The sequence below is a fragment of the Lissotriton helveticus genome, chromosome 8 (genome assembly GCF_964261635.1).
Source record: "Lissotriton helveticus chromosome 8, aLisHel1.1, whole genome shotgun sequence".
Classification (NCBI taxonomy): domain Eukaryota; kingdom Metazoa; phylum Chordata; class Amphibia; order Caudata; family Salamandridae; genus Lissotriton; species Lissotriton helveticus.
The window spans coordinates 767041053-767185231 of record NC_136069.1 but is presented as its reverse complement, the minus strand read 5'-3'; positions in this window follow the sequence as shown (position 1 = coordinate 767185231).

Below are 144179 nucleotides of genomic sequence, written 5' to 3'. Positions count from 1 at the left end.
ATTAATTTACATATTTTTAAATGAATATTAATGATTTATTTTATTAGGGTATAGGCTGGGAAGTTAATTAAATAATAATTGATTAATTAACTTTTTTTCTTATATCAATTATTTAAAAAAGGCATAATTATTTTAATTGTTTAATTGTTTTTAATGTATATTTTTAAGTTTAAGTTAATAGTTTAATAATCTTATGAAATTAAAACTTTCCCTGCTGTGCACAGACAGGAGTGGGAGTAGTAAATGTTACCCCTTCTGTGTCCAACTCTTTCCTTACTGTTGCACAGACTGCCGTGGGAATAGTACATTTTACTCTCCTGAGTCCAATGCTTTCCCTATTGTTGCACCGACTGGAGTGGGAATACAAAATATGACCCCGTATGAGTCCAACGCTTTCCCTACTGTTGCACTGAATGGAGTGGGACTAGTAACTTTTACCACTCCTGAGTCCATTGCTTTCCGTACTCTTGCACTGACTGGAGTGGGAATTTGTACTTGTTATATTATTACATTAAAAAAATTGTAAATTATAATATTGTAACACCATGGGGTCATCACAAGAAACAAACTGTAAACAAAATGCAAAAAGACAATTGACAACTACTACCTCTCACTCATTATACTTCCCACAGAATGTCGAAACAGAGGTAGAAACACAGTCAGAACAGTGGCCCTTTAATTCGCAATGGACCTACGACTGGGAGGAGTCTCATCAGGACACGGAGACGTCTTATTCCGGAAATAACGAATCGGGGGGGTGTTTATTCACCCGGAGAGAACGGAGTGGAGAGGAAGGCGAAAGCGGAGCAGAACCGAGAAGCACATCATACGAGGAGAGAAGGCGGGGAGTCGTTGAAGAGAACGAGGAGCCGGAGAAGCCAGGAGGCCACCGACACCACGAGCCGCCCAGCCATACACCTGCGGGAGGTGTGTGGCTCAGCCAGGTACGTGTGAGATTCAGGGGCTGGGTCACTCGTAAGACAGCCGTTGCGGACTAAAGCCTGGGCTATATTTCCACCCTTCCTGGTATTCCCTTCCCCTGAGCACAAAACCCCTCACTACGGCACTTGTATAGTTGTGTGTCACGTTTAGTTGGATCCTCACTCCCTTACCCGTAAAACACTAGCAATATCGAACCGACAACTGATATACTGTTGTCTTTCTTCTCTGTTTCACTCGAGAGGCAAAACGGAAACCGAAGGAGAGCTTCCTTGACGGAAACCCGACAGAGGGCGTAGGACTGCATCCGCTGAATCAGGGACCCGAAAGGCCGCGAGAAGCCGTTCGCCTCGAGGAACAATATCCAGCCGGAAGAAAAGCTCAGACTCTCTATATTTAAAAATAAAACCCACAAAGACTAAAATTAGCGTGTTGCCTATTCCTCCCGCGACTGCTACAGTGGTAGAGAATGCGGGTATAGGCACCATCTGTGGAGTCCAGATGGAAACGGTTGTAGAACAATTAGTAAAGGGACAGGAACGAATTGAGTGGGTCTTGGAACAACATTTAGTATCAGCCCAAGCAGATAGAGAGGTAATAAAAAAAGCATTCGAAGAGAAAAGCGAACAACCCTGGGTCGATCCCGTTCTAAGGGGAGGAACAACCGAAAGAACCATAACCCACGGAACACCAGCTGTTTCTCTACAAAAATATAGAAACGGGGAAGATCCCGATGCGTTTCTATTAAATTTCGAAAGGGCAGCCCGGGCATGCGGTTGGCCAGTAGCAAAATGTCCGGTTTTTTTGGCACCCCTATTAGGAGGAGAATCCCAGGCCGCTTATCAAGTGGCAAATCCAAAGGGGGACACTACATATGCAGAAATCAAGAGAATAATACTCGACCACTTAGGATTAGACCCTGAGGCATATCGCATAAAATTCCGAAAAGAGAGAGGCTCTGTAGGGGAAAATCCTAAAACCTTGTTTGTAAGGTTAAAGATGGCCTCAGACAAATGGCTCACACCCACTACGAGCAGTAAAGAGGAAATACTTGACCGTATATATTTAGAGCAGTTTCTTGAGGCTCTCCCCTACGCCACCCAAAAATGGCTTCGTCAACATCATAATTTGACAACCGCCCAAGCTATGGAAATGGCCTCATCGTTCACTCGTGCACAACCTAAAAGTTTCCCCTTTGAGATGGAAAAAGAGAGGAAGATAGTAGTGCGACCTGAAAAGAATATTTTTCGTGGTAGAGAAACTACACGTCCCCGTACATGGAGGATCGAGAACAGTGCAAATATGGGTCCACAATGCTTTGATTGTGGGCAATGGGGCCACATTGTCCGGATGTGTCCGAGAAAAAGGAACGAGGAAGAACCTATGGAGGTCGGATACCTCCCCAAAGCCGTTCTATTCTCCGCGGAGATGGGAGGATCCTTTAGAGTAAGTGTAAAAGTCAATGGACACTCGTTATTAGCATTGTTAGACTCTGGCTGTCGGCAGTCAGTAATCCAATCACCATATGTTAAGGCAGAACAATACGTCCCTCAGGGTATGGTTAATATTAAATGTGTCCATGGGGATATCCGACCCTACCCCATTGCTAACATTGTTATAGAACTGACAGTAGGAACCTCACAAGCTGTAAGGGTGGGGGTAATGTCCAATTTACCCGAAGACATAATAATCGGGACAGATAACCCCAACTTCCTGAACATGTTTAAAGATAAACTAGCGGTTAAGAGCCAAACAGATGTGGAGGGTGGTAGACAAAAAGAACGTCCTCTTGTACGTAGCCTTCAAATTGTGAAATTGACGAAGTATGCAACATCTCCCACTAAAGGTTCTGCAAAGGCAGCAGGTTATGATCTATACAGCGCATATGAATATGTGATACCCGGTCGGGAGAAAGCACTAGTCAAAACGGACTTGCAAATCGCAGTTCCCCCAGGGTGTTATGGCAGGATTGCTCCACGCTCAGGACTAGCGGCTAAATACTTCATTGATGTTGGGGCAGGCGTTATTGATGAAGATTACAGGGGCAATGTTGTAATCCTCCTATTTAATTTTGGGCCTGATGTTTTTCAGATCAAAAGAGGTGATAGAGTGGCACAACTCATTTGTGAATGTATAGCTGATACCTTGTTGAAAGAAGTCGTCGGTTTGGACGACACAGATAGAGGATCTAAAGGTTTTGGCTCCTCGGACGCACAAACCATTCCGGTACACTCGGTTATTTCACAAGACCCCTGAGTTTTGGATAAGAGCTTTAAATTTGCACAGATTAGTGATCCCACTCTATTCAATGCATGGGACCAGGCCCACCATAGAGCTGAGGGTTCTAAGGTTTTTCCCGGGTTCATAATCCAGAATGATTTATTGTATAGAATAGGAAAGGAGGGAGACCCTGCTCAACTATTAGTGCCTGTCTCTTTCAGAGAGCAAGTACTTTTCTTCGCACACAGCCATATCATAGCCGGACACTCCGGCGCAGAAAAAACGACCCAGAATATCCTCAGGCTTTTTTTGGGCCCGGTATTTATAAAGATACGGACTCTTACTGTAGGTCCTGCGAGATCTGCCAAAAGATGAATATGGTTCGGCCACCGGCGGTTCCATTACAGCCCTTGCCTGTCATTGGAAAGCCTTTTGAAAGGGTCGGCATGGACCTTATTGGGCCATTGCCCAAGACTAAGAAGGGGTTCCAACACATCTTGGTAGTGGTCGACTACGCCACAAGGTTTCCCGAGGCTTTTCCCCTGTCTGCGGCTAATTCGAAACAGACTGGTGACAAGATGATTGAACTATTTAGCAGGGTTGGCTTTCCTAAGGAGATTTTAACTGACCAGGGTACGCCGTTCATTTCAAGATTAATGAAAGAAATCTGTGGCACGTTGGACATCCACCAGATCCGCACCTCTGTTTACCATCCTCAGACGGACGGACTGGTGGAACGTTACAACCGTACCCTGAAAACCACCCTCCGTAAGATGATGGAAGTCAGCGGGGATGATTGGGATCGAATGTTGCCATTGGCATTATACGCCATCAGGGCACAGAAACAGAGCCGCTTGGGGGTTTCGGCTTTTGAACTGCTGTACGGCCGTCAACCCCGCTCCCTGTTGGAAATGACGAGGGACGCTTGGGTTAACGAACAGTCGGATGAGGCATGTGCCACCCTTGATTACGCCAGGGCTCTAAAATCTAAACTGGGCAAATTGCGGGATTTGGCATTTACTCATCTTATAGCTAGCCAGCATAGACAAAAGAATGCTTACGACAAGGGTAAGAAGTGGAGGCAACTCAATCTGGGGGACTGGGTTTTAGTTCTCCTGCCTTCCTCCTCTCATAAATTTAAGGCGGAATGGATGGGCCCCTATGAAGTAGTGGAGGTCATTGGACGCACTAGCTATAAATTGCAAGTTACCCCACGTAAACAACAATCATATCACATCAACCTTTTAAAAAAATGGTTGGGTCCACTTCCCGCCAACATCCATTTGACTGAAGATTCAGGCTCGACTGGCTCTACTGTTGACATGCTTGTTCACAATGAGGAACTGAAGGCTCATCAAAGGTTGGAATTGAGAGAGACACTGGTACATTATGGGGACGTATTTTCCAACCGGCCAGGGAGAACGTCTCTAGCTGAACATTGTATTGATACGCCACCTCACAAAAAGGTTAGGATTAAACCTTACAGAGTCCCCGAAGCCAGGAGAGCCGCTATTAAATCCGAAGTGGAGGAAATGCTTCGCCTAGGAGTGATTCGCCCCTCTAAAAGTGATTGGTCCAGTCCTATTGTCATGGTCCCTAAACCCGATGGCAGTCGAAGGTTTTGTATGGACTTTCGCGCTCTTAATGACATCTCGCTCTGCGACGCCTATCCCATTCCTAGAGTGGACGACTTAATTGAAAAACTGGGCCATGCGAAGTACATTTCTACCCTTGATTTGACAAAAGGGTATTGGCAAGTGCCTCTACGACCAGAAGACATCAAAAAGACTGCGTTCTCGACAGATGAGGGGCACTTTGAGTTCACGGTGCTTCCATTTGGCCTTCATGGGGCATCAGCGACATTTCAGCGTCTAATTAACACTGTGCTCGCTGGATTGTCGGATTTTACATCTGCTTATCTAGACGACATTGTAATCTACAGCCCGGATCGGCATACTCATCTCAAACACCTGTCTGTAGTGTTGAGGGCTCTACGGAATGCAGGCCTCACTGTGAACGCAAAGAAATGTAAACTCGCGTTCCAAAAGGTTAAATACCTTGGGTATGTTTTAGGACATGGTTTAATTGAGCCACAAATTGAAAAAGTAAGAGCGATTGCCGACACTCCTTTTCCATCCACTAGGAGAGAATTACGATCTTTTCTGGGTCTTGTTGGGTACTACCGACGATTTATTCCACAGTTTGCAGACATTGCCGCCCCTCTCACAGATGCATTGAAAAACGCGGGGAAGGCATCATCGCCAGTACGTCCTACCATCCCAATGCAGGACGCCTTTAGAGTGTTGAAGTCCGTGATTACTTCCACTCCAGTGTTGTCATCCCCGGATTTCTCTCGCCCTTTTTCCTTACACACCGATGCATCGGATTATGGTATAGGGGCGGTGCTTTCCCAAACAGGTCGCGATGGGCTTGACCATCCGATCTTATATGTCAGCAGAAAACTGTTCCCGAGGGAATTAAAATATGCCACTGTCGAGAAGGAATGCCTCGCGATCAAGTGGGCCATTGAAAAACTAGCATATTATCTCGAGGGACGGCGTTTTGAACTCTGTACTGATCATGCACCTCTGCTGTGGATGGCCCGCAATAAGGCTAACAATGCTAGAGTGTTACGTTGGTTTCTGTCACTGCAGCCATATACTTTCTCTATCCATCACCGGAAGGGCAGTGAGAATGTTGGGGCGGATTTTTTATCTCGTCACCCACTCCCCGATCGTGAGTGTCCGGAGGGGGAGGTGTGTAACACCATGGGGTCATCACAAGAAACAAACTGTAAACAAAATGCAAAAAGACAATTGACAACTACTACCTCTCACTCATTATACTTCCCACAGAATGTCGAAACAGAGGTAGAAACACAGTCAGAACAGTGGCCCTTTAATTCGGAATGGACCTACGACTGGGAGGAGTCTCATCAGGACACGGAGACGTCTTATTCCGGAAACAACAAATCGGGGGGGTGTTTATTCACCCGGAGAGAACGGAGTGGAGAGGAAGGCGAAAGCGGAGCAGAACCGAGAAGCACATCATACGAGGAGAGAAGGCGGGGAGTCGTTGAAGAGAACGAGGAGCCGGAGAAGCCAGGAGGCCACCGACACCACGAGCCGCCCAGCCATACACCCGCGGAGGTGTGTGGCTCAGCCAGGTACGTGAGAGATTCAGGGGCTGGGTCACTCGTAAGACAGCCGTTGCGGACTAAAGCCTGGGCTATATTTCCACCCTTCCTGGTATTCCCTTCCCCTGAGCACAAAACCCCTCACTACAGCACTTGTATAGTTGTGTGTCACGTTTAGTTGGATCCTCACTCCCTTACCCGTAAAACACTAGCAATATCGAACCGACAACTGATATACTGTTGTCTTTCTTCTCTGTTTCATTCGAGAGGCAAAACAGAAACCGAAGGAGAGCTACCTCGACGGAAACCCGACAAAGGGCGTAGGACTGCATCCGCTGAATCAGGGATCCGAAAGGCCGCGAGAAGCCGTTCGCCTCGAGGAACAATATCCAGCCGGAAGAAAAGCTCAGACTCTCTATATTTAAAAATAAAACCCACAAAGACTAAAATTAGCGTGTTGCCTATTCCTCCCGCGACTGCTACAAATATAAATTAAAATTATTATATTAATAATAGTTTTACATTTTATATGTGTAAATAAACATACACACATACATATATGTGGGGGTGTGTTTCTTTAAATAGGTATATACTGATGTATATTTTTTATAATTTTTAAATATATTTAACTTACATTATATTACTGTTACATGTTACTATATTTAACCATGTATATCTTAAAAAACAATATTTTTGTATACATTTTTCGATATTAGTGTAAGACGATATATTTTTTCTCAATTTTTTTAATTCACACGGTAAGTATAGAAAAATGATAATTTTGTCCCCGATACTATATTACTGTTACATATTACTATATTTAACCATATATATCTTAAAAACAATATTTTTGTATAAATTTTTTGATATTAGTGTAAAACGATATATTTTTTCTCAATTTTTTTAATTTACACGGTAAGTATAGAAAAACGATAATTGTGTCCCCCGATATTTTTGACACAATATTTTTTACCACGATGTTTAGGGTTTCGATATTTTGTCAGTGAACCGTGTCTACCTAGCACAGGTCTCTAGCCCCCTGTCCCTGGAGCCCCCAAACCAGAATTGGCCTCACCAGGGTCAGTCTTGGGGTGTTCTGGTCTCACAGCTGGCAACCCCTGACCCACTGGTCCTCCCACAGAGGACTGCTTCCGACTCCTACCCCTTCCCCTTGACCTCTCTGCAGTGGAGTTGTATCCCCAGAAAACAGAACTGGTAGAGTGCTTGTGGCACCCTACCCCCATTTCTCCTGACACTGTGGACCTCCCATCAGTGGATGGTCTCTTGGTACAGACCAGGGTGCCCTGCTTATGCTCCCTATGGGAATATACTAAGCTTTGGGGCTGGAAGTAGGGCATCCTAGCCATCTGCTACTCTTACAATGGACCTCGGACCCTTTTTGCCCCCCTCCCACTATACTGTGACCTGTCTTGGTCACTGTGAACCTCCTTCGTCCTTGGGTGGAAAAACCAGAGCCAATCCCTTTAGGATCACTCTCTAATGCCTTTTCAGACACTCTGGTACTCCCCCAGAGGCCTGCCTCCTTTGCAGGATCGCTGGGGTCAGAGAACTAACACTCAACCAGGTGTTGGCGCAGTGCTGGAAAACAATAAGTGAACATATGCTCTCTGGCAAATAAATTGTACAGCATTTCAGAAGTGTTTACCATGCTACCCTGTAGAACCAAGAAAAGCCCACCACAAGGAGGAGTGGGGTCTTGGCGGTGTGGGAATCACCCGAGTCTACTCTTACCCTCCTTATATAATAAAGTGGACCTGGAAACCTTCGTCTGCAGAGAGAACCACCTTTATTACAATAGCCCGGGCTATGGAACAGAGTCCCAAGCTAGTCAGAGACAAAACCCAGGAGGCTGCTGCTTTACTCCACAGAGAACAAGCCTTATATACATTTTTATTCCACTCTTTTGGCATTCAGTCCATTGTTCAATCAGGGCAGTGTTTGTAGTTGATGACCTGATCAAGGCGGTGTTTGTAGTTGATGACCTGATCAAGACTCGGCATTCAGACCATTGTTCAATCAGCTTGATCAAGGCTCGGTCAGTCAGACCATTGTCCAGATGACCTGATCACCGCGTCAAGGATGTTTACCAAGCAGGGAGCAGAAGATGAAAAAACAAGCTTGTTTACACAGGGCATAGGTGTCTCATGGCTCTCTGTTGATGAATTGGTTAACTGCAAAGAACAGGGGGCTTGGGTATGTGATAGTTTTTTTTTAGCGTCGGAAGAAATGGAGGCTGTAGGCAGGGTTTTGTCACTAGATGGCAAGAAATGGAGTAATGTAAGGAAATGAATAGGACCTAGTAAAAACGTATTTTCTTCAGACCCTCCTTTTGCCATTGAGTGGCAAAACATGTTCTTAGGAAATGTCTATGTGCATTAGGTCGCCAATCTCTTGTTGAAGCATTATCCTTACGTTGGTGTCACGTGTACTGACTGGGAAACTTTTAAGGACCTGTGTACACATAGCACAAAGCATAGGCAAGCACTGGATACACAGGCAGCATGAGATGATGACTGCTGTTCCTAAGGCAAAAAAAATGAGTATCCCCCATCCCCATCTGAAAAGGAGGCCCCAAATCCAGCCCATGAGGGCCCAGTCGTCTTGTTGTTGATAAATCTCAGAGGAAAGTTTATGCAGACGTTGGATAGCTTGAAAAACTGATGGAGCGTTATCAGGTATGTAAATGTAGCAGCTGGAGCCGATTAGTTTAAATACACCACCACGGTCAGCAAGAATGATGTCAAGTACCATTCGATGTTGTAGTGTCATCAGGCGGTCCGCCTGAAGCTCTGCGGTGATGTTGCCAATGCCCCTGCTGTTTCATTAATGGTTGCTCGGGTAAGGTGTCATATGTTGCGGCTGTTGACCATAGGACCTAAGAACGGCAGGAATCCTTTGAAGAAGTCCCCCGCCTCCTGTCCTGCAGTGTCATCGGCCTCAATTACTCCCCTAGGCATACGATGGTGGAGGTGGGGATTGGTCAAGTGATGTGTCCCAACAGCAGTAAAGATAGGGGGAAGAAGAATGGCCAAATAACACACACCTGACCAATTTCCTGGAAGTCAGGTACAAGCAGACTATGCACAAACAAAATAGGTATTTGGAGAAGCGATTAGGAGTGGTGGTGAGGTAATATTCAGTGTACTGACTAATGCGCAGTCACTGACTCCTACCTCCCGGGTCCCCAGTCCTTTTATGCACACTTGGCCATGCAGGTAGATGACATTAAAAGCCTGCAATTTGGCGGGAACTTTGCGTCTGGACCGAAAGCGGGAGAAGATTATTCGACTTGAGGTGTTAAACACAACCATCTCATTGCGTTGAGCACAAGAGATGTTCAAGATGTCAGATGTCATAGTAGGGCAGAAAGGATTACTGACATTGCCTGTTCTGTTTTGGGTGAAAGTGTCATAAAAATCGCCAATGATGGAGCTCGTTGTTCCATTGATCGTATATGCATCGGTGACGAGCATCCTCCAAGCCAGACAGGACCCAAAAACAGAAAATGGTTTGACGAAATAGGGGACAGTGTGTCATCGAGAGTGGCATGAGCCCACATACCCAACAGTTCGAGGTATTAATCACAAGCTGATGCTGGTGCAATAATTGTACAAAAGTATTGTTCATGAATTCCAGGCCTCCTGGTAGTTCATGGGGTGACAAGGTGGCATGGAGATGTTCTGCAGGTGTCGGTGTCATAGCCAGAGGAGCTGGGGGAGAGGTCAGTAACAGAAACCATCCCACAACCAGCAGGATGAGGAGAGCAAAAAGTATAACTATCGTGGAAAGGAAGCATTTATTGTTCAGAAGTTTGGCATATTTCTTGTGCGCTTCAGACCCTCGGACCGCTGCCATTGTGCTCAGCCTGTTGTCACTAGCGGCTGACTGTGATTGGTGGTTGCTTCACTGGATGTGGATACCAAGAGTCCTACGGACTTCCTATTGGTCCAGCATACCAGCACCGGTCTCAGACTGAGATATCACAGCCCTACAGCCTATTAGACACCAGACAGAGTCAAGGGTCAGCCCATTTTTTTGGTCTCAAGTTGTAGCGAGTGGAAGAAGGTATGGAGTGGTCTGGAAAGAGAGCTTCTTGTTCCTTCCTCTGGTCCTGCAGAGGAGGGTTGACTGGACCCCCTAAGATTCGATCAGTTTCGGCTTCCTTAGTGGTGTAATGAAGCTGAGCATCACTGAAAGGGACAAAGGTCGGTACTACTTCTGTGTCGCAATCCGGCAGTCCTTCTTTCACCCATTGATTGTACGGGAGGGGGAGAGGTACCCTTTTACAATGGGTAGCATGTATCCAGTTCTTTCTCCCTTCGACTTTTACAGCAGCGCGGGTGGCCAGAAGAACCTGCCGGGGTGCGACCAGCGGGGCTCCAGACACTTGGTACGCTGAAAAGTTTGGATCACCACCCAGTCACCTAGTTGAATGGTGTGACCTGGGCCTTCGCTCTTGTCGGGGATAGCAGCGTGTACCTGATGATAAAGAGAACGAAAAGAATCGGTTAACTGGTACCTTTCTTTGGCCTTGGTACGCCCGATACATTAGCTGTTCTACCGAATACCAATTCGTAGGGAGATAATCCTATCCTTGAGTGGGCAGTCATCCTTACTGACAAGAGAGGAAGGGGTAGGGCACCTACCCAGGTAACACCTGTTTCCACCACTATTTTGGCCAATTTTAATTTAAGTACCCCATTGTATTTCTCCACCAATCCGGCTGACTGGGGGTGATTAGCAGCATGAAACTTTTGTCTAACACCCAGCCCAGAACACACAAACTGGACAACATTGGATGTAAAATTTTGGCCATTGTCACTCCAAATCAAACGGGGCAACCCAAATCGGGGAAAGTATTCTTTCAACAAAACTTTGGCCGCTGTAATAGCTGTGCAATCCTTGGTGAGGCAAGCCTCCACCCATCTGCTGAAGGCACAGACCACTACAAGGACATATTTCAAATTTTTACACCTGCCATTTGGATATAATCCATCTGGATGGCCTTAAAAGGAAACCTAGGTGGGGAGAAGCCACCAGCGGGGGTAACTGTACCTTTTCCTGGATTGTGCATAAGGCAGATCATGCATGAATTAACCACTCGGTCAGCATATAGGGGTATTTTTTCATTATACTATGTTGGCTCTAGTAACTTGCATATTCCCTTTGCACTGATATGGGCAGGGCTATTGGCCATAGTGACAACTGGGGGGACTTGACTGTCTGGTAATATCCATTGCCTCCCTTCGGATATATGCACCCAACATCCCCCTATCTCTTTCTCTGCTAGATGTTCCTCCCATGTGTGCAGTTCTTTTGCAGTGGCATGAGATTGAATCTCGACCACACTCTGACTGGTATTTTCCAACATTCCTTCTTCCATCACCCATCTGGCTGGCCCTGTCACAAACATTCCATCTGATTGACTTAGAGCAGTGCTGTTTGGTCTGCAAGGGCATTGCCCAACATCATCAGTCACTTTCTGTTGGGCTTTACATTTAATCACTGCAACTTTTATAGGTAATGTCAAGGCGTCTAGAAGTCTGTGTATCAGGGGCCCATGCTGTATTCTGGTCCCATGTGAGGTGAGAAAATGTCTTTCTTTCCAGAGTCTACCAAAATTGTGAGCCGCCCCAAAGGCGTACTGACTGTCCCTATAGATGTTAACAGTCATGTTTTTACTGATTTCACAAGCTCATGTCAAGTCCATTAATTCAGCCCCTTGGGCCGATGCCTGTGGAATTTGTGCTGTCTCAACTACTGTAACAAGAGTAGTGAGGGCATATGCAGCAGATGTAGTTCCATCTGATCTTTTAAGACATGAACCATCTATGTATAGTGTTCCCTCAGCGTCTGTTAGGGGGGTGTCTTGTAGGTCAACACAACCCTTTGTCTCTTCTTCAGTCCATAATATGCAGTCATGATGGTCAGAATTGTTCCCTTGTGTCTCAGCAGGGAGTAGTGTAGCTGGGTTTAGAATATTACATCTCCTAATGTCAATGTGACTTGAAAAAAGAGTGAGCTTATAACCTGTAAGTCCTGCACTGGTAAGGTGTTGTGTCTTGGTGTTGTTGAGCAAGGTATCTACTGCATGTGGGACCATAAAGGTCAAGGGTGAAGACATAACAATACCTGCGCTTTGGCGGACCACAAGTGCAGCAGCAGCAGTTGTGCATAAACATCCAGGGAGGGCTCGGGCTACTGGGTCAAGTGTAGCCGAGAAATAAGCACAAGGGCGATGTTTGTCTCCAAAAATCCGAGATAAGACCACACAAGCGCAGCCATGTGTCTCATGGACAAAAAGGAAAAATTGTTTGCCATAGTCTGGGGTGCCTAACACTGGAGCTGTACATTAGGCATCTTTGAGTGTCTGAAAGGCAGCCACATGCTCAGTTGTCCATGGCAAACCTCTTTCTGGCATATCTTTAGTAGTGAGAAAGAGGTTTGTCAATGGCCAAGAAGTTAGGGATCCATTGTCTGCAATAGGAAGTGAGGCCTATAAAAGCACGTACTTGTTTCTGTGTCAAAGGGGGAGGCATGGAGGTAATAAGGGACACTCGGCCAGCGGTAAGTTGTCTTCCCTCCTTCGAGAGGAGGTGGCCGAGGTAGGTCACTTTCTCTTGACAAAATGGCAATTTGTTCAAGGAAACCTTATGATTGTGGGAGGCAAGGTGGTGAAGCAGACGTACTGTTGCTTGTTCACAAAGTGGAGCAGACGTGGCTGCAATTAAGAGGGCATCTACATATTGCAACAGAGTGACTCCTGCTGGGAGCGTCAGGGAGTCCAACTGATTCTTGAGAGCCTGACTATAGATGCTGGGGCTTTCAGTAAAACCTTGGGGGACGCGGCAGAACCGGTAACTCCGCCCTCCAAGGGAGAAACCAAAGAGAGGTGGCTACTGTCCGGATGTATGGGAATGCTGAAAAACCCATTCTTTAGGTCAATAACAGAAATATGAGTGGCGGTCGCTGGGACCATGGTCAAGAAGGCTGTGATATCAGGGACAACAGGATACTGTGAGACCGTAATTTTGTTGAGAGCCCGCAGATCGATAATCAACTGATACATTTTGGGGGCCGGGGGAGAGGGATCAATACATTTTTTAAGAGCTGGAATACTTGGGCTGTTACACTCATTACCACGTGTCTCCTCAACTACTCCTGTCTTCATGAGATCTGATATTATAGATAATAGGGCAGCCTCACCTTCCTGGGGAAGGAGATACTGGCAAAGCCGGGGCAGTTGGGCACCTTGCTGGATACGGACAGTATGCGGAGCAATGTCGAGAAATCCTACATCAGTGTCGGAAGTGGCCCAAAGTGATGAGGGTAAGGCCTGCAAAATGGGAGGGAGGGGTCCAGAGAGGAACATAGTGGCGGAGGAATCTGGTGATATGGTAAGGGACACACCATCAGGACTACAAGAAATGGTAGCATGTAAAGCCTTCAACAAATCCATACCCAGCAAATTTTCACCACATCCAGTCATGAGAATCAAAGGAGCATCCATATGAGCTGGACCGAGATCCAGTGGGAGAGGCTTAGAGACGGGGTTGGTGACAGGGACCCCAGAAAAACCCACAGAGACATTGAGAGAGCCAGAAAGGGGTGCCTCCGGTATCAAGGTGTGCTCAACAGAGGATCTAGTAGCCCCGGTGTCTAGGAGAAACTTCTTTTTATCCCCTGCAACTGACTTCCGGACATAAGGACCTTGCTGATCCACAGGAATCGGCACTCTTACATTACCCCTTTCCTGGCTTTCCTATGGCTGGTAGAAACCTGTCTCATCGGTCTCATCATAATCATCGTTAAAGTATGTACTAGTGGCCTCATACCCGTTGTCAAATCTGTTAACTGTACCCTGGGGAGGACCCATACGGGGTCGAACATTAGGATCTGGTGCACGCCTCTGCCTAGGAGGTCCCATATTTCATATTTCCTTCCCTTTGGGTTCGGGGCCTAGTTTTTCCTGACTGAATATTCTGGGCTAATACCGGGCATTCACTAACCCAGTGGCCATAAACCTTACAGTAGGCAAACTGGTCTTTATCAACAGGACCTGCCGAACTGATGGACTTCTGTAAAGGAGACTGAAGGGGGCACCGGGGCAGCCTCTGGAACAGGTCCGAAGGCGGACCTTGGCCTCTAGCATTTTGTCCCTGGGGTGGATAAGCTTGTTGTAAGAAAACTTTCGTTTTAAGGTCCTTGTTCTTCCTAACCACTTTGTCTGTATCTTCATTCTCTCTATTCTCATGATATTGGGCCATGGCAAGGATGCCTGCCATAGTCTGAGCTGACCACGTACTCTCAACCTTCTTAAGGCAGGCCGAGAGATCCGGTAAGAAATGAGATACAAATTTATCAATAAACACAGAGCCCGAGCCAGGGGCTCTAGAGTCCAATCCACTGTGACTTTTGTACTCAGTTTCGAAGCGGGTGAAAATATCAGCAACAGACTCATCCTTACGTTGTTTAGATGCATTTATCTTATCCCAATTACCAGCTATTTCGGGCAAAAGGGTCTTCATGAGTTGCAACAGATGGCCTGGGAGTGCCAGAATAGCTGGATCAGGCTTAGTCCCCCCCTCTGTCATTCTCAATCCTCTCAAAGTCGGTCCAGTCACCATGCAAAGCGGCATTATGGTTGGCATGGCGTATTTTCTCCCATATGTCGAGTGGTACTACTGACCCGAATAATAAGTCGATATCCTCTAAGGTAAGGACACCAGAGGAAACAATCTGACCTAATTCCGGATTCTTATGGGGATCTGGTAAGTGAGATTTCAATTGAAGAACATCCTCTCTTTTCCATGGGACATGCGCCCACATCCTACGCCAGTGGGCTGGGGCTGCTCCAACACCCTGGTTATTGGTGAGCACTGCAGGGATAAAGACGGGAGCTGTCTCTCTCATAGGCATAGCATTGTCATTCGGAGATGGCTGAAAAAATGTTGTGTCTCTGAACGCAATCATGGTAACAAGGGCTTCATGCATATCATCTCCCTGAACATGACCCTTGGCAATAGTTAGTTTTAAATCAATCAATCGCCTAGGAGTGTCTATGAACAATGCTTCGTATTTTTTTATTATAAGTGTGCACATGTACTCGGCCATGTCTGTTTGTTGTATGGCCATCCATTGTCTAAACGTCGACCAGATATCTTTAACACCATAAATATTACCATTATTTACCCAAAATGCACATTGTTTTCGCATAGGGACCCTTTCACTACCCTCAGCAAGTTCAGCAGACCTCAAAGACTCCTTTCTAGGTGTACCGAAGAATCCAAACAGGGTATTGGGCATAAGGGAGGACCATCTTGTTCGGTCCAGAGTGGCATAAGAGTCACCAACAGGGGTACCAATAGACTTTTTTATCAAGCAGACGGGAATGTATGGTCTAGGTTGGGTCAATAGGTGGGCCGGTATGAACTGTCGGAGGGATGGGTGCCGGCAGGATGACGGGAGTCAAATAATCAGGCAGTGGTACAATGGGTGGGGCAGCCTCAACCACCACTGGTGGGGGTGGAGCGTTAGGAACATTTTGAGGAAGAGTGGGATACATAGGAGCCAGAGCATAGGCAGGAGGTGGACCTTCAAGAATAGCATTCAACAACAAGTCCCCCACTTCTCCTTCAACCTCACGGTCCCTGGGAGAACGAGCGGGGTAAAATTTAGTCGCCTTAGCCCTATGATGCCTATCTGCCAATTCAACCCCTTCCTGAACCTTATTTTCTAAATGCGCTTTCGCATGATCAGCCATAGACATCCTCTCTTTCTTTTTATTCAACGCTTGCTTTTTTCTCATTTTTTGATCTATGTCTTTCCTCCACAACGCGGTGGCGTCAAACATGGCTTGATGAGACCGTTTGCGGAGCAGCCGGTCCCCCAGGCTCGAGAGGGCCTGGAGATCAAAGGTGCCAAACTTTGGCCACTGTAATTCAACATTGCTTCGTTGCGTATATTTTACCCATAAGGAAGAAAACATGTAGCAGGATGGCCCATATTTAACATACATCTCATAACTTGGAGTTCCTTCTGGAAGAAGTGGGCAGGCTGCCTGGCTTGGCTTTTGCAAAAGTCAATACAGACAGAAAACACAGCATAAGTAGTGGATAATCAGTCCACCCTTACCCGGAAATGTTGTTCTCTTCTGCAGATGTAGGCACGAGTCCAGATCCAGACAGAGACCGCACTAAAGGGGGCACCAGCGGGACGCAGTCAGGTGGCCCAGACTGGATGGGGAAGACCGTGTGCAAGAGTTCCGGTCTACCGGACTCAAAATAGTCCCTCGGGGGAGGGTACCTCCGTTGGACGTCCACCACGGGCCCCCTCATGACCACCGGGCCAGACCTACATCTCCGTGGTGTCAGTTCAGGCGCCATTTGTAGAACCAAGAAAAGCCCACCTCAAGGAGGAGTGGGATCTTGGTGGTGCGGGAATCACCCGAGTCTACTCTTACCCTCCTTATATAATAAAGTGGACCCGGAAACCTTCGTCTGCAGAGAGAACCACCTTTATTAAAATAGCCCGGGCTATGGAACAGAGTCCCAGGCTAGTCAAAGACAAAACCCAGGAGGCTGCTGCTTTACTCCACAGCGAACAAGCCTTATATACATTTTTATTCCACTCTTTTGGCATTCAGTCCATTGTTCAATCAGGGCGATGTTTGTAGTTGATGACCTGACCAAGGCGGTGTTTGTAGTTGATGACCTGATCAAGGCAGTGTTTGTAGTTGATGACCTGATCAAGGCTCTGCATTCAGACCATTGTTCAATCAACTTGATCAAGGCTCGGTCAGTCAGACCATTGTCCAGATGACCTGATCACGGCGTCAAAGATGTTTACCAAGCAGGGAGCAGCAGATGAAAAAACAAGCTTGTTTACACAGGGTGTAGGTGTCTCATGGCTCTCTGTTGATGAATTGGTTAACTGCAAAGAACAGGGGGCTTGGGTATGTGATAGGCTTTTTTTAAGCATCAGCAGAAATGGAGGCCATAGGCAGGGTTTTGTCACGAGATGGGAAGAAATGGAGGAATGTAAGGAAATTAATAGGACCTAGTAAAAACTTATTTTCTTCAACCCTTTCCTGCAGGGATTCTACATAGTCACAGAGCTATGCTCGGGATCATAGAACCTTAGAAGGCAGGGATTGAGTCATCCTACCGCTTGAATACCCATGAGCCCGGACCGACTAGCTATAGTGTCTCACTTGCACTCCTACTCACTCAGAGAGGAACAAGTCATTGACCCAGAACACAACACTCCTGACCCTCTCTGGAATCGTGGTTGGAGGACACACCCCTTCGCTCTCACACTCACACTCATACTACTCCACGAGTCACAAGAAATGTTTAAAATGTTTAATCGTGCTCTAGTATGCAGTACACGTGTCACAATAAGTAAGAAGATGCCCAACACAAATATGGTCAGCATAGTAAGTATTCTATAATTCATAAAAGGAGCTGTCATTATATAAGGCTGGGTAGCCTAACACCCTCCTCTTCTACCGAAGCAAAGTGATGATATTTTCAGAAGATCTCTGGGTGTTGTCAGCAGACTCCGTACCTTAACATGCACAGAGGAAAGTTCTGCATCTCAGGTGCTGTCACAATCTCTTCTCTGGAAATATCCTTCTCCAAGTGTGTTGTTACCTGTTCTGTGCATAACTATATGACAAAGTACGTGTTCCCAAACAACAGCTGCATTTGTGTGTTTTGTCTAGGTGCTAAGGCCTGACCAGAACAAAATACCAATGGGGATTTTTGTTGTTTCACCTTGTCTATGGTGAGCAGACTATAACCCAGGAAAGAACAGAATGCAAAAATGACCGCAGGTTCTGTTGGAAAGTAGTGTGGCACAAAGCAAAATATATTTATATAGTAACATGCGCAAATCAGAGAGCAGTCTGCAACATGCTCATGCTAACATAGGAAAAAACGACAATGGGCCTGCATGGGAAATATGACACCTTCACCCAACCATCCAGTGCTCTGGAAAAGTACCCCACAAAATCCTCCCAGGACTGGTGAGACAGTTTCTGACTGCCCCTTAATCTCAACCTACACTCTAGTGGGGTGAATTCATACTTCTTAACCATGGCCTCCTTCATGGCGGTATACCTCAGATTGTAACCCTCTTCTAGGGCCTGTAGGGTGTCCCTCCCACCACCAGAAATATGACTCTATATGCCAGCTCCCCAATCCTCCTCAGAGATCCTGTACACTTCTAGAGCTACCCCATATGCCTGAAACCACTAGTGTATGTCATCCCCCTCCTTGAAGTCAGGCACCAAGTCTCTGGGCATGTGAACTGCATCTTTAGCACTGGGCACAGTAGATTTGCTGCCACCAATACTGTTGTTGATGGACCCTATCTGCAGAACTCTGATTTCCAGCTCATTGAGACTCAGTTTATGAGCCCACAAGAGTGTTTTCTTGTGGCAAATAAATAATTAATTACGGGTACTATTTTTTAATATAATCAATAAACAGATAGCTCAATAAATAAGAGTCAGGATTCGAGGTATCTTGAGTCTACAGGCTTTAATCAGGCATAAGGGACAGGAACAGGACAGCCTGCACGGGAATGATGGCAGCTGCCGGGGCCAGGATCTGGGAAAAAGGGGCAACTATTTGTAACAGTCCACAGTATATATATCAAAACAATTGCATTACATTCAATACAGTAGGCGTAGCAGTAGGCGTGACTAGTAACAGTCGCGAAAGATTAGGACAAAATGATGTAACAAGAAGGCGTGTACAGGGCGTATACATAGACATGTGATGTAAACGTAACAGAAGTGTCATGAATGGGGCGGAAACATGGAGGGGGCTACCTGAGCAGCTGGGACCTTTAACCTAGTGGTGCGCGCAAACGGGCAATGACGTGTTACCAGGGAGAACTGGGGGCTATGACTTCTGCGCTAGAAGAGGAGACTACAGTCTGGAGTGTCAGAGCGACATGTACCTAAGGCATATCTAGTATCTGGTGTTTGGAGTACATATTGATAGAATCCAAAAGTTATCAGGACAAAGGCTACTGGGCATTAAGACTCGTGCGTGCATAATTCTACATGTGTTGCGTGTGCGAGGAATATTCTATGAATATTAATACAGTATTTCTCTTACATGGAGACATAAAGGCTAGACCATGACGGAAACTATTGATGCGATTCAGTAGCTTAGGAATGCAGAGAAGGAGGGCTGGACTGATAACTAGAAACATAACATACTCTTGGCAGACTGAGAGGCAGAGCCAGGCCGGGCCGGGCACTGTGAGGCAGGAAGTAAGCGAAGGGTCAGGGATGCAGGTGGGGGCTGTATCGCTCCTCGGAGAGGGTTCAGGAGACAGGAGCTGAATCTGGTGTCCGGGCCCTTTTGAGGCCTAGAAACGGAGACAATTCAATGAATTAACGTGCACACTGTAGAATGTGGCAACATAGGTTTACATAGGCCGAATACTGGAAACTGGCATACTAGAGATGGACACAACTGTAATTGCGTCTTTAATCAATCATAGGGGGATACATGCATATCGATCATGCACATATAGCATAATATGGGGAACACGTAGGCACATACAACATGGCAAAATTTACTTTTCCACATTCCCTCCTTGTGCCCTACGTTTCCATCAGGAAACATCAATATTCATGATACCATCTATCATTTCATATAGCATCATTTGCTCGTCTCGAATTGTCTTGGAACGGGATTTAGGACTAGGAATACAAGAGGTAGCACACATGCCGCAAATCGCAGGGCCACATTGTATACAGAGGCAGCAACTGAATATGATCATTACTGCAATACCTAGGAATGACAATACTTTCCATCCCCAGGCAGATATGATACTCCAGAGCCAACCGGACCATGTCCAGGTGCCTGGATTCTGGTGTAACTGATGGGCAATTTTATGAAGTCTGGTTATAGCTGAATAAACAGACGGCGCGGTATTAGGAATGAAAATGCAGCAACTAGATCCGATGACTCTACATGCTCCTCCTCTATCGGCCAGTATGACGTCAAGAACGAGACGATTTTGGAGCACGACAAATCTCATAGCAGATTGCTCTTCAGTTAAGTTACCTAGAGCAGAAGTAGTCTCATTCACTACTGCTTCAAGGGTTCTGGTTAACCTACGTATTAACTTACTATTCTGGACAGGTCCTATAAAGAAGAAGAAACCTTTATTAAAGTCTTGATACTGTTCTAGAGTAGTTTCAGTTTGATCGACAATTGGGGACTCGATCTCCCTTCTATGTCTGACGTGTACTAGATGTGTGTTTCTGTGATAATCAGATGGGGCTAGAAAAACTGGTGGCAGTAGGAAGGCAATATAACATGTTCCATCCCAATCGAGGGGCAGACGAACATATGCGGTCTGACCACAAACAAAATAAGAATGACGTGAGGCTTTGAAAATAGATTTCCCACTGTCACTATACTCGACAGTAGTAGTACAATCACTATGTCCTACATGTGCGGAACCATTCTTTCTGACACATAATTCGCCTTTGACTGGTAGTACTGAAATAGCAGGCAAATCTGGAGTAGTATCGGACTGAACATTCAGGACCATGAAATTCGAAGAATAATTACCTAAATCATATACTTCATTTTCTAGATCTAACCCTGTTCTATGGGAAAGACCTTGCTTGTCTGGGAAACATGTTCTATTCAGAAGGGACATGCCAATTGAGGATGACGTTAACGTGGACCATGCTCCACATGAACCATTATGTGAAAACGGATAAGGAAAGAGTGGCAGAACTCCCTTCGGTGTCTGGAAAGGGGGGAGTGGACCACACACCCAACAATTAGTGGCATTGCTGGTCTGGTGTGAATAGTGTAACATTCGGATGAATGTATTATTTCGCATAGCAAGACGATAGGATAGCTCGTGAGGAGGTAGATCACTAAATGTGTGCTCTACTGTAGCATTAGAAAACATATGTACATGTGAAACTGGAAAACATAAATGTAAAGCATAACTTGTGCAGGTAACCATAAGACTCAAAAATAATAGAAAACATAGAACAATAATACATCTTTTAGAGTTTTGACTAACTCTCTCACTGTGGTGGTCTATCTCATACATGTCAGGAACCTGTCTAACCGTTTCACCCGAGAGGGACTTAGACAATTAAACTGGCTGACTTATTTTACTAGACCGGAGTTTCTTTTTATACTCCTGTTGCGGAGTTTTCTCTAACAGTGGAGCTTTGAGTTCAGAGTCTGTTTTTAGGCAGTCTTTAGGAATAAGGCAGTCCTTAACAAATGTCTTTTCTCGTAATCCATGGAACTTCTTTATATGGCTCAGATGGACCCACCCCTTCCTGCCTTCAAGTTTTACGGCGGTCCTTGTTGTTAGCAAGATCATGCGAGGCTCCTTCCAACGGGGCTCCAGCGGACTTGAACGATCAAAATTTCGGACAAATACGAGGTCACCGGGAACGACTTCATGCGGTTTCACCTCGGTGTTGTCTGGAAATGCGGCGGCAACCTGTGAACGACAAGAGTGTAGGGCAGACATCAAGGAAGCTAGGTAATCTGTCAGCATATTACTGGAAACATCTGTAATACTACGGGGTCTAGGTGTACCCCACATGTTTGGGGGGCGGCCGAATACGACCTCATACGGGGACAGACCTGATCTGGAATGTGCAACCATCCTCATATAAAATAAAGCAACTGGCAGGGCAACTAGCCAGTCTACACCTTTCTCTTTACAAACTTTTGCAATGCGGATTTTCAGAGTCTGATTATGTCTCTCTACGAGACCGGCTGCTTCAGGATGGCGCACACAATGGAACTTCCACTGGTACCCTAACAGGAGGGAAACATGTTTCATGAGCTCGGATGAGAATGGCTGGCCGTTATCTGAATACACGACCCTAGGGAGTCCATAGCGGGGAAAGAATTCACGAACCAACTGCCTGGCAGTGGTCGCAGCTGTGTAATCTGGAACTGGATATGCTTCTGTCCACCTGGACAAAGCGCATACAACTACGAGGACATACTTGAAACCTCGACATTGCTCCATCTGAATATAATCCATCTGGAGGACTTCAAAAGGGTGGTCAGGAGGTTGGAATCCACCTTGTTCCACCGGGACACTTTTACCTGGATTGAACTGACAACATATCATACAGGTACGGACTTTCTGCTTGGCTGCAGCTCGTAAGTGCTTGTTGAACCAAAGGTTCTGAATACTGTCTAACATAGCTTTTTCTCCTAGATGTGGTGGACTATGTGCGGTATTAATAATGACTTGAACCATAGAGTCGGGGAGAAACCATGTGGCTTTTCCCTTCGTCAACCATCCTTGATCTGTCAGGACCCCTCCTTGTTCGGACCATTTCTTGATTTCTTCAGGAGTAGCATGTAACTGTATGTCTAGGACATCTTGTGTAGGGTCCTTAACTGTCATACAAGTAGTCTGATCTGGAGTGAGTGTCTGTGTCATGTTAACTGGAATGTCTGGAGTCTGAGCTGTAAGCTTGGCTGTTCGATCTGCTAGATCGTTACCTTGGGAAATGATGTCAGTGACTTTCGTGTGTGCTTTGCACTTCATGATAGCAATAGCTGTCGGTAAATGTATTGCATCTAACAGAGCTTGAATGAGAAGACCATGCTGAATCTTGGTTCCGTGAGAAGTCATGAAACCTCTCTCCTGCCAGAGCACTCCAAAGTCGTGTACGACTCCGAATGCGTAACGTGAATCTGTGTATATATTTACTTTCTGGTTCTTGGCACGTATGCAGGCTTGGGTCAGAGCGACTAGCTCTGCTGCTTGAGCAGACAGGGTGTCAATACGATGTGTTTCTATAACTTCGGTTTCGGTAGTCACTGCATACGCGGCTACTAGTTCTCCTGTACTTGTTCTCATACATGAACCGTCCACATAAAGTGTCAGGTCGGGATTAGGTAATGCAATATCCGTCAGGTCTTGTCTTGGCTTAGTCATAGTGTTAACAACTTCCACACAGTCATGTGTGGCAGGATTGGAAGTAACTGACGGTAACAGTGTAGCTGGATTTAGAATGTTGCAGCGTCTGATTTCTATGTGTGGCTGGAACAGTGTCAGTTCATAACCTGTTAAACATGCAATTGTCAAGTGCTGAGTCTGGGTTCTATTTAAAAGAACTTCTACGGAGTGTGGAACTTGTACTGTCAGGGAATGTCCTAACACTATGGAATCACTTTGTCTGATGGCTAGAGCTGTGGCTGCGACTGACTTGAGGCACGCAGGCAGAGCCTGGGCCACTGGATCTAATGTGCTCGAAAAATAAGCACAGGGCTTGTGTTGTCCTGCTTGATCTTGTGTGAGAACAGATAATGCAGTACCATCACGTTCTGTGACAAAAAGTGTAAAAGACTTACTGTAGTTCGGTGTTGCTAGAACAGGTGCTTGGCATAAGGCTTTCTTTAACTCATTAAAGACAAGTGTATGTTCCTGGGTCCAAGGGAGGACAGTCGATACGGCTGCCTCCTGTGTCGTTAACTGTATCAGTGGCTTGGCTAGAAATGCATACTGAGGAATCCATTGTCTGCAGTAAGAAGTGAGGCCGATAAAAGCTCGTACCTCCTTCTGTGTCTTGGGCTGTGGAAGACTCGCTATTAACTGGATACGGTCTGGTGTCAACTGCCTACCCCACTTGGACAGTAAGTGTCCTAAGTATACCACTTGCTGGACACAGAATTGTAATTTGGAAGGGGACACCTTGTGCCCCTGCTCGGCCAGAAAATACAGAACCGTAAGTGACGCTCGCTCGCAGTCACGTTCAGAACGGGCTGTGATCAGTAGATCATCGACATACTGGAGCAGGGCAGTGTCAGTTGGCATGTGAATATTGTCTAGTTGTCTCTTAAGTGCTTGACTGTATATGCTAGGACTTTCTGTGAAACCTTGAGGAGCTCGTGTGAATTTATAGCTTCTTCCATTTAAACAAAAACCGAAAAGGTACTGGCTGTCTGCATGAATAGGGACACTGAAAAATGCGTTCTTGAGATCGATAACTGTGAAAAATGTAGCTTCAGAATCAATGGTTGTCAAAAGGGATGAAATATCTGGGACTACTGGGTACTGAGGTATGATACATTTATTAAGCTCTCGAAGGTCAATCACTAATCGATATACTGGAGGTGCATTTGGATCAGTACGTTTCAGGACTGGAATGATAGGAGAATTACATACATTGGAGTCAGTTTCTACAACCACTCCTTGAGCAATAAGTTCGTCAATAATCTTGGATAAGGCTGCTACAGCCTCAGGTGGCAATCTGTACTGTCTGATTCGTGGCAAAACTATACCTTGCTTTAGAGTCACACGATGAGGATGTGATATGCATACAACCTACATCAGTTGGACCTTGCGCCCATAAATGCTGTGGTACATTCAGTAATCTTGGATCAAAATCACGTAATACATAATGACCTTTAAAGTCTCTCAGAAACAATCGGACCCCTTCTGGGGAGCAGCAAATAACTGCACCTAATTCTTTTAGTGTCTTGATGCCTAACAAATTTTCTGGACATGATTTCGTGAGTAACAAATCAGTAGTTCGGGACAATGGACCGACTTCTAGAGTAACTGGTTTCGAAATTTCATTAACAATTGGCTTTCCTGAAAATCCAAGGGAAACATTTCTAGAGCCTGAGAGCGGAGCCCCTGGAACCTCGTCATGACTGATAGTAGTCCTACTTGCCCCTGTATCAATCAAAAACGTTCTGTCTTTCCCTAATACTTGACTGTGTACATAGGGACCCTCTTGATCTACAGGTATCTCGATGAGAGGCAAGCCTACCTCCCTCTCTAGGCTGTTTCATGAATACTGTTGATACTCTGGATACTCTGTCTGGGCATACTGGTACATCTGCTGTGTAACTTGCTGTGTTGCAGCGATAGGCTGCGGTGCTGGAACTGTCTGTTGTGCATTCTGTGGTGGCTGAGAAGTCTGTGAAACTTGTTCTTGTCTAGGCGGACGTGGTCTTTCTTTAGTTTTACCAGTAGCTATGTTGTGTTTCAGAACTGCACACTCGTTTATAAAATGACCTGGCTGTTTACAATAATTGCAGGTCCCTTTAACGGGAGCTGCAGGATGACTGGCTTGATTCGGACCCCTCTTCTGACTGTCTTGTGGAATAGATTGTGCAACTAATACTTTCATTTTCGTGTCTTTCATACGTCTCCCTTCGTGTTCTTGCTCTTCCCTGATTCTGTTCTGGTGATACTGGAGCATTTGTAACATTTGTGACGGGGTATTAGCTTGCCAAGTACTTTCGACTTTCAATACTCGATTTTTAACTTGTGGACTTGAATTCTCGACTAGTTTGGTAACAAAAAGATGAGGGTACGATTCACTACTTGTTTTCAGACCACTGTTAATAATAAAACATTTTTCAAATCTAGAATAAAAATCACTAGTGTCCTCATCCTGTTTCTGTTTACAAGCGGAGATGGCATCCCAATCTTCCTTTTTCGTGGCTAGTAACCTTGGCAAAACCTGTATCAATAACTCGGGCAATTCTTTAACTTTACCCCCAAGACCGGTACCTGGTACTCGGGAAGTATCTTCAGCTTCTAGAGCTGTCCAATCTATCTTTTTCTCTCCCACCTCCCATTCTTTTTCCTTGAGTTTTTCATATACCCCTGCGGGCAACAGGACCTTTAACATTTTAATAATATCAGGATACGTGTATTCTCCCATACGGAGCATGTCTTTTAATTCTCGATGGAACCCTGCTGGATCTTTATCGTGACAGGGAATTAACTTCTTCATCTCTAAGAGCTCCATCTTTGTGATAGGGGTGTAAACAAATACTCGTTCTAGATCACCACCCGCTGTCCTAACTGGGTGTACTTCTCGTAACGGATGCTGTCTATCTATGTAAAATGATTTACTTTCTGGAGGTGGGACATGAACAAAATGCGGATTCAAAAACGTTCTATATTTGTGGCGCTGTTCTAGAATGATACTAACTAAATCGGTACCTAGACCTCTCCATCTATACTGGAGTAACTCGTTCAATACATCATGTAACGGACCTGGATCAGAATGCTGTCCCTCATACAGGGTAATGAGGTGCTGGATCATATACATACCCACCAGTCGCTGTTCGGCTGGGGGCAGTTTCAGAAACATTTGTGCCACTATTTCATCTGGAAAAGTGGTAGAATCAGTAGTCCATCGGACTGCTGATCGGGCTAGTTCTTGTTCATGCATTGTACTAAGTTCACTATAACCGATTCGTGATTTCAGAATGTGATCGGTAGCTTGGAATACTTGTTCAAGAGAACCCTGTTCTAGTGCTGGAGGAGGGAAAACTTTCTTGTGTTCTAGGCGTGAATGTCGGTCGGGAAGTCTAGTTCTACCTATATACGCTATTCTGGAGGGATTCTCGTCATCTACCTCTTCAGCAGAAGAGTCGTCTTCTTTCTCGGTAACTTGTGCTGCTTCTCGTTTCTCGTGTATCTTTATTATTTCCCTACGAATTTTCTTGTACATACTCTCTATACAGTTCTGGGTCTTGTGTCTTCCCTCGGCTATATGGTCACTCCACCTGGTCAAGACTTTCATTTCTTCCGGATCTTTATCCGGATAATCTTGTTCCCTTATCAAACAATTAATTAGAAACTTTAAAAGCATGAACTGAATCTCGACTTTTCTTTGAACCATGGCGTCGCCAATACTTTCTGGATCTACTCCTGTACGGATAAAACGATATATTCTGTCTAGATAACCTTTCATATTCGGCAGGGTGTCCAAATATTCGGTCACCCGTCTTACACGCAATGAATATATGACCATATTATCATCGCCTGAAACCGGATCATAACGGCATTCGGTAAGAGCTCGCTTGATATCTGCAACTGACTGAAGTTTGGGCGAACACTGTAACGCTCGTTCATGTAGCTCGAGTAACGTTAAACGTCTGTGTTGAGGCGGGGTTCCAGGAGGACTTCCCCCCGTGGCCCCTAGACTAGAATCGTTGACGGTATTGTACGTGCTGGGAGAGTGACTGATGTAGCGGGTACATGTACTGTAGGCTGGACCGGGGGTACCGTGACAGGTACTGCAACGGGTACCCCGGTGGCTGGAGGAACAGGAATTACGTTATTTACAGGAGCTGGCGGAACAGGATTTGCATATTCTGGGACTGTGTCGTCCAAATAGGACGAGAGAAAAATATCAGCTGCGGTCGGTTTGTGACGTAGCTTGATCGGAACTAATGGCGGCGGAAAATTACATGGTGCTTCCGGGGTTGCTTTTGGCAAGCCCTCGGCAAGAAGAGGATACATACCCTTAATAAGGGCATTTCTCTGTCTGTCTGACTGTTCGGCTTTAACTCGTTCACCTACTTCAATTAATTCCCTTTCTTGGGCTTTTTCTGAGGATTCCCTACTTAATTCTGTTTTTCTGATTTCTTTTTCGGTTCTTCTATGAGATTCTTTGCTCCATAACTCGATGGCATCTTTCTGGGACTGTCTGGATTTCTTTTTCCATAATGCTTCCTCTACTCTCATGATGCACTCGGCGTCCCATGTACCTGACATGGGCCATCTATATTTCTCTTCTAATTCCTTGGTGTAATCCACCCATAAGTCTAGATATAATATGGCACTTAAGCCATGCTTATGATACATAAAATGACCTGGACTGTCCCTAGGCGGGACAGGAACTGCTTCCTCGAGCAATCCTTTTCTGGTTTTTAACTGACGTAACCTCGAGAATAGAGGCATAGTTTAGGCTGGAATCTGGACACAATACAATACACGATAAACACAATAATAACTGAAAAAACAAATCACTCATACCACGACACTGAAAACACATTAAATAACATTTAAAATAACAGTTCGGACAGAACACATGAATTTCTCGAGAACAGAACTTACTAGAATGACTAGATGTACTGCTAAAACAGCACGAAACTTACCGGTCCCATAAAGAGACACGTCAGGACCCGCGCCCACCTAGGTGAACACTTCGTGTTGGATCTGTGTACCCAAACCCACGGACCAGAGACAAATTAATTGACCCTGTCTAGATACTACCCCAGCAACGGTACTCACCGGGCAGCAAGAACGGAAGGCCTCGGACTGGACTGGACTGCTACGACGACGGACTACGAACTTCGGACTTCAGTTACAGGTGGGCCTCTGGATACCTCGGACCTTGGACTCTCGGCTTGGGCTCTGGTCGGGACTCGCCGCGTTCCTCACCGCCTCGTCTGGATGCTGGACCGCAACCACCGTCTCCTCCGTGGGCCTGAGGGATACTTGAAGCAGAAATATCTGCACGTGCACAGTATGGTTCCGTCACGGCTGCAGAGGATCAGGGGGCCTGCGTGGCTTCGCCGGCGCGTGGGGAAAGGGCAAGTCCCTATTCGGGCGCCATTATGTGGTAAATAAATAATTAATTACCGGTACTATTTTTTAATATAATCAATAAACAGATAGCTCAATAAATAAGAGTCAGGATTCGAGGTATCTTGAGTCTACAGGCTTTAATCAGGCATAAGGGACAGGAACAGGACAGCCTGCACGGGAATGATGGCAGCTGCCGGGGGCAGGATCTGGGAAAAAGGGGCAACTATTTGTAACAGTCCACAGTATATATATCAAAACAATTGCATTACATTCAATACAGTAGGCGTAGCAGTAGGCGTGACTAGTAACAGTCGCGAAAGATAAGGACAAAATGATGTAACAAGAAGGCGTGTACAGGGCGTATACATAGACATGTGATGTAAACGTAACAGAAGTGTCATGAATGGGGCGGAAACATGGAGGGGGCTACCTGAGCAGCTGGGACCTTTAACCTAGTGGTGCGCGCAAACGGGCAATGACGTGTTACCAGGGAGAACTGGGGGCTATGACTTCTGCGCTAGAAGAGGAGACTACAGTCTGGAGTGTCAGAGCGACATGTACCTAAGGCATATCTAGTATCTGGTGTTTGGAGTACATATTGATAGAATCCAAAAGTTATCAGGACAAAGGCTACTGGGCATTAAGACTGGTGCGTGCATAATTCTACATGTGTTGCGTGTGCGAGGAATATTCTATGAATATTAATACAGTATTTCTCTTACATGGAGACATAAAGGCTAGACCATGACGGAAACTATTGATGCGATTCAGTAGCTTAGGAATGCAGGAGGGCTGGACTGATAACTAGAAACATAACATACTCTTGGCAGACTGAGAGGCAGAGCCAGGCCGGGCCGGGCACTGTGAGGCAGGAAGTAAGCGAAGGGTCAGGGATGCAGGTGGGGGCTGTATCGCTCCTCGGAGAGGGTTCAGGAGACAGGAGCTGAATCTGGTGTCCGGGCCCTTTTGAGGCCTAGAAACTGAGACAATTCAATGAATTAACGTGCACACTGTAGAATGTGGCAACATAGGTTTACATAGGCCAAATACTGGAAACTGGCATACTAGAGATGGACACAACTGTAATTGCGTCTTTAATCAATCATAGGGGGATACATGCATATCGATCATGCACATATAGCATAATATGGGGAACACTTAGGCACATACAACATGGCAAAATTTACTTTTCCACATTCTCCTTCAAGGTTCCCTCTGCCTCCACTTTTCTCTCCTCTGCAGCCAGCTGGGCCAGATCCCTTACAGCCTGCCTGTCCTTTGACTCCTCAGGAGACAGGGCTTGGGAGAAGACACTACTTCCTGCATGGGATCCAGCAGGGGATTCTTCCATTGGGGTGTCCCATCTCTGGAGCATTTCCCCAGTTATTTCTCTGCTCCTCCTCCTCCTGATTCTGAGTTCAGGTACACCCAGGGTTCAGCATTCTCAAGAATACTAAAGCAGTCCTCTTCAGACTCTTCTGGTTATGCAGATTGCATCCTGCAGACGTCCTCCCAGGCTCTAAGGGTGAACTGGTATTTCAACTTTGGTTCTTAGTCCCCTCACTCTGCTCAACCTCCATAGCTCAGCTTTGCTGTAGCTCTCAGTATTGTTGATGTCCAACACCATATGTGTCAGGCCCCTGGTATATGGAGAGCACTCTCCCCTCAGCTCAGGGTTTTCATACTCTGTTGTTGCTTTCAGCCTCCTAACTTCCTCATAGGCTTTGAGGGCTATCTGTAGGTCTGCTAAGGAAGCTCCCCTGCCCACATTCAGCCCCTTCTCATTTCAGAACTCCCTCAGCTCACTCCCAGTGAAGAAAGCTAGGGAGTTGAAATCTATGGACATCCTGGCAAAGTATCAGAAGTGCAACAACGAAGAGACCCAAGTCGATGAAGGTGAAGCAGGAGTACATTTTGAAAAATCATCAATTTGAGAGAACGGGATAATTTGAAATTCTTAGTGGGCATTTTATAGAGTTGTAGTGAACAATGAATTACTACGGCATTGCACAACTTCAAGCACTATCCGCACGGTTGATCACCAATGTTGAAATGGAAATCTTGGTTGGCTGATATGTGCACCCAGGACAGGCAGGAACCACCGCTCTAGTCAGAGTAAACTAGATGGTGCACAGACATAATATCGACTCCACAATATCGAATGGACAAAATATCGAGTTTTAAATATCGTTTGGAGAAAATATCGACAGGACAGAATATCGACAGCCAAAATATCGTTTTTAAGGTAAGTGAAGTAATATCGACTGTAAATAATATCGAAAGTAAAAAATATCTTTTTTTATATAATATGTAATTATTTATAGTGTTTTTATGTTATAATATGTGTGAAAAGTGTCATTTTATGTTATAATTATTTTTAATTAATGATTTTTTTTTAATTATTGTGTAATCTTATTCTGTAGCGGGTTGTGGGTTTATAGGGGAATAGGGTGGGAAGTAATTTAATTATAATTAATTAAATATGTAAATTTATTAATTGGTAGTAATAATTAATTAATTGGTAATTAAATATTATATGTTAATTATTTAAAATTTAATTGGTAATTAATTTAATTTAATTGATTAATTGCTAATTATGTAAATTAAAATAATGTATTTCCTGTAGCGGGTTGTGGGTTTATAGGGGAATAGGGTGGGAAGTAAATTAATTATTATTTATTAAATATGTAACGTATTAATTGGTAGTAATATTTAATTAATTGGTAATTAAATAATATGTGTTAATTAATTAAAATGTAATTGGTAATTAATTTAATTTAATTGATTAATTGCTAATTATGTTAAATTAAAGGGGTATTTTTAGGGTTCAGGGTCAGTTTTTAGTTTTCGGGTAAAGGGGTATTTTTAGGGTTCAGGGTCAGTTTTTAGTTTTTGGGTAAAGGGGTATTTTTAGGGTTCAGGGTCAGTTTTTTGTTTTTGGGTAAAGGGGTATTTTCAGGGTTCAGGGTCAGTTTTTAGTTTTTGGGTAAAGGGGTATTTTTAGGGTTCAGGGTCAGTTTTTAGTTTTTGGGTAAAGGGGTATTTTAAGGGTTCAGGGTCAGTTTTTAGTTTTTGGGTAAAGGGGTATTTTTAGGGTTCAGGGTCAGTTTTTAGTTTTTGGGTAAAGGGGTATTTTTAGGGTTCAGGGTCAGTTTTTAGTTTTTGGGTAAAGGGGTATTTTTAGGGTTCAGGGTCAGTTTTTAGTTTTTGGGTAAAAGGGTATTTTAAGGGTTCAGGGTCAGTTTTTAGTTTTTGGGTAAAGGGGTATTTTTAGGGTTCAGGGTCAGTTTTTAGTTTTTGGGTAAAGGGGTATTTTTAGGGTTCAGGGTCAGTTTTGGGTTTTTGGGTAAAGGGGTATTTTTAGGGTTCAGGGTCAGTTTTTAGTTTTTGGGTAAAGGGGTATTTTTAGTGTTCAGGGTCAGTTTTTAGTTTTTGGGTAAAGGGGTATTTTTAGGGTTCAGGGTCAGTTTTGGGTTTTTGGGTAAAGGGTTTTTTTAGGGTTCAGGGTCAGTTTTGGGGTACAGGGGTACAGTGTAAAAATAAAGTAAAATTAAATTTACATTAATTTAATTTAATGAAATTAAATTAAATTAAATTATATTTAAATAATTTTAAATAATTTAAATAAAAAAAAATTATTATATACTTACCAATACTTACGTTGTAATGGTAGTGCGTTGTAAAAGTTGCGTTGTAACGTCATATATCCACTGTTGCACTCTTTGCAGTGGGAATAGTAATTTTTACTCTTTTGTATTTGTACGTTAATAATATTGGCTATTATTTAATTAAATTTTGTTACTATATATATATATGTTTTAAGAAATATGATTAAAAAAATATTATTTTTTTACTTTCATTAATTATTTAATTATTAAAAGTTATTTTAAGTATTGTTCATTATATTTTAGTAATTGATTTTTTATATTAATGTAATTAAACATTGTTTTTATTAAAGTCGATATTTTTTACAACTATATTTTTGTTAACGATATTTTGTACTCGATATTTTTGTACTTACCTGTTTGTACATACAAACTCGATATTTTGGTTGTAGACATTTTCTCGTCGATATTTTGGGTAGTCGATATTTTGGTAGTCGATATTCTTTCAGTGATCCAAACTAGATACTGATAGAGCAGAGATGTTACCTTTCATTTATTTATGACAATTTTACACAGAAATGGTTGTTGACACCATTTTATATAAAAATGACAAACTGTGAATTAAACTTCACGTTTCTAAACTACATGCAATGAAGTTCTGATTTAGATGCTGCATCATAAATGCATGCAGAATGGTAGAATTAGTTTTCTGATAAAACATAACAGTCAATGAGCAGATGTGAAATCTGACATTTTAGTGGCACGTGTTCTTATGCTTAGATAAACGTGATAAAAAACAACACAGAAAACTTCTATCTGAGAATAAAATGCTTCGGGCATATGCTCAATGAGTTATCACCGAGTTAACGGCAATTTATTGCAGCCAAGGTGGTGACAAATACATCGCCCTATTCACAAGCTGGTGCAAACAGCCCATACCACCAGTTAACCTGCGATAGCAGCCGCAAAAAACATCACCATAGATGACTCCTGCAACTATCCCTAATGAGATGCAGAGTAGGCGTTCCTGTGCAAAAAGCCGTGACATCACCACTCTGCAACATTCTCAACGGCCAGCCAGATCTTCAATGAGAACCCAAAACAAGAGATAAGGCGCGTTAGCAGCAGGAAATGAACACCTGATCTGACCTGGTGTAAAGTCGGATGACAGCCTGCACCAGAAAAGGGAACCAAAGTCAGAGCCACACATGAAGGGCAACAGATGCCATGGAGCCACTGAACATGCAGATGGGAGCCTCAACCGGGCCACAACACCCACTGCCATACAACCCAGGACCCTCGCCCGGTTCAACACCGAGGCAGCGCAGACAAAGACATCGACCCTCAGAAAATGCACCAGCCTCACAGACCCAACAACAGATAATGTCATTGCCCACCACTGGTTCAAGGAGACAACCATCCTCCGCATCCTGACCACCATTGCCCACAGGCTGCACAGCAGACAACGAACAACCCACCTCAGACAAAGCTGCTGGCTGTGCTGCACCTGTTGGCCCAAGGTACCCTCCAACCAACAACCGCCTGAGTCGGAGGAGTCTCACAGCCAGCCCAATCCAAGTCCCTCACAACAGCCATGGATGACACCATCAGCTTGGTACCACACTATCTTTACATCCCCCAACTGCCCAGGAACATCCGAAGACCAAGAAAGACATCTACGCCACAGCAGGCAACCAACACGTGTTATGGGCCAATTGACTGCCCACATGTCCTACTTGTGCCCCCTGGCAACACTGCACACAATAACCGCAACAGAAAGCACCCGTATACCATCAAAGTCCAGGCAATAGAGGACCACCGGGGAATCTCCACCAACGTCGACGCCAACCACCCAGACAGTGTGCATGATCCATACATCTTCCGACAATTCATCACCAACCATCGATACCAGGATGCCACCCACGGAAATGCACTGCTCGTTAGCACATACCAAAAGTACACACCACACACCTCAAATCCACAATCATGCAACTCACAACTCTGGGGATGCACACATCACAAGCTTACATACAACATGCCAAACAACTAGTCCACCCACCAGACATGACTGCACAACTTACTGTGGGTACCTGGGACAGCCATGCACAGAAACCATCAACGAGATGGCACTTCAGCCACACAATAGCAGAATGTGGGAATATGTGGAGCCCAGGCATGTGCGAAAGAGGCAAGTGACCCATGAAAGCAGAATATCCACAATGCCAAGTGTGACATGGATGTGCTGGACAGACTGCAGTATGCAGACCATGGACATGTCCATGTCGACATATACCTTTGGTGTTTGGAGTGTAGTTGACAGTGGATGCAACCATGTCACCCCAGCCAGAGGGGAAGATCGCGGAAATGTAGATTGTTACTGTCAGGATTGCCAAGTCTATAGTCAAAAAGAGACTTTCAGTGAGCACATGTGCAAACATCAAGAAGGCAATAAGGCAGAACAAATCGCCAACCAAGGGCAACCTTAAAATGGCTGCCAGAAATCGATTGCCAGAGTTGCTAGTCAGCGCTCTAGCTTTTGATCGCAATCAACATGATCCAGGTAAAGCGCCCGTTCTGTGGCGCACCTCACCTGAACCTTGAGGAAGGAAGGTCGTCTATCAGAAATGGGCCGCGAAGTAGTAGGGAAAACTTCGTTGTGTTTCCGAAAATAAACATACCTTGGTCGAGTTCGAGTCCGAAGGAAGACGCAGTAAGACTGTTCTGAATTTCATTTCCCTATTATGAGCATGCGCATGTGTTATGAGGCATGCTCATATGAGACTGAGTTCCTGAGGTACTGAGCATGCGTTTCGTTTAGTCCGCAGCTCTCCGTAGAATAAGAATTCAAGAGTCAGAACAAGTTAGTAGAGAAAGGTTTGACTTGTTACGCACACATTTTTTTTTAGCGCTACTGTTGCAAGAGAGAGAAACGAATAACAGCAATAAAACAAGCATTGAAGATAGAGAGCTGTAGATAGAAGAAATTTTATATTTTTTAATAATAAAATACAGCTACTTTAGTTTGTGTTTAGAGTGAATATAGAACTCTAGTTGGGCTTATTCTTTTAGAAGACAGTATAAAAAAGCACAAGCAAGTTAAGGTGAAGCAAGATATTAAGTTAAAACAGATACATACCAAATACAGAATCCAATAATAAGACGGCAGCAGTAACAAGATAGATGAGGAACCTGCAGAAAGATAAAAGAAAAGTTGTTAGCAATAGATATAGAAGAGAATTAACCAACCTCATTAAATGTTAGTCACAGCTTATTAGAATATAAGAATAAAGAAAACACCAAGAAGAGAGGCATTGGTCACATCTAGATGGGGTAGGTGAACAAGAGCATAGAATATTCAGCATTAATATGAGTAAGAAGGGAGTTAGAGAATTCATGAGTGTTTTTCCCTTACAGTAGAATTCCTACTCGTTCTAAACAGAAGAAGACGTAAGAAGAAGACGTCTGAAGCTGAATAAAGAATCAGAAGCGGTGTGGCTGTCTCTTCTCTGTCCCATCTCCTTTCCCGCCTGGTGTTTAGTTGGCATACATGCTTATATTTGCATGTTGCTGAGATACCTTAGTGTGGCATTGGGACCTTGCGACATTCTGCTCCTGTGTATTTAAGAAGAGCACTACCTGACAGTTACATCTCCCCCGTAAGCATGAGCGGAGTGGACTGGCCCGGCATATGCAAGGCCATCGTAGGGGTGTGAATAAAAGGCACGTAACTCCGGGCGTGGTCCTCCTCTGGAATGCCCAACGAGTCTGCCAGGGCAGCACCTCTCACCCTGCCACGAGGCCGACGCTGTCCCCGTGAGTGGTGTTGCCTGCGACCATGTGCACCTGCTACACCCGGGACGCCGGTCCCTGAACCATTCTTGCCCTCCCCTGCGCACCCAGGCCTCAATGCCTACCTGCCGACACCGGCGTGTGTGGAAAAGGGCCCACCACTTGCGGGTCCATGCTCCACGCCCCAGGCCCGTGACCCTGGCAACCTGCTACGACCATCACGGCCTCCGCAAGCATACCCGCAGTACTCCTTTCTCGTTGACGTACTCTACCAGCTGACACAGCGGACTAGTAAGAAACACATTTGGAACTGAGTCTTCATTACACCATGGCAGTGAACATTATTTAAGGCAGAGTTCATGTCACTATACTCCCTTTGATGTGGTGCCACCAAGCCTGTGCAAAGCATTACAACCACACATGTCTGTGGGCCCACACGGACTACTGCCCTCGGGCCACACAGCGCTCGGGTGGGTCACACAATTGGAACTGAGCATCGTTTTTTCAATGGCAGAGTACATATCATTGCACGCAAGGAGAGGTGTAAGAGGAAGACGTGTTGCAGTCAGGAGTAAAAAGGATCATCATTACAGAGGAGATCGAACACTACCGATAACTGCCCTGGTGTCACTAACTCTGTGCATCTCGAGCCAACGACATGTGGCTGTGGGCCACTGCTGCCCGCTGCCTCCAGCCTACACTGCGGTCCAGTAGGTCTTGATTTAGCAATGGCGGAGTTCATATCAGTGTACTGGCATCATTGCAGACTGCATCCCCTCTCAGCCCCGGTGCCACTAAGTCTGTTCCCCGACATTAATGGACACTCTCTGTTTGAACTTTGGTGGCGTCTGAGTCTATGGACTTGGGGGTCGTTTTCATCCTCATGTAGCTGATACCAAATTGGTGGTGGAAACGAGGCTGTAGCATTCCACTCCTCCATTTGTTGCTTCTGGATGGCTACTACCCTCTGCATCATGCCCTGGAGGACACCTTCCACTGACCCCCTGACCTTCCGCCACAGTCCCCTTGAACATTGTCGAGGACCCACTCGTCTGTGTGGTCCTACCTCAGTGGACCGCAAGTCACCATCCCATGGTGGTATGCCTGTGCGGCCACTGTGCAGACGGGGCGACTAACTCTGTGCAGCTCAAGTCAGGGACCCTGTTTGATTCAATATTTTATGGCCTCTGAGACGATGGCCTTGGGGTCACCAACGCCAAGTGTCTGTGGCCCTGCACTGTGCGCTGCCTCCGGCCTCAACTGCGGTCCACCAAGGCTCACACATCCAATCGAGTCCTGACCGCTCCAGATGTGACATCAACGCAGGAGGCACACGCCACCATGGCCAGGACCACCTCCAACCGCCATCTGCCAGAGTCAAAACAGTGGTACAGGCAGACTGACAGAGTTGCTCACACCTGTTGTGGATGCCTGATACCCTGCTCAGCACTCCAGGTGCCACTGACTCAGTGCACCGCAACTCATGGACCGTTACTGATTGAGTTTTGTGCTGTGGAGAGGTTGGGCAGCAATGTCACCTCAAGCAGTGTGGGAGACCTGGGACGTTGATGAGGAAGATGATGCAGGTCTAACACACCCCACTGCATCTGCATTAGGAATATCTCGAAGGGACACAAACCTAGACATTTTCTTCACATGAGCGAGCTCAGCTCTTGTGCCCCAACCTCAGTGCATTGCAACTCATGGACACTTCTGTTTGAATGTTGGGTGACCTCTGTAGTTGCTCCAGCTCCCTCCATGTTGCTCTGCAGTTGACTCTTTTGCTGGTGTTTTCTGTTTCCGTGGTGTCCACTGTTCAAGTTGTTGCCAGCACCAACCACTCTGTGCGGGCAACCCCTCTGTGCGGGCTGGCTTACACTTATCCCACACACATCAAGCACAGGCGTCACTGTACATGTGGACCTGACAATAAAAGAGCTGGGCGCATGTGCCCGTAGCCAGTTCCATATACTATCTGCATGTGTCCCCGTGGTCTTGTTGTATGCATGAGGGCCCTGGGCCCTACGACATTACATTGTACTGTGTACAGCGGATGCAGACATGTCACAGCAGGCAGCAGGTTAGAGCTTGGACATGTTGCTTTGTCGTCACCCACTCAATACGTAGGAGGAGTGGACTGGGCCTTCGTACGCAGAGCCAACGTGGGTGTGTGACTGATATTTGCGTGCCACTGGGCGTGCTTCTGTACTGGGAATTTGCATCTGCATGTGTCTCTGTGGCAGTGTGGGTCTACTTTGTAGGGTGGAGGTGGTCCCTGAGGGGTATTAGACACCCACGTATGTGATCTAGTTTGCCTTCCATGAGTTCGGACCCCACCCGCACCTGTTCGGCCACCTCCTAGTGGCGTTCTGGCACATGGCATTGGGATGCCATGTGTGGGTCGGTGAAGTGTTGGAAGCCAGCCGTGCTTGCGGGTGCTTCCTGCTGTGTGGTCTGTTGCAGGGAATATTAAAAATGTTCATGGGTACCCTATACTTGCATGAACTAATTGCAATTCATAATGTAGTATCAATCAATCTTTATTCATCCTTCCGAAGACAGGTCATAAAAGATACACATAATAACAAACATCATTAAGATCAGACCCATCTCAGGAAGTTAAAATCAAATTTTCCATTTAAAATAAGTACATAATGAAGTAATATCTATCTGCTTAATTGAAGAATTAATGCACTGTTCTGTGTAATGCGAGATTCATATTTTAGCACAATTTAATTGTGCTGAGCTGTATTTCATGAAGGCCTCAAACTTTGCTTCCTTTCCTAGTATGAACTTATGAACTGAATATTCTATAGCCGATGGGAGCCTTTGGTAAAGTTACTACTTGTGTTCTAACACTCATTCGCCTTCTTTGACGTTTGTAGCTTGCTTGACTAGACTTGCAACAAAAGTGTTACTTCCTAGAGCAGATGTTTGGGAATGGACAGACAAGGGATTTCGCCTACTTTCTAAATGTAACAAATAATTGAATGACTAAACTACAGTGGCCCTAAGGATGTGGCGAGAAATTGACCACTAATTCTTCTGGTCTGTACACTTTTACCTACTCATTATCTCATCCTATTGTGAACAACCACTAGGAAAGAGTGATCCACAAATTTGGTGTTGTCAAGGGGAGTAAACCTGGAATTGATGGAGTATAACTGCCTAAATTGTGAACTGAGGGACGTCTCACCCTCAACCCATCTTGCAGTACAGAGACTGATGATTGGAACTTCTCGAAACAACGCGAATTGTCACCAAATACTGTGATTTGCTGCCGGCTGGTATGCTAGTGTAGTGGAACCTTTTTGGCTGAGAGGGTTCGCATCGGAGCAGCTGTGACATTGATGCTGCAGTACAGGCAGAGGCAGACAAATCTGTCTATGAACTGGAACCGGTCATTTGGAATTTACTGATCTTTCTGTAAGAAAGTCAATGATGACTAGATGAGGTAATGTTCCAAGAACTCTGTTATTAGCCATCCACTCTTCAAATGGAGACAGAGGATTCCAACATTCTAAGTTGAACCCCCAAGGGAGAGTCCACTGAAGAACAAAGGGAAGGGGCGCGGGAACATACCATCATATGGGAATGAGATTACAACATGCCTCCCCAAGATTACAAGGTTAAACATAACTGATATTAACAATCCTGTCACAACTACACATGTGTCCATTCTCCAGTTGTACCACATTGTTGTAGGTCTAGGCTATATAGGAAGGAGCGTAGTATTTGCTTTTGCTCAAATTGTATTTAACACTTCTTTTGACCTGTACCCAATCACCTACCTTTAATCTGGGATCCTTCACCCCATTCTTATCTTCGTACCAGTTCTTGTATTTGCTTTGGTGTGATCTTCGTTTATTTCCCGCTTCCATAAGATTGGACTCAATTATTTATTTATTTTATTTATTTTTTAAACTTATAAGGCGCAACCAGCTACCCAAAAAGGGTTTCCCGGCGCCAAGAACACAGCACAGAGATGGAACGGGTTCACTGAGGTCGTTCAAGATTATTGATCGAACAACCAGGTTTTTATTTCTTTTCTGAACCTGGAATATTACCCTACCACCCCTCAACCATATGGGGTTTAACTTTTTACATGGTACATGGTTCTCTTCCTCTGACAGCTACAAATGGAGACACCCCGGTGATGGTGTAGGGTGACGTGTGGTAGGCCCATAAGCAGTCCCGCAAGGATGACTTAATCTTGTGCCCATTTACCACAGCTAGTTGTATGTGTTCTTTGATAAGCCTATTAGCTCTTTCAACCAGGCTATTTGCCTTAGGGCAATATAGTGCCTTTCGTTCGTGCTTGATATTGAGATTTAGTAGAAAATCCTTTATCTGCTTGGAAATAAATAGTACCCCATTGTCAGTGATCAGGGTAGATGGGATACCCTCCCGTGAGAATAAGTCTGTAAGGAAATCTATGACAGCATTAGTGTTGACCCCATGAACGAACTAGTGTGAAACCCAGTGTGAGGTATAGTCAACCACTACCAACATGAACTTCCTCTTCATCCCTAAATTGTCCATTGGCCCAATTATGTCCATGGCCAATTTGCTCCACGGTTTGAGGGGTACCTCTACTAGGGACAACTGGGCCTTGTGAGTAGACCGCGACTTGTCACTTCTTGTACAGCTGTGACAATCCTTTAACATTTGTTCTACCATGGAGTCCATTCTGGGAAACCAGAAGTTTGCTCTAGCTCTGTTCTTTGTTATGCTCCGCCCCAGATGTCCTTCATGGGTTAATTCCACAATTCTCTTCTCAACCCTTCAGGGTGTATGATTTTATTGTTGCAAAAGACTTTTCCTCCTATGTGGTTCAATTCAAACCTGACCTCCCAAAAGTCACTGATTTCCTCATTGACCTCACTGCACTTACTAGGCCACACCTTTACCATCATCTCTTTCAATTTACACAGCCTCTTGTCTTACTCCATGCCCTTACTCCATTCCTCTTCTGTTAATGCAGGATCTGTTAAGGCTAGAATGGGACTGTCTATCTGTTATGTTATGTTATGTTACTTTATTTCTTTTATAGCGCACGGCGACTCCAGAGGAGCATCCCGGCGCTTTGGCAAAGAAAAACAGCATAGAAAGCAACCACACAACAGAAAAGAGCAGAAATGAAAAGACTATTTCCTAAAAAGCCATGTCTTCAAATCCTTTCTGAAAGTAAGAAGACAGGGGGCCGATCTCAGGGACAATGGTAATTCGTTCCATGCCTTGGGTGTCAGGTAGCGAAAAGATCGACCTCCCAATCGTGCACGGCGAATTGCAGGGACAGTAAGCAAAGACAGACCAGATGATCTGAGAGTCCTGCTTGGCACATACCGGGAAAGACGTTTCCCAATATATTTGGGGCCAATACCATGTAAGGCCTTAAAGGCCACAGTCAGGCATTTAAAAAGGATTCGCTTGGAGATAGGTAGCCAATGAAGGGTGTTCAATAAGGCAGTGGCACCAGCTCTCCTCGGGAGTCCAAAGATGGAACGGGCTGCCGAATTCTGGACAACTTGCAAACGGGTCATAAGATATTTCGGTAGACCCAAGAAAAGAGCGTTTGCGTAATCCAGTCGCGACCCGATTAGTGCCTGAACGACTGTTTTCCTGTGGTTGAGTGATAGTAGAGGAAGAAATTTCCTCAACATCCGTAAGATGCCGAAGCATTTCCCAACAATGGACAGGATGTGAGGTCCAAAAGATAAATCACAATCTACTATCACTCCCAAAGTCTTGGCCTTAACAGCGACCTTGTCAGGGGGAAACATATCCTGCGGCCACCAAGATTTCCAGTCATGTTCCGGTGCGCAACCGAAAAAGAGCAACTCTGACTTATCAGAGTTGCATTTTAAGCCATGACCTCTGAACCACTCAAACACCGCACCAAGGCAATCCCTGATCTTTGTGCCATCAAATGACCCACCCCTGTCACATGTGAACAGGAGTTGGGTGTCATCGGCATAAGACACGATCTGGGCGCCGAAAGATTCCGCGACTTCCGCCAGAGGGGCCATAAAGATGTTAAATAGCATAGGGCTATCACTTCTTCATGCGGTTCGCATTGTAATGGTGAGAGGGAAAAGAAGTCAGCAATATTGTTTTCGCACCCTGGATCATACTCCACCCTGAAGCAGAAATTTTCAAGTCCTAATATCCATTTGCAAATACGGGGTGTGCCATGTTCCATGCCTTTCACAGTGAACATGAAGGTAAGTGGCTTGTGGTCTGTGCGGATAGAGAAATTCACCCCCCACAGGAAGAACTTAAAGTGCTTCACCATCCAGTAACACGCTAGGTCCTCCTTTTCCAATACCAAATAGAGTTGCTCTCCACCTTAGTGAGACAGCGGGAGGCACATTCAATGATTTTCTCCTTATTGTCCTCTTTTTGAGACAGTGTCACTCCTAGTCCTTTGTTAGAGGCATCTGTGGTAAGGATGGTTTTCTTCTTTGGGTCAAACGTGCCCAACGTCAGGGAATTGACTATTTCTTCCTTTAATGCATCCACCGTGCACTTGTGCTCCTCTTGCCACTCAAAATCCCTGTTTTTCTTCAAAAGTACCCAAAAGTGTTACCACTTCTCTGAGAAGTTTTTAATGATCCCATCCTTGTCAGGAGTTTAAGAAAGTCAATGATGACCAGACGAGGTAAGGTTCCAAGAACTCTTTTATTAGCCATTCATTCTCCGAATGGAGACATAGTACTCCAACATTCAAAGTTGACCTCCCAAGGGAGAGTCCAATGAAGAACAAAGGGAAGGAGTGGGGGAACATACCTTCATATGGGAACAAGATTACAACACTTTCCTAACAGGGATGGAATGAGCCACAACTGATTTCCCTACTAATTCACTTTCCTTAGGATAAAAATCTCCCTTCGCTGAGGAAGATATTTCATTCATATCTAGATCTCGTGGAGTATGCAAATGCTTATTAAATCTGATCTTTTTTAAATTAGGTTGTATGCTAATTATTTGAATCTCAATAGAAATACAATTTAATATAAATTACTCTGCTGATTCTGTTTCATTATTAATTTGTGGCTAAGCTCAATTTGATTTGTTGGTTTAACTAAAAACTGGGATTACTTGAGAGTTTACACCCAACATTGAACAATTGTCTTATTCCAGGTCCTCATATGATAATTGTTCATCCTCTAGGTATTCTGGTCCATTTCAGCACAGAACAAGATCCATTGGAGGACCTTAGAGATTTGCCCCCACATGCATCAAACGAAAAACCATCCACAAACGGGCAGATTCTCAGAATCTGCCCCTTTGCAACCGGTATTTTTGCATTTGGAATGCATCATCCCAAATGCAAAGATCACAATTTAAGGAATAGCAGAATTTACGATTACTTAAATTGCTATTGCATTTAAGGAATCGCAAACTGCGATTCCTTAAATGCAATGCATGATGCAATTTAAAATAGCGATTTCTTCATTAGGGGTCACAAATTACCTTCATATGAAACGGGACGATAATTTGCGAAAACTTTGAAAAATGCACTAAAGTGCATTTTTCAAAGTTACATATTACACACACACATGCCCTTGGGGCATGTGTGTGCACAACATGGGAGCACATTACAATTTCAGGGGTGCAACATGGTGTCCTTTTGGCACCGTTGAAATTGCATGTGTAATTTGCAAGTCCTTAATTGGCCAATAGGCCCATAGAAATGAATGGGAAGACATTCCTTAATTGCGAGTCGCAATTTGCGAGTCGCAATTAAGGAATTTGAAGGAATTGCTATTTTTTGTGTGATTCCTATATGCATAGGCTTTTCCGATTCCATAATTGTGGTTCCTTAATAATCGAAATTAAGGAATCACAAAAATCTACCTTGATGAATGTGGGGGATTGTATGGTAGCAGAGGTTAATTAGGGATAAGAGAAAAATAATTAAATAAAATTGTTCATGAGGCCCGATACGTAAATGCTACAACAATACACAATAGATAAACTATGCTCACCCTCTGCTAGTTTGCCACTGACTAGTCAGGCTTATCTTCAAAGGCAATGTGTAAAGTATTTGTGCAACACACACACACAGTTACACAATGAATACACCAAAAAATGACTCCACACAGGTTTAGATAATTAGAGAATATTTATCCGAGTAAAATAAGACCAAAACGACAAACATCCAATCAGTATATGTCAAGGTTAATTGAGGTCACAAGGGAACGACATATATCCAAAGTTCAGGACGCCCACGATCGATGACAGACCGGCTGCTTGACCTAGACAGGTCCTGCTGAAGAAATCCCTTGGCTGGGGCAAGATTCTACATCCAGAGCCTACTGCGTTATTCGTCAAGCCACGCAAAGGGAGCCCGTGTTGCTGTTGAGCTCCGTTGAAGTGAATGTGATGCATCATCATCGAGTCATGCAGAGCAGCGGCATCAAGCCGCGCAGGCTGTGGAACTTGTGTAGTCTGACAGCCTCTGAGGTGGCGTCAAAGGGAGATGCATCTAAATTTCGCATGCAGTCGATGCAATGCGTCAGATTTTGATGAAAACAGCAGCAGAACCCACTTCTGAGGCCCAGAGCTTGCAGGGGGGACCTCAGGCAAGGGTGGGACTCAGAGGAAGCAGAGTCCAATAGCAGCAGCAGAATTGTGGGAAGTTGTTTGTGTCCCTGAGACTTCAGAAAACAGGAGGCAAGCCCTGAGAGATCACTTGGAGGGGAGGCAGAGTCCTTCCTGGAGAGTCAAGGAGCAGCAGGACAAAAAGCAAAAAAGAAGTCCTTCCAGAAAAGCAATCCTTTGAGCAACACAGCAGTCTTTCTGATAGAGGTTCAGTTTAAGATCCAGAAGTGTCTGATTTTAGTGGGTCAGAGACCCAGTACATATCTAAAAGTGCCTCTGAAGTAGAGGGTGTCTTCAAAGGAACTCCCTGAAGTGCACAATGATCCCTTTCAACACAGTCCTATCTGTCAGGCTAACCCTATGGACTAAATCAGTGCTTTGTATGTGGACAGGACGCTACATATTGAAGTGTAAAATGACAGCCCCTTCCATTCTTGCCTATCCAGGAAGACCCATCAGAATGCAGATGAATATAGGTGAGTCCTCAGAATGCAGAAGAGCCTCACCCTCCTGTGTTTGTGGCTGTCTAGATGGAACACACAAAGTGTAGCTATCACCCAACCCAGAAGCCTAAAGGAGACAGGCTGTAAAGCACAGAGAAATTTCCACTTTATAAAAGTGGCATTTCTAAAACAGTAACGTTAAAACGAACTTCACCAGTAAGAAAGATTTTTCATTACCATTCCAAACATATGAAACATGAAAAGGCTATTCCCTTCTAATCAGAAATTACCACTTAAAGGTGTGTTAAGGAATTCCCAATGCTGGCCTATGAAAGGGGTAGACCTCACCATAGTGAAAAACAAAAGATGTTTTTTGCCACTACATGGGCATGTAAAACTTAAAAGCACAAGTTCTACCTTTTACTTACACAGCACTCTGCTCTTGGGGCTACCTAGGGCCTACCTTAGGGGTAACCTATTTATAATTAAAGTGGAGTTTAAGGCTTGGCAAGTAGTTTTAAATGCCAAGCCGAAGTGGCAATAACACTGCACAAGCAGGCCCTGCAGTACAAGGCCTGAAACAGATTTGGGAGGCTACTTCTGTAGATGGCACAATTAGTGTTGCAGGCCCACTAGTAGCATTACATTTACAGGCCCTGGTTATATGGTATACCACTTTACATGGGGCTTACAGGTAAATCAAATATGCCAAACAGGTGTAAACCAATTACATCATGTTTAGAGGAGAGAGCACATGCACTTTAGCGTTGGTCAGCAATGGTAAAGGGTCTCAAAGTCTTAAAGCCAACAAAAAGAAGGTCAAAAAGGGGAGGAGGATAGCAAAATCTTTAGGCTAACCCAGCAAAAAGGACCTTTCCAACACTAAGTTAAACTGACCATTTGCTTTGGGTCGGACTCATCCTAATGGTTATATATTTGTTGCTGTTAAATATGCAAAAATATTCAAAGTTTTTTAATCTTTGGGTTTGTGAGGCTTTGCCCTGCTAACATGATTAGTTTCAGGACCTACTCAAGCTTTTAAGATAGTTTTACTATAGTCAACTTGCTACCCACAGCGTTTACGTACTCAGGTTGATGCTAGTGGACTTGAAGGAGTATCTCTATTTCAATTGCATCTTACTCTCCTACAGCTAATGAGAATGATGTTTAATTCAGTAGGATGGGTCAAGATTGATTTGCATATAGCTGTGTCTAAACTGGGTTGGGGAAGTGAGCTAAAGAATGAGGATGGATTCAATTCAATTCATGAAGCTTTATTCGGTACAAAAGAAATGACCATAAAAACACATGTAAAAAGTACACAATGCATAAATCATCAATTTAAAATGAGTTTCATGGGATACAGACCAAAAACACTAAAATATCATGCTTTTACGCACACTAATAGATTTGTTTAAAAACACAGCAGTATAAAAACAGATGTCAGCAGATTTCATGTTAAAAATAAGACTCTTTGCCTCATCAACTGTACGTACCCCATATTTAACAAACAAAGGTTTTAGGTACATAATTCGAAAGTTCAAGTACAGTTTGCATATTAATAAAAAGTGCAAGGTGCTCTGTTGTGATATACCGTCACACAGACAAGGTCCTTTAGGATGTTGCTTAAGATTAGGCAAGGCCACTAAATCATGTACTATTCCAAACCTTAGTCTGGTCAGGACAAACTTATGCGATTGCCTGGTGACCAGTGCTAAGTATGGTGGAAAACCTTCTGTGAGGGAATATCTGCTAAAAAATGTGCCAGTTAACATGGACCGACTGGCAGAAGCCCTCTTCTTTAACAAATTATCCAAAAATATTGCCTTCAACTCTGCTTTTGGTATCGTCGAGGCAGCCTTAGGGTCAATCAAAACATTAAGATTAAATATTTGTAAATAGCAATCCGAGACATATTTTATCCATGGGATTTTCCTATACAAATCCAATGAGAGACAATCCTCAATTATAGATCTGTTGAGGGTCTTTTCATCCTGAAGCCATATGGAGCGCCATAACATTAAAGGTCTTAAGGATAAAAGTTCATTCAAATAATTAATGTCTAATTCCAGATGGATCAATACAGTGACGGCAGAGGTGGGTAAACATAAAAGTTTTTTCAGGAAAGAATTTTCCTCCAACTGCAATTTATGGTCGCAGCTGTGACCCCATATAGCCGCCCCATACAATGCAATAGTGGCGCATCTTGCTTGGGAAATTTGCAACATGTCCCTGGTTTGCCTATCCCCGATTTTTGCTGCAAATTTGAAGATACCATGGGCACTTTTTGCCGTTTTATTACTGATGTTGTTAAATTCGTTGGTCCATTTTCTGTCATGGGAAAAGGTGATTCCGAGATAACAAAATGAATCAACTGGTGGCACCTTGTTACCATCGATAAAAAAGGCATTGGATTTATTATTTTTCACCCCATAGGTCATAGTATGTGTCTTTTCCTTATTGATGAGTAGTTTCCTGTCCTTAATGAACAGAGAAAATCTATCCATCAAACGCTGTAAACCCAGATGGGTTCTGGAAAGGAGCACGGCGTCGTCGGCGTATAATAACACCGGCAAAGATACGCCTTTTAACCTGGGTGCATCAGCTTGGACACTTTTTAAAATGTCATCGATTTCATTTATAAATAAAATGAACAGTAACGGGGCTAAAACACAACCCTGTCTTATGCCGCGTCGAACACTAAATTTGGGGGTGCATTCTCCCTTAGTTCCAAAGCGCACACAGGTTTGCAGCTTTTGGTACAGCCTGGCAAGGAAGAAAATAATACCCTCAGGGGCTCCCATCTGCAACAAAATGGGCCATAAAATTGCATGGTCGACCATGTCGAAGGCGCTGCTTAGATCAGCAAAGCATAAATATAATGCGCCACCTTTAGCTTCGATATATTTGCCAATTATGAGGTCAAGATTTAAACATTGGTCTAATGTGCCCCTACCTTTCCTAAATCCAAACTGGCTATCAGCCAGGATTCCCTTTTCATCAACCCACTCCTCGAGCCTGGCTAACATGACTCGGCTCATAACCTTTACAGAGGAGTCCAGGAGGGAAATGGGGCGATAATTTTTTACTTCAGACCTATTACCCTTCTTGAAGATTGGGATGATAATAGATTCCCCCCAGGTATTTGGTGCGTCTGAACATACAGCTACATTAAAAACATTGGCAAGGAGGGGGCTCCAGATCTCCGGGACTGCTTTGTAGACATCAATGGGAACCCCATCGGGTCCCTGGGCTTTCCCCCCCCCTTGCTTGCACGGATTCCTGACTCGACCTCGGCCACAGTAAAGTTTAAAGTTTAAAGGTAGAACGGGCCAGCTGCATTGGGTAGTAACTGGGCCGCAATCAGAACCAAAAATATTAGAAAAATGCGTTATCCCGGAAATCACTAGGGACATTAGAGCTTCATTCCGGGATATTATCCTCACTGAGGAAGGGAGAATTAACCGTAGCCCAGAATAATGTATTATTATGTAGCTCTGCAGCTTGGTTAGGAGAATCCCATGCTTCCTGCTGTAAATCTCTTCTCCTATTTTTCAATGCAAGTTTATATTCAGCTCTTTGTTTAGTTATCAAGATGGTGTCCCTAGGTTTTTTAGCAAGTGCATTTTTCAGCTCTGTTAATAACTTAGTACAGGAATGGTCGAACCATCCTTGTCCGTGACTACGTTTATCTCTAATTGGTCTGGTGAACCTAGCATCAATGGATAGGTTTATGTTTTTAAAAGCAGTTAAAACACATTCACAGTCAGTATTATTTTTGAGGATGAGGGTAATGTCTATTAAACAATCAGAAACAATAGAGCCTATAAATTCATTTGCTCTATCCCCAACCCATCTGACTCTGACACCGTTCGATCTGTGGGGTTCCACATTAATGATAGTATGACCCACATCTACAGGACTCACACTCCATAGCGAGCAATCTAGGATGATATAATTGTGATCTCTAAGAGATGTAACTTCAATCCTAGGGGCTGCACAATGAGAACTGATACTCGAGGACACAATTACGTGATCAATTACCGAGCTGGTCCTCCAGTTTTTAAAAGTAGGGATGGTCAGCCCATTTACATCTTTAGCAAAATCCAGAATTTCCAGGTCATAGTTGCTAAAAAATTTATACAGCATTTCTCCATATCTATTATTCACATCCAGCATTATTCACAACCCCACAGACTTTCTGTGATGACAATTCACATAAAGAAATATTAAAATCGCCCAACCAAATAAAGTTAAAAAAACATTAGATTGAACAATTAAGTCATCAATAGTGCTAGCTAGGTTTTTTACAACAGACGTCCTACTATCATCAAAAATATTATTATAATAGTTGATTAGCAGGACGTTTCGACCTTGGTCATTGCGAAGCCACAGAATCTGTACATGTGACCCCACAGTCAAATATTTTATAACCTTAATCTGTCTGTTAATCGAAACCAAAATCATAAGGCCCCCTTTAGCTCTCCCCGAAGCGGATCTAACTGCCTGTAAATTAAACAATACAAATCCCGCAAAATGTAACTCCTCCCTACAGCAGGTTTCCTGGAAACAGAGTATATCATAGGTGTTGATAAAATCCTTCCAACCCAATGTGTCCTCTTTAGATTTTCATCCAGCGATATTCCAACTGACTATGGAAATGCCTTTAAATGCTTTGACACTGGGGATATTTGGGGTAATAGAGCCAACTACCTCTTTCCTATTTATAAGATTCCCAGCTGCTCTAAGACTGGTGCCACTGAATAGGTGTTGGCCCTCCACCCTGGTAATTTCAGGGTTGGAAGACATTTCACAAGGATTAAACACCTGAGCAGTTGCTGACTGGCCTGGAGCAGGTTCCCCTTCCTGGGCGAGTCAGTCATTTGTGTCCAGAGAGCTTAAAGCTTTGAATCTATTTTGAGTGGGGACCCCAAACGCCGGGTAATGGATAGGCGGGGAATTTCCGTTTCCATTGTTATACGAAGGAATTTTAGCTAGATGACTATAAAAATAGCCAAGGGGGTGTACACAGATTCTATCTTCCCCGGGGATTAAGGAGGCTGCCCTTAACAAAACTGTGGCCACGTGCTGGGGGTGTTTAAAGTTGACAATGACACAGTCACCCCTGCATGTTTTCCTAGAAGTACCTATCCAATCAGCACTTCTGGTGGTTAGAATTTGATCCGAATAAGTAGTTGGAAAACCACAGTTATTGTGCAGCCATGAAACCGTTTTGTTTTTTAGTGAATCATGAGATTCCTGCTGGGGCCTAATAGAGTCATTCTCAGAAGGTGGAAGATTAGTCAGAACGACCACATATGGTGCACAATCTGGGGGCAGATCAATAGGGCGTTTTCTTCTAGTTTCGATAATCTGGCTGGGTTCGATGGAACCACAGCAATAGCAGCTGACTTGTTCTGGCAGATAATTGACGATAAGTCAGGAGGTAAGGGGGCCGATGTAACAACATCTTTTACTAAACCTCCCCCAGTTAACTGTTTTGGAGCTACTTTGGTAGGTACTAGACCCTCGTTGACAGGCCTATACTTTTCAACCAGAGCAATATGCGAATCAAGAAGACCACCTAATCTGATTACTTCAGTTGAAATCTGATCCAATTTATCCACCTGGGGTTTGATGATCTTGTCAACCTTGGCATCTATAATGCTTATTAAAAGCTCAAATTGTTTGGTATTCATAAGAGTTGTAACGTTCTTAGCTATGAACTCCTCGTCCCCTGCAGAGCTTTTGGATAGGGTTTCACCTCTTCTTTTGTTATGGGTTCGATTCCCCCCCCCGATTAATAGGTGCTTCTCTGCATGCTCTCAAAGCTCTAGGTGCCGGTGAGCACCGAACGGGGGATACACTGGGTGCAGCAGAAATATCCTGAATGACTACGGATTGGGCTTGGGTTTCCGACGAGATATCAAGGTTAACGAGATGAGGGTGGTCATCTATTTGTAAGACAGTGTGAGAATCAGGCAGAGTAAGGCATTTAGTTGGGGAATTCTCCTTCCTTAGTGACATCCTTCGTTCCTTATTAATTTTACTGACCACTTTCACCAAATAATTGTCCATTGTGGCCAACACTGGTTTTTTTTAGTAGCCTTCTGTTCAGACATTGTATAACTTGATGCACGAAGATAACCTACGAAATATATAGAATCAATTTATGTGCAAAATAAAAAGAAAGCTTTCATGAACACCAAAATGCTAGTAGAATTAAACCAGCAATGTAAAATATGAATAAAATAACCCTTAACGTTTTAAACAGTCAAAGGTACAATATGAGCAAGAAGAGAAAAGTCCAACAACAGCCAAGGGGGGAGGCCCAGCCCAGCCTCGGCCTGCCCCGGACGGCCACAGACGGCCCGCCCTTTGCGGGGGTCGCGCTGTTCAAATGCGCCTCCTGGCGCTCTTAAGGTGTGGGAGGGACGCGCCGCCGCTTGGCCCGCCGGGAAATGCAGTCCCGGGGCCGCGGTGCAAGTAGTTCTGCCCCTGATGACTCTTGGCGGTGTCGGCGTGTCGGCCTGCTCTCCTGCAGCCCCCAAAACCAGGTAAGAGGCTCCCCCGCTCAGCCGGGGTCGCGCTGTTTAAATGCGCCTCCTGGCGCTCTTGAGGTGTGGGAGGGACGCGCCGCCGCTTGGCCCGCCGGGAAATGCAGTCCCGGGGCCGCGGTGCAAGTAGTTCTGCTCCTGATGACTCTTGGCGGTGTCGGTGTGTCGGCCTGCTCTCCTGCAGCCCCCAAAACCAGGTAAGAGGCTCCCCAATCCAAAATAAAGACGGGGAAATAATATAAAGGAGGCCCAGGCAACCTTGGAGACGCGGAGGCACCTGCTGGCGTCACCATGCGGGGTCCCTAGGGGCGCAGGTGCAGGCACCGACGGTCCAAGCTCCCAGGTGGAAGCACCGTGCGCCCAGCAGAGCCACCTGCAGCCGCCGCCGTACCCAGCTGCTGCCCGGGCACCGAAGCCTGCCTCCTCTCTGAGCCGGAGAAGGTCACAACACAGATCTGTGACTGGGGCTGAGTTTCTGAAAAGTATCAGTGCTCCGTCCATCATCTCCTTGTGTTTGCTTTGTGCGCCCTAAGTTGACAGGGTATGCCCAGATGTGGGTCCCTTGCTCACACTGCTATTGGATCAAGCTAGCCTGGCTGATCTGGGGTGTTACCCTGAAACATTCCCACAATGCTTGTTTCCGGTCCAAGGAAGACATGGCTCGGCAGTTTGGTCGGGACTGTTTCCATGAGGCACAGGGTCAAGAGTGATTTGCATATACCTGTGTCTTAACTGGGGTGGCAACGTGAGCTAAAGAATGATGATGGATTCAACCCAGATCTGTGACTGGGGATGAGTGTCTAAAAACTTGCAGCTTTCTGTCCATCATCTCCTTGTGTTTGGTTTGTTTGCCCAAAGTTGGCAGGGAACGCCCAGACGTGGGTCCTTTGCTCACTTTGCCACTGGATTCAAGCTAGCCTGGTTGATGAGGGACCTTACTCCTAAACCAGTTCCAGGATGCTGGTTTCCAGTCCAGGGAAGACATGGCTTGGCAGTTCAGTCTGGACTGTTCCCATGAGGCATGGGGTCAAGACTGATTTGCATATAGCTGTGTGTGTACTGGGGTGGCATAGTGACCTAGAAAATGATGATGGATTCGACTCAGATCTGTGACTGGGGGTGAGTGTCTGAAAAGTTTCAGCACTCCGTCCATCATCTCCTTGTGTTTGCTTTTCAGTCTATGCAATTCCTATTGATAACATAATAGTAACAGCTTCAAATACAATTACTTTAACTTGGGGTTTTTAGACAGTGTAATAGAATGATCAGTCTTCCTAGGGATTCTGACTGTAGATATTAGAAAACATAGCAAAACCAAAGGGGATGATGGATGGAGTGTTGAACATTGCAAGCACTCACCCCCAGTCAACTGATCTGGGTTTAATCCACCATCATTCTTTAGCTCAGTCCGCCACCCTAGTTCAGACATGGCCATATGCAAATCAGTCTGACCCTGTGCCTCATGGGAACAGTCCAGCCCTAACTGCCAAGCCATGTGGTCCCTGGACCAGAAGCAAGCATCTTGGGACCGGTTTCTGGCTAATCAGCCGTCATCAGCCAGGCTAGCTTGAATCCGGTGGCAAAGTGAGCAAGGGACCCACGTTTGGGCATACCCTGCCAACTTAGGGCGAACAAAGCAAAACCTAGGGGTGAGTGCTTGTAATGTTCAACACTCCGTCCATCATCCCCTGAGGTTTTGCTATCCCCGATATTAAAAAACATTCCAAAAGAAGGGTTTAGGTGATCTAGAGCACAATTTTTGTTTTCCATTTTGTAGAGGTGCATTATAAGCATGGGTAGTCAGCACCTACATATAATCCTTTGTGGTACTGACTTAAGTCATTAGGATGCGAACCATAATAAAGTGAAAGGTGATATGTTAGAGATATTTCAATGTAAAAACGAGAAATTAACATTGCATTTCTGTGTGTTTAGTTGAAAACATTACCGTGCAGAATTTGTACATAATATTGATCATTATTCATGTATTTGATGTGTTTATGTAACGGGTTAGTTTAGAAATGCAAATTAAACGTGTTTACTGTATATGTAAATTTACGAGGTCTTTGAGCCATTTCTTATGTTGGCTGATTTCTGTAGGCTTGAATTGTATTTTTCCCCTTAAAGACTTTCGCATTAGACTCACTAGTGAATTCCAAGTACATGTTGGATCTGTTCCTTCTTACGTTTCTGTTGCAGGTGGGGAAATTCATCTTTGTTAGTTAGAATAATGTCTTTGTTTTAGGAGTTTAGGATACATAGAATGGTGATACTGATAATAAGAACTGTTGTATTTTCTTATTGGAGCAAGCCTGGGAATCATGGCCATCTAGCCAAGGCCTGGCAGCATCGCTGCCTCATGGAAAGTTACCTACAAGGAGGTGGCTTGACTGGATATTGTGATGTCGCAATGCATCTTGGGATACAACCTGAAGTGGAGTGTCGAAGTTAGAGACTGTGTCCAGGGGACCTATACCTTGCCATGAGAGAGAGAACATTTTAGAAAGAACTCTTTCAACATGAATGACTTCTTAGGAAGCCTTCACGTGCTGACCCCTTTATAGATCTTGCCTGGGGAAATGCTAAGTAGGGATGTCATGGTAGTGGTAGTGTTGGGACAGATAAATGCTTTACATCTACAAACCTCCAATGAAGGGGGATCTTGATATTGTTGCCATCATCTTCTGTGTCCTGATTCTGGAACTGATCATTCTGTGCCTGCTGAATTGTCTTAACTTCACCTGGAGGTTTGGCTTTGTATCAGTTCCCAAGTATTTCTTCAGTCTCATTTTGAGGGGCCTGTACATCCAACTGTTTCTGACTTTGTAATGAACTAGCAAAATCTACTTGGAGTCTGTGATTCTTGGGAGTCATAGTTCATTGGAACTGCAATGATTGATTGGCTAACAATTTTCCTCCTCTCCATGCTACTAAAAAGAGACATCAGCCTGGGGTTCCAGAGCAGATTTAGAACATGTAACTCGACTCCTTCAGTTGGTAGCAGTGTGGGATTGTTAGTACATGAAGCGAGGGGAGAATCTAGAAAACTCTAGAAAAATTCTCGATCTCTAGAGCCCCAAAATAGAGCCCAATGATTGAGAGCGGAAGATGACAGACTTTGGCAGAGACCGATGGAGGATGATAGTGCGGCGAGAACAGCGGTGAATGGGGGAGTGAGTATCAACAGGGAGTCATCGTGTGTTAGATTGTGAGAGTGTGTTGATTGTATAATGTCTGGTGGAGCTTGTGTGAAAGTCGAGTGAATGTGGTTTAAGGCCTGACATGGTCCAAGTGTTTTGTTTTGAGTTGTAGGCTCCGAAGTAGCCTAAGATCCCGGGATATATTTTGTGGTGTAGAAGGCACCGGTTTGTTGTAATTGTCTGACCACTGGTTTGAAGAGTTGTCGGGAGACGTCATTTGCAATCCATCTAAGACAGGGAACTTTGTGTGAATGGGATGTGTTAGAATCGCATAGTACATTGTGTGTACAGAGGTGTAATATACCAATTCAGGTGTTTTTTTGGTCCTCATCAGCCACCATGGTTTCAAATGCTGACAACAAAGGGAAAGAGTAGAAAAAGTGATGTCATGCTGCCTCAGTTTCAAAACTGGCAGGGATAAGAAGATTACGAGTGATTCCGACTCCCAACAGCAATGACACATTCTACAGAAGTCAGACGCCCAGAGATCTAGGCGGCAAATGAAACCACAGTACCAGTTACAACCAATGCTTGCCAAAATTCCAACGGAGGAGAAAGGGCTTAGCAGGGAGATTTAAACTATAGTTGCGTAATCATCGGACCAGGGGGGGGTAGGGGGGGAACCCGGTACAGTCAATGGGCCCAGTCAGTTAGATGCCAAAAAGCTCTCTTATCTTGATTTCCAGCCCTAGCAAGATCTAATTTCGAGACTTGCAGGACTGAGGCACACCAGTCATTAAGAGAAGGAGGGGTAGAGTCCTTCCATCTTCTGCAGATTTCCCTTCGTGCCAGTAAGATGGAATAGAACAGAAGATTCTTGGCTGGGCTCCGAGCATAGTCCAGAACTCCAAAAATTACGAGGGGGAGGTTCACTGTTACTGGAAAGCCCAGTGAGGCCGTAAGTTTATTGCTTATTGAGTCCCAGAAAAGAGCCAAATGGGGACATTCAAAAAACATGTGTACATCCGGGGCCGCCTCTAAGCCACACCGTGTACATGCCACTGTACCTCCCGAAGAAAATGTTGACAGTCTCTGTGGGGAATAGTAGGCCCTATGCATGGTAAAAAGGTTATTCCTACGAAGCAAGGCCGGTTTAACAATGTCCCACAAAACTTTGCAGGACGTTGACCATAGATCTTGCACATTTCAGCCAGGCATCAAAGAACCCCACAGTGACTCGGGTAGATGGAATTCACCGTCTATTTCTTCCTGAATTAGGTTATACAATAGGGAAATCTCCTTCTTGGCCGGGGGTTTCTCTAACAGAAGTGATTCAAGTTGACAGCTCCCCCTAAGAGAAGACTACTCCATCGAGCAGGTTGGGAGGCAAATGCTTGAGCCCAACTAGCTATCTGCATATACTTAAATCTAGAAGAATTGGGCCCAACTTTGCTTATTAGATAATCCCAAGGGAGCAAGCACCCTTCCACAAACAAGTCTCCCCAGACTTCAATTCCTGCCTCCCTTAACGGGACTGCTAAGCTATCTCCCAGCCAACCTGGACTCTTGGGGAGGCCCCAAATCGGAGACCTGCTAGAGAAATACCCCAGCTTTATTGAAGACCTCAACCTAGCCCAAGTTCTCGCCATGTCCCGCAAGACCTTTAGTTTGACTTTTTTTTAAAATTTAGAGTCACCAAACTTAAACAAAAAGCCAGACTGCCCGACTCCTTCCCCTTTCAAAAAGCCAAGAACATACTCCCAATCCCCTCATCTGTTGGCATCTTTAGTAGCATTCGCGCGTGGGATAGTTGAAACGCCCATGGGTAAATTTGCAGATCTGGACCTGTCAATCCGCCTTTCTCCCTGCGACGCCTAAGTTTCTTCCAAGAGATCCTTGGGATCCGTTTATTCCAAATAAATGAAGTGAAATCACCCTGTAATTTAGCCAATAAAGATGCATCAAAGTAAAGAGGAATTGTGTTAAATAAAAAAGAAATCTTTGGTAGAATAGTAATTTTTACCAAATTGACTCTACCTAACATAGATAATGGGAGATGAAGCCAAGATCGCATTAAATTTCGGCATTCTTTTGCAACGGCAGCAAAATTGGTGGTTACAATCTGATTGATGTCCTTAACGATGTTAAGCCCTAAATATCGAAGATTTATGTTGGGTTGCAGGTTTATTTCGCTTGGATCGTCATTCCACACCATCATTTCAGTCTTCGAGGCATTTACCTTGTATCCTGAAATTTCCCCGAACTCTAAAGCCAGCTTGATGGCTGCAGGGAACGCGGTGCGGATCTCGGATGAAAGATCAGGATATCGTCCGCATATAGGGCTACCCTCCTTTCCCAATCCCTATAAGTGAAAGGCTTGATATTAATATCCTCTCTTAATCTTTGAGCAAGTGGTTCTATATAGAGATCAAATAGAAGAGGGGAAAGAGGGCAGCCCTGCCGAGTCCCCCTTGTGATCTTAATAGGATCTGATAAGTCATCATTCACCAGCACACAGGCCGTGGGGCTTTGATATAAAAGACTAACAACTCTACGAAAGCCCTCACCAACGTTGAACTTTGCCAAAGCCCCCGACAGGTACAACCAATTGCCCCTGTCAAAGGCCTTGGTGGCATCCAACGTAAGGACAGCTAAAGGTATGGAGTCCGTTGACGACCCTTTACAAACCCCTTCTGGTTAGGGTGTAAAATATCCGGTGCGACCGAACCCAGCCTCTTCGCTAAGATAGATGCAAAAATTTTGTAGTCTGCGTTCAACATTGAAATTGGGCGGTATGACCCACAATTAAAGGCCGGCTTCCCGGGCTTTAAAATAAGCGTAATTGATGCGTTGTCCCAGGTAGTCGGTGGTAACACACCATCCTGTAGTATTTGATTGAATAGGATGGTGAGAAAGGGAGTTGTTTCTTTCACCAGAATTTTATAGATTTCAGCTGGTAAGCCGTCAGGGCCTGCCACCTTACCGCCCTTACTACCCTGGATTGCCGTCATAACCTCTTCCTTGGTGATAAGACTATCGAGAAAGGTGTGTTGTGCTGGGGAGAGCGTCGGTAAAGTAACTCCGCCCAGCAAACTCTCAATACTTTCATAGGTGATGTTTTTATCTTTCTGATATATAGATTCAAAGTAATCTCTGAATACTCTTCTGATGTCTACATCAGAAGAAAAAGTACCAGCACTTGTCGTGACAGACTCAATGTTTTTTCGGGCCTGATCGGTTTTAGACATCCAGGCCAATAATTTACCAGCCCCTTCCCCATATTCGAAATGGGCTAGTTTACTTGCTTCCCATTTCTGTAGGATACGCTGGTTTAGGACAGAACCCAGTTGCCCTTTTAAAGAAAGTAGTTTATTCTGTAGCAACAATTGCATGGATTCAGAGACATTACTACTAGCATTAATTTCAGCTTACGTTTTAATTAGATCTGCTTCAATAGAAGCAACTTCCTGATTATACTGCTTCCTCCGGAATGCAACCTTATTTGTGATTAAGCCTCGCAGACAGCACTTAAAGGCATCCCATACTACACTGGAAGAGGCCGACCCAATGTTGGTTTGCATATAGTTCTGTGCTTCAGTTTTAATATAGGAAACATCTTCAGACGACGAAAGTAAGGAGCGATCAAAAGACCAAGATCTGGAAGAGGTTTTGGTAATTCCAGTAAGATCCAAAGATACTGATGAGTGATCTGAGAGGTGTGTAGGGGTATAACAAACGCTCTTAACGGAGTCAACCAACTTGTGACTTATTTAAAAAAGTCTATTCTTGATTGATGGTGATACGTATAGTTGCGAAAAGAGACTCCTAGTTGTTGTCCTGACCTTGCCCTCCAGATGTCTACATAGCCATATTGCTTCATGCAGTTTAATAAGAAGGCTCTAGATTTTGAAAGAGCCTGCGGTCTATTGCTGGGGGTCTTATCTAATGAAGGGTCAAGTACTATATTGAAGTCCCCTGCTAAAATAGTCGGCTCCGGAAATGACAAAAGTTGAGAAAATAGAGATTCAAGGACCGAAGGATCGTCTTGAATAGGCCCATAGTATCCGACAAGCGTTAATTGGGCCCCTGCAATAACTACTACAGAGATGACCCACCTGCCACCTGGGTCAACCACCTGAGAGACTACTCTTGTCTTTATTGCTTTTTGAAAAAGAATAGTGACCCCCCTAATATTCATCGATTGTGAGGTTGATATTGACACATCTATCCACCTATTTTTCTTAACCAAATTGAGTATCTCAGCCTCAATTAGATGTGTCTCCTGGAGTATAATGACCTGCGCATCTGAATCTCGTAAATAGTGTGTAATCTTATTGGCTCTGGGTTTGGTGCGCAGGCCATTAACATTCCAGGAGAGAATCTTGAGACTACTCATCAGACCTACCCATACCCCTACCGCCAAACTCACTTAAGTTGAAAAGGAAAAGGCTATCATATAACAGCCCTGCCTGTAAGAGTAACTCCTTTGTCGCTACTACGTTTCTATAAAAACTAAGTGAAACCAATCGAAAAATGAGGAACATTTTAAATTTTTTACCCAACCCCTTACAACCAGGTGCCCTAAACTATCTCCCCCCTCCCATGAGAAACCCTTGATCTATCTAACCGGAACAGGTCCAGTAGAGTGTACCCCAACCCGAGACCCTGCGCAGTGATTATATCTGAGTATTAAGAGCTAGGTAGGAGAAAGAAATAAAAGCAGTAGAAGATAACAACTTTCCTTTTTTTCTTTTCTTTTTTACCTTCTCTTTTTACTCTATTTCCTTTCTTCTTTAATTTTCCAACAAAAACACCAATAAAGATGCATCAAAGTAAAGAGGAATTGTGTTAAATAAAAAAGAAATCTTATGCCTTCAAACCAATTTCATAAAATATGAAAGAGAGCAAGGGATCGTTATAAGGTTACTAGCCTATATCTGTTTATCCGGAAGGTCCCTTATCCTTCCCCAGGGTCAGCAGTAGCTCATCCGCCGCCTGAACTGTACGTATATTGAACATCTCATTATGATACATTATTTTCAGCGCGGCGGGAAAGCCAAGCTGGACTGTAGCACCCAGCTTCCTGAACGCATCCATCCTCCTGCCCAGTTCCCAGTGCTTTTCCAAAGTGACCCTTGATAGGTCGGATCTTATCTGAAAACTGAACCCCTTCCCTGTCAAGGACTTTTGCTTTAGGGCTAGATTGAGAATATGCTCCTTAAGAGAATACGTGTGGAAATTCACAAGGATCTTTCTTGGTTTAGTCCTTTGTGGGTTGCGCCTAAAAGGGTCTCTATGGATCCGTTGAATGTCTGCGGCCAAATCTTCAACAGATTGATCCAGGCAAAGTGCCTGTTTTAAGAGGGAGATGACAAAAAGCTTGATATCTGAGCCCTCGCTGGCCTCCGGCACATTGAGGATACGGATATTGCTGCGTCTGGCGTTATTCTCCAGCATCTCCATCCTTTCCGCCAGTGCAAGGTCCTCCTTTTTAAGCTTTGTTATGTCTTCTTTTGCCTGGTCCAAGTGTAGGGATAGCTCAGACACCGTCCCTTCCAGAGCTTCTGTTCTCGAAGTTAAACCATCAATCTTTTTGTCTAAAGATTCGCAATAATTCCTAATCTCTCTCTGGTTGGATGCAGATTCCTCGAAGCCCTTTCTGATATCCGAAGATAGAGTAGCAAACATAAGTTGCAGGGAAGCCACTGTAATGCCTGTAGCGGCGATATTACTGCCCTCTAAAATAGTAATAGGGAGATATTAATGCCCCCTGGCTGTGGGACCTCATGTACCTCCTGAGCCCCTTCAGACCATTCCTGACCTTTTGGTTCTAATTCCACGCCATCTCCAGTAGGTATAGCAATAGCAACCCCATCAATGACATTAGATTCAGCAGAAATGGAAGATGGCAAAATAGATGTTGAGGGCATTAAGTCTACCTGTAAGGCCTGAAAGACCGGCAGTGTTTCAGAGTTATCTGCAATGGAGGTAGAGAGTGCCCGACTCCCTGCTACCGCAGAGGGATCCTCTAAGGCCACTTCCATGGGATGAACTAATGGGAGACCTGATGACAGCAAGACGGGATAATCTAACTGTACAGGAGTGTTGGAGTAGTTTATAAGACCTGATGTCGGAAGGAGGCGTTCTTCAATAAGATCTAAAATCTGTGGCACAACCTTTAAATATGAACGCAATGAAGGCGTAATCCTAGAGCCGGGGTTAAGCACTGATTTAAGATTCTTAACCGCCTTATTGCTTCTTTTTGTTCGTTTGGCTTTCACCTCTGTTGACAAATATGATGAGGGTTTTCCAGGGGTGAAAGAGTTAACTGAGAGCGCGATGCTGTTTTGAGGGGCAACCCCAGGCTCAGGATCTGAGGACATCAGTACCAATGTTCTTTGAGTGGAGGGCAACCCTGGTCTTTCTTTTCCCTCTGAGCTCCTTTTTGTTATAGTCAGGATCCGAGGAGACAAGTGCAGTAAGCCCGGCCATAGTTGTATATAAAGTTTCTGGCTTTAGAACAGTTCTTCCCTCTTTCTTTTTAAACGTTTGTCTGCCTTTATGCCGAGACCCCTGGTTAGTTGCGGCTGTAGGCACTAGTGTGGATGAGGGTGAGCGTGAGGGTATTTTTTCCTGAGATTCAGGGACTGATTTATCGATTCCCCCACAAGCCCCCTGAGCAGCAGCAACTCCCTGCGCAGCACCAGCCACCCCAAAATATGCCACAATCTGACCACCCTTTGCCTTCCCCTTGACCTCTACTGTTAGAGCAGCCTCCTTCGTTTCAGCAGAAATGCTTGAATTTGCATGATGCACCGGTGAGCCAGCACGGGAGTCCCTCCAAAGACTCCGAAGCCTCCTGCCTCGCCGGAGCTCCAGGTTGGCCAAGGACCACAGACCCGACGGGACTGATGGTGCTGTCGGACGGCTGGAAGCTGCTGAGCAAAACCGCAACACCGCCCCGGGGTCGTGACACATGGAAATGGTAGACAGACGGCCACGGGAATGAAGCGGCGTCCGGCGGGTAATGCTTTCCCCCGAGGAACCAAACCAGAAAAATAACACCAAATGATTCCTGAATACTTTCGGGCATCTCGTCGAGGAAAAGGTAAAAAATTGCCAGCTCTTAATCCATTTCCCGCACAGCGCTCACAGGAGCTCGGACGAAGTACCGCGGCAGCCTAACCTGCTGCCGCCATGTTTCTCCTTAGTGTTTGAGTGTTCTTGAGTCATTGAACGCAGTTGATCTTTTAGAAAGCCAGACAATTACAGACATGTGATTGGGTGAGTGAAAATGAATGGAGAAATTGTAAAGGAGGGTGAACAGCTGTGAGGAGGAAAAGGGTAACGGTTGGTATAACGCCGCGCTGGGATTGGATGGTAGTGATCAGGAAGTTTTATTGGGAAAATCTTGTCCTTTGAAAAAAAATGTGGTTTAATCATGCAATGCTTTGGGGTGTTACGGGATCTCTGAAGGGGAGATCCGGGAGTGGTAACTCAAGTGTGTGAGGAAGCACTGCCTGAGGATACTCCATCATATTACATGGCAACAAACGTAGGACTTCATACTATAGTTTGCCTTCAAAATTGGCATAAGATAACTTAAATAGAGGGAGATTTGACTTTTCCACATTATGGTTTGTGTTGTTTGGAGGTGTTGTCTTCACTACGGCCTCCACCTAGACCCGCACAGTTTGAGGCATTAGATGCGTGGATGCGAGCAGCTCATGCAAAGAACAGGGATAGATGTCAGGGGAGGATAAAAAAGGCAATGAAAGCATATCTGGCGGCGCAATGGGATGCACAACTAAAGAGATGGAGAACAGACACCATTGAGGAATGGGGATTGTACCATTACTGGTAAAAGAGGGAGATTCTCAGAATAGGAATGGAGTAGAAAATGGACATGATGGGAGTGATACTGATGACAGCTTGTTAGACAGACTATTAGCAGAGCGTCCTCCACCTTACAATCCACATTCAGAAGAAGGAAGGCGAAAACTGGCAAATGCAGCGAGTATGGAAAGAGTGGGGATAGAACAGTTAGACCCTAATGTAGGGACAATGAGAAGGATTTCAACAGGAGCAGAAGGAACAGGGACGCCAGTACTAGGAGGTGCAGAGTCAAGTGGAGTCAATGCTGCCTTGCGGTTGCAGGCAGCCCTTACGGTTCCACTAGATAAACAAAAGAGGGACCCTGAAGGAACTAATTCTAGGGGAACATCCAACCAGGGGAAGCACCAAACTAAAGAATGTCAAAAGATGTCCCCAGAAGTAAGTAACAAAGGGCAGTAGCTCCAAAGTATTGAAAATTACACCCACAGATCAGCTCAAATGCTTTTTATTTATTTATCATCATTAAACATTTTATCATTTTTTTAAAAAGGAATCAGATAGAAAATTAGAAAAATGTATCTATAAAGGTATACAAAATGTCACATAAAAACATATTCATATATAATATACACAGATCTTCCTAAAACATGAATACAGCCCACCATAAAGAATGTACAAAATTGTATGTACACACTCTGGGGCAGACTTACAATAACTGGCGCATCCCCTGGGATGCGCCAGTTATTGTGCGCCGCAGCTCCGCCACCCATGTTGCGCCGCAAAAAACGGTGTTGGATCTAGCCCTGATCTCTTGACTGGGTGAGAGATTCTGCTTAATTCAGAAACTCTGTCCATCACCACCCCCTGTTGTTTAATTATTTTGTCCACCATAAGCGTGGAAGGGTATACTCAGACGTGAGTCCCTTGCTCATTGCACCATCAGGATTCAAGCAAGCCGGGCCGAAGACGGCTGTAATGCCAGAAACCGGTCCCCGGAAGCTTGTTTCCTTCCCAGTGAAAGAATTGGCTATTGTAGTCTGGTCTGCCCTGTTCCCATGATGCACTGGGCCAGGGACAGACTAATTTGCATACAGCCAGGTTCTGAAACTGGGATGGTGCAATGAGCTAAAAAACGGTGTTGGATCTAGCCCTGATCTCTTGACTGGGTGAGAGATTCTGCTTAATTCAGAAACTCTGTCCATCACCACCCCCTGTTGTTTAATTATTTTGTCCACCATAAGCGTGGAAGGGTATACTCAGACGTGAGTCCCTTGCTCATTGCACCATCAGGATTCAAGCAAGCCGGGCCGAAGACGGCTGTAATGCCAGAAACCGGTCCCCGGAAGCTTGTTTCCTTCCCAGTGAAAGAATTGGCTATTGTAGTCTGGTCTGCCCTGTTCCCATGATGCACTGGGCCAGGGACAGACTAATTTGCATACAGCCAGGTTCTGAAACTGGGATGGTGCAATGAGCTAAAAAACGGTGTTGGATCTAGCCCTGATCTCTTGACTGGGTGAGAGATTCTGCTTAATTCAGAAACTCTGTCCATCACCACCCCCTGTTGTTTAATTATTTTGTCCACCATAAGCGTGGAAGGGTATACTCAGACGTGAGTCCCTTGCTCATTGCACCATCAGGATTCAAGCAAGCCGGGCCGAAGACGGCTGTAATGCCAGAAACCGGTCCCCGGAAGCTTGTTTCCTTCCCAGTGAAAGAATTGGCTATTGTAGTCTGGTCTGCCCTGTTCCCATGATGCACTGGGCCAGGGACAGACTAATTTGCATACAGCCAGGTTCTGAAACTGGGATGGTGCAATGAGCTAAAAAACGGTGTTGGATCTAGCCCTGATCTCTTGACTGGGTGAGAGATTCTGCTTAATTCAGAAACTCTGTCCATCACCACCCCCTGTTGTTTAATTATTTTGTCCACCATAAGCGTGGAAGGGTATACTCAGACGTGAGTCCCTTGCTCATTGCACCATCAGGATTCAAGCAAGCCGGGCCGAAGACGGCTGTAATGCCAGAAACCGGTCCCCGGAAGCTTGTTTCCTTCCCAGTGAAAGAATTGGCTATTGTAGTCTGGTCTGCCCTGTTCCCATGATGCACTGGGCCAGGGACAGACTAATTTGCATACAGCCAGGTTCTGAAACTGGGATGGTGCAATGAGCTAAAAAACGGTGTTGGATCTAGCCCTGATCTCTTGACTGGGTGAGAGATTCTGCTTAATTCAGAAACTCTGTCCATCACCACCCCCTGTTGTTTAATTATTTTGTCCACCATAAGCGTGGAAGGGTATACTCAGACGTGAGTCCCTTGCTCATTGCACCATCAGGATTCAAGCAAGCCGGGCCGAAGACGGCTGTAATGCCAGAAACCGGTCCCCGGAAGCTTGTTTCCTTCCCAGTGAAAGAATTGGCTATTGTAGTCTGGTCTGCCCTGTTCCCATGATGCACTGGGCCAGGGACAGACTAATTTGCATACAGCCAGGTTCTGAAACTGGGATGGTGCAATGAGCTAAAAAACGGTGTTGGATCTAGCCCTGATCTCTTGACTGGGTGAGAGATTCTGCTTAATTCAGAAACTCTGTCCATCACCACCCCCTGTTGTTTAATTATTTTGTCCACCATAAGCGTGGAAGGGTATACTCAGACGTGAGTCCCTTGCTCATTGCACCATCAGGATTCAAGCAAGCCGGGCCGAAGACGGCTGTAATGCCAGAAACCGGTCCCCGGAAGCTTGTTTCCTTCCCAGTGAAAGAATTGGCTATTGTAGTCTGGTCTGCCCTGTTCCCATGATGCACTGGGCCAGGGACAGACTAATTTGCATACAGCCAGGTTCTGAAACTGGGATGGTGCAATGAGCTAAAAAACGGTGTTGGATCTAGCCCTGATCTCTTGACTGGGTGAGAGATTCTGCTTAATTCAGAAACTCTGTCCATCACCACCCCCTGTTGTTTAATTATTTTGTCCACCATAAGCGTGGAAGGGTATACTCAGACGTGAGTCCCTTGCTCATTGCACCATCAGGATTCAAGCAAGCCGGGCCGAAGACGGCTGTAATGCCAGAAACCGGTCCCCGGAAGCTTGTTTCCTTCCCAGTGAAAGAATTGGCTATTGTAGTCTGGTCTGCCCTGTTCCCATGATGCACTGGGCCAGGGACAGACTAATTTGCATACAGCCAGGTTCTGAAACTGGGATGGTGCAATGAGCTAAAAAACGGTGTTGGATCTAGCCCTGATCTCTTGACTGGGTGAGAGATTCTGCTTAATTCAGAAACTCTGTCCATCACCACCCCCTGTTGTTTAATTATTTTGTCCACCATAAGCGTGGAAGGGTATACTCAGACGTGAGTCCCTTGCTCATTGCACCATCAGGATTCAAGCAAGCCGGGCCGAAGACGGCTGTAATGCCAGAAACCGGTCCCCGGAAGCTTGTTTCCTTCCCAGTGAAAGAATTGGCTATTGTAGTCTGGTCTGCCCTGTTCCCATGATGCACTGGGCCAGGGACAGACTAATTTGCATACAGCCAGGTTCTGAAACTGGGATGGTGCAATGAGCTAAAAAACGGTGTTGGATCTAGCCCTGATCTCTTGACTGGGTGAGAGATTCTGCTTAATTCAGAAACTCTGTCCATCACCACCCCCTGTTGTTTAATTATTTTGTCCACCATAAGCGTGGAAGGGTATACTCAGACGTGAGTCCCTTGCTCATTGCACCATCAGGATTCAAGCAAGCCGGGCCGAAGACGGCTGTAATGCCAGAAACCGGTCCCCGGAAGCTTGTTTCCTTCCCAGTGAAAGAATTGGCTATTGTAGTCTGGTCTGCCCTGTTCCCATGATGCACTGGGCCAGGGACAGACTAATTTGCATACAGCCAGGTTCTGAAACTGGGATGGTGCAATGAGCTAAAAAACGGTGTTGGATCTAGCCCTGATCTCTTGACTGGGTGAGAGATTCTGCTTAATTCAGAAACTCTGTCCATCACCACCCCCTGTTGTTTAATTATTTTGTCCACCATAAGCGTGGAAGGGTATACTCAGACGTGAGTCCCTTGCTCATTGCACCATCAGGATTCAAGCAAGCCGGGCCGAAGACGGCTGTAATGCCAGAAACCGGTCCCCGGAAGCTTGTTTCCTTCCCAGTGAAAGAATTGGCTATTGTAGTCTGGTCTGCCCTGTTCCCATGATGCACTGGGCCAGGGACAGACTAATTTGCATACAGCCAGGTTCTGAAACTGGGATGGTGCAATGAGCTAAAAAACGGTGTTGGATCTAGCCCTGATCTCTTGACTGGGTGAGAGATTCTGCTTAATTCAGAAACTCTGTCCATCACCACCCCCTGTTGTTTAATTATTTTGTCCACCATAAGCGTGGAAGGGTATACTCAGACGTGAGTCCCTTGCTCATTGCACCATCAGGATTCAAGCAAGCCGGGCCGAAGACGGCTGTAATGCCAGAAACCGGTCCCCGGAAGCTTGTTTCCTTCCCAGTGAAAGAATTGGCTATTGTAGTCTGGTCTGCCCTGTTCCCATGATGCACTGGGCTAGGGACAGACTAATTTGCATACAGCCAGGTTCTGAAACTGGGATGGTGCAATGAGCTAAAAAACGGTGTTGGATCTAGCCCTGATCTCTTGACTGGGTGAGAGATTCTGCTTAATTCAGAAACTCTGTCCATCACCACCCCCTGTTGTTTAATTATTTTGTCCACCATAAGCGTGGAAGGGTATACTCAGACGTGAGTCCCTTGCTCATTGCACCATCAGGATTCAAGCAAGCCGGGCCGAAGACGGCTGTAATGCCAGAAACCGGTCCCCGGAAGCTTGTTTCCTTCCCAGTGAAAGAATTGGCTATTGTAGTCTGGTCTGCCCTGTTCCCATGATGCACTGGGCCAGGGACAGACTAATTTGCATACAGCCAGGTTCTGAAACTGGGATGGTGCAATGAGCTAAAAAACGGTGTTGGATCTAGCCCTGATCTCTTGACTGGGTGAGAGATTCTGCTTAATTCAGAAACTCTGTCCATCACCACCCCCTGTTGTTTAATTATTTTGTCCACCATAAGCGTGGAAGGGTATACTCAGACGTGAGTCCCTTGCTCATTGCACCATCAGGATTCAAGCAAGCCGGGCCGAAGACGGCTGTAATGCCAGAAACCGGTCCCCGGAAGCTTGTTTCCTTCCCAGTGAAAGAATTGGCTATTGTAGTCTGGTCTGCCCTGTTCCCATGATGCACTGGGCCAGGGACAGACTAATTTGCATACAGCCAGGTTCTGAAACTGGGATGGTGCAATGAGCTAAAAAACGGTGTTGGATCTAGCCCTGATCTCTTGACTGGGTGAGAGATTCTGCTTAATTCAGAAACTCTGTCCATCACCACCCCCTGTTGTTTAATTATTTTGTCCACCATAAGCGTGGAAGGGTATACTCAGACGTGAGTCCCTTGCTCATTGCACCATCAGGATTCAAGCAAGCCGGGCCGAAGACGGCTGTAATGCCAGAAACCGGTCCCCGGAAGCTTGTTTCCTTCCCAGTGAAAGAATTGGCTATTGTAGTCTGGTCTGCCCTGTTCCCATGATGCACTGGGCCAGGGACAGACTAATTTGCATACAGCCAGGTTCTGAAACTGGGATGGTGCAATGAGCTAAAAAACGGTGTTGGATCTAGCCCTGATCTCTTGACTGGGTGAGAGATTCTGCTTAATTCAGAAACTCTGTCCATCACCACCCCCTGTTGTTTAAGCATTTATAATGCGGCACACCATGGGGCAAAAACGGCGCAGATGCGTGACGCATCTGTGCCGTAAAGGCGGCGCATTGCTGGAGTTGCGTCGCAAGCGCGACGCAGCTCCAGCAATGCTCTGGGGGGCCCTATCTGTCAAATGCTGCATCAAGCCTCACGCCTGCTTCAAGCAGGTGCAGGGTTTTGACGCAGCATTGGCCTAAAAGTGCCTGCGTGAAATCTTGTAGATTTCACGCAGGCACTTTTGCGAGGCGCACCTGCCCCGGAACGCCCACCCTGCGCCGGAACGCCCACAGGTGGCGCAGGGCTTTACAACGTGATGCATCTGCCTAGATGCGTCACATTGTAAATGGGTCGCAGGGATGCGCCATGTTTACGCCGCTGTTGCGTGACGCAACGGCGGCGTAAACGTGACGCAAGTCCGACATAAATCTGCCCCTATATGTCCAGCAGCCTAGAGACAAATACAACCAACACATACAATGAATATAAATCACATACGGTTACAAAAATGAGAAAAATCAGAAATTACAAGAAACAAAATTTACAGTTCACAATATACCATACAAAACCCACACAAAGAAAAGCGCCGACGCGCGTTTCGGAAAATACCAAAATGTTATAGACATTCCTTCGTCAGGGCGCATATTTCATGCTTTAATTTTTAATCATGACCCGAAAGTGGTCATCAAAGTATAGAGACGAAATACAGTGTGAAACAGCAGGGCTGAGGAGGCTGTCTGTGGGAGAGAAAAATTTATGGGGTGTAAAAAAGTTAAAAACAGGACCAAACAAGGTCAAACATTGAGCAAGACATACAATTTGGACACAGAATTATGATAAAGAAGCTCAATAAAGATAAAGAGACACAATGAGGAAAGGAAAACTGGTTAAATAACACCTAACAGTCCAACCATGCCTCGAACCTTATATCCCAATCAGCCATGCGCAGTCATAATAGCATGTCCACCACCAATATTGTAATACATAAACCTTGAAATATCGTGAAGCACTGGCTTTCTCTGACCCTAGGGTCTAGTTAGAAGAAATGGTCATCTCGGGGGGAAACGTAACTGTGAATGGAAACAAACAGTTTCTGGTGCCTGTGGAATCTAGTACCCCGCTACCAGCAACTACAGATCCTTCCAGAGTTTGTGTTGGGTCTGGTACTATACTGTCTGTTTCATTAGCGAACTCAAATTCAGATTTGAGAGTATGGGAAGCTCAAGTTAGGGGACCTACAGGAAGGAACATATCATGGAACCTCTGGAAATCAGCATGTTTTGCAGACCCCAACTTTAGAAATAAGTGAGAGAAATTGGAGTGGTGATAGAGAATGACAAAGTAGCATTTTGAGTCAGGGTTCTATCAAAGTTGCAGTAAAATGAAATTGCTTGATATGGTGAGGTTGAAGGCGGAGGTGGATTAAATAATCAGTGGGAACTTGCCTCGGGAAGGATAGATCTTTATGAACTGGACGAACTATTGTTTTTGGCGAAGGATGCAACTCGTAAAGCGAGGCAAGCACATGAGAAATTGAAGGAATTGGCTCAAAAATATGATGTAGACCTATCAAAAACTAAAATACTACTGGTAAATCATGGACTGAATTACAGTGATCAGCAATTAGAAGAGAAAAGAGTCACAGGTTTGAAAACACACATTCGGGAACTGGTCAGAGGGATACGTGCATGGAGCATGCTTGATAAATAGGAAGAAAGGTGGTCGAAGAAAAAAAGAGTTTTGGGAAGGTGATGGGTGAAACACCACTTCCGGGAGGAGGGGTACCAGGAGTTGAGGTCTATCCTCTGCAAGAAGTACCTAGCGGAGGATATGTGCCATGGAGAAGGGGTGATTTGGCAGCATTCACAAATTATTTTCCTAGGCTGAGGAGAGAAACCTGCTGAATGATGTAGGCAAGTTGATCGCTTTATAAAGATCTTGAAGATGCTGTGGATAGATCTGAACACATTGTTTGACATTGTGGTTCCCAGTGACTTATGGTCTTTGTCTAAAATTTCTATTGATTGGCCTTCTACTGAACCAGCTAGGGATCCCATACCTCATGGTCCTTCAACTTTAGTCATGAGAAAGTTTGAACAGGTAATTACATGGTTGCAGTCTAAGATAGCTCCACAAGATATTGATTGGGTTAAGATAGATCGAACAACCCAGGAGCTGAAAGAATCAGTACGTGGCTACTATGAATGCCTCTTGCAGGCCTTAAGGCAAAACAATGGGTTAGATACTCTTGATCCAAAGGTTATGGGACAGTTTGTTTCCAAATTTGTACTTGGACTAAGACCAGCGTTATGATTCAACAGCAGTTAATCTGCTGGCAGAACAAGTCTGTGGATGAGATTGTACGGTAGGCCAGATATTGTAGTGATGAGGTGGATTCCAAGCACAGGAGAATAAAGGACGAGTTGATGTTGGTCCAATTGAGAAATGTTAACAGTGGATCAGGTGCAGACAAATGGGGGAACCTTAGGTCGGAATCAGGGAAACAGCAGAGAAGGGATTTAACGTCTTCCGAGCAATGTTGGACAGAGAAAGGGAAAGGTACAGACACTGAGACATGTGTAGACATTAGCATACTAAAGAAAACAACTGCTTTTCATTATTGTCACAAAATCGGGCATTGGAAGCACGAGTGTCGTGCAAATCCAGCAAATTAGTTACAGGAGGGAGCGATCGCACAGGTGCCTGATGTTATAAACATGGTGACGAGACCCAGATCTTTTATTGGGGGAGGTCATAACCTGCTAGTGCAAGTACCCCAACCTCCGAGAGCTCCGCAGAAGAATTAAGCGTTTCACCAAATGCCCTTCATGGATGCTTTAGATGGATTTGATCAGGACCATTCACAATGATGTTGCCTGAGCGGGGAGAAAGACTCCACCCTTGGATCAGTTTTGGAGGTAGACCAGAGGGGATTGTATGTGGAGGCAGAAGTGGGCAGTCATCCCGTTACGTTCTTGATTGATATTGGTGCTACCCGTTCTACTGTGCGATCCTCAGTAGCTCCAAACCTACCCCTTCTGGGACAATCGATCCAAGTTGTATGAGTTGCCAATAGGAAAATGACCAATCCATGGACAGAAGAAATACCCTTTAAAATAGAAACTTTCAAGGATCAAAACCAATTTGTGGTGTGCAATTTGAGTCCGGTTTGTTTGTTAGGACATGCTCTCCTGTGCAAACTCTGAATTGTACTATCTATTGCACGCCCAAGGGAGTGGAACCGCAAACTAATGATGATGACATTGCATTCAAGTTGGTGTACCAGAACCAGTGTATGGACATGTTTCCTGTCCTAACAATGGATGACATGCCATGGGACTTGAGAGACACTGTCTCTCCCGTTTGTGGGACTTCACAGGGGAAGAGATAAGACGGATTTGCAGAGTTGAGCCAGTTCGCATACAAATAAGGCCAAATGCAGAATTTCCCAGAATGCCCCAGTACAACCTGACTCCGGAAACATTGGCAGGGATTTCACCTGTGATTGATTCTATGATTTTGCAGGGTATCTTGAAATAGATAATAGAAAGTCCATGCAATTGACCCATAATGGGGTTACAGAAGCCATGAGGTAAATATCGCATTGTTCAGTATTTGAGAAAGATCAATACAATTGTGAATCCATGTTGTCCCTGGCACCAAATCCCTCAGTGATCCTGTTTCAGATTCCTGGTGAGGCTAAAAAGTTTACTGTGATAGACTTGTGCCAATCGTTTTTCTCCATCCCATTACATGAGGAAAGCCACATTTTATTTGCTTTCCAGCTGGAGAACCGTGTTTTAACATGGTGTTGTATCTTACAAGGGTATACTGAAAGTTCATCAGTCTTTAACCAGATTTTGAACAAGAACCTTGAGAGCTTGGTGCTGCCACAGAACTCAGTGCTTGTACAATACATTGGTGATCTTTTGATTGCATCAGAGACAGAAGAGGCTTGTAGGGATGATACCATTGCTCTGTTGAACCATTTGGCAGAGTTTGGAAACAAGGTGTCGCCGAGCAAGCTTCAGTACTGCTTGCCTGAAGTTCATTATTTGGGTCATTGCATTGAGGAAGGCAAGAGAAAGGTGTCACCAGGCCTTTTTGAGGCGATCATGAAAATGAATGCGCCTACCACACAAAAAGAAGTCAGGATGTTTTTGGGAATAATTGGCTTCTTCTGACTATTGGCCCCAAATTTCTCACTGAAGGTGAAAGAGATTGACACACAAAGATCTGAGTGATCCAGTAAACTGGGATAATGATTGTTTGGTTACCTTCTTGGAGCTGAGAAAGAGCCTGTGACACTCTCCAGCTCTAGGAATGCCTGATTCCAAAGCATTTTCATTATGTTTATGTGAGAAGGAGGGTTGTGCTCTATCTGTACTCACCCAGACACATGAAGGTGTCCGTAGAGCAGTGGCCTATTTCTCAGGTACAATAGATCCTGTAGCATCATCATTGCCAGGATGTCTCAGATCTGTTGCCGCAACAGGTGTCAGCACTGAAAGGTGTGAAAGTATTGTGATGGATCATCCTCCTACTGTTTATGTTCCACATTCAGTTGAGCTCCTGAAAATGAGAATCAAAATACAGCACTTAACCAACAAGAGGCTCAATTGATATGAGCAATTTTTGTTGGCAACCAAAAATATTACCTTGAAGCGGTGTTCTGTGTTAAATTCTGCTACTTCGATGCCTATTCCAAATGTTGATGGAGAAGACTGTGAGGATCATGACTGTCTGGATGTGACTGTACCAATTTGAGACCCAACTTTGTCGATAAACTCCTACCTGTATCTGTTCAAGTCCTTTTCGTTGATGGTTCATGCATAAGAGACAATGGGGTTACTTGAGAGCAGCTGTTGCTGTTCGTACCATTTCTAGAGTTGTGGAAGCTGCTTGTTTACAGGAGTATACTCCGCCCAAGTGGCTGATATCATTGCTTTGACCCGTGCATGTCTCACTTCTGATCAAATCTGAGTCACCATCTATACCGATTAACAGTATGGTTTTGGGTGATTCATGATTTTGGACCGCTATGGCCACAGAGGGGGTTCTTAACTTCATCAGGATCTCCTATTAGGAATGGAGACTATTTTAAACAACGGTTGGAAGCCTTGCAGGGACATAAGGAAGTGGCAGTCGTGAAGTACCCTGCCCATGGAAAGGGGGTACATTTTGTGGCAGTTGGGGATCGGTATGCACGCGAAGTTGCACGCTTTTGATCAACTCATGCATGCATTTTTAATGGGGAATATTCAGACTAGAGCACAGAAAGATCCAAGCTCAGCATGATGCTAGCCATAGCAGATACCTGGGATGAGGCAAGGCGTCTGCAGGGAGAAGTTTCAGATGATGAACAGGCTGGTTGGATCAGAACAGATTGTAAAAAGAGAGAAGATGGTATGTGGGTATCAATTGATGGCAGAGCAGTTTTACCAGACTGTTTATTGAATCATATGGCAAGGCAGATTCATGGAGCAGTTCACATTGAGAGAGATGGAATGGTGCGAGTGTTCAGACAAATGTTGTTTAACCCAAGATTTTGATTGCTTGCGGATGCAGTGTGCCATCAATGTGTCACATGTCAACAGATGAATGCAGGAAAGAAAATTGGAAGGTCAGGAAGTCCATTCAACTGAATACAACTAGACTTCATTCAGATGCATAGCTACAATGGTTTGAGATACATTCTGGTTGTAGTGTTCATTTTCTTACGGTGGGTCGATGCATATCAAACTCAAAGGTGTGACAGTCTCACAGTAGCCAAGTTATTCCTAGGAGAATTAATCCCAAGGTTTGGGTTTTCAACTTCATTGTAGTCAGATAGAGGAGCTTACTTACACAGTGAGATCATGAAGCGGTTATGTACTGCCCTGAATGTTGAACAAAGACTGCACTGTAGCTACAGGCCAGAGGCGTCAGGCATTGTGGAGCAAATAAATGGGACTCTAAAGATGAGAATGGCCACCCACAGCATTGATAAACATCACAGATGATTTGGTTGTTGATTATTTCAAAGGATTGGCTGATGTGGTTTGTTCTGTGTCTCACCAGTTTGAAGCTGTGACTTCACCAACCTCGAAAGACCTTTGCCATGACTTGGGCCCAGGGGACTGGGTCCTAGTCTGCAAGCATGGGAAGAAGAACTGCCTTGATGCACGTTGGCGAGGTCCCTACCATGTGATTTTGGTGACGAACACTGCTGTGAAGTGTGGAGGTTTGCCAAACTGGATTCACGCCTTTTGCACCCATAGAGTTTCAGGACCCTCAGAAGAAATACCCCTCATGACCCAGGCTAGCTTGAATCAAGTGGCAAAGTGAGCAAGGGACCCACGTCTGGGCATACCCTGCCAACTTAGGACAATCAAAGCAAACACTTTGTTTTGTTCGCCCTAAGTTGGCAGGGTATGACCAGACATGGGTCTCTTGTTCACTTTGCCACTGGATTCAAGCTAGCCTGGTTCATGGGGGGTGTTACCATGAAAACAGTTCCAGAATGCTTGTTTCCGGTCCAGGGAAGACTTGGCTTGGTCTTTCAGTCTGGACTGTTCCCATGAGGCACAGGGTCAAGACCGATTTGCATATAGCTGGGTCTGAATTGGGGTGGCGAAGTGAGCTAAAGAAGGATATTGGGCCTGATTCAGATCTCGGCGGACTGATTACTCCTTCACAACTGTGACGGATATTTCATCCACAGAAATATAAATCCCATTATATCCTATGGGATTTATATTTCGGCAGACAGAATAACATTTTGACGGAGTCACCCGTCCACCAAGATCTAAATCAGGCTCAAAGGTTTTGCGGGCACAGGGGCCTGATTATAATTTTTAATAAACCAAAATAGTGGGGCCTTCGATTAGTTCCTTTGTTTAAATGTGTACTAATTCAGGTGCTATTTCATGCATGACTGGAATACATGTGCATGAGATGGCTATATAGTCAAGTGAGACAACCACAATGATCCCTCTAAATACTACCTAATTTTACTGTTAGTTTGGATAACCAAGGATAATGCAAAGATGGTTCTTTTGCACCTTCCCTGCTCAGTAGATGAGAAGGAATTACATCAATACGAGCACAGTGGGTTTCATGATAATCTTTCACCATTAGTCATTGCTTCATCCTATTGGCAACTATCCAGAGGTCCACTAATTTTGCAGGCTGATCATTCTGCCTCTTTGAGGACTTTTGGACAGCTTTCGATCTGGGGGATCCAGCTACACCTTTGAGGAAATTGTTGGAGTGGCAAATACTTTTGTGTTTGCTGAGTATTTTGCAAGTGTGACATTCCTCCACCTGCACCTAGATCGTGGACAATGTATTTTCTGTTTACATGCCATATAAAGCTAGTAAAACCAAAGGGGATGATGGACGGAGTGTTGAACATTGCAAGCACTCACCCCCCGTCAACTGATCTGGGTTTAATCCATCATCATTCTTTAGCTCACTCCGCCACCCCCGTTCAGACATGGCCATATGCATATCAGTCTGACCCTGTGCCTCATGAGAACAGTCCAGCCCGAACTGCCAAGCTATGTCTTCCCTGGGCCGGAAACCAGCATCCTGGGACCCGTTTAGGGTTCATAACCATCATCAGCCAGGCTATCTTGAATTCAGTGGCCGAGTGAGCAAGGGACCCACGTTTGGAACTTAGGGCAAAATTAGCAAAACCAAAGGGGTTGATGGACGGAGTGTTGAACATTGCAAGCACTCGACCCCAGTCAACTGATCTGGGTTTAATCCATCATCATTGTTTAGCTCACTCCGCCACCCCAGTTGACTGGGGGTGACTGCTTGCAATGTTCAACACTCCGTCCATCATCCCCTTTGGTTTTGCTTTGCTATATAAAGCTAGTGCATCAAAATAGTGTTTCAGGATGTTAAGTGCGGACAGAGATAAGATCCACATTTCATAATTGACTCACAACTGTCCCCTGAATGTGATGCAACAATCAGGCATGCCGTCAGGTGAATTGATCTGTACCCTTACGTTGGTTGTGTACATGAAGACGTTGACCTCTGCTGTCTAAGCCGGCTCAGGGAGTTGAATGAGGCTGATGTGCTGGTTGTTGGCCTACATAAAGGCTGTCCTATTTTCAGTTTGTATTTGTTATTATTCTGGCTGGTATTCTTCACAGTTTTCTAATGTTTTCTAAAAATATTAAAATCAATTGTTATCAGTAATTACTCTTTTGTGCTGTGTACAAATCATGGAGATATTTTTTGGAGTGCCTATTAATAATGTGCCTTTTATTTCTTTTATTGCCTCGTTCGTTCCCATAAATTCTTCCTTCCCTCTTTCTTGCTGCTAATGCCCTTCTTTGCACAGCCAAGTAAGTTATTTTCCTCACTGTCTCATTTCGCAGCAAGTAAATTCCTCTTTCCTGCAATCCAGTACCACCACATGTTCAGGATGTTTATAGAATAGAGTAGCCTATGTTTGTACCCTCTTAAGATTTACTGCAGTGGGTAAAAGATGAACGGTGAGCATTTAATTCACCTTCATGTGTCTCTATTCTTCAGAGAAATGAAGACGATGGACTGAATGAAGAATTTCTACTTATGGCATGAGATGTATATATTGAGGTGTTTTGTTCTCAGATATTGCAAGACAGTGCCCTGTTCTTTGTCTCGAGATCCCAAGAAAGGACTGGGCATTAACCCATTAAATGTGGTACTAGCATTTGCTCAAGGTCTAATCCTACTATACTGGGTCATAATGAAGAAGTCAGCTAAGGAATTATTACTGTTTCCTCTGGGTCTTTGGTGACAGCGAACATATGCCAATGCTAGACTGTGGAATACGCTGCCCACCATATTTCCGGACTTGTAGACCATCTTCTGTATAAAAGGAATCTGAAGATGTGGCTCTTCTCTCTCTGATTCTGTACAGGGTTTCTCTTTTCATCTGCTTCTTGTGTTTCCTTGTCTTGCGGCTGTTGCTGGACTTTGCTAGCACCGTGACACCTCTAGGTACTGTGCACTTTACAAACGTACTTTCTATAAAGAAGTCTTTTCCCTTGAGTTTTATATAGCGCGAACATAACCCAACTCGGTTATCAGAGCGCTTTACATAGCACCAGTTGCATTACATGAGGACAGATTAAATTTTTTGGGTGGGCACGGGGAGATTAAGGGGCATATTAGCAAGGGCGTTATCGCCGATTTAGCTGCACTTTTGCAGATAAAGCAGCGATTTTTTTATCGCCCAATTACCAAGCTGTTGCTAACAGCAGTTAGCGACAGCTTCCAGGCGATAGCGACCGGTTTGGGGCCCGCTTTGCATGTCAGCGATATTTATCGCTAATTACATGCAAAGTGGGTGTACCCAAACTGGTAGCGACTGAAAGCAGTCACTAACACAGCTATCGCCTATTAGCAATACCCGTGACGCGATAAAAAAATGTGCGCTAACCACGATTAGCGCCAGGATTTTACACCTGGTAAAAACCTGACTTAGCAATAATAGTCAATGGGAGGTGGATTCTACGACTAAATCCCCACCTGCCTATTAGCGAGATTTTCCTTAGCGGTAGGATTTTTATCTCTGGAAATCTCACGTTACAGATGGGATTCGCCGCTATCGTTGGATTTTTTATCGCTGTGGAGATAAACGTTGGCAATACTGCGTTATTTCTGGGATAAAATCCAGCGATAGGAGGAGAAAAAAAAAAGCGCTAAGCGCAGTTTGCGATAATTATCACAAGTTGTTGTTAATATGCCCTAAGTGATTTGCCCAGAATCACAGGATGTTCAGCGCCATTGCCGAGACTCGAACCCAGTTCCCCAGGATTAAGGCCCATCACCCTAGCCGTTAGGCCAATTACTCTCCCCAGTTGAGGTAGTAAAGAAAATTCAGGAACAGCAGGATAACTTGGGCCATTTGCCTTTGCAGTTGACACCATGAATCATATTTATTTTACTTTGTTGAACCACGCCTGTGAGTTTTATTATTTAAAAGCCAACACAAAGACCACTAAGCTTTGATTTTGATCATACATGTGTACCTTTGTTTATTTTAAAGCGGATCAGGAACTAAGCTCCTGACAGGCATGAGTGGGAGTTTGCCCAAGGCACTTTCGCTCTGTGTTGTTTTCAGCGTTCACTGTTTGAGTGTACTTTCCATCGGGTGGGGGGGGGGGGAGCTGGAGAACACAGCTCAATATGCTTTAATTGAATACAGTCACAGTCATCTGTGCAGGTGGTTTTGCAGAGCCTCAGGCATTGTTTCAACACCATACAATCTGTGCTTCATTTTGACAAGGAGGCAGTAGGAATGAAAGTTGAAATTAGGGATCCTGGAGTTGCCATACCTCTTGCTTTCGACACAGACCATGCTCATAGTTCAGATAAAAACCTGCTGGTCACCATGCACCAATGTGTAGAGTAGACCTGGGCCAGGGCCAGAAACTTTGCAGATGATTTAAATAGCATATTAAGGGGCTTACCATGTCCCAAGTGGAGCACAGTGGAAACATCCATCACATAAAAGTGCTTAAATGTGGAGACTGCATCTATACTGCTTTGACTCCAGAAGACACCAAAGAAGAAAATGTGCAGCGAAATCCAGTGCTATCCAGTTTCTACTGAAAATCAAATATTCTCTTCAAGGGTGTTTCATCAGTTATAATTAGTTTTAACTGAAAACCAAAAATGTTATCTATTTGTATGCCCTGTTGCAAGGGGTATACAACCTTTACCACGCAACTTTTACCACGACCTACCTTTACCACGCAACTTTTACAACGCAGGACCCTTTACCACGCATACCATTACAACGCAGGTATTTACAACGCAGATACCTTTACAACGCATACCATTACAACGTAAGTATTGGTAAGTATATAATTTTATTTAAAATATTTTAGGTTTGGGTTTTGGGTAAATGGGTATTTTTAGGGTTCAGGGTCAGTTTTCAGTTTTTGGGTAAAGGGCTATTTTTAGGGTTCAGGGTTAGTTTTCAGTTTTGGGGTAAAGGGGTATTTTTAGGGTTCAGGGTCAGTTTTCAGTTTTGGGTAAAGGGGTATTTTTAGGGTTCAGGGTTAGTTTTCAGTTTTTGGGTAAAGGGGTATTTTTAGGGTTCAGGGTCAGTTTTCAGTTTTGGGTAAAGGGGTATTTTTAGGGTTCAGGGTCAGTTTTGGGTTTTTGGGTAAAGGGGTATTTTTAGGGTTCAGGGTCAGTTTTCAGTTTTTGGGTAATGGGGTATTTTTAGGGTTCAGGGTCAGTTTTCAGTTTTTGGGTAAAGGGGTATTTTTAGGGTTCAGGGCTGGGTTTGGGTTTTGGGGTACAGGGGTATTTTTAGGTTTCAGGGTTGGGTTTGGGTTTTGGGGTACAGGGGTATTTTTAGGTTTCAGGGCTGGGTTTGGGTTTCGGGGTTCAGGGGTATTTTTAGGTTTCAGGGCTGGGTTTGGGTTTTGGGGTACAGGGGTATTTTTAGGTTTCAGGGTTGGGTTTGGGGGTACAGGGGTATTTTTAGGTTTCAGGGCTGGGTTTGGGTTTTGGGGTTCAGGGGTATTTTTAGGTTTCAGGGCTGGGTTTGGGTTTTGGGGTACAGGGGTATTTTTAACATATATATTTACAAATTAATAAATAAATATTAATATAAATAATTAAAATATTAAATATTAAAATAATAATTTATTAATTTAAAAAATATTATTAATAATTACATTATTTTACCATATTATTTACTTACCTATACTTACGTTGTAATGGTATGCGTTGTAATAGTACCTGCGTTGTAGTGTATTGCGTTGTAAAGGTATTCGTGGTAAAGGGTCCTGCGTTGTAAAAAATGCGTGGTAATGGTCTGCGTGGTAAAAGAACGCGTGGTAACATCATATATCCGTTGCAAGGAGGTATTGTGCAATAAGCAACAGGTAAGGGTGATCTTGCCTTCACTTTTAGGCCAACACTGCAGCATCCCCTATCTTTAATGAAGAAACCTAGAGTGCAATATCAGGATGCTTCATATGTACTCTATGATACCTAAGGTCAGTGACTGTGCTTTTTTATATCTCTGGTGGGGTACAATGTTTGAAAGTCTGAAGACGTGAGAAGATAAAGTGTGAGGCCATATGGCATCGTCACCTGCAAAAAAGTCCTGAATGCATGGTTTGCAGTTGCACTACATTCACATTTCTTCACATTTCACATATGAATTCAGTGGCAGTTCCATAATTAGTCATGTAGGGAAGAGTTTTATGACATGTGCAAGTCACTGTGGTGTGATGGTTATAGAGAACATGCAGGATCAGTGCATTTGCTGTTCTAAATGTCACCATAATCCCATCAAAATGTAACTGACTCAGCCCCTGGCATCACAAACAGCCAGCACGTTGATGGAGTGCCAACAGTATAATTAGCGATACTGGTGTGTCGTCTGCCCAAGTGGCTGGAGTGCCACATGTCTTGAGTCATTGACTTCTAGAGCACAAGGGTAAATGGGCAATGACATAGAAGTGTTGTGCCACCCATTTCCCATTGTAGCGCATGTGACTGGTAATGTATATCAATAACTGATGAAAGAACCAGGATTAGGTTCCCTGTAAAATACCATCTGTGGTTCTGCTGGTCTTCTGAAATGATTGAGTGACCAGAAAGTTGACAGAAACAAGTACTCTGACGTAGGTCATGATAGCATTAGCTCTGCTCCCACTGTGAAACTGTGCTCAAAATCACATACTGTTTTGTCATGTATATCAAAAAGAGTGGTTCTCTGTCTGTAAATACTCTTTCTACTCCTCAAGTAGTTGTTCATTGTAAGAAAGTGGGTTATTAGTTGGGAAGGATGTGGATCTTCTCAACTAACAATAATACAATATTCCGTCTATTGGGAACCAAGTACCCTGTTGGAGCACTTGACTATCTTAGGGTAGCGAGGTAGAGAGGTCTAAGCCCTACTCAGGGGTGGTGGTGTGGGCGGTCCGCAGGTACACAACCAACAACACCCAATAAATCATTGTCCAGTCCATGCATTTGCTTATAAAAAGAAACAGTACTTAATTATGCACATGCTACACAATATTGCATATTAATATTCACTTAGTGAAACCACTGGTGATGCCCATGCCTTGCCTGGAGCACTACAGAAGTCGAAAATGCAAAAGGCAGATTTAAATGCAAATTTGGCTCTGGTGTTGCACACTGAGGAGCACCCTTATGCTGCTCATGAAAATGCCCTTTTTCCTCAATGTGGCTCCTTGATGCACCCTATTTTTAATTCTGATTACCAAAGTATAACCACATTAGGGGCCGCAGAAGAGCCTCACAGCTCCCCACACACCCAGCACTCCTCCTCAGAGTCAGCATAGGAATCAGCTTCTTTCCTGTGCTCTCCACAGGAGCAGATATGTCACCCTCATTCCCTCCCTTGGTCAGCGTTGGTGGCAGGCTCTGTGTTGAGTGCCCCCACACCACCATCGACAAGGGCACGAGGGAAGGAGGAAGTGCCCAATGGTAGAGGTTTGTTTCTGTCCCCAAGAGGACTGGGCCCCAGGGACACTTGCGTGTGAAAGCACTGCAATGTAATTTGGTTTCCTTCTCTTTCGTTGTTGGTCGTGGCAATTCTTGTGTCCGTGCATGGGAACTGGCTGCCCATTGGGACGTAGGCACTGCTGGAGAGCCAGACAAATACATGGACTATCCCATCCTTCACTTCTTCTACAAACCTCCAGGACCCTTCCTCTTCCCCGAAACCCTGGATGGAGATACTACAGGCATACCTTTTTTTTAATTCGAGTCTTTTGGGTTGGTGTGTGTATGTTGTGATGGTGCTGATCGTGGGTGTGTGGACGTTTGCCATAGTAGAGTTATTCTCAACCTCTACTGATTTCTGTGTGATTCCATTCTAGTTCCTATGATTTGCTTGGTGTTTTCTGTGATTTTCTCAATGGCTGGTTTACAACAACATTTGAAGTTGCTTGGCCTGTAGTACTGCTTGAGCAGTTTTGGATATAAATGTATGAATATGACCTGACTCACACTTTTGTGGGTGTGCTGGTGAATATGTATGTCACTTTCTGGGCTTCTACTTGATCTTCCCTTTGCAGCTCAAATTTTGGAGCGGATATTCCTGATATTTGGATGCCGCCACTTTTCACACCCACATATAAACCTCTGTTGTATTGATTTGTGCGTAGAATTTCCTGCACTCCCTGCAGAATAATCCATCCATGGAGGTTGGACTTCTAATGCACCTACACTGAGGTCTTAGCCTTTGTGAAATACCATTACACATACAATATACATGTTTACATTTGTGAAATTGTTTTCAACGTTATATACTAGGGATATAAGATCAGCAATAGAATACATATACAAATTGTAACAGACATCACACTAAATAAACGTATGCGTCTTGGAAAAAATTGCGTATGTCTGCGAGAATTTTTTTTTTTTTAAACAAGCACACATATTTTAAAGTTATTTGGCCCATACAGTATGGCAGGGAATTTCATTGTCTTTATGGGCTTCATTAAAAATAGCTATACTAGATACTTGGGAGTCTAGAAGAATCTCAATGCGATAAAGAAAACTCCTGACCCGGTGGAATTCTCTGTAACAAAACGCTTAGTATAATCATTGTACAGAATTCGCCACTGGTCGTATGGAACATTTGTTGTTGCCTGGAAGCATATGAAAGTCGCTAGCATGAGCAATACATTTCAATTACAGCAAAAACAATTTGGCTCCACAAAAACGACAGAAGATGGCGTCTAAATCATGAAGGTTTTCAATTTAGTCAAATTCACAGATCAATAAATATATATACATTTGATCGTGCAATCTAAATTTGTATATTATAAAAAGAATATGCAAATTAAAATGATCTAGAGAGTGCAAAACATAAAATAAATTGGTTCTATAAAGGAACTTACCTAATCTAAATAAGGCATCGAAAGTGGCAAGGGGACATTTTCAGAGGAAGATGTAAGCATCAGATGAACCAAATTAAGGTTCATGAAAAAGACACATGTTTTAAGCATAAAGCTGAATACCCCGGGCAGGGGAAATCAACAGAGTTTGAGAAAGGTCTTCTCTCAGCAAAGTCAGAACTAAAGAACATATGTTAATAAGAAATAGAAGGTTATGAAAGGTTTTCCCCCCAACTTCCTCTTGAGGGTCAATCATGATACACCGTCCTCTGGAAACAGGTAAACTCCCCAAGTTTTTATCACCCAATAAAGATATACACAGCTGCACAGCATTGGAAAGAAGTAATGGTCCGGTCTGATTCATAAATTTGCCAATAGACTGATATTTTATCAGACTGATAAATATATTGATTAAAAAATGTGTGGACTGTGTTCCACGATGATCTGCCGCACAATAAAAGATGTTTGATTCTAAAAAAAATGTGTGGAGCACTAAATTATACGGATCCACTCCCAACTTGGTAGAGATGTGGAGATATTATATATGGGATAATATACTCCCAATCCACTCTCTATTGTAAGGATATTTATTGCATGTCACTTAGGAGGTCTTTAACCATGTAGAGGCATGTGACCACAGGTTGAAAACTTTAAGAGGTTAAAGAACTTTATTCTGATGTCAGTGCGCACATGTAATCAGATAATAATAAAAAGGAGTTCACAAAGAATTTCAGAACTTTTGTGATGATCACTGTTTTGTATTCAGTAAGAGCAAAACAACGTATATGGCCTTTTACCCACAAACATCTTCAAAGGATTTCTCTCTGTGATACAGTCTTGGAGCGTGTCTCTACTTTTGATTATCTAGATGTCCACTTTCTGCACAATAGGTGATGGGATAATCATTTAAGCAGTGCTTAATTTGAGCAGGTGCTTTCAGGTGCTTAGCACCGGCATTTCTTTCACAGGGCACAATTTCTGACCCTGCAGGTGGTGGTCTCAAAATTAATTGCTCAAATTCAAAATAAAAAGAATAACGTACATTGCATGGTGACTGGCTGGTACATGTTCATAGACAGGCCAGTATATGCCTGGCCAGGCAGGCATGATTGTGTTTCACCACATTAGTGATGATGTCATCACGCTGATCACAAATCCAAGAAGTCATCGGCAAACTATGTCTTGCATTCTTTTCCCCCGAGTCTGCTGCACCCTGCCACTGCCTGAGGCTAAGCCTCCCATTGGATAATTGTAGCTGGGGGCTGGCTCATGACGGACATGAGGCAAGGAAGCTGCAAGAGGGCATTTGGAACTTGGGAGTGAGGGCTCTTGAGCAGTGGCGGCTGGTGAGATTTGATAGTGGTAGGGCGAAAATAATGATTGTACTGCATTGCAGCGAGCGAGCGAGCCCGACAACGTACGGAGGGTTCTCTCCTGAGAAAATGTTGAAAAAACATAGAACGGCCATAAGTATATATCATATCAACACTGGCACAGGGTGCCCTTACGATTACGAAGGTTACATCGCCCCCTCTAAACCATCAGTGAGAGACCCTCCCTGGGCATCATTCATCGCCTGGTGAGCTTTGAGCAGCGCACCTCACCCAAAGCCACTTTGCAGGCTGTGTTCACTTCTGATTCCAGGCGCCACATCTCCAGTTCTAAGCAGTCCAATACAATTGAGTAAAATGTTCATTATTTTGCTACAGTAAATATTTCTATACACTAGTTTGGCAGTGCATCGCCCTACCTGTCACCTCTCACGTTACCACCCATCTATTTAACCACATGGACGGCAAATGACAAAATAGACTTTACCAAGAATTACTGGCATTCAAAAATAAATACAGATAAATCATTGAGGTTTTATCACCCAGGAGACTCTGAGGATAAACTGTGACAAACAGGAATGTCTTTCATCTGTAATCTGGAGGAGAAGAGAGAAGAAGAGAGGAGTCAGTCTGAAACGGGCCGCAGAGGGTGAGATCTTTTTCACCACCAGCCTTTAAATGATGTTCTTAAAGGCGACTCGGACTAAGGCTGGTTCGGGGATGAACGGAAGTGTATGGATTTCCACATGAGACTGTCCGCTACCCTGAATGATCTCATCTTACCCGTGCAAAACTTCTGGCGGTGTTTAAGCAGCACACTGTGCTGAGTGTGGCTGGCAGCTGCTCTTACCCACGTTGTCTGAGTGGAACGGGTGTATTAATTTAATCCTTCTGTCAGCAAACTCATTATTAACAGAGTCAGTCGCGGCCTGCATTACGGTAGGGGGGGTGGAAATGCGGTTGTTGCGGCGGAGTGGATAGGGGGGACGGGAGGTTGGATAATTAAATATTAAAACTTTAAACTTACCTTAGTTAATGGCTTCCCGCTTTTCTATCCTGACAGGCTCCAGACTTCCGACTCCCGCCGTCACTGTGAATTCCGACCTCTGGGCTGAGCTCGTCATCAGAAGGCGGCAGGCAGCCTCCCTCCCCTCCACAGCAGCCAGCGCAGTGATTGGTTTGGCCGGCTGCCCTACCTACGTCATTTCTCTCTGTATGCTGCAGCATACAGAGAGCAGGGAGAGTGGGAGGGGTTACTCGAGGGCAGGGTGGAGCGGCTTGCCCACTGTTCTTAGTACAGTTAATACTGTCTGTTTGGACAGCCTCTCAGGCTGCCCAAACAGACAGTATTAACAACAGTAGGGAAAGCCACTCCCCCCTGCCCTCGAGTAACCCCTCCCACTCTCTCAAGCAGGACCTTCTGCTTTCTCGCCATGTGAGAAGGCAGAAACAAATGGTAGTTCTCTACTATTTGTTTCTGCCTTCTTCGCACGGCGAGAAAGCAGTGGGGCGGTGCCCAAACGCCCCCATGGAGGATCCGCCACTGCTCTTGAGGAAGAATAAACAAAAGTAAAGTGTGGACTTTCCACTTGCTGTGTAGCCAAAGTCTTATAATAAACAAAATAAATGCACATGCCGCTAACAAGTTAACCTGACATCTATTTGGGTCACAACATACGATAGAAACGATATGTTTGTTGGATTGAATTCCAATTATTTTATTTGCTTCTTATTATGAATTGCTCTTATATTTGATCATATACTTTATCAAATTTTTACGTAAGCTATAAAACCTTATGTACACAACAAAAATCACATTCTTATTATCACAAAAACCTTCCTATTTACAATGATATATTCCTAACATTTCTTCATTCAAACATCAATCATCCCTCAATCTTACCAATACGAGAATTTTCACAAAAACAGACAAAACAAAGATACATCAATGGTTAGATACGTGCTGGAATCAAAGTATTCACAACAAAAGCCAATGACTGTTTTTTGTATTTTTAACACAAATCTATGATTCTCTGGTTCCTATCACTGTTTGGTTTTTGGCTCTTTTTGAAAGTCTACACGTTTCGAACTCGCGTCAATTGAGAGTTCTCATCAGGACCATAATCTCTCGCTCTTCAGAGTTTAGAGGAAATTGAAATGTCCGCGACGTCCAATTGTAGATTCATTTTGGCGTCCTATTTTCTATGTGAACTGCCTGACTCTCAGCATTCTTCATGAGAGGCTCAGGCTGGTTGTGTAAGTTTTTTCTCTTGTGCTCACGCCGGCGTATTTTAATGGGACGAGGCACACTGCGGTGTACACGAACGACTTCTTCTTTCCATGCACGATGCGTCTCTGTCACATTCACTTCCTGTCCCATGATCCTTCGCGGACGACTTCTGTCCTTTCCGGCCCCCGGGGACGGAGCTCTGCTGGGGATTGGCACCCTAGCGGACCAGGCCCCGATCCCCGGCCTCACCTACTGGGCAGCCCGGTGTGCGTCGCGGTGCGTGCGGCCTGCCAGAGTGGTCGGACCCGGACTTCCCGGACCTGAAATTACAAACAGGCCGCACCGCACGGGGAATACCCGCGGAGGCGATCGGAGGCGAGACAAGTTACCGGAGACCCCATGGGGGGCCGGCAACCCAGCTGACCCCCTGGTGGGAGCCTGAACGCGGTCGCAAGCAGGGCCTAAGGATCGGCAGCCCCCACGACATTCAGACTGCACGGCCGTCGGATAAGCCACAACTATTTTTTCTTTTTTCCCTGGGACTACTTTGGAGGACGGCGGCCTGCGGTGGTCTAGTGTGGCAGGCGAGTCTGTTGTGGGGAGCCACGTGCGCCTGCTCCCGGGGGGGGGCGGACCACAGCTGGGGTGATCCTCGGTCTCCCTGCCTACCAAGTGACTGGGGAAAGTGAATGCCAAGGTGCCTGGGAGATACCAGGAGTCGATCCTATTGAGAAGACACGGGGAGAACCCACAAGCCTGTGCGAGAGCGCCGGGACCGGCTCCCCCCCCCCACTCACGCCATTTTGCGAAGAAGGCTCGCTGCTGCAGATCTCGCTGCGGAGGTGGGGCGTTTTTACACTGTGCCCGCGATCGCTGCAAGTGCTTGATGTAGGATGGTTGAGGGGCTGGAACAATGCCTAACGCTGGTGGCCGGTGCCGAGCTCGGCCTACTAGTGGAGCGGGCCGGTACGTGGGCCGCCACTGAGCACGGACTCCGCCTTGCTGGGTCCCCACCACCGCAGCAGCACCATTATCTTCAGCTAGGGACGTTCAGAGGGGTCCAGACGGACTTTAATACATCTCTGTCCACCGCGGCTGGGGGGGTCCCCGGGTCGGGCCCAGAGCTAAGCAGTGCCAACATTTCTACAGTGCTGTGGTTGCGGAGCGGCTGTTGCAGGGACTACAGGACGTGGTTGTGGACCCGGCAAGTCAACGACAACCTTGCCACGCGACACACTGATGGTCCATAGGTCGGAGGCGGCTGGGACTGCGCACTGCGCTGAGACGGTTACGCGAATGAGACACGGCGACTTGCTCCTGTGTGTAAGTGGGGCCTGCTCTACGCTGAGGTGAATTGAATGGCCTGCGATAGTTACGAGACCTGGAGAGCCTGGTGGGGCAGTGACACACTGGGGTGAGGGAGTAATTGGCGGTGTGCCTTGCGACGGAGAACCTTCGCCTTGACCTCTGCTGCTGACCGAGAGAGACTGGGAGTATCGACAATCTGCCGACTCGTCATGGGTAAGGGCGACAAGACCCAGACCAAGCTGATGTTCGACCAGCGGCATACGAAGGCGCCGGAATCCCAAGCCCCGGCTCCTTCACCACGTGGCGGGAGCCCGGAGGGTTCGCTATGTGCGGAGATCAAGGGTATGCTGGTAACTATGGAGAAAGGGCTGCAGGACAGTATGGTGGCCAGTGACTCGAAGATTGACGCCCTTACGTACCGCATGGATCGAATGTCGGAACGTATAGACAAACAAGCGGAACGAACGGACATGGCCGAGAGACGGCTCACTGAAGTGGAAGAAGCGCAAATGGAATGGGACAAAGACCGCAAACAGTTTAGTAGGCTACTTCAGGTCATTCAGGATGAGTCGGAAGACTTGGAGGCCCGCTCGAGGCGCTCGAATATCCGCATAACGGGAGTCTCGGAGACGACACAGACTGGGAAAATGGAACTCTTTGTGGAGAAGCTTCTGGTCGCTCTCCTGGGAGACGATGTCTTCTCCCCGATGTTTATAGTGGAGAGGGCCCACCGCACACTTGGACCACGCCCGCGCACAGGAGCGCCCCCGAGACCGATCATAGCAAAACTGCCGAACTACAGAGATAGGGATGCAGCGCTGAGGGTGGCCAGAGACAAGGGAAAGTTGCAATTCGAGGGTATGGACATCTCCTTGTACCCAGACTTCACTGCGAAAGTGCAGGAGGAAAGACGTCGATTTGCGCCGCACAAGAAGCAACTTCGTGAACTGGGCCTGGACTATGCAATGCTGTATCCGGCAAGGTTGCGGATCAATAGACAGGGGCACTCCCACTTCTTCACGGACCCGAGAGAACTTCAGAAGTCCTTAAAGGAATGGTCCAAGGAGCGAAGGAACAGCCCGCGGGCTCAGCGCGAAGAGCAGAACGAGGACAGCCACCTGGATGACCAGGAGTGATCGACGCTGTCCGGGGGGTAGGTGCATCGGCTTGGACCGTGTGCCGCCATAGGTACCATATCTTTACCAACCGGTCCTTCGGAAGCAGACTGCGAAGTACCTCAGGGAATTTTTTGGGGTCACAATACTCCAGCAGGACCAATCGGCCTGCGCTTCGGTATCACCGACCATAAAAGGTTGTATACCAGATTGCAAGTTTCTATTTATCACTATTATACTTTTTCACTGTGTGGTACTATACACTGAGGTCCTAAAGAATTGCCATCATGGCAAGAAACATGTCGAACAAACAAGAGGGTAGTAGTTAACGTGCTAGGATAGTTCCAGGGCATTTAGCTCCCCTCCCACCCTTTTTAAACAAGGAAGTCTACCACAGGAATAAAGTAGGTTGTGGACTGACCTACCTTTTTTAACTTCAACTTTTTCACGTCACGACCACACTCCCCCGCCCTCTCACACTGTGGTAAATAAATAATTAAATACCTGTTCTATTTTTCGGAATCATTAATAAACAGATAGCTCAATAAAATAAGAGTCAAGATTCGAGGTAGCTGGAGTTTGCAGGTTTTAATACAGCATAAAGGACAGGAACAGGACAACCTGCACGGGAATAGGATGGCAGCTGCCGGGGGCAGGATCTGGGAGCATAAGGGATCACTTTTAATAACAGTGCACAATATTTATAGTTAAACAAATACATTACAGTTAATACAGTAGGCTTAGCAGTGGGCGGGGTTTGTAGCAGTCGCGAAAGATTAGGCAGAAAGTAGGTGTAACAAGAGGCGTATACATAGACATGTGATGTAAACGTAACAGAATATGTCATAAATGGGGCGGAAACATGGAGGGGGCTACCTAAGGAGCCGGGACCTCTGACCTAGTGGTGCGCGCAAACTGGCAATGACGTGTTACCAGGAGGAGCTGGGGGCTATGACTTCTGCACTAGAAGAGGAGACGAAAGTCTGGAGTGTCAGAGCGACATGTACCTAAACACTATCTAGTATCTGATGTTTAGAGAACATGTTGATAGAATCCAAAAGTTATCAGGGCAAAGGCTAACAGACTCTAAGACTGGTGCATGCATTATTCTACATGTAGTGCGTGTCGAGGAATATTAAACGACCATTAATACAGTATTTCTCTTACATGGAGACGTAAAGGCTAGACTATGACTGAAACTATTGATGCGATTCAGTAGCTTAGGAATGCAGAGAAGGAGGGCTGGACTGATAACTAGAATCATAACATACTCTTGGCAGACTGGCAGTCAGAGCCAGGCGAGCCGGGCACTGTGAGGCATGAAAGTAAGTGAAGGGTCAGGGATGCAGGTGGGGGCTGTATCGCTCCTCAGCGAGGGTTCAGGAGACAGGAGCTGAATCTGAGTCCGGGCCCTTTTGAGGCCTAGAAACGGGGACTTTTACTGAATTAACGTGCACACTGTGAAACGTGGCAACATGGGTTTACATAGGCCTAATACTCGTAGCTTTCACGAGAACTGGAAACTTGGCATACTAGAGATGGACACAACTGTAATTGTGTCTTTAATCGATCGAAAGGGAATACATATGCATATTAATCATGCACATATAACAAAAGATGGGGAACACGTAGGGACACAGAACATGGCAAAATTTACTTTTCCACATTCCCTCCTTGTCACTACGTTTCCATCAGGAAACATCAATATTCATGATACCATCTATCATTTCATACAGCATCATTTGCTCGTCTCGAATTGGCTTGGAACGGGACTTAGGACTAGGAATACAGGATGTAGCACAAATGCCGCAAATCGCAGGGCCACATTGTAAACAGAGGCAGCAACTGAAAATGATCATTACTGCTATACCTAGGAATGACAATACTTTCCATCCCCAGGCAGAAATTATACTCCAGAGCCAACCGGACCATGTCCAGGTGCCTGGATTCTGGTGTAACTGATGGGCAATTTTGTGAAGTCTGGTTATAGCTGAATAAACAGACGGCGCGTTATTAGGAATGAAAATGCAGCAACTAGATCCGATGACTCTACATGCTCCTCCTCTATCGGCCAGTATGACGTCAAGAACGAGACGATTTTGGAGCACGACAAATCTCATAGCAGATTGCTCTTCGGTTAAGTTACCTAGAGCAGAAGTAGTCTCATTCACTACTGCTTCAAGGGTTCTGGTTAACCTACGTATTAACTTACTATTCTGGATGGGGCCTATAAAGAAGAAGAATCCTTTATTGAAGTCTTGATATTGTTCTAGAGTAGTTTCAGTTTGATCGACTATTGGGGACTCGATCTCCCTTCTATGTCTAATGTGTACTAGATGTGTGTTTCTATGATAATCGGATGGGGCTAGAAAAACTGGTGGCAGTAGGAAGGCAATGTAACATGTTCCATCCCAATCGAGGGGCAAACAAACATATGCGGTCTGACCACAAACAAAATAAGAATGACGTGAGGCTTTGAAGATAGATTTCCCACTGTCACTATACTTGACAATAGTAGTACAATCACTATGTCCTACATGTGCGGAACCATTCTTTCGGACACATAATTCGCCTTTGACTGGTAGTACTGAAATAGCAGGCAAATCTGGAGTAGTATCAGACTGAACATTCAGGACCATAAAATTCGAAGAATAATTACCCAAATTATATACTTCATTTTCTAGATCTAACCCTGTTCTATGGGAGAGACCTTGCTTGTCTGGAAAACGTGTACTATTCAGAAGTAACATATCATTGGAAGATGACGTTAACGTGGACCATGCTCCACACGAACCATTATGTGAAAACGGATAAGGAAAGAGTGGCAGAACTCCCTTCGGTGTCTGGAAAGGGGGGAGTCGACCACACACCCAACAATTAGTAGCATTGCTGGTCTGGTGTGAATAGTGTAACATTCTAATAAATGTATTATTACGCATAGCGAGACGATAGGATAGCTCGTGAGGAGGCAGATCACTAAATGTGTGTTCTACTGTAGCATTAGAAAACTTATTTACATGAGAAATTGGAAAACATAAATGTAATGCATAACTTGTGCAGGTAACCATCAAACTTAGAAACATAAGAAAACATAGAATAATGATACATCTGATAGAGTTTTGACTGACTCTCTCACTATGGGGGTCTATCTCATACATGTCAGAAACCTGTCTAACCGTTTCACCCGAGGGGGACTTAGACAATTAAACTGGCTGACTTATTTTACTAGACCGGAGCTTACTTTTATACTCCTGCTGCGGAGATTCCTCTAACAGGGGAGGCTTGGAATCAAAGTTTGTAGCGGGACAGTCCTTAGAAATGGAACAGTCTTTAGAATTCTGGCAGTCCTTTAAAATGGAACAGTCCAAAGTTTTTATGCGACATCCAACTTCACGGCCGTGCGGGTGGTCAGAAGGACAAGTTGAGGTTGTTTCCAGCGAGGCTCCAGCGGACTTGAACGATCAAAGTTCCTCACAAGTACTAGACATCCTGGAACGATTTCATGCGGTTTCACCTCGGTATTGTCTGGAAATGCGGCGGCAACCTGTGAACGACAAGAGTGTAGGGCAGACATCAAGGAAGCTAGGTAATCTGTCAGCATATTACTGGAAACATCTGTAATACTTCGGGGTCTAGGTGTACCCCACATGTTCGGGGGGCGGCCGAATACGACCTCATAAGGGGACAGACCTGATCTGGAATGTGCGACCATGCGCATATAAAACAGAGCGACTGGCAGAGCTACTAGCCAGTCTACACCTTTCTCTTTACAAACTTTGGCGATGCGGATTTTTAGGGTCTGATTATGTCTCTCTACGAGACCTGCTGCTTCAGGATGGCGTACACAATGAAACTTCCACTGGTACCCTAACAGAAGGGAAACATGCTTCATTAACTCAGATGAGAATGGCTGGCCGTTGTCTGAATACACGACCCTAGGGAGTCCATAACGAGGGAAAAATTCACGAACCAGCTGCTTGGCAGTGGTCGCGGCTGTGTAATCTGGAACTGGATATGCCTCTGTCCACCTGGACAAAGCGCATACAACTACAAGGACATACTTAAAACCTCGTCATCGCTCCATCTGAATATAATCCATCTGGAGGACTTCAAAAGGGTGGTCAGGAGGCTGGAATCCCCCTTGTTCCACCGGGACACTTTTACCTGGATTGAACTGACAACATATCATACAGGTACGGACTTTCTGCTTGGCTGCAGCTCGTAAATGCTTGTTGAACCAAATGTTCTGGATACTGTCTAACATGGCTTTTTCTCCTAAATGTGCAGGACTATGTGCGGTATTAATAATGACTTGAACCATTGAGTCGGGGAGAAACCATGTGGCTTTTCCCTTTGTCAACCATCTCTGATCTGTCTGGACCCCTCCTTGTTCGGACCATTTCTTGATTTCATCGGGAGTAGCATGTGACTGGATATCTATGACATCTTGAGTGGGGTCCTTAACTGTCATACATGTAGTCGGATCTGGAGTGTGTGTCAGTGTCGTGTTAACTGGAATGTCTGGAGTCTGGGCTGTGAGCTTGGCTGTTCTATCTGCTAGATCGTTACCTTGGGAAATAATGTCAGTAACTTTCGTATGTGCTTTGCACTTCATGATAGCGATAGCTGTCGGTAAATGTATTGCTTCTAACAGAGCTTGAATAAGAAGACCATGCTGAATCTTGGTCCCATGAGAAGTCATGAAACCTCTCTCCTGCCAGAGCACTCCAAAGTCATGTACGACTCCGAATGCATAACGTGAATCTGTGTATATGTTAACCTTCAGGTTCTTGGCACGTATGCAGGCTTGGGTCAGAGCAACTAGCTCTGCTGCTTGAGCGGACAAAGTGTCAATACGGTGTGTCTCTATAACTTCAGTGTCAGTAGTCACTGCATACGCGGCTACTAGTTCTCCTGTACTTGTTCTCATACATGAACCATCCACATAAAGTGTCAGGTCGGGATCAGGTAACGGAATATCTATCAGGTCTTGTCTTGGCTTTGTCATGGTGTTAACTACTTCCACACAGTCATGTGTGGCAGGATTTGAAGTAACTGACGGTAACAGTGTAGCAGGATTTAGAACGTTGCAGCGTCTGATTTCTATGTGTGGCTGGAACAGTGTCAGTTCATAACCTGTTAAACGTGCAATAGTCAAGTGCTGAGTCTGTGTTCGGTTTAAAAGAACTTCCACGGAGTGTGGAACTTGTACTGTCAGGGAGTGTCCTAATACTATGGAATCACTTTGTCTGATAGCTAGAGCTGTGGCTGCAACTGACTTGAGGCAAGCAGGCAGAGCCTGGGCTACTGGATCTAAGGTGCTCGAAAAATAAGCACAGGGCTTGTATTGTCCTGCTTGATCTTGTGTGAGAACAGATAATGCTGTACCTTCGCGTTCTGTGACAAAAAGTGTAAAAGGCTTACTGTAGTTCGGTGTAGCTAGAACAGGAGCTTGGCATAAGGCTTTCTTTAATTCATTAAAAGCAAGTGTATGTTCAGATGTCCAAGGGAGGACAGTCGATACGGCTGCCTCCTGTGTCGTTAACTGTATCAGTGGCTTGGCTAGAAATGCATACTGAGGAATCCATTGTCTACAGTAAGAAGTGAGGCCGATAAAAGCAAGTACCTCCTTCTGGGTCTTGGGCTGAGGAAGACTCGCTATTAACTGGATACGGTCAGGTGTCAACTGCCTACCCCTCTTGGACAGTAAGTGGCCTAAATAGATCACTTGCTGGACACAGAATTGAAGCTTCGAAGGGGACACCTTGTGCCCCATCTCGGCTAGGAAATACAGAACTGTAATTGACGCACGCTCGCAGTCACATTCAGAACGGGCTGTGATCAGTAGATCATCGACATACTGGAGCAGGGCAGTGTCAGTTGGCATGTGAATATTGTCTAGTTGTCTCTTAAGTGCTTGACTGTAAATGCTAGGACTTTCTGTGAAACCTTGAGGAGCTCGTGTGAATTTATAGCTCCTTCCACTTAAACAGAATCCGAAAAGAAACTGGCTGTCTGGATGAATGGGAACACTGAAAAATGCGTTCTTGAGGTCGATGACAGTAAAGAACGTGGCTTCGGAATCAATGGCTGTCAATAGGGATGAGATATCTGGGACTACTGGATACTGGGGTATGATACATTTATTAAGTTCTCGAAGGTCAATCACTAATCGATATACTGGAGGTGCATTTGGATCAGTACGTTTCATGACTGGAATGATAGGAGAATTACATACATTGGAGTCAGTTTCTACAACTACTCCTTGAGCAATGAGCTCGTCAATAATTTTGGATAAGGCTGCTACAGCCTCAGGTGGCAATCTGTACTGTCTGATTCGTGGCAAAACAATACCTGGTTTGAGAGTCACACGATGGGGTGTGATTTGCATAAAACCAACATCAGTTGGACCTTGCGCCCATAGATGCTGGGGGACATTCAGTAATCTTGGATCAAAATCTCGTAATACATAGTGACCATTAAAGTCACGTAAAAACAAACGTATTCCTTCTGGGGAGCAGCAAATAACTGCACCTAATTCTTTTAATGTCTTAATGCCTAACAAATTTTCTGGACATGATTTCGTAAGTAATAAATCAGTAGTTCGGGACAATGGACCTACTTCTAGAGTAACTGGTTTGGAAATCTCGTTAACTATTGGCTTTCCTGAAAATCCAAGGGAAACATTTCTAGAGCCTGAGAGCGGAGCCCCTGGAACCTCGTCATGACTGATAGTAGTCCTACTTGCCCCTGTATCAATCAGAAACTTTCTGTCTTTCCCTAATACTTGACTGTGAACATAGGGACCCTCTTGATCTACAGGTATCTCGATGAGAGGCAAGCCTACCTCCCTCTCTAGGCTGTTTCATGAATACTGCTGGTACTCTGGATACTCGGACTGTGCATACTGGTACATCTGCTGTGTAACATGCTGTGTTGCAGCAATAGGCTGCGGTACTGTAACTGTCTGTTGTGCATTCTGTGGTATCTGAGAAGTCTGTGAAACTTGTTCTTGTCTAGGCGGACGTGGTCTTTCTTTAGTCTTACCGGTAGCTATGTTGTGTTTCAGAACTGCACACTCGTTTATAAAATGACCTGGCTGTTTACAATAATTGCAGGTCCCTTTAACAGGAACTGCAGGATGACTGGCTTGATTCGGACCCCTCTTCTGACTGTCTTGAGGAACAGATTGTGCAACTAATACTTTCATTTTCGTATCTTTCATACGTTTCCTTTCGTGTTCTTGCTCTTCTCTGATTCTATTCTGGTGATACTGGAGCATCTGAAGCATTTGGGACGGAGTATTAGCTTGCCAAGTACTTTCGACTTTCAAAACTCGATTTTTAACTTGTGGGCTTGAATTCTCGACTAGTTTAGTAACAAAAAGATGAGGGTATGACTCACTACTCGTCTTCAAACCACTGTTGATGATAAAACATTTCTCAAATCTAGAATAAAAATCACTAGTATCTTCGTCTGGTTTCTGTTTACAGGCTGAGATTGCATCCCAGTCTTCCTTTTTCGTGGCTAGTAATCTTGGCAAAACTTGTATTAACAGTTCGGGCAATTCTTTACATTTGTCTCCTAGACCGGTACCTGGTACTCGTATTTTATCTTCAGCTTCTAGAGCTGTCCAATCTATCTTTTTCTCTCCCACCTCCCATTCTTTTTCCTTGAGTTTTTCATATACCCCTGCGGGCAACAGGACCTTTAACATTTTAATTATATCTGGATACGTATATTCTCCCATACGGAGCATGTCTTTTAATTCTCAATGGAACCCTGCTGGATCTTTGTCGTGACAGGGAATCAATTTCTTCATCTCTAAGAGTTCCATCTTTGTGATGGGGGTGTAAACAAATACTCGTTGCATTTCACCACCCTCTGTCCTAACTGGGTGTACTTCTCGTAACGGATTCTGTCTATCTATGTAAAATGGTTTACTTCCTGGGGGTGAGACGTGAACAAAGTGCGGGTTCAGAAACGTTCGGTATTTGTGGCGCTGTTCTAGAATGATACTAATTAAATCGGTACCTAGACCTTTCCATCTATACTGGAGTAGCTCGTTTAATACATCATGTAACGGACCTGGATCAGAATGTTGACCCTCATACAGAGTGATGAGGTGCTGGATCATATACATACCCACCAGTCGCTGCTCGGCTGGGGGCAGTTTCAGAAACATTTGTGCCACTATTTCGTCTGGAAAAGTGGTAGAATCAGTAGCCCATCGGACTGCTGATCGGGCTAGTCCTTGTTCATGCATGGTACTAAGTTCACCATAACCGATACGTGATTTCAGAATATAATCGGTAGCTTGAAATACTTGCTCTAGAGAACCTTGTTCTGGTGCTGGAAGATGAAAGACTTTCTTGTGTTCTAGACGTGAATGTCGGTCGGGAAGTCTAGTTTTACCTACATACGCTATCCTGGCGGTATTCTCGTCGTCTACCTCTTCAGTAGAAGAGTCGTTTTCCTTCTCGCTTACTTGTGCTGCTTTGCGTTTCTCGTGTAACCTTATTATTTCCTTACGAATTTTCTTGTACATACTCTCTATACAACTGAGTGTCCTGTGTCTTCCCTCGGCTATATTATCACTCCACCTTGTCAGAACTTTCATTTCGGTTGGATCTTTAGTCGGATAATCTTGTTCCCTTATTAAACAATTAATTAGAAACTTTAATAGCATGAGCTGGGTCTCAGCTTTCCTTAAAGACATGATTTCGCCAATACTTTCTGGATCTTCTCCTGTACGGATAAAACGATATATTCTGTCTAGATCTTCTTTCATATTCGGTAGGGTGTCCAAATACTCGGTCACCCGTCTTACACGCAATGAATATATAACCATATTATCATCGCCTGGGACTGGATCATAACGGCATTCAGTAAGAGCTCGTCTGATATCTGCAACGGACTGATATTTGGGCGTACGCTGTAACGCACGTTCATGTAACTCGACTGACGTTACACGTTTGTGTGGCGGCGGGGTACCAGGAGGACCTCCCCCCGCGGCCCCTAAACTGGAATCGTCGACTGATACTCTTCGTGCTGGCAGAGTGACTGATGTAGCGGGTACTTGTACTGTAGGCTGGACCGGGGGTACCGTAACGGGTGCCCCGGTGGCTGGAGGAGCAGAAATTACATTATTTACAGGAGCTGGCGGAGCAGAATTTGCATATTCTGGGACTGTGTCGTCCAAATAGGACGAGAGAAAAATATCAGCTGCGGTCGGTTTGTGACGTAGCTTGGTCGGAACTAGTGGTGGCGGGAAATTACTGGATGCCTCCGGGGTTGCCTTTGGCAAGCCCTCGGCAAGAAGAGGGTACATACCCTTAATAAGGGCATTCCTCCGTCTGTCTGACTGTTCGGCTTTAACTCGTTCACCTATTTCGATTAATTCCCTTTCCTGGGCTCTTTCTGAGGATTCTCTACTTAATTCTGACTTTCTGATTTCTTTTTCGATTCTTTTATGAGATTCTTTGCGCCATAACTCGATGGCATCTTTCTGTGACTGTCTGGCTTTCTTTTTCCATAATGCTTCTTCTACTCGCATGATGCACTCGGCATCCCATGTGCCTGATACAGGCCATCTATACTTCTCCTCTAATTCCTTGGTGTACTCCACCCATAAATCTAGATATAATATGGCACTTATGCCATGCTTATAATTCATAAAATGACCTGGACTGTCCCTGGGCGGGACAGGAACTGCTTCCTCGAGCAGACCTTTTCTAGTTCTTAACTGACGTAACTTGGAGAACAGAGGCATGACGTAAACTGGGATCTGGACACAATACAATACACAATGAACACAATAATGACTGAGAAACCAACTCATTCATACCACGACATTGAAAACACATCGAATGACATTTAAAATAACAGTTCGGACAGAAACATTACCTGGGATACTTGAGAACAGAAACACATGAATTTCTCGAGAACAGAACTTACTAGAATTACTAGATGCACTGCTGAAACAGTACGAAACATACCGGTCCCATAAAGAGACACGTCAGGACCCGCATCCACCTAGGTGGACACTTCGTGTTGGATTTGCGTACCCAAACCCACGGACCAGAGACAAATTAATTGACCCTGTCTAGATACTACCCCAGCAACGGTACTCACCGGGCAGCAAGAACGGAAGGCCTCGGACTGGACTGGACTGCTACGACGACGGACTACGAACTTCGGACTTCAGTTACGGGTGGGCCTCCGGATACCTCGGACCTTGGACTCTCGGCTTGGGCTCTGGTCGGGACTCGCCGCGTTCCTCCACCGCCTCGTCTGGATGCTGGACCGCAACCTCCGTCTCCTCCGTGGGCCTGAGGGATACTTGAAGCAGAAATATCTGCACGTGCACGGTATGGTTCCGTCACGGCTGCAGAGGGTCAGGGGGCTTGCGTGGCTTCTCCGGCGCGTGGGGAAAGGGCAAGTCCCTGTTCGGGCGCCATTATGTGGTAAATAAATAATTAAATACCTGTTCTATTTTTCGGAATCATTAATAAACAGATAGCTCAATAAAATAAGAGTCACGATTCGAGGTAGCTGGAGTTTGCAGGTTTTAATACAGCATAAAGGACAGGAACAGGACAACCTGCACGGGAATAGGATGGCAGCTGCCGGGGGCAGGATCTGGGAGCATAAGGGATCACTTTTAATAACAGTGCACAATATTTATAGTTAAACAAATACATTACAGTTAATACAGTAGGCGTAGCAGTGGGCGGGGTTTGTAGCAGTCGCGAAAGATAAGGCAGAAAGTAGGTGTAACAAGAGGCGTATACATAGACATGTGATGTAAACGTAACAGAATATGTCATAAATGGGGCGGAAACATGGAGGGGGCTACCTAAGGAGCCGGGACCTCTGACCTAGTGGTGCGCGCAAACTGGCAATGACGTGTTACCAGGAGGAGCTGGGGGCTATGACTTCTGCACTAGAAGAGGAGACGAAAGTCTGGAGTGTCAGAGCGACATGTACCTAAACACTATCTAGTATCTGATGTTTAGAGAACATGTTGATAGAATCCAAAAGTTATCAGGGCAAAGGCTAACAGACTCTAAGACTGGTGCATGCATTATTCTACATGTAGTGCGTGTCGAGGAATATTAAACGACCATTAATACAGTATTTCTCTTGCATGGAGACGTAAAGGCTAGACTATGACTGAAACTATTGATGCGATTCAGTAGATTAGGAATGCAGAGAAGGAGGGCTGGACTGATAACTAGAATCATAACATACTCTTGGCAGACTGGCAGGCAGAGCCAGGCCGAGCCGGGCACTGCGAGGCATGAAAGTAAGTGAAGGGTCAGGGATGCAGGTGGGGGCTGTATCGCTCCTCAGCGAGGGTTCAGGAGACAGGAGCTGAATCTGAGTCCGGACCCTTTTGAGGCCTAGAAACGGGGACTTTTACTGAATTAACGTGCACACTGTGAAACGTGGCAACATGGGTTTACATAGGCCTAATACTCGTAGCTTTCACGAGAACTGGAAACTTGGCATACTAGAGATGGACACAACTGTAATTGTGTCTTTAATCGATCGAAAGGGAATACATATGCATATTAATCATGCACATATAACATAAGATGGGGAACACGTAGGGACACAGAACATGGCAAAATTTACTTTTCCACAACACGCATGCACCATATGGCCGGAACAAAAGATCTCCGATAAAGAGCCCCGGTTTCGGGAGCCCGTCAGACATTGCAGCGCCAGTCTGACGAGGAGCAGAACCCATATGATGAAGCATGACACCTAGCTTGCTGGGTGTGTGAGGGTTTTAGTTCCAACAAGGGGATTCCCCCCTCTCTCTAGCACACACACCTCTACTCCTTCACTGTTCCCGGGGAACTTTGTACCCTCTTTGTGTTACTGCCCAGCCCCTCCCATGTGTAATGCACACTGAGAACTGTTCGGTGGTCATAGTGTTTGGACTTTCGCAGCACCGACCCGGCAAGCGATGGCTTCTTGATCCGCGGGGAGTGTGAGGGCCTGGGTCTGATCCGAGCGGACACGGAGGGGTGAGACCTTTCCTTTCTCTCTGGGGCAGTTTGTGAAAATGTTAGACTAATGTACTGTGTATTGAGGCGGGCTGTAGGTACATGGCACTGCCTATGTTGGTTGCATTTTTTTTGATGTGCTATTAATGACATGAGGGTCTGAGGGAACATGCGGTTGAACTCCCGCGGGGTGGGGAGGTGGGTTTCTGTTGTACGACACCACAGGGGTACTGGCGCCGGAGCGCATTTGAGTCACAATGCTGCAGTTCTATTATTTTCTTTTTCTGGTGACCTCTGCCCTAATGCTTTTAGCTCTAAATGTCCCTAGAGGGACCTGTTTGGGGACTGTTCAGGATGGTTTAAATGTTGAAAAGCGGGAGGGAGGGATGGAATACTGCCTGGCCAGGTTGGGGGTGGTCGGCTGTGGGAGGGGGGGAGGGGTACTGTGGAACTGTTTGGTGTATTGGGGGGAAACGCTGCTAAGAGACATGCCTACCCGTCCTTTTGGTCATGGATTACACATACTGCTGTATGCCCGTCGGATTCCTACATGTAGGGACCAACACTTGATAATAGATGGATATATGCCTGCGCTTCTGTGATGGCTGATGATGAGATGATGGCTTAGAACGATGCTCGTGAAACGCTCAGAGTGATGACGTGGAATGTGAGAGGATTGAACGATTATCGCAAGCTCAGAAAGGGTTTGAGTTATCTGCATAGACACCACATAGATTTGGCGCTACTACAGGAGACCCACCTTCCTCTTACGAGTAAGATGCTTGCTGCCAGGGGGCTTGAGGGCCATAGCCTAGCCGCTGGGTTCACAACACATGCCAGGGGTGTGATTACATGGGTCAACCCGAAATCAAAACTACAACTTCAGGTGCTCACTGTGGACCATGCGGGTCGCTACTTGATTTCTAGATGTGTGGGCAGAGGACACGACCTTATAGTGGTTAATATCTACGGTCCTAATTATGACTCCCCAGAGTTCTATGATGCACTGGCCGCACAATGCAGAAGTTATGTGTGCTCCAGTATGGTTTGGGGGGGCGACCTTTACTTAGTACTCGACCCAGGGCTAGACAGGTCAGCGGGTCCAGACCACCGGCCATCGGCCGCGGCCTCCCTCATGCAATCGGAACTCGTTAAGCTTGATCTGGTAGATGTCTGGAGGAGCAGACACCCCACACAGGGAGGCTATATCCATTACTCAGCATACCACGATATCCACACCAGGATTGATTACTGGTTGGCGTCCCAGGCGCTTGTCAAGCACATTAAGAGCTGTGCGATACTACCACGCACCCTTTCGGATCACTCCCCGCTCCTACTGGTATTAGAGACACCGGTTAAGAAAATTCCCCCTTTCACGTGGCGCTTTCCCCCTTACTCTTTATTAGACGAGGTGTTCAGGGGAGAACTGGCAGAGGAAATTGACACGTTCTTTGCAACCAATGTGGGGACGGTCGATAGCTTTCAGACAGTGTGGGAGGCGTTCAAAGTCTTTATAAGGGGTATTGCCATGTCTAAGCACTCTAGTGTGCTGAAATCTATTAGACAAAGGTTGAGAATGCTGGAAGCGCAGCTAGCTACCCTTGAGGCGCAACAGCGGCACACTCCTGGAACCGATGTATCATCGCAGATTAAAGTACTCCTTACTGAATATCACGAGGAGGCGGACAGGGAAGTGCAACATTTGGGCAAATATGCCACAGCACGTACTTATGGGGAGGGGGAGCGCCCTGGCTCTCTGTTGGCTAGAATAATACGTAACGATAGACGACCGCTGGTGATCACAGAACTGGTGACCTCAACGGGGGAAGTGCTCCAGGGGGATGAAGAGATACTAGAGGAGTTCAGGGATTACTACTCCAGCTTGTACAAATCCAGGTCCTCACGAGTAGAAGAGGAAATTGATGACTATCTGAGCTACATTAGGATGTCCTTCCTGTCCAATGCACAGAGGGAATTCTTGATGTCACCTATGCAAAGAGAGGAGATAATGGAGGCGCTGGAGGGGATGCAATCAGGTAGCGCCCCCGGAGCGGACGGGTTAACAGTGGACTTCTATAAGGCCTTCAAAGACAAACTTGTCCCATACGTATCAACCCTCTTTGATGACATTTGTGTAGAGGGGAGCATGCCCAGCACCATGAGGGAAGCCCTGCTGATCACAATTCTGAAGCCTGGGAAACCGGCTAACCAGTGTGGCTCATATAGGCCGTTGTCTTTAATCAATGTGGACACCAAATTGTATGCCAAGGTCTTGGCCACTCGACTGGCGCTACTTGCGCCGAAGCTGGTTGCGCCGGAACAAGCCGGTTTTATACCCTCCAGAAACCTCACCTATAACATCCGGACGGTACTGGGGACCATGCAACATGTGCGCCAAGAAAATAAAGCGATCGCGATCTTTCTTGACATGGAGAAAGCCTTCGATTCCGTCGAATGGCCCTTCATGATCCGAGTTCTGCGGAAGCTAGGGCTGGGCGAACCCTTTCTACAAATGATTGGAGCCTTGTACTATAGGCCCATGGCGAGACTGCGGATAGGTTACCGTGTCACAGATGCCTTTGAGATCAGTAGAGGCACTAGACAGGGCTGCCCTCTGTCGCCCTTGCTATATGCGCTGGTTGCGGAACCATTGGCGTGCGCGCTCAGAGAATACCATAGGTTGGAAGGAATAAACTTTCCGACATACAAGATCGGCATCTCTACCTATGCAGACGACACATTGCTGTACGTCTGTGACCCGGAACTGAACCTCTCGTCGATACTAAGAGAGGTAGTGCGATTCGGTGCACTTTCAGGGCTGAAAGTGAACTGGGACAAATCGGTGGCGTTCCCGTTAACTCCGGCGACACTGCAATTTGAGATGGAATATCCACTGCAATGGACGACAGAGCCGGTCAGGTATCTGGGCATTAAACTTCACACAGATCCTGACTTTCTCATAAGGGAAAATTACGGAGTAGCTTACATGAAATTAGTAGGTGATGTGGACACCTGGTGCAGGCTTCCCTTGTCTCTGATGGGACGGATAGCACCTATTAAGATGGTTGTATTGCCCAGATTTCTGTTCCTCTTTAACAATATACCGGTGGTTCTGTCCAAGGCTTTCTTCAAAACTTTGACGCAAACACTCGTCAGACTTGCCTGGGGTGGCAAACAGCCCAGGGTCCAGTGGAAAGTTTTGATGCTTCCCTATGAGATGGGCGGGCTGGGTGCACCAGACATGGAGCAATATTACAGAGCTGCACAGGCCTCACATCTTCATACATGGATCCATGGGAACCCGGATATTCCTCATGTGATTCTTGAGCGTCTGTTCGCAGACCCAACCCCACTGCCGGCTACGGTATGCTGGCCGCTGGATTGCAGGGTGGGCAGGCTGGACTCCATTAAGGCAACGACCCATGCGTGGCATGCACTGCTGAGGGGGCAGGAGTGTGAACTACTATACTCTCCTCTTATGCTGATAGAGTGGGCATTGTGGTTAGCGCCAATGGAGGAGAAAGGAGTGATACGAGCGCTGAATAAGCTAGGTGTCACAAAGATGGGAGACCTATTTGATGATGGGGTGGTGAAGACTTGGGATCAGATTGCCACCGAGAGAGTGGGAGTTACGGTACTACAGCGCTTTCAGTTCCATAGAGTACGTAGTGCCCTCTCCGCCCTTCTGGGTCCTGACATGACAGAACCTCTGGAATCCCCGGAACTTACGTACGTGATCAAAACAGCTTCTCCACAGAAGCTGGTGACGAATCTGGTGAGGATAGGGACCCGACGCAAGACACATCTGCTTTCGAAGGCTAGATTTGCGTGGCAACACGATCTGCAAACGCAGATAGATGATGATATGTGGAAATATTGCTGTTCCAACACAAGGAAGCTGTCTCTTAACGGACGACATAGACTGATCCATTTCAAATTCCTTCAGCGAGTATACTACACCCCAGAGAGACTACATAGGTATGGCCTTCGACAAACTGCGGAGTGTGAGCGATTACGTTCAGGTAGCGGATTTCATGCACGTGGCGTGGAGTTGTCCGAGCATTAGCAAATTCTGGCAAGAGGTGTTCTCGGAAATGAATGCAATGCTGGACACGGATCTCCCTCCGAGCCCTGCATGGCGCTGCTGGGATATTCCAAGCCGCTGCCGGTAGCACTGCGCCGACTGACAGATATGGGCCTACTGATTGCTAGACGCGTAATGGCCTGCTGCTGGATGAGAGGCCCGTCCCCGACCAAAGCTAGGTGGGTCAGGGACGTGTTATACTGCTGCACACAGTCGGAAACTTATAGTGAACTGCTACCACCCATGAGTCGACCTAAGAATTTTTGGGGTCTCTACCAGACATATTTACGCAATGGAAACAGTGAGCGTCCGGCACTCAGTGAGGCATGTGTGAGTCAGGTAGCTCTGGAGGAGGATACTGGCCATGGAGAGGGGGGTACTTGAGGGGCCTCAGCACATTACACACATAATGTGAGATGCTGTTGACGTTGGGAAGGGGGATATACACGGAGGCTGGGTTTGGGGATCCTAATCATCTACTTAGGAGGCAGGCACCCTGTAGTAGACTTCACCCTGGGCGGGTTTTGAATTCTTGTCAGAGGCAAATGGACTGCAGCGCGGAATCGGGCTCATCCCGAACATACAGTGCTGGCATGCACATTAGTGTGATCTTGGAACCACTGGGTATGGGTGTGTAGGCTGACAATGGAGGGTGGGGGGGATTGTTGGGATGGGAATTTAAATTAATGCATCCTAGGCTGTCTGTCTTAGTTTGTACCTAGGAGGGTTGATACGGTAGATCGGGAGGGGAGTGAATGTTTTGCTTGATTGGAGAATGAGTCGGGGAAGGACAGAGGTACGGTGAAACGTCAAAAGCCATCTCCGTTTCCAGATTTCTACTTTCATATCGCATATCTTGCCTTACCCTTCGCCGCCGGACCTCTGGGTTGTCGACTCATTGGCTGTGTGAGATTCCATCGGGAGATATGTACCTGTTGCCTCTACTTTGATGCCGGACCCCTCCCTGGGTTGTAGGCGGATAGCTGTATGTGATGCTTTGTTTCTTAATAAAAGTTTTTGCAAAAAAAAAAAAATTAGATTTTTGTTGTGTACATAAGGTTTTATAGCTTACGTAAAAATTTGATAAAGTATATGATCAAATATAAGAGCAATTCATAAAATAAGAAGCAAATAAAATAATTGGAATTCAATCCAACAAACATATCGTTTCTATCGTATGTTGTGACCCAAAAAGATGTCAGGTTAACTTGTTAGCGGCACGTGCATTTATTTTGTTTATTATAAGCTTGTGGCAAGCTGTGCCGTTGGTGGCCCAGACCCAGTGGTGGTTTTTCGTGTAGCCAAAGTAGCATATCCTGCAGCCCTGCATTGCTGCTATCCTCAACGTGCTCGATGCGGCTGTGGCCCAATACAACTTTTGTGCGCCATGGCGTCACCTGTAGAAACGGTGCGCTGCACCCCAACATGGCAATTGCTGAGCGTGCGTGAGTCCAGTAGGCACCAGAGCCATACTTACCGCATTGGCAGCATTACGGCTGGGCTAATGCCTGTGCTGTAGCAGGCGAGGTCACAGCAAGCTGAGCAGTGGATGCCCATGCCGTCGCCATCCCTGGACCAACTAATTACAGGCAGCACTAGTAGTGACATCACCTGCTGTGCTCGAGCAGCTACCTGTTCTGCAAATAACACAGTTATACTGCACTGATTAATATATGCAAAAAAAGCATTTTCATTTGGTGTACATTTTGTTTTTGCACTCAGTGTAGGTAAGAAAGTAAAACACATGTCATTTTCCTCTTCATTAGGAAAGACAACAGGAAAATGTAGAGTTCAAAATAGCTGGAACATATACAGGCTGATGACAGGGGTCACAGGCAGCAGTCGTGTTATAGATGAGAGAGAGAGAGCAGGAGTAAATAGGAGAAAGAAACAACAGGAGAGGAGAGAGATAAGACGTAGCTAAGTAGAAGAAAAGGAGAGCAAATCAGATACAAAGAGAAAGCAGCCATGATGTGAAGAAGAGAGCATTAAGAAGAGAGAAGATAGAATGAAAGGATGTAGAGGACAGGATAGAGGAAAAAAGCAGACAAATTATAAAACGGAGACACAGCTAATCACTGCTAGAAGAGTGATAGTAAAGAGCCAAGATCGAGGGGAGAAAGAGCAGAGCATGGATAAAAGTGAAGAGGAAAAAGGGCAGCGGTAGAATGCATAGAGGGCAAATCAGAAATGCAGGGAATATGGTAACACAACAGGTGTGACAAAGATGATAGAAAACAATTAGAGAGGTGAGAGGATAGACTCTTAGAGCAAAGACTTAGGGGACAGACAACAGATCAAGGTTAGAAGATAGAGACTGAGGCAATGTGAGTGTTAAAAGTGGTGCTCACCGGAGGAAGAAGTGAGCTGTGGCCTCCTTGGCAACATTTTCAGCACCTGAACTTCTTTTTTTACAAATGAAGCACTGCACTTAAGAAAGAGTTCTGCACAGGGGCAGAGCTTGCCTGGCCTGAAGATGGTATCTGGGCATCCAAATTCATACAGACCCGGCAGTGATGATGTTGGATAATTATGTTAGAGGAGTGTAGCACCTTGCTGAGGCTGTCAGGCTCTGCATCCCGTTACACCGTCCTTCTATGGCCATATCACCATTATGAAGATGGTGGTGTTGCCCCGATTTCTGTTTTTATTTGTCAATATCCCCGTTCTTCTGCCTAGTTTGGTTTTCCGTACCTTGCGAACTATGATGGTGTGCTTGCCGTGGGATGGAAAGCAGCCGCGCGCAACGGGTGGTCTGAATGCGTGGAATATGGAGGTTTACTATAGAGCTGCCCAATTATGTTTGCACATTGCCAGTTGCATGGCCCCAGAGATTTACCACACCTTTGACTGACACATGATGCCTCTCTGCTGTTATCTTTACCCAAGATGCTGATTAGTAAGTCCACTTTTTTTTTCGCACTGTAGTACCATGCAACACTTGAAAAAACTAGCAGACCTGCAGGCTGAGCCCCTGCTTTATTCATCTCAAATACCACTGAAGTGGTGCATGTGGTTCCCCCTTGGGCAAGAGAAAGGCTGCAGTGACTGCATTACAGGGTTTGAGGATAGGACGCATTGGTGATTATTTGTAGACGGGTTCCTACATAGTTGGGAACAGGGGTCAGAGTGATGCCTCCATTGTCCTTGCTCAATTACATTACTATAGAGACTATGGCAGCACATCAGGAGATTCCCGTTTTGACTTACTTACAGCAGGCGACATCTCAAGAGCACATGATCGCCAAATAATATATGTGCGCACAACGCATTCCATTACATCGCAAGTTGTTTCTATGACTTGCTGTAGGGGGCGCACTGCCTGCGCAACAGTAGGGTAGGTGTTGGAATGGTACATTATACTATCCTTAGTTTAGAGCGCCCCCTACAGCAAGTCGGAGAAACAACTTGCATTGTAATGGTTAGCGTTGTAACAACGTGGTCGTTGTAACAACTGCGTTGTAATCGCATGCATTATACCACATGCAATGTAAACGCTGCTTCCCCTCTTTGCTTGTCTGTAGCCTGAACTGTCTCTCTGAACAGCCAACAGTGACTAGTCCACTTTAAGTATCCTAATTGGGTGTATTACACTCCAGCTCAACTGTTCTGCTACAGTTTGTGCAATAATTCATGCTGCTCGTGCTGCCGAGTGGAAGGTGCTGCATTTGCTCATGTGGCCTGGTTCTGTTCAGCGGCAGCATTACACATTATCATTTTTTGCGCCTGGCGCACCTTTCAAAAGGGACGCCCAGCGCAAACAGTGATGATGTGCCCCATTATGGTGTATCCAATGCCCCCAGGGCAGCCGCGAACTCTGTGTTTTCACAGTTCAGGCGGCACCCCCCTGCACTTTCAAAGGGATTTAGAGATCCCCTTGCAGGTGGGTGCAGTCAGTGACTGCACCAGTCTGCAAGGAGATGTCTGAGGGGTCCATGAGACCCCCTTTACCCTCTTCCGAGAGCTGCTGTCAGGAGGCGCACTGACAGTGTGCCACCTTTTAAATGGCTCACTGTCAGCGCGCCTCCTGAGGGCTTCTTTGACTCTGTGCTCGTAATATGGGGTGGGCACAGAGTCAAAGAATTCCCTCATTTGCATAGGGAATACCTCTAAGCAAATGAGAGAACATCCTTTGTTGATAGTGCTGGCGCTTTAAGTGCACCAGCCCTATCGCAGCCCTATCGGTATTATAGAAGGGGACGCACAAGCGTATGTGACCCCTGCTACACTACCAAAGTGCACTTGTTGCACCCCCGGGGAGCATCTGTAAGAGAGCCCCAGGTGTGCACCACTTTTGGTCTTCTGTCCTGGGGTGCTGCATGGGATCACAGGCGAATGTCTTCAGTCTACTGCCTGCTGCGTTGTTATGACAGGGATGTCCCGAAGACCTACCAGCACCTTGTGGCCTTAAGATTGCTGATGGCGAAGCGTAGGATAGTGCATGCATGGGAAGGGGGTCTGAATAGGAGGGCTCCAGGTGATGGAGAATGTTTCCGTCAGCTTTTTCGATCCGGACATACCGAATCATGAAGGCTGTCCGAATCGTGCATAGAGCTATAGGAAGTGTCTACGTAGGAGTCGTACAGACTGGATCAGGTTGGGAGGCGATTCGTTCGACACGTATGAGAACTTTGCATTGTACTTGGTCGTTCGGACCAGTGTATGAATCGGTCAGGAAAAACGGGTACAAATTGGATCCGTTAAAGCCAAATCGAATTCGTAGGCCTTCCGAGCGAGTTTGAAATCGACCCCTATGGATGTACTGCCGGTGGATTATATTTTATACAGTTGTATTTTTCCATTTTTTGGGGAGGACTTTTAACTAAGTATTGGGATATTTCTAGGTTTGATTTATTTATGACAGTTTGGATTACATTCTTGAGCTACAAAAATGTAAGTTATTTTAACTTATTTACAATGGGAAAGAAATGTAATTTTTGTAATTGTTATTAAAACATTTTAATATATAAAATATATTTATTATGTCAAATATTTTTTTTTAAATATTTACATTAATTTACATAATATTTATATTTTAGATGTTTGAAAATAAATATTTAGTTAAGAACTCAGTTTACAGTTACAATTTTTCTATGCTTATGTATTACTGTTTTAAAGTAGGGATTTAGCTATTGTTTCTAAATATTCTAGCCCTTTAGTGTTTGGGTAGAGTCTTACTTTGTATTGTAAGTGCTCTAACATTGTTTTAGTTTGTTTAGTTAGTTTTGGACCTGGCTGTGTTACAGACTGTTCAAGTCTTTGTTGTTGGAAGCTTTGCTCTTTTTGTATTGATTGTGATAATTTATGTAGGGTTGGTTGAGTTCTGCCTGTTGTGGCTTGAAAACCATTATGCCACCCTTCCACATTGTTATTAGATTTTGCTTCTTTGTTTAGGGTACTGTTATATACATTCCATGGAATGTGGTATTTGGGCTGTCTTCTATGTCCAGATCTGTGTAGCCTTCCCACCCACATATCCTTGAAATAGTCAAGTAGGGGACTTAGTTTATGTTCATTTGTTTGGTAGTAGGGCTTTCTATTAATAAATTGTAGTGTTCTGTTACAACAGTTATTGGGACGTATGCTAGTGCAATTAGCTTTTTAATTTCATATGCAAAATTGCTATTAGTTGCATATTCTACACTAAGGGCCCGATTCTGATGCAGTTAGGAAATCTTCCTGATCTAATCAGTTTGGAAATGGTTTCCGACCGTCTCAGATCGGGAGATTCCAACCAACCGAGTAGGATGCATCCGGATGCTTCCAGATACGATTTGGTTGGACTCCCATTGACTTGTATGGGAGCCTATGTTCTTAACTTCATCGTAATCTGGCCCTCGGTTGGGAAGACACGTTCCCGATCCGATTCGGAAGGAGCAAATGCTGTTAGGAGACCTTCCTAACTGCATCGTAATTGGGCCCGAGGTGGGAATGCTTTCCTAACCGCATCAGAATCAGGCCCTAAGAGTAGATTTTTAAAGGTGCCTCCATATGCATTGATTAAAGAGGTAATAGCAACCAAGTATTGCTGTGTGAGGGTAGTATTTCAGGACGGCTTGTATCATTGACTGTTCAAAGTCTATGATAATATTTTGAGGATAGTAATTATTAGTTTCTTGCTTTACTAGTGTTAAGAGTTCTGCATAGGTAGTTGTGTTCATTATTTCAGATGGTTTAAAAATTGACAGCAACTCAAAAAATAGGAACATAGGAAAGAAACCTACCTTTCAGTAAGTAGGATTGTTTATCAACAGATCTCAGGTACTAGAATTTGATTCAACATTGAACACACAGTGATAGAGAGAAGGGACACAAAACACTGAATATTACTTTTTTCTTTTTATTAATTCCAGATTACACCATGTTATTGCCCTGAAGATAATCCCTTGAGCAAAACAGGGATTTGAAATGCGTCAGCACCTTCTTCTTTCTTCCAACTTGATGGGGACTGAATAAATTAATCAAAGAATCCGTAGAGGGTCTATAAACATTGATTTATCCCAACAGATACCAAATATTCTCCTCAAGGAGAGCAGCTCGCCAAAGGAGGAAACTCATTGGGTCTAATGAGAGTGCTCTTTAATTGAACAGATGTATAAATGATTAACTGGTGTAATTTCACAAATGTTAGTATGATTTACTTAGGCACTGAATTTAAGCACAATTGTTTCATTTGACAAATGCACTGTTTATGAATGTTTTATGTTTTGACCGTTTGGAAAGTCATTATAGAGCAATAGTGATTTGAATTTAAAAGTGTTTCACCTCGTGCTTTCAGATGTATAGAACTTGTGACATGTTTAAAAATGCATAAACATAGCGAAATAATGTAGCTAGGATCAAGGATTATTTATATTGGCCCTCATTATGCTGAAATAAATAGCAGCAAAAGAAAAATGTTTGCCAGTTTCTACTTCATTGTAAAACTACTTTCTTAAAGTGGCATTTTCAAATTATATCTTAAAATATGACTTGACTATTAAACATGATTTTAAATTACAATTAATTTGAGTATAAACAGCATATCTGTATCTGCTACCAAGCTAACGTTAGCACTTACTAAATGTAATAAGGGAACCCAGTGTTAGTCATGTCCTACTTTAAAAATACAATGTATTCTGCCCTGTGAACCTTTAGGATCTACCTTGGGGTGTCTCATAAGTGTTAAAAAGGACGGGTTGGGCCTGCAAAAGGTTTATTTTGCCAGATCAAAATGGCAGTTTAATACTGCACTACAGGCTCCAGTGGTAGGCCTGCAATTTGTTTTCAAAGGCTACTTTAGTGGATTGCACAATGAGATCTGCTGTTGTCCATTAATAGCAATGGCAGGCCCTGGGTAGGGCCCAGGGTACACATGGCACCATTTAATAGGGACTTACAAGTAAATTAAAGGTACCAATCATGTATATGCCACTTGTACCATGGTTTAGGGAGATAGCACATGCACTTTACTCCTGGTTAGCAGGAAAGAAAAGTGCACAGTCCTAAAGCCATGAAAAACTGGTTCCGCAACAGAAGGCAAAAATCTGGGGGCGACTCTGCAAAAAGGGCCGGGTCCAACACTCATTGGCAGATCTGGATGAAAAGATCACATATTCTGAATAGAAAGCATGAGAGGAGACCTCAAAATAGTACCTACAAATGCTAGATGGAAGCTGATACAAGACACTGTAATACATCGCACATATTTTACACTCATGTGATTGCATAAAATGTACTACTCACTCCCAGATGTGTGCCTGGGATGTCAAACGGACAACACAAACTAAATAGGAATGTTGGGACATGGACAGCAAAAGCACATTCTCAGAATGTGCTTGGCACATCAAGGAACAGGAGACAGACATTAAGATAAAAAGCAACCCAAAGCGGCTTGTTAAGCTTAAAACTCGGACCAAGAAATGTAAATACGTATGTTGGTTTGTAGCTCTAGTGCTATTACTAGCCAAAATGGAGCTGGCAAAAACTTGAAAGTCAGACTCAGCATGAGATATTGCTCAGTGGAGAAGGGAATTGATCAAATGGGCAGAGGTCTGGAGAGCTGCGTCACTCTACAATAGAAACAGATAGGGGCTACTACCCACATAAATAGCTGGGACAGAATATCTGCAAAACTAACAGAGAAAACAAATGAATAGCCCACCTTACACACAACCCTGCGCTGAAGCCAACGGCGGTCACAAACCAGCAAAACCATGGATTCTGGCCCACACCATGGCACATCCCGGTGTAGGTAAGTGGGGGTCTCACACTTCCCCTTCATTGTGTGTGCCTTACCACGGCTTTCCCGCACCATTGGCAGACAGAGCACGGCTGCAAAGGGCATGTAGGAAACAGAGGAAAGGCCTGGACCGGGGCCTAGCATAGCATCGCAGCATCTTCTTTTGCCTCACCCGTGTGGGTGGTGGTACATTCACAGCATAGCGGGGACTATTGAGCATCTTCCCTAGCTTTCTACTTACTGCACCCTCTGTAGAATGGGACTGTAGGCAGCCCTACCCAGAAAGATGGTGGTAGACCCAGGGTTGACTCATACCCCATCATCCATGGCCCTATAACCTGTGTGAATAGGAGCATATTGGACCCCTATGCACCTGACGCCATGGGGTTGGAGTGCCCTACCCTGTTTTAGCTGCATGGGAAACCCAGATCTGGACTACCTCACAGCCCTTCTGCTCCTCTGCACGCTATATAGGGACCTATCCACCCATCTTCCAGGGCATCCAGCACCTGCGGACACCCGACCCAGGGCCTGCTAGCAAGGAGGGCAATGCAGCAGACCTGGGAATATATGGGGCAACCAGGAACTCTACCTGACTATCCACAGTTTACCTGATATCTCAACACCAGGAACACCAGTCAAGGCTGATAACAGGCAACTGGGCCTATTGCAACCACACCATCTGGTGAGAAATGTGTCAGGAAAGGAGTTCTCCTCAACACGACACCTAAGGGTCCTTGTATAGCCATTGCTCCTTCCTACATAGGAGCACACCCCTCGCTGCTGTCTGGGCCCTACTGCTGCTTTGCTAGCCTTCACCCGTTGAACACTAAGGGGTGCTCTCCCCTCCTTACACACGTCCTATAGCCACTGGAGGGCATACCAGTCCCACCAACCTACAGTCTATATCTGAAAGATCGCAGCAGAAGGGACAATGTCAGTTTTTCCGGAATTCTAGAGTCGATAGAGGATCCAACATCAAAGGTTTTCTCAGAGACACCCCCCCCCCAAAGCTCATGGGCATCACCTTTGAACGCCCATTAGAGATGCAACTTGCTCACCACATTGGCCCTCTACACAAGGATTCTCCGGCCCATCCCTGACGCATCATTACTTGTTTTCTGCACCATGAGCAAGCTCGACAACTACTTCCTGTGGCATGCTCTCAAGGCCCGCTCACGTACGAGGGGCACTAAATCCGATTGGTAGCGGATTTTTCTAGGGAGACCAAGGACCACTGCAAGGCCTTCCTCTCTTTCCGACCCCGCCTGCGCCAAATGGCCATTAAGTATGGCCTTCTGAGCCTGCACGGTTCCAGATCACCAAGGATGACTTATCCAAAGACTTCTACGACCCAGAGGAACTGCCCCTCTTTTTGGACAGTTCTCAACCAAAGAACATGGATACCTCCTGCACATCAGATGAGTTGGCCCACAACACAGAGCCTCCCCCCTTACCTCTGGCAGAAATTGGCAAGCCAACAACTGATCCAGGCACCATGGCAAAGAACATGACAGGGCGGCCTGCATCAATAGCGCCAAAGCTCGGGCTCTCCTGTCAGTGGCTATTTTCACCAAGACCAGGACAGGGACAAATCCTGCTCCCCTTTGAAGACCAATTCCGCAACATAATGATTGATAAGAGACTTGTGCTGATGTACCGTTCCAGATTTGACTGAACACTTAGATGCAAGGGTGAAGGGAACAACACCCATCGGACAGCTGAGTATCACCTCATCCATTTTGAATGCTCTTATAACTGACTGTAACCCAGTGTTAGTCATGTCCTACTTTAAAAATACAATGTATTCTGCCCTGTGAACCTTTAGGACCTACCTTGGGGTGTCTCATAAGTGTTAAAAAGGACGGGTTGGGCCTGCAAAAGGTTTATTTTGCCAGATCAAAATGGCAGTTTAATACTGCACTACAGGCTCCAGTGGTAGGCCTGCAATTTGTTTTCAAAGGCTACTTTAGTGGATTGCAGAATGAGATCTGCTGTTGTCCATTAATAGCAATGGCAGGCCCTGGGTAGGGCCCAGGGTACCTGCATCAATAGCGCCAAAGCGCGGGCTATCCAGTCAGTGGCTATTTTCACCCAAGACCAGGACAGGGACAAATCCTACTCCCCTTTGAAGACCAATTCCGCTGATGTACCATTCCAGATTTGACCGAACACTTAGATGCAAGGGTGAAGTGAACAACACCCATCGGACAGCTGAGTATCACCTCATCCATTTTGAATGCTCTTATAACTGACTGTAATGCTAATTGATAATCCTGTAACAGTTAATATTATTAACATTGTAATCTCTGTTGGAATAATATTTTATGCTCCAAGCCCCAAACCCCCTCCACCTCCACCCCTTCCCCATGATGCACCACCACTCGCATCTCCACCCCACTATGCCTGGAGTTCACAGGCACCTATGAGCCATACTCCCTATTCTGCACACTCTGTCCCATTCACCCCTCCCCCCTCCTCTTACTTGACACACTCCCCCTCCCCTTCCCTTTTCTGCCGGGAACCTAGCCACCCACGCTCAACTCCTACGTCAGACAGCCTGCAACAATGGAGGGGTAGGAACCCACCCATCTGCACTATCATACCAGCAGGAACATGGCCACCCTTCACCCCCAAATAACAGCTGTGACTTTCTTGGACTTTCCCCACACCTGTGGACACCACACAGTCTTTATGAGCCCCCCTGCCCATCCCGACAGCTTATAGCTTCATCTCCATCAGGACTCTGCCATCCAGATGGGGCCCCCTTGTAGCACTACCTCCACGAGCTTAGACCCGCAGCACACTGCCTACCTCTACTTCAATTTTATATGAGCACCCACCTCCCTGACACTTGCATCCTAGTTATCGGTACTCGCTCTCTTTTGACACCGGCTGTTGCCCCTGAGCTCTCCTCCTCTGCGTGCCCGGTGACACACCCATCCCCCGTTTTTATTTTACCCCCTTTTTTCCTTTTTCCTTTTCCCCTCCCCAACTCATGTAACCTCTCACCGTCCTACTCCGTGCCCTCTCTTCTTATCCCAATACCTAACAACAACACTGAAGCACACCAAATGGTCGTAACACTCATCCACATTCAATGATGTGTGGTTCAACCCATCAAAATGAGTGTTCTTTAGAAGAATTCCATTGAATCAGGTGCCTTTGATTGATTTATTCCATTACGTTACAGATAGGGAACAGCAGCAGCCGACGTACGTTTCGCCCCCCTGGGCTTTCTCAAGGCTGCAAAAACATATATACAAGCTGTTTGTATGCCGCAAAACATAATATAAAGAGTTCCAACCTAGACAAAATTAAATAAACCTTTTAAATTTAAACCAATTTCTTACATGCGTCGTTTTACAATTCACCTTGATTTTATTTCAAAACAGGGTGCGTCTTCTCTTTCCCTAAACAAGTAAACACTTGTTTTTTTTATTTCTAGGTTGGAACTCTTTGGTTCGATTCTTTCACTGTAGTGACTTAGGGCATCATTAGCTGTGAATTTCTTCACGGACACTTGGTTGTTGGCTGACTATGTTCAGCACTCTTTTCTCTCTCTTTGTTCTCCCTTATCTTTCTGTGGGCAAACACAACAAAAGAGCATTCGGTGTTTGTATGCCTAATTTGATAAATAAATAAATGGTATTATGTATTGCAGCATACAAACAGCTTGTATATATGTTTTTGCAGCCTTGAGAATGCCCAGGGGGGTGAAACGTACATCAGCTGATTATCTGTAAAGTAAAGGAATAAATCAATCAAACTGACCTGATTCAACGATTGTTGTGAAATTCTTCTAAAGAACACTAATTTTGTTGGGTTGAACCACAGATCATTGAATGTGGATGAGGGTTATGACCATTTGGTGTGCTTCAGTGTTTTTGTTGGACATTGTTCTAGGCTGTTTTGAGCCCTAGTGGATTTATACCCTGGTGGGTGGGTATTGTGACACTATGAGAGCACCCTAAAGTATTGGGGTTTCAATGATATTGGTGAGATAAACTGGATATTGATGTACATTGATGTGCAGGTCATTTAGCATACCCACAATCTTTGGAAGTATTATCCCAATACCTGTTACTCCCACCTATTCCTACCTCCACCAATATTTGCAATAGAACTTAACTCCTTTCTGCTACCGCTATACTACTCCCACCTGTACTCATTGTCACCATCTCCCCACTCACCGCACCATATTTTAGCATAGATCCTAGAACTGCCCTCTGCTATACCTGTTCACCTTAAGTTACCCCTGGTAACACTACACGAGGGCTGACATCTATCCAACTATACCTGCCTCCAAAATGTGTGCCTCTCACCCACTGCGTTCTCTTTCATGGAACGTTAATAGCGTCACACACTAAGGGGCAGATGTATCATCATTGTATTTTTCGAGTCTTTAATATCGAATTTTACCGATTCGCTATTAAGGACTCGCAAAATGCAATGTATGTAGGTTTTGCACTAATATTTGTGATTCTTACATATTTCCTAATTGCGGATCGCAAATTGCAATTTGTAATTAAGGAATACCTTCCCATTCATGAATAGGAAGACATTTGCAATTTGCGAGTACCCAATACGTACTCCCAAATTGCGAATTCAATTTCAAGGGTGCAATGGTGCCAAAAGGACACCCTGTTGCATCCCTGAAATATGCACATGTGCACATATGGCGTACACACATGCCCTAAGGGCATGTATGTGCGCCACATGGCACTTAGATAAATGCAAAAAAGTTAATTTTTCTAGGAAATCCCAAATTACCACCAACTTGAATAGACCTGGATGGCCCTTAATAGCCTTTTCACCTCTAATGCGGTACGTTCTACAGCAGATGAAGAGGTGACACAATGAACAAGAGCAAAAACCTGGATGACTACTTGCGGCTCAGCCCTGCCACCAGAAGGCCGCCATAGCCATCCCCACTATAACTTCGGCAAGGGGTGAGATCCTCACCCACCCTCAAGACATTGTGAATGAGTTTACTTCATGTTACAAGACCATTTACGCTCCGGGGTAACCGGCCGGCGAGGACGGTGGGATCACTTTCCTGAGAAGGGTAGACCTCCCCCGTCTCTCGGACAAAGGTAGAGAGCTCTTTCTGGGGTTGTCCATGTGGGGCAGAGTGCTGGTGGTACGGATGGTATCATTGCCACGCTTCACGTACATGCTTGGGACTCTCCCAGTCCAGGTGCCTCTCTATACACTACATCTCTCTGATTCCCAAACTCAGTCTTTTGTGTTGGGATCTTCGCAACCAAGACTAGCCGCAACCAAGCTAATGGCGCATCTTTCCTGTGGAATCCTGGGCCTCCCGTCGGTGGAACATTACGCCCTTGCTCTCCAGCTTTCCCAACTGTCATATATGCAGCCTGGTGGTCTGGATCCGCCACACTGGGTCCACATTGAACTGGCCTTTCAATCTTGTATGGGACCCGTACCTGCCACCATGACCCTACACACCCAGTGTTGCAAGCTGGCAACGCTCACACCACCTGTTCGGTACAGGTCCACGACTGCATGATAAAGCTCCCATGTGGGGTAATGTCAGCATACGCATTGACAGACAGACTCTGTCCAGGACTCAATGGAAGGAAGTGGGTTTTCACACCCTAGACCAGCTCTTACCAAATGGGGACCTCAAATTATTTGATCAGCTGAGAGAGGAATTCGGCCTTCACCCGAAACAAGCCTGGTACTACATGCAATTGCAACACTACCTGAGGAGTTGCTTGGGACCTCGCCCAGGATCTCTACAGTCGTCACCTGTAGTGTCTTATCAAAATGTATGGGGGAGACACTAAGGGGTGATGTCAGGGCTGTACGGCACACGTTCATCCCACCTCTGCTTGCAGCCCCTTTTACAAGCTCTTTGTGCCAAATGACATGCCGCCCTGCTAGCCACGTATGAAGACAATGAATGGGCAGGTATCCTAGAGACCCAGGACAGAGGCACGAGGGAGGCCCTTCTGAATATCTGCCTTTTTACGACATTGCATGACTGCATTTTACACCAACAAAACTGAACAGAGCAGGTCTCCTCCCACATGTTAAGTGCTGTAGTTGCGATACGACACACATCATCTGTGAATGTCCCTGGATCCAACCCTTCTGTCATATGTTGGATCAGTTCTGAGTGACTCTATGTCTCTACAAGTACCACTCACCTCCTCAGTTATTCTTCTCTATGATGTATGGAACTCACCGGAACTTTCACGCCCACAGCGCGACCTCTTTCATACAGCCGTGGTCACAGCCAAGATATATATTCTCCGCCAACGGAGGTCACCAGCACCCCCGTCCAAGATGGCTTGGCTCATGGCCATGGTCCAAACAGCTTCACACAAACGTGTCAATTACAATTTGCAGGATCAGACTGAATTGGTCCCCAGTCGTGGGCAGCTTTCCTCCATGAAGAGAACACTGACAGGCACCCTGCCCCAGGTACCCCAGGCCTCCCACCCACATGAACTACGCTGGTCCATACTGAACAATACAACTGATTACTATTATAACACAGAATACTTACCCACCTCCACCACTCCTACTTTTCCCTCCCTACTTTCACTACCACTTGCAAAATGTCACTTTCTACCCCTCACTCTTCACTCTCCCACCACTATCCTTCCCCACCCCGCCCTACCCTTCCCTGTCTCCCCTCCCCCACACCTTCCCCCTGTCGCTCCCTCACCCTTACCTCCCCCTATCCCCCCTAGGAAATTACAGACCCCTTAGCTCATCCTCCCCAACCCCTACCCTGATCACCTTTGCCCCAACTTCGCATCCTCATCACTTTTCTCCCTCCTTCTCTTCCCCTCTTTTGCCTTGACTAACCCTCCCTTTCCAAAACCCCTTCTTTCCCCCCTAGACACACAGACCTACCAAATGACATGACCCACCTAACCGAACACCATAAATAGCAGGCAAGGGCACCAGCCCTACCAGCCCGTTCTTCTTTCTTCTTCTTCCTTATCTCTTCTATTGTGTTCCCATCCATTTCCTCAACAATATCACTGACAGATAGTCCACCCCTCCACCCTGTTCTGCATGACAACCTTGACCTCTGCCCCACACGTTGCCTGTACCAACCAACCCTGGTTGCCCTACCTACTTATTGGTTTCCCCATCCCTCCACACAGGAGATGCCTCTTACTCAGGGTGCTCATCTTTCCATGCCCCCACCCGAAAGCCTGTGACACTGCAAGCCCCACTGAATGTGTCCCCTGGGGACCAACCCTACATCAGCAATACAGGTATTTAACGTTCTTTTCCTTGCCACCATCCTTCATTCTTGATCCTTGGTACTATTCAAGAGCTTTTGTTAGCTCACTCCAGCATCCCTTGGACATTGTCTCCTACCCCACCCCCTACGACTACTTCCCCACTTCCCTCCTCCCTTCTTATTGTTATATATTAACTGACACTGTTTGCTGCAACAAAAAGTTGTCACAACTGACTGTTGGGTGACGTTTATCCATGCTGTACATTTATAATCCTTACTTAATAATCAATTGCAACACAAAAGAAGATCCTATTAGAAAAAATACCTTATTAGGTAAAAACTGTCCTGTCTCCCCTTCCCCATCCCCTTCAGTAATAGACTCATCTTATCTATCTTTTTCTTTTTCCCCTTCATCCTCCAGAACCCCCCCAACCCCCTGCCCTTTGTGCCTCAAATGTGGAATCATTTTTGTAAGATACAAAGGTGGAAAAATACAATCAGTCTCTCTGTGGACCTGGTCTATGCCACAATATTTGAAAAGAGGACTTTTTTTAACAAATAAAAAGACTTTAAAAGTTCAGTTCTTCTTTAAAGGTCTGCTCCTATATATTGTGGTTTAGAAATATGTAGTGGAGAAGCATGTATTCAGCACATTTTTACTGATGAAAGAGAATCGGACCATGGAATCCCATGACACATATATTAGTCATGAGGATGAAGGAATTCAGGGCCTGATTAATATTCCAATGGACAGTTTACTCTGTCACAACGGTTATTAACTTCCTGTCTGCCGAACTATAAATTCCATTATATCCTATATGATTTAAATTTCAGGGGACAGGAGATCCTTCACTGTTGTTATGCAGTAACCCGTCTACCAAAATATAAATCAAGCCCAAGTCATTATTTATTTTAAAAAATTCTATGGGATACTTCGAGTTTCCGTGCTTTAAAAACTTTGCTGGGATCACAAGTTACAAAGAATCACTGAAATATACAGCGTCTTCTTCTTGGCTCTTATATGCTGTTTGTACATTTATCAGCCCATGCTAAAGTGTTTGAGGGCCATAGTAATCTTGTTAAGATATTGCAAGACTGATTTGCATATGGCTGGGTCTAAACTGGAGTGGCGAAGTGAGCAAAAGAACAATAATGGATTCAACCCAGATCTTTGGGGGTGAGTGTCTGAAAGGTTTCAGCGCTTCATCCGTCATCTCCTTGTGTTTGCTTTCTTTGGGTTAAGTAGGAAGGGTATGCCCGGATGTGGGTCCCTTATTCACTTTGTGATTGAATTCACACTAGCCTGACTGATGAGGGGTGTTACCCCGAAACCAGTCCCAGAAAGCTTGTTTCCATTCTAGGGATGATCTGGCTTTGCAGTTCGGGCTGGACTGTTCCCATGAGGAACAGGGTCAAGACTGATTTGCATATGGCTGGGTCTGAACTGAGGTGGCGAAGTGAGTTAAAGAACGATGATGGATTTAACCCTGATCTGTGACTGAGAGTGAGTGTCTGAAAGGTTTCACCACTCCGTCCACCATCTCCTTGTGTTTCCATTGTCCCTGCCTACATATTTAACATTGCCTCTTTCGAAAATGCAGCAATAACACATGATGCAACTACAATTTGTTACTATATCTAGAGCTGTTAAAAGGCTATAGATATGGTAGACTGAAGGGACTTACGGACTCAGCATGTCCCTCATGTAATTATCCTGCAGAATCACTAATCCACATTGTGTGCATCTGTGGAAAGCTTTCTTTGCGCAGAAAATGTTGGTTATGGCCGATGTTTAGAATCCCTAAAATCTGTTCTTGTAATAAGGCTTGGAAATCTGCCTAAAGGGCAATCCATGCAACTAACATCAAGATGCCTGACATTTCTGACTGTAACAAGTATCTTGGGGATAAATGATTAACTTTTTTTGAATGATTTAATTAGGATTTATATTACTGTGATATTATTGTTAAAACCTTGATTTTTAGACATCTTTCAGTCAATTAAGTGGTGGATTTGGCCTTTATTTTATTATTACAAAATCTGTAGTTCATGGCAAAGTAGAAGTGTATATTTTATTCTTATAAGTTGTTTTGTATCTTATTCTGTAATTCGTTTTTAATGTTTTACTCTGCTTTCAGATCTACTGGAGAAAAAGTAGCCTATTATTTGAGGCCTTTAACTGTTCTCTGGAGCTTCTTATGGTAGCTGTTTCGCACCGAATAGTGTTGATCTTTTATATATTATAATTTGTACATATGTACAAGCACGGTAACGTTTTTGTTATTTTTTGGCAATGATATTTATTAACTGTGCCAAATAAAATCTATCTATCCATTTAAAAAAATAAGAAATCAGACTTGCGCATGCCTGGCTCTTGTTTATTTAACACGTTTGTCTTCCCACTGGAGATTAATATTTTGCAAAAGCTGCTGGCGGTAAGGCACGAGGGACATGCTCAATAACTTCAGGATGTACTCATGATCCCTGTGTAAACGTTGAATTGTGAATGAGCGTCCTCCTTTAAACAGCAAAGAGATCTTTGTCGAGTTGTAGTATTACCTCTGGTCACATGCATTTACATAATTCACTGGCATGAAATATTGCTGTCCCGAAATTACCGAAGGAACAGCATGATGTTAGCTGCGTTTGTGGTTTTTAAACTGTAAATGAGATCAGGTGTCAAGTGTCAATAAGGAGACAAAAAGGAGGGAAGATGGGGCAAATTTAGTGTAGGCAAAGGATGGACTTACCTACAGAACATTCTCAGTATACATTCTGGGGCATATTTACTAACGTTTCACGCGACGCAGGAAAGGAGCAAAAGATGCTGGACTACATTGTGTGAAATGAAGAGAGCAGATATGCAGTTCATGTTTTGGAATACTACATTTATTGGACACCTCGCTGTGCAGTTGGGGGACCCCATCCCTGGGGTGGCGCTTTCTACACAGAGAGCAGATATGCGCCATGTCTTCTATGGTATGGCGCACTTCTGCTCCCTCCCCTGCGATGGCGCACTTGAGGCTGCCTAGCACCTACGCAGGCCCCCCTGCACATTGCTGAATGCGTGCCTGCAATACAAACAGGATTCATTTTTGGAGAAAGGGATACCTCCCTGCAAAAAATCAATCCTTAAAAGTATCACGCATAGAAACAAGCATTTGCAATGCAATAGGTCTCGCATTATTTAAGTTTGAGCTATTATTATTGTAAATGGCAATGTTTTTTGCTTTATGCTATAGTTTTCTTATGTACATAAAAAGCTACATATAAAGTATTTGTTGTTAAAATTATTTATGCAGTATTTAAATTTGTTTGCATAAAAGATTACAAGAATATCTTAGCAAAAAAGTTAAACTTTTTAATGGTAATTGACTAAATGTCCATTTGTACATTTTAATTTCAAATAGGTAAGTGTAAACATCACAAATATATTGTGCAAACAGTGCAAAATATTTTAGCCCTAAATATTTTTGTTTTACGAGGTAGTTTGTAAGAAAATGATTGTAAAAGGCAAACACTGTAATTAAAATGTAACATATAACAGTACAGTTATGGCTAGTAAACATACATTAGTAGTATAGTATAATTGTAAACAAGATGTAAATAAGACTACAGAAATTAGCATGAATTATCACTTTAACATCAACTTTACAAACATTTTGAAAACACGATCACAGCTGGTAATCATGCATTGGCTTGTTATTACAAGCATTTCATTTTAATAAATATTTCTGATTCCCAAAAACAAATATGACAGTCTCTCAAAATAATGGCTTTTCAGTTTTAGTTGTATTTTTGATCTCCATGTCATCAAGTACTCATGAATATTACTGCCCCATGGACAGAGTCTGGCTTTACATGTCTACATATCAACATCCAATTCCATGAACACCCATCGCATGCCAGGGATGACCATCACCGCTGGTGAAGAGAAGCACAATTGGGTCAAGAATGCCCACAATACGTTGTGGTCCCATTATACCAGGGATGGGCTCAATAATGCCAAAGATGCCAACATCATGCCAAGCATTGCTAGACTAAAAGTGGGAATAATTCTAACAGGGACACCACCAATAAATTAAGAAGGAACACCATTACGCTAAGGCAAGCATTACCGCCTTCGGGTAAAGTCCGCGCTATATAAAAATGCATAAATACATGAATAAAGAAATACCGCCTTCGGGTAAAGTCCGCGCTATATAAAAATGCATAAATACATAAAAAAATAAATACCGCCTTCGGGTAAAGTCTGCGCTATATAAAAATGCATAATTAAATAAATAAATACATACCGCAAAACATCCTCGTTACTCTGCCGGCCTGCGACCAGGAAGTCAGGCAGGCCGGCGCGACACCCGGAAACAGGAAGTAGGAGGGCGGGAGCCTACCCCGCCTCCCACGGAAGAGCCGCGATTGGAGCCGTGTTGGGAGCAGGGAGCACCGGAGCAGGCAGGAGCCTACCCTGCGCCCCGGTGCCGAAGGAGGGAAGAAGAGTCCTGCTGCCGGGCCTTGCAGCTGAGGAGAGGAAGCCGGTGAGTGCGTTGCTGAGCGGCGGGCGGGCGGAGGGAGAGGAGCATGTAGGCGCGGGGGGGAGGCGGCCTGTGTATGTGTGTGTATGTGTGTGCGTGCGTGTGTGTATGTGTCTTGGAGTGCGTGTGTGTGACTGTGAGGGAGGGGGTGTGTGTGTGAGCGAGTGTCTGTCTGCGACGTGTGTGTGTGTGTGTGTGTGTCTGTGTGTGTGCATGCATGCATGCGCGGTAGGCTGGGAGGGCGGCGCATGCGCAGTAGGCTGGGAGGGCGGCGCAGGACGGAACGTGCGCGTTCGCGCAGCCAAATCCGACTGCTAAAAATCGTGCCAGTTTTGTGTCCCTCATTCCCCGGCATCAGACAGCTATAGAGTCTCTGTCCCTGTTCCAGGGCGAGACCTAAAAAGGAAGCAAGAAGGTGAAATAAAGATATTTCTCCTTATTATGCCTCTGTTAGAAATGGGGGTCTCCAGTTGGCAATGGTTTTTGCACCTTTGTCCACATAGTAAGTAAGTAAGTAATGTTTATTTTGTACATGATTAATTAAAATCTTTACAAAAGTATAAAACACCAATAGAAACATTAAAAACAGTTTGTAATTAAGCTTAAAAGGTACGAGATTTACTGGGATCAGTTCAAGGTTGGCTTCAGGTCATAATAAAGTTCTTTAACCCCTTGCATGCTCATGACGGAACGGTTCCGTCATCAGCGTCGGTGCTCCGGTGCTGATGACGGAACATTTCCGTCATGAGTCAATTTGATTTATGACCCTTCAGCACTGCAGCGAAATTCGCGCAGCACTGAAGGGGTTAAACGTTACTAAGTCTTTTTCTTATTAAGTCAAAGAACTTCACAACCTGGCAGTTCAGTTTGGTGTTACTGGTGGTAAAGCATAGTTTAACTGCCTGCCTGCAGGTCCGAACAGGATGTGATTTAAAGGATGGTAGCAAAAGGTTATACCTCAAATCCCTTAGTCTGGGGCATATACAAATCACATGAACAATGTCCTCCTTGCCGGACTTACACAGGCGACACTGTTGCGAAGCATGTGTTCTCTCCCAGGGGGCAGGTGTGGCAGTATCGGGTTTACACCAAGGGGTAATTTTAGAAACTTTTCTTTAACTTTTATTTTCATCCCGGTATTAAGGTATGCTTGTGGCTGTGTTTTACCATAATCATCCAGGGTTGTCCATCCATGCGCTCTGTTTGCTAAGTCCTTCTTGTCTTCAATCGCTGAGATAATACGTGCTGATTTTTTAGCAAATTTTTTGAAGGACTGGAGATCTATGGACATTTCCCAGATGTCAGACAAACCTAGAACTTCAATTGATTCAAATAAGTAGTCTCTAGGCAACGAAGTACGATGCCAAAGTAACTCTTTCCATACGTTGGCATTTAGTGAGTCGGCCTCTGCATTGCGGATCTTGCGCCAGCTGGCTACATACGCACTCCGCCTTTCTAATGTTTGTTTAAGAATGCCAAATTCTAAACGAATTTGAGCAGGAGAGACATATTTAGGAAGATTAAAAATAGCCCTATATGAGTTGGCTATGACTGTGTCCAGCACTGCGGCATCCTTCCCATGAAGAGATTCACTCCCGTATGTGAGCGTTGGTTGTAGTTTCGCACGCAGGACTTCAAGAAAGGGTTTGAGTGTGAGATCGGGGAGTTTGGCCTTTAGTGATTTTAGTCCCAGATAAGTCATTGTGGCCTTCCCTCGGATAGAATTAAGTTAAGCCCTAGACGTATTATTTGAGTCCAGGAGAACACCCAGATACTTGTATGTGGCTACCCGGTCAAGTTTTTCTCCATTCAAGTGCCAGCAAGGATTACTTTTTTCCTGTAATTCACCGTCATGACCTTTGATTTGTTAAGATTTATTCGGAGGGCATTCTTTGCTGAGAAGGCGTAGGCTGCGTTCAAGAGGTGCTGAAGGCCTTTTGGCGAGCGGCTTATCAGCACCAGATCGTCCGCATATAGCAGATTTGAAAGGGTGATTTTTCTTAACTTGGGTGCATGGTTGCGGCAATTATCCAGTTCTGCAGGTAAATCTGCTAAAAAAAGGTTGAATAAGATGAGCGCTAGTAGGCACCCCTGCTTTAATCCTTTTGTCGTCCTAATCGGCTTCGAAAGGTGTGAACCTGCCCCCAGTTTAATTTTAATCCAGGTATTTGAGTGGAGCAGTATTAGGACGTCTAGGAGGCGTTTCGGAATACCCCAATTGTATAGTTTCTGCCAAAGTTTGTTGCGGTCCACATGGTCAAAGGCAGCAGTATAGTCGATGAGCATGAGGAATAAAGGTGACTTGGTTGCTTTGGCTTCACCCATCAGGAGGGACAATGCCATAATGTTATTTGTGGTCCCTTGCCCTTTGCAGAAACCCGTTTGGTTGAGTGGGATGATGGCGTTTTCAGAGGTCCATGACGATAATTCCTCCAAAATGAGTCCTGCGAAGTATTTTGCTTCTACGTCTAGCAGGGCAATAAGACGATAACTGTTTGGATGACTCTTGCTCCCATGTTTGTAGATCGGGCTGATGACGGACCCGTGCCAGGAATCAGCAAGAGACAAAGTGAGTCTTGTGTTGTTAAATACTAGTGCCAAATATACACTCCAGAAATCTACATCTGATTTATACAGCATGGTTGGTATTCCGTTCGGCCCTGGCGCTCCGTTGGGTCTCCCCTTTGTTATTTGCCGTCTGATGTCTGCTGGGGCAATTTCCGTTGGTCCTGGATCAGCACCCTTTGCAGGTCTTTCTTCCGTTTTTGGATTATCAGGTTTCGGTGGACTCGTACCCTCACACCCCCACATTTCATGCGTATTTACGCCCATGTGATGATCAAATTTCTCCTCTTTTTCAGTCCTTATGGTTTTTATGCGAGGAGACTTTATTGCAGTGCCTCCTGTGATGTCATCATTATTGAAGTGCGACAATAAGTATTTTGTCCATACTTCCTCTGATATATGTGAATTTTGCCCTAAATGGTCAGGGTGTTGTATTCTTTTTACCATTTGCCAGAACCTAGAGCTGTTTTTCTGCTTCCCTTCATAGAGAAGTTTTACCCAAAGATCTTCATTTCTTTGCTTTTGGCTTTCCCATTTCATCCGTTTGAGCTGTTTTTTCGCTTCCCGTAGAACTGCTTGCAGGCTGTGGTTTCCCTGTTCCTTTCGCATACGTCTCAGGGTTTGGTTTATTAATCTTTTTTGTGTTCTCATGTCCGGGCATGAATGTCTCCAAATTGGGGTCCTCTTTACTTGGCGAAAGTCGTTAGACACAGTACTTCTCATTTTTTCCCTAATGGCATTGATGAAATTTGGCCAGACGTCCGACAGCTCAGTTGAGGAGCCGGAGGCTTGGGAGAAGAGGATTTTCGCAGTGAAGCTGATAGAATCAATGTTGTTGGGGTTGCAATGTAACCGCCTTAAATTTGAGCTGACTTCTGTGTCTGGGCCAATGAGGGGTTCAATTTCCAGTTTCAAGTTGGATCTTATTTCGGCCACTAGAGGTAGATGATCACTGAAGTCGCTTGCATCTATTCTGAATGATGTTACCCAGCAGAACATATTCAGAGACATGAACATGCAATCAAGGTGCGAAGTTTGAGTGTTGGAGTGGAAGGTGGCTGCTGGGGGGTCGTCTTCGACGTAGCGACCCTTTAGGGCCCTTGAATTGAGTTGTTCCAGATGACGTAGTGAGTTTTTCGAGTGCTTTGTTAAGTTATTATTTTTGTTCAGTATATCCTCTCTGCCTCTGGATGTATATTCGGGAATGAAAAAGATTGACGTTGGAGCATTCAGGTGCTGCGTTCTTGTAGAGTCAATTGGTGGACTCTTGTTGTCCTGCTGGAATTGCTCAGGCGAGTGACTTGGGGATGCTGTATCTAGGACATGTGAGTGCCCACTTTGGTCATTGTCTAACCTCGTTTTCCGGGGTATGCTATTTAATTTCAATTTAAGCTGTTGAGATGTCTCTGTGGCAATGACCGTAAGGGTGTCGTTACTTCCTGTTGTTAAGGCTTCCTCAGCTGGTTTGGTTTTAATATTAGCAGAGTTTTGGCCTGGCTTTATTGTTTTAAATTGTAAAAGTTTCTGTATATACTTTTTTGGTGTCAGTTTTTTGTAGAGTTATGCGTCAATTTTGCACTCTGGTGAGTGCACTGACGGAGTGCTGCATGGGGCCTTGTGCAGGGGAGATAGTTGATCATTGGTTGTCGAACTCCGGGCATGAGTAGCTGATGAAGGAACGGAGATCGGTTGTTCTTCTATATTATGACTTGCGCCTATTAGCGTCCGATTCCTTCCTTTCCTTTTGTTCTTTCTACGGGACTTTGCATTGAATTGAGAAGAGGATTCAGCTGTGATCGCCGTGGTATTCGCTGGCTCAACTTCCAGTAGACCAGGAGATAGTGCTTGGGCTGAGGGTAAAATAATAGCTGGGCTTTGATCTCCCGGCTGTTTGGTTGCTGGCCCTGTTGGTGCCGCTGGGGGATCTGGGAATGGGTCAGAGGTTTGTGGCTTCAAGAATTGAAGAGCCGTTGATTTTAGGTCGATTATCAGGTCCCCTAACATCGATGGTAAAGATGATAGTTTGTCTAGAATAGGATCACACGGTAGAAGTTGTGACGGGGATGGTTGAGCTGCAAAGACGGCGTCTTGGCCCCTCCTTATAAGACCGTTTAATTCCGAGATTTTCCAATCGATCCCAGAATAGAGTTGGCAATTGACTGCAGAACAGAAAGCTGTAAATCAATTTTTTGGGGGACTGAACGTCCAGAGCAGTAGCCGAGTATTGGAGGATATTTAAGATTGCTGTCCATTGTGTTTTGGGGGCTAGTTTACCTAGGTTGGTGCTCCCTTCTAATCTTGTAGAGGCGTTAATAGTTGGTTTCCCTTCAGGTGGTTTAAGGTTGTAAGTGGCAACTAGTTCCTCCCACTCCTGTGCTGCTATGGAGGACATATCATCGTTTATAGAGTTGTTGATAGGCTGCGAATCGTTGAACGGCAGTAAAGTGCGGCGTTGAGAAGCCGTTAGCGCTGCTGGCCTAATGTTTGGAGTTGTTTGTTCACTAATGCTGCTCAGGTTCGGTTGAGGAGTTTTAGTAGGAGTCAGAGGTGATCCTGGCAGTTGGGATGATGGAATCCCGCTTCCTTGCGCTTTGAGGTCCGTTGGAGGTCCCGTGCGTACGTCTCGGACTTCCTTCACTGAGATTGGGGAACTGCTGACTGGTTGGAGATCGGGCAGATCTTCTCTTGCCTCCTCTCTATGAATCATGGCCTTAATTACCATTGACGCGTCTTGGCTTCCAAGGAGTAATGGACTGAGCTTTCTGGGTTGGGTCTCCCTCTGAGTGACTGAGTGTTGATCAGTTACTAGCTCGGGGTGTTCGGCTTTATTTGGTGGGCTCCAGTCTCTCGTGGGGATTTTTCTATCAGACCCCTTTTCCAAGGAATTGAAGATGGTAGGATCGTTGCCAGCTGGAGAAGTGTGTGCTGCTGTTTTTCTTGGATCAGATGGTATTGAAGTTGGTATAGCAGCGGCGCCCCCGTTGCTAGATGGAAAGAAGGCATTGGCTAGTTCGTGTGGGCCTACTTGGCTCTTAGACATGTGACTACGGTCGGGTTCGCCTTGTAGAAGCGGAGTTTGAAGGCCTCGAATGTTGCCTGTCTTGGAGTAAATAACTGTCCCTGGGTCTTTAAGGAAGAAAAACTTTGTGTAAATCTTAGGTTGATAAGAGCGTATCCTTTTCTTTGCTGGCAGTCCGTCGATGGTTACAAGATTGTCCGGAGCTATTGGTGGGGACTTTGATGCTGGACATGATAAAATTTGTACGGACCTTTGTGAATGCTGAGGGGCAATAGATGGACAAAGCGGTGCCGGGGGGATGTTTGCCTGGTCGTTTTTATTTGTCGGAACAGTTGGGATTGGAAGTTGATTTGAAGACAGCGTTTCAATAACTGTCAAGATTTGGTCCTCTTTGATATTTTTATTGTATGCGTATGGATTAATATCCTGAGAGTTGTTTAGGTTTGGTGGAGATGTTGGCTCTAGATTTCCCAGTTTCCTTTTCCGTGCTTTAGGCTTGGCGTTTGATTTAGGCTTTAGTTGTTGCCTAACTCTGCCTGATATCATTGCTCTGCTTGTTTGTCGCCTCCCAGTTTTTTCCTTATCTGTCTTTTCCTTTTTTGTGACCCTAGCAAAAGTTATGGTTGTGCGCCAGTGGTTTAGTTGTGTCCTCTGTTGGAGCCCTGAGGGAGTCTGTTACAGGAGATTTAGATTTTCTCCTTCTCCTTCTGAAATCCAGTTGACGCAGTTAAAGATGAATCCCTGGAATGATCACAGTTGTAACTGGTTGTCGAAGGAAGCTGGCTGTAACTGGTGGCTAGTGAGTTGTACGAAGGCTGATAGCTAGCTTGCTATCTTGCTATCCTCTAGACGCAGGCTGTCAGATCAATGTGAGGCATTCTGGCACACTGAAGGGGCGCGGGGAGGGTACTGGGGTTGCGAGCGGTGCTCATGGGGAGGACCACGGGTCAGCACGACCTAGTCGAGCTGCCTTCCGGCCACCCCTCAGGCTCTTACTCAGCGGCCGCCTCTATCGGCAGCCGCACTCGCGTTTGCACAGAGTCAAATGGTCCCCTTATGACGCCTTGTGGTGCCGTGTGTCGCCGATTGTCTCCTGCTCCTTCCCCTCTGCTGCTCCTCTGCTGCTTCTCTGCTGCTCCTCTCCTGAGGTGAGCACAGCCTAGTATGTGGACGGGAGGGGTTGGGGGCAAAGTGTGCAAGTTTCTGACTCCCCGCTCCCCAGTTGCAAGGATAATGAGCCCAGTCAGATGAGTGCAGTGGGCGGGGGGTGGGGGAGTCACGGGGAGAACGGGTACCCCATACCTGTTGGCAGGCAGGACACCGAGCAGGACACCGAGCAGAACACCGGGCGGGGGACAGAGGTCGAAATCCACTGCCAGTCCACTGCAATCCACTGCAGATCGGGTGCGAGGGGGGAGGCGAGTGGTCGGGTGCACACTGGCTCGCCGGCTCGCTGACTCGCGGTTGTCCCCCCGCTGTCGCCCGCGGTCTCCCACTTAGCTTGGGATGGCAGAAACAACACCGCGACCTCTCATCTCTCTCGCTCTGCTCCGCTCTGCACAACAACACCGCTCGGCGAAGTCTGCGATCTGCTCTCTGCTCTCTGCACTGCGTTAGGCGTTCCGCAGCTCTGTCCAAATAGGGACCCTTCCTTCTAGTCAGGATAAGGGGGATACACTACTGAAATAAACCTTGCTCACCTCCTTGGAGCTTAACATGAGCAGTCAAGCCTATCTCAGAGGCAGTGTGTAAGGCACTTGCACAAAATCAACATTAATACAGTGAAAACACTACAAAAGGATACCATACCAGCTTTAGAAAAATAACCAATATTTATCTGTGCAAACAAGACCAAAATGATAAAAGCTCAACATACAGTAATCAAACATATGTACTTTGCAAAAATGATTTTAAAATGCAGTTCCTAGAAGCCAGTAGCTCCGTCCAGGGCTACAGTGGTGCTAAAAACAACAGAATCCAACAGTTCCGTCTGACCATGTCAGTGCGGATCGGCATTAGCGTCAGCAGACTTGTGAACAGTACCTTTGGTTCTGGCTGACCGCATGGGTGTGGGCTAGTCGTGCCAACCATTGCGGTTGTGATATGAAGCGTAGCAACTTGCAGTGCCATCAAGTCGCAGTGTAGGCAGTGATTCAGTGACGGTCATCCAGCTACTTCGGTGAGAACAAGGCAGCAGTGAAGAATGAGGTGGTGCTGACCGCACCTGGTGCAAGCAACAGTACCGTTGATGGGAGATGGCGTCAGTCAACCCAGACGGCGTTGTGGGATGGGGCAGTGCGTCATGTCACTTATGAGCGGTGTCCCCAAACCATGATGCGGTCACGGGTGTCGAGGTCAGCATGCAGCAATGTCGTCAGTGAGACCAGGGCTGCGGAGTGAAGCAAGGCGGTGTGGAGTGCAGTGCCCACAGGTCGCGTTGCAAGTAGAGGCTTGGTGGCAGTCGTCATGGCCGGTGAAGCCAGGGTTGGGGTGCAGCAGGGCCTTAGGACACAGAGCCAGCATTGGTGTTGGTAACGTTGTTGGCTGCTTTCCCCCTCTGTGGCAACCAGGGCAGGGCACACCTCAACACCCCCAGTGGCTGTCTGAAAAGAATGTACATCCCTAGCCCCTGTCTCTCCAAAGCCAGGCAGTCAATGCACAACCCAGTAGAGGCACCCAGGATGGCTAAGCAAGAAAATACCTACAATCTAAAAGTGATATTTTCAAACACAGAACATAAAAATCATCTTTACTAAAAGATGCATTTCTACGTTTGAGTTCAGCCACACTAAACTTCATTTCTCTATCTTGTCCCAATCTTAAAATCTACTCATAAAATGTTACAGAGTATTCCTCAATCTATCATATGAGACAGATAGCCATTCAACAGTGAAAAACAAATTATTCTGGATTTAACCATCAGGACATGTCACACACTCCAGTATATGTCCTGCCTTTCAAATACACGGCACCCTGCCCATAGGGGTACCTTGGGCCTACCTTAGGGGTGACTCAAATGTACTAAAAGGGAAGGTTAGGGTTTGGCAACTGGGTGCACTTGCCAAGTCGACATGGCAGTAAAAACTGCATGCTGACACTGCAGTGCAGGTCTAAGAACTCTTTGAAAAGCTTCTTGTGTGGGTGACACAATTAGTGCTGCTGGCCTTCTAGCAGCATTTGATTTACAGGCCCTGGAACTCTCGGTGCACTTTATTAGGGACTTAGCAGTAAATCAAATATGCCAATCATGGAAACACCATTCCATAACCCAATTTACAATAAGAGCACGTGCACGTTAACACTGAACAGCAGTGACAAAGTGTGCAGAGACACTGAACCTGCAAGAACAGAGTCAAAACCGAGAGGTCAGAAAGCAAAAAGACTGGGGAAACACACCAAAAGATGCCAGGTCTAACAGCCTCGGTCTGGGAAGTGTGCAATTTTGGTGAAATTCAAGGTTTACTGACCTTAGTCAATCTGTGATTGCAACATAATCCATGGGTGGATACATGGGCATGCCAATGCTCCACCTATGGAAAACCTCCCTACGCAAAATAATGCATAGCAGCGCTGTGCTCTACATTGTGTTACTTTGTATTTACTAAACCACACAAAGTGGATTTCCGTGGGTTAGTAAATCCAAGATAAGTACTTACATTGCCTGCGACGACCTGCGTCAAGCAAGAACGATGCAAGTCCTTAGTAAAATTCAAACCTCAGTGTCATATCTTTGCAAATTATTTTTTGGTTTTCTTTGAGATTTCTTGTGTATTCACTGCATTGAGTGGAACTGAACTGTAGGAGGGTGTCGAACTGTGGAGGAAGCTGCCGATCTTCCTTTGGAATCCAGATGCTTCCCACACCTTTGACTGAGGCATGGCACAGTGGGAGGACTGCCAGTTTAGTTCACTGACAGAATATCCACACCTAAAATATCCCCATACCACAATATTGAGTTATAAATATCGATGTCAAAAAATATCGGCATCCTATATTTATAATGGTAAGTACAAAAATATATGAAAAAATAGTTGTCATAAATCTTGTTGTACAAAATATTGTATATGTATATATATATATATATATATTCACTGAAAAAACCATAGGTTTCAGCCACATTATAGTTAGGAATTAGCATTTAAAAAACCTTAGAAATTCACTGGAAAAACCATAGGTTTCACACATGTTATAGTTAGCTGGACATTTCACTCATACAAAACCATTGAAATTCCCCCGTTATAGTTAGTTCATCTAGATGCATGAATGAGTAACTCACTGTTTGTATGTGTTTTGAAGACAGCATGTGTGCAGGACTGTATGGGTGGATGAGTGTGTGTATGAGTGTGAAGTGAGTGAATGACTGTCTCAATAGCATCTTTATGAGTAACTACATATGTTTTTTATCTACTATATGTGAGTATTGATGTATATAAGTGATTATATGTGAGAGTGTGAGAGATTGGAAGAGTTCCGTATAAATAAGTATGTGTTTCTATAAGTGATTGTTTAAGAAAGTAAGTATGTGTACGTTTCTGTAAAAGTCAGTGTTGTGGTGTGTGTATAGCTGTATATGCAAGTAAATGGATGTTCGATAGTATATTTGCATGTGTGAGTATGTGTGTGAGTAACTGTATGGATGAGTATCGGTGTGTAACAGGATGTATAGGTGTATAAGTACATATGATGAGTGAGTACATGTATGAGTGACTATATAGAACTGTTGGTGAATGAGTGTATGTGTATGTAGATTTTGGGATTACTGAATAGATTGTTCTAACTGGTATTGGTATCTCCATTTTCTTTGAAAATTTTAGTTTCTATTTTTGAATGTGTATATCAAAGGTTATATCACGCTGAGAGGAGGTAAGCCACTCTTTCACAAGGATGATGTCATCAGTGATGCCATCAGTGATGTCATTTGAGATGCCATCAGTGATGTCATGAGTGATGTCACTGACCATGTCATGAGTGATGTAATATGTGACGTCATCAGCAGTGCATTGCGGGCGTGTGAGTTATAGTTAGCTGAACTAACTATAACGGGGGAATTTCAATGGTTTTGTATGAGTGAAATGTCCAGCTAACTATAACATGTGTGAAACCTATGTTTTTTTCAGTGAATTTCTAGGGTTTTTTAAATGCTAATTCCTAACTATAACGTGGCTGAAACCTATGGTTTTTTCAGTGAATTTCAAATGTTTTTTAAATGCTAATTCCTAGCTACAACGTGGCTGAAACCTATGGTTTTTTCAGTGAATTTCATAGGTTTTGGAAATTATAATTTTTAAATGTATTAATTGTTATATTTTTTATACTAATTTACTACATTGTTTAAAAGTATTTATTTTTAGATATTTTATTTTTTAAATTACATTTCATATTTTTAATATCAATTGAAAAAAATGTTTTTAAAAATATTGAAATTGTAATATTTTTTTAATTTAATTTTTTTTAAAATGTATATATATTTTATATAGCAGGCAATGATATCCTATGGAAGGAAATTCAAGTTACTGGTAAGTACAGTTAAATTTACTTTTCAGGAATAGTAAAGAGCTGAAAGATGCAGCACTGAAATCTCTCCTGATAACAGGTGAGTAAATCGGAATTCGTAGTTAGGCTGATTTTTGAGGAATTTTTTAAAGTTCCAAAACTCCACACTTAGAAACATTTCCAAGTGAAACCAGTCAATGTTAGCCTACGGGAGGAAATTCAAGTTACTGTAAGTATGGTTACAATTACTTTTCAGGACCAGTAACTGGAGGCTCCTGGCGGGCTAGTTGGCCCCGAGGAACCCCCAGTATACAAGTGGAAGTAGTTACACCTCTGCAAACGCGCCAGGGGGTGCGTTTGCAGAGAGGTGCAGGGAGGGGGGGTGTCCTCCTCCCGATCTTTTTAAAAAAAAAATACTTTTAAGAAGGGGGGCTATGAAGCCCCCCTTCTTTTTCTTTTTTTTGTGGCCTTGGGGACCCCATCCCCCGGGGCCTGCCCCCAATTCTTTTTTTTTAAATTTTTTTATGGGAAGGGGGCCCCTCCCGTGGCCAATTCCGGCCAACTTTTCTTTTTTTTGTTTCGTGGAGGGGGCTGTATATGCCCCCTTAAGGCCCCGGGAACCCCATCCCCCGGGGCCTGACTTTTTTATTTATTTATTTATTTTGGGGGGGGGGCCGCGTAGGCCAAAAAAGATAGTATTTTTCTTTTTTTTAAAAGTAGCGGGATGCGCGTAGGATCCGCGCATTTTGCCGCCGAAAAAAAAGAAGCATGTATTTTTTAGATATACATCAAGCTTATGTGTTTAGATCTTGGGTGGCTCTAAAAAGAGCCCTTGTGTTTATGGAGAGATTTTAGTACCTACAAGTAAGTACCGATGCAGTGTCTAAAGTTTATGAGGAATACTCTGTTTCCCTCATCTGTAAAATGAACACCATCTCTCCTATAGATGCCATGTATATTGAAACGCAGATTGTTGTGGTATATGGACCCCATTTTATAGTCTCGGAGAAAAGCAGAAACAGATTTATTCACATGTTTCCTAGCTTTCTCAATCTGTGGACGAAATTGATTGGGCCAGTTCCATTTTTGCCTTTGGCATATGTTAGAATAGACAAAGGCAGTTTGGGGGAAAAGTGACATAAATTCTCCAAAGGTGTCCTTCATAAGCATTTCCAGACCTACCCCAGTCAAAGTGCCTAGGTCATTGCCACCACAGTGCACAATTATGATGTCAGGGTGTTGGAGATGTAAAAAGGATTTCACCAATGGCATCAATTGGTGACACTTTAACCCTCTCAGTCCAATCCATTTAATGTCTACGTTTGGTAAACTTAGGTCTTTGTGAATTCCTTTCTGTTCTGCGTACCTTTGGCTCCAGAAAATATAGCTGTGCCCTTCAATCCACACTCTAAAATGGTGGATAATATGCAGTTTAGAAAAAAAGTAGAGAAATGATTGGTTGTTTGACAATATTCTACATTGAAAACTAGGGTGCATGTTTCTGTTTTTTGAAAGCCTGATTCTTATTGGTTAACAAAAATTGATAGAAAGGAACATTACATAAGATAAGCTGGTATATTGAGAAGTCAAGCACACTTGCTGTTTTGATTCGTAACATTGTGTGATGAAGTTTTGACCTGTTGCTCAGTTAACTGTTTTATGAAGTGGTTCTATGGCAGAAGGCAGAATGGGGGTAGGGTTCAAATGTATGTCGTTAGGAAAGGATTGAAATGTCTAACCAATAGAAATGTGTGTTTGGTTTTGTATTAATGTGGTAAGGAATGTGATTTGATGTTCAGGTGTATATGTGTTGAAAATTAGAGAGAAACTCTGCCATTCTATGGTTCTGGTGAGAGGTGTTGAAAACAGAGATTTTGAATAAGAAAATCAGCTGTGTGACTGACATACTTTTTATTCTACAAAACAATTGGAAAGGTGAGTTATTAATTTGTGAGGGAATGTATGCGGTGCATTTTGGTTTTAATCGGAGTAATGTGTTTGTTCTGCTAAAGTGAAGGGAATATTTTTTTTCTCTAGAATTTTATTGTGAGTATTTGTGCATTTAGAAAGCATTCTGAGGTAATCTTTTGTTTATTTGTTTATTTGCCACAGATGCTGTTCTCTTGTTTTGGTAGAATTGGAAAACAGTTATTTTTTATTTATTTGCAAAAATGAGTGAAGTTTGTACATTAAAATGTAGTACTCATTCTAGACTACGAAATGTCATTTTGGTAACATAGAAGGGATAGAGTTGTTTGTCTAGAATCACACAGGGGTATATTAACAAGAACGGCGATAAAATTATTGTTGCTTTAGCAGCAGGAAACTGCAGCTAAAGCGGCAATAATGGGATTGATAATATGCTCTTGTGAATTCCTATAGCAGACCAGGTTCTGGTGTTAACCTGGACTGCTATGGAATTCACAACGGCATTTTATCAAGCCCATTATAGCCGCTTTAGCAACGGTTTCCTGTTGCTAAAGCGGCAATAATGTTATTGCTGTTCTTGTCAATATGCCGCACAGTGTGTCTTCTGTGCATTTAGGAATCACTCTGAGAGAAGCATTTTGGTACTTCGGGGCATATTATCAAGCAGGACGTTAAAAATTATCGTTGTTTTAGCGGCAGGAAACTGTAGCTAAAGCGGCGATAATGGGCTTGATAATATGGACTTGTGAATTCCAATAGAAACCTATGTTCTAGTGTGAACATGGGCTTCTATTGGAATTTTTGACGGCATATTATCAAGCCCATTATCGCCGCTTTGTGGCACTTTTCTGCCGCTAAAAACAGCGATAATTTTAACGCTCTGCTTGATAATATGCCCCTTCATGTGTTTTCCGACATGTAAATGGTTAAAAACGTATTATGTTCTCACATTTTGGTAGAATTAGAAAATAGTCATTGGTTATGTGTTTTCAAAATGAGTTTAGTATTAATAGTAAAATGCAGTTCTGAAATATGTATAATGTATGGTTGATGATTTTGCTGACAGATAAGTACATGTAGTCTTGCACTGACACTTCCACCACTATGATTTCCTACATGACCCAAACTCCACTACCCTTAATCTACCTCTAGCATGACCACCACACTACTTATTCACCATTTTACTACCTTAAACTATAAATATATACCAGCAGAACCTCCTACACTAGCCAAACACCAGTTTATTTCCTAGAACACTATCGTACCATGACCCCCTACACCACTGCACTACCTTAAAGCCTAAAACACTATCCCTAGCATGATCTCTATGGTACATAAATACCACTGCTGTGTGCTAGAACACTAACCCAGTATGACTCCCAATACTACCTAAACACCATTTCACTACTCTAAAGCTTAAATCTATCACACCAGGATCCCTTACACTACCTAAACACTACTATAGTATCTTACTTCTGTATTTATAAGGAATATTGTTATTTGTCTAGAATCACAGAGTGAGTCTGTGCATTTAGGATTCAGTCTTAGAGAAGTATTTTTGTAGTTCATGTGTCCTTATGTGGCCCCCTGAGCAGACCTAGGGTGTCAGGGTGTGTCTACCCTGCTCCCTTTTCACATTTTGCACACATATTTCAATGACTTCCTCAGCCTCGCTTCTACCGAGGCACAAAATGGTTGCCAACAGTTCCTGATTTGAGTGTTTACAACCGCTTGACAGCCACATAGAATTCAGCGCGTCATCGGGACGGTGCGCTTATCCTACGAGGCCAATCCATGCATAATCCGCGGATCCTCCGCACCCATTGATATATAAATGACTTTAACCATAATTTTCAAAGAAACTAACTGAACAGATTGACACCAGATATGCGAAAGGCACTAGTCGGAACTGAGGATTACCTCTCTACCAAATTTGGAGTAATTCCATTCAGCCGTTCGGGCTGTAGCCGTGGCTAAAGGTCTTTTGGGAAATTGCATAGGGAAAACACATATTGTGACCCCCTTTTTTCTCAGCCCCGCTTCACCAATCACCTCCAAACTTTCAGGGAAGGAGCTGAGCTGGCCAAATGTTTGGAAAATGTCAAGAAGATTCATCAATAGACGCCAACGTTATTGACCATAGAATGTTGCGGTTTTCCTACCCTAAATCTTAAATATAGATCAGCAGAACCTTCGACACTACCCAAACACCAGTTTATTTTCTACGACACTACCACAAAATGACCCTCTATACTACAGAAAGATCAGTGCAGTACTCTAAACTCAAAATGTACCTCTAGTATGACACTGCTGTACTACCCTGAATAATAAAACACTACGCAGCACGACCCTGGACACTACTCAAATACCATTGCATTACCCTAAACATTAAATCGATCTCACCACCACCTCCTACACTACCCAATTACGACTGTACTATTGTAGAACACTACTCCAGTATAACCCCATACACTACTGAAACACTACTGTACTAACGTAATACACTACTGCAGTACGACTCCATACACTACACAAACACCACTACAGTACCTTAAAGTCTAAAACACTATCCCTATTATGATCCCATACACTACATAAACACCACTGCACTACCCTAGAACAGTACCTCACCAGGATCTTCTACACTAGTCAAACATCATTAAAGTACTCAGCATGACCACCTACAGTATACAAACACCACTGCACTATCCTAAATCCTAAAACACTATCTCTAGCATGACCCTGTACATTATATAAACACCACTGCACTATCCTAGAACACTGTCCCAGCAGGACCCTCTACAGTACACAAAGTCCACTGCACTACCGTAAACCCTAAATCTACCCCCAGTACAACCCCCTACACTACCCAAACACCATTGCACTACCCTAAACATTAAATCAATCTCAGTATGACCTCCCACACTACCCAATCAAGACTGCATTATCCTAGAACACTACTCCAGCAGAAGCCCCCTACACTACACAAAGACCACTGGACTACCCTAAACCCTAAATCTACCCCAGTACGATCACCTACACTATGCAATCACCAGGGCAGTTCACTAAATTCTAAAACATTACCCCAGCACGACCTCTTTTACTACCCAAATACCACTGTGCTACCCTAGAACACTACCCCAGCACGAGTTCTTACAATAGACCAACAACACTGCATTACTCTAAATTCTAAATCTGTAGTGTTGCAAAACCATAGTGACTGTTTATGTACCATGTAGTAATCTATTTACTAAAGTAAAGTGAACCAATTATGAATTCAATCAGTGTCTTTCCTTATAGTATTGTGATCATTTAGAAAATATGTATGTACTCATAGAGTGCTTCAGGTTTTAGTGTTATGGAGTGCATCAAACTGGTATGCACTATGTATGTAGTGCTCTTACAACTTTCACAGTTCTGCTTCAGTCCTACAATTTTTTAGTTAGAATTTATATGAAATGTGTTTGTATAGTAATAAAAATGTATAATTTTTTAACATTTTTAATAAATACTTATACATGTTTAGTTTTTTACAGATACTGTTTATCATCATTAAAATAAAGTTATCATGCCGCAGAAAGAAAGATGAATAAAAAGTCGGAAAAAGGATACTTATTTGGTAAATACTCTACCACAAGTCTTGGAAGACCAACATAATGTGGTGAGAAAGAGAACAATTTCTTGTAGGACTTCAAAAGACTTTATAAAAAATATTACTAGACTGAGAAAAAAAATACAAATGTGCAAACTAGTGAAAATGTTCCAAGCACAAGAAAAAGTGCAAAGAATAGGAAAGGCAAAAAAGGCAATGTAAAAACAAAGGATACAACTTATAGTAAAAGAAGAGAAAATCAATATAAAAAAATCAGCCAAAAATTAGAGTTGTGAATAACTTACTGAAAGACACAAAAAATATAGAAAGAGAACACAATTTTATAAAAAGAAGAAGGATATTCAATCCATTGTTGAAAAGGCTTTTGAAGTAAAGAGAAAACTCTTCATTGTAGTAATGAAGAGAATTCGACCATTAGATAAACCATTGCATTTAATGAAGGCAAAAAGTAAGAGGATAGAGTAATTAACAAAACTCATTTTTGTGATTTTTTTTAGGACAATGGAAACACAGTTCAAGTTCTGACCTTTTTTTTAATGAAGAGAGTTAGTTACAGAGCAATCATTTTGTTGCATGCAGTTGACACCAGTGGTCGAGCTTATGAGGTTAGAGATGGTTGTCCAATTGAGAAAGAGCAAATGGTTCCTAGAAATGCAGAAAAAGTGATAGCTGATGAAGTTCTAGGCAGATGTCCTAAAGCCCCAGTGTACACTTGGGATTGTAGTAGTATTTGTAGTGTACGACGAATCTATTGATAAATTACGCAATTTCTTACAGGTATATAGTAAAAAAAGTGTTAAACAAAAGATTAAGCTGTTGCAAAGACTAGACCCTTGCAAAGTGAGAAAGCATACTGGTTTGCAAAGGCATTCTCTGGCATGTCTTTCAAGGAAAGTATGTCAAAGTGTTTTTGGCAGTACATCATACTCAAATGCGGAAGTTAGTGAGAAGATTGTATTATGCAAAAATTCCAGCACTAAAGTTAAATGAGTTGAACAGTGCTCTTTAGCGAGGGTTAGTATCAGATGTGAGAAAGGTTTGTGATGATATTGAGTTTTGTTACTTTGGTCCTGAAGAAGAGAGTGAAGAAACTCAAACATTAATAGAAGAAAATGTTGCAGAAAATGTTGAACATAGTTGTACCAAAAATGTTGAAAATTAAATTACAAAGTTTAAGGTGAACTCACTACAAAAATCAGACTAGGAGTGTTGATCTGTATTTAAAAAGTAAAAAAGAAAATAATGATAAATGGAAGGAATTTGCAACTTATTTGTTGGTAAAGGATTGTTTTGATTTGGGTTCTGATCAGAGTATTTGTAAATATTGTTATAACAAGTTAGATGAGAATAGAATACCTGCTAGAGCTGCGCATAATAATTTAGAGTTAGTTGCCATTCCTCCACAACTGACAGATCTCAATAGCTATGACTCTATTCTCATTCAGTGTGTGCACCCGTTTCAGGCTATTGTTCGTGTGGAGCCTAAAACAGGTAAATTGCCTCCTTCAGATTTAAAAAGAGGATTAAAAGGAAGTGTCGTGTATTTACCGTTAGATGTTTAAAAAAAATAATGAAACTATTGGTGGAGACAGTGTAGAAAGTGAACCTCTAGTTATTCTTGTTAATGGTGTGCCAACTAAGAATAAGAAAATCTGGCAGGAGTTAGTGGATCTTAGGAAAGTGCAAAAGGCAACATTGTATATGATAAAAAACAATACATACTATAAAAATGTTTATATAGGAGAAGAACAAATACTTTTAAAAGAAGATACTGAAACTTCAAGTGGACAAATTGAAAAAGTGGACATGTTAAGATGTGAAGAAATCTATGAACATTATAGTGTGCATCCACTTCATTCAAAAGAAGAGATGGGAAACACAATTGTTTTTTTTCCAAATGAAAAAGGCAAAAGGAAGTCCATGAGTGTATGGGAAGAGAGTTTGGAATCTGGTTGTTTTCCACAGTTGTTCCCAACTGGAAAAGGAGGACGATATGATGAACGTCCTGTGCAGATTCCTGCATCTGAATATCGGACAACAAGATTATGTGCAGAAGATCCAAGATTTTGACAATGTATCCCTTATATATTTCATCTTTTGTTTGAAAGTGACTTGTCTGGACTTTCATATGTAGTCAACCATATTCTAAAATCTGGAATACATCTGCAAAATGTATCTGCAAAAGATTTTATGGATAAA